Raw genomic sequence first — 124,289 nt, 5'->3', positions numbered from 1 at the left:
TGTATGAAGAAACGCTCGAACCTGCAGCTGTGCTGTCATTTAGGAGGGAGTGGGGCACAAAGTGACACTTTTTGGCTTTGTCTCTATCATTTACATTGTTTTTAGTTACATTCATTATTTTTTAATCAGCAATAAAATAGATTTTTTTAATAGTGAGTTATTTCCCATGATATTGTATTAACAGTTATCATTTTAAAGAATAGTATTTACATTGTTTTCATTTCATTATCATTGTATACCTGAGACTGTGTGACAACTAACCCCGCTGTGTAAAAATGTTTTCAATCCCAGCTATCAGTTACTAGGAGTTGCAGACATGTTTCAAAATGATGATATGTTTTAGGTAACAAGACAGAGATTAAAATAATATAAGGTTGGATTTGGTGACTTGCACACCCAACTTAGGAAAAAAAAAACATAAGATGAAGAAATGTACTTTCATGCCTCCAAATAAATCTTTGTTCAATATCTTACATCAAAACTTTTCACAAATTCACAGAAGATCATCTCACAGTAAGAAAAAAGACCAAAAGCACAGATTGATCAGCCATGTAAAAATATATAAAATAGCCGTCTTAATTAACCCCGCATTTATATTAATTAGAGAGAAATCCCAGAGAAAACCTGATGACATCAACCTAAGAAAAGTCCTGATCATGTCCAGACTCAGTGATCATAACCTCACTATAGAGACAGACAGACAGACAGACCTGCTTACTAAAAGAAGACAGACTGGGTCCATACTGCACATTACATGAGATAGAAACAGAACTGCACTTTTTAACATTATGCACAAATTATACACAAATTAGAGAAACATTTTAACCCAATTTACAAACCACCACAAAGACTTTAACCAGATTTATCAAACTACCATACATACTGGGAGAAGACTTAATAAACTCAAACCTGGCTGTGAGATTCGTCAGGTCCTGTCATGGGAAAATGACAACAAGTGGAACAGAACCACGACTGGGAAATAACCAAAACACATGCACAAAAAGACATGACTCTATTCTACTTTTAAGTGTTATATAAAAGTGTTATAAATCTTTAACATGTATTTGTTTGTTAAATGTTTATTTAATGTTTCTATGCTTTGGCAATCTAAAGATCCTTTTTTATCATGCCAATAAAGCCATTCTCAATCTTGAGAGAGAAAGAGAGACTCTTCCATTCTTTACTTTTTTATCACGTATACTATCTTATATTTGTGTGAAAATGCTTTTTGAGGCTTTGACATGCAGTTTGAATTTTGAATCTAAATAGACCCTAAATGTTTTTTTGAGCGACGTACAGACTGAATTTTAGATCTCATAGATTTACAATACACATAGACCGTAGGCAAATTACTCCAAACACCCTAGCAACCGCATAGCAACCACTTTGAACGCTCTGGCTTTGTCGCCTCAAAATCATTTCATCTGTTCTCACAATCAAGCAATGCTTTCAGATGATACACAACCAACCAGTCAATATATACATCCACAGAAAATACATGTTTATAACACAACACACGTTTCACTGCCAAAATATCATTTGGTGTTTTGAATGTCTATATATCCAGAACTTGTATTCTGTAAAAATATAATATTATTATATTTTATAATTATTAAACATTAAAGAAAACTCAAAATGAAAATCATGTTACAGGACTCAACAAATGTGAAACTGCAAACAAAGTAAAAAAAACTTCATTCTATCTCAGCATTTAAGCCTTCATCTATATCACAAGCTACTTTGTCACTTGCCAGTACAACAAGAAAATAAACACAACACACCACACCTATACAACTGCATAATCTCTGTAGGGTCCTGCTCTTCCTCATACTCTTCCTCATCTGCCTCTCAGATTGTTTCCATTCATTTTTGGTATAAACATATGACACAGCTGTACTACAAAATACACCATGAGCTGCTCTATATTCTTTACAATTAGTAAAAAACATCATTAGAACAAAAGTGTGCAGAACATGGATTTGTTGTTTTTATTTGATAATAACTTTGCCGACTGTGTTTAGAGTTTTGCAAAAGAAGTGCTGGACTTTTGTAAACAGTGTCTAAATTCCTAAACTTGTTTAAGGTTTTGCCAAAATGATTGACAAATGGGTTTAGACCACTAGGAACTATAAGATGTTATTCTACTGAAGTCATGACGTATAAATGATATTCATGAATAACCAGCGCCATCTGCTGCACTTTATAGAAATAAAGAGAAATCTGTGTGTGTGTGTGTGTGTGTGTGTGTGCGTGCGTGCGTGCGTGCGTGCGTGCGTGCGCGTGTGTAAAATGATCAGTACTGAACAGGTAGCAGCCTGCCTGAGACAGTAAAGTATGGATGCTTGTCAGTTACACACACACACACACACACACACACACACACACACACACAGTTGTGTAGCTTTTTGTATTTGCTTCCAGCACATTGAGCCTCAGAGATTCACTTCCTGTCATTCTGACCACCCAAGATGAATAGAGGTGAAGTGTTGTGCTGTGAGCTGCTGCTGTTATTAAATGTTTCTGCATTAAAGCTCTCACCACCACCACCGCCCGCCCTTAATCTCATTCTTGACTCTGTTTCTAGTGGAGGTACGGAGCAGAAGATTAAGTTTCACTCCACACAATCTGATCTTCATTCTGTAGATTTACATTTAGCTTTAAATTTAAAGTTTTTTCATTTAAAAAAAAGAAACATTTAACACACCTACTACCTACAGTACCACAACATGTGTGTGTATTTAACAATGCATGATAAATTTGACTACCAACATTATTTTCCACTCACTCTCAATCTTTCTGTCCTTTCCTATGTTCTGAATTCAAGCTGAAGTGTTATCATTTCTGCATATCATGTCCTATAGGCCTGGTTGAAGATCTTGGTTATTATGATCTCTTGATATGTGAGTTGATCTCCATGAACAGTGTTCAACAGTGTACAGAAGTACATCACTAAATTATCTTCTTTTTAATAAATCATCTTGAAAATTTCCACAAAACAAACAAAATAAATACTATAGTATACACTGTAAAAAATGTCTGTAGAAATCACAGTATTACTGTCAGCTGTTTTCCAGTATCTTACTGTAGATTTAAATTGATTTTATTTACTGCCAACAGTTTGTTTAAAGTTAAATGAACATTGAACATTAACAAGTCTTTATCTTTACAGAATAAAACTATAAAATAACAGCCGCATGCAAAGCATTGCGGGAAGCAGAAATCCTCATCAACCTTTTTCTGTTTTTGTCTTTCAGATTTTGGTTCACAGAATGCTTTGCATGAAGCTGTTATTTTATAGTTTTATTCTGTAAAGATAAAGACTTGTAATGTTTAATATTTATCTAACTTTAAACAAACTGTTGCCAGTAAATAACATACTTTTACATCTACGGTAAATTACTGGCAACAGCTGCATAACTATTATAGCAACATTATTTACACAATAACACTACATTAGTATGTATTAATACAAAGCTTTGACCGAGCAGAAAGAGATCTTGTGTTTGGCTGAGGGAGCAGATCATGTAATTCAACCAATCATCGCAAGGATGTCTCTGTACCGTCCCTCACCTCTGTCCTGTTTTTTGCAGCATATCCTCCTCCGCCCCATCGCTTCACTCCCTGCTGGTATCCCACTTAAGGAGGGGCGAGTACTCATATGCTTTATTTCATATTTGATTACATCTTAATGTAAACTGGTAAAACAGCAGATGAACAAGACTGATGAAAGCAGAGGTGATCCACTATACAGGCCTTATATTAAAGGTCTTGTATTTCAGTCTTCACCAATGAAACATCATATCATCATCAGCTGCTTGTGCATGTTAATTAAATGAAGGGGAAAATACAGTAGCACCAAAAAGAAAAGAAGTGAACTGTACACTTTCTTACACTGGGAAAGTCTGTAAACACATTTTCATCACACACACCTAGTGGAAGTGTAAAGTGAGATGTCAGTAATCTATAATCTTGTGTTATTTTATGTGAATTAAAGTGTTTTTGGTGTGCGGTGATTCACACCACTAGAGGGCAGCGTTCACCCGCAGAATTGTGTGAGCGCGCATGCGCGTGTGTGTCTATACCTGTCTCAGGTTGACGTCGAAAAGAGATTTTGGGGCGGAGAGCATCTGTAACTTTATTTTGAGGTGGAGTTTGAGACTTGAAGATAGAGAGAGAGAGAGAGAGAGAGAGAGAGAGAGAGAGACGGAGAGACGGAGAGATTCATAAACGCATTAATGCGCGCGTTCACATCAATGATCTCAGTTCTGCGAATGTCTCATGTGTGAGTTTAATCAGATTATCCTGAAGAAAACGAGTTTACGCAACGATATATCGCAGCCTTCCGCGCGTCATCTTCAGGTAAGACGCGTTGTGTTTTACTGTAACCCCTTATTGAGTTATTTACAGTAACATACAGTACAAGCATTGATTTATATCAGTTCTTGTCTGTGGTCACTGCCCAGTTGTGTGTTTTTTGTTATTTCTGTGCATGTTGTGATGATGCTGGCAGTGATTTTGTGTGTTACAGTTACAGTCTGACCTACTATAATACTTTATAATTGTTTGGCTGTGATGAGATGATGTGAAGGGAAAGTCCTGCATGCACATGAGGCATGCACGCGCACGCACGAGTTAAAAATCTGCGAGCTCAACGAGAAAACTTGATTTGTATTTTTGTTGAGGAATATGTCTTTTGATCTGTCTGTTAATCTGATAACCTAACAACCTGATGATCTGTTGATATGATAACCTAATAATCTGATAATCTGTTGATCTGATAATATGATGATTTGTTAATCTGATGACCCAATAATCTGACAATCAATTAATATAATAATCCGACGATCTCTTCAAATGGTGATCTAATAATCTGATGATCTGTTCAGATGGTGATCTGATAATCTGATGATCTGTTCTGATGGTTTGAATATATAATAATCTAATCATCTGATGATCTGATAATCTGTTCAGATGGTGATCTGATAATCTAATAATCTGATGATCTGTTCTGATGGTGATCTGAATATATAATAATCTAATGATCTGATAATCTGATGATCTGTTCAGATGGTAATCTTATAATCTGAAAATTTAATAAACTGATGATCTGATAATCGGATGATCTGTTCAGATGGTGATCTGATAATGTAATAATCTGATGATCTAATAATTTATTCAGATGGTGATCTAATAATCTGATGATGTGATAATTTGTTCAGATGGTGATCTGATAATCTGATGATGTGATGAGGTATACTTTATAAAACCGAAACTTTTAATCAGTTGTCTGGTAATCCTCATGACTAAATGAAAGTAAGGAATCTTATGGTGTTGGTTGAAATGTTTTATTACTGCTGCAGATATTTATCTAGTAGTTTCTTCAAACATCCATTATATTTATTATAAAGATGATTAGATTTATAATAATATGATCTTTACTGTTCTTCATCTTATTAAAACTGTGATGTTTTTATTCATAAAAGAAGCGACTGTATAAACTGTGACTGCATTGTTGTTTATTTGAATAGCCCCTCATTCATCTTGTGTTATTGTGTTATTTGTTTATGTTGTTTTGTGAGAACACACACACGCTGAAAAGTTTAAGCATTTATTTACCAGTCAAACCTTGATCCCCTTCACAGCACAATGGGTTACTCTTAATCTTTGCTCTTTTTATTAACAACTGTGGTGCATAAAGTCATAAATAAAGAGTGGAAAAATGAAAAATCCTCCAGCGCTGAAACTTTAAGACGCTCGTGACAGTGATGATGAAGTAAAGATCTCGAGAGATGCTAACAGGGTTTCATTATTTAACATGCTGTGGAAACAATAAACACATCTCCTTAAGAGCAATTTAACAAGTGGACACAAATGTGTGGTGTATTTGTGTGTGTGTTTGTGTGGGAGTGTATTTGTGTGTGTGCAGGTGTGTGTGTATTCGGTTGTGCGTGTGTGCATGTGTCAGAGAGTGCATGTGTGTGAGAATGTATTTGTATGTGTGTGTGTATTTGGTTCTGTGTGTGTGTATGTGTGTGAGAGTGTATTTGTGTGGGAGTGTATTTGTGTGTGTGTGTGTGTGTGTGTGTGTGTGTGTGTGTGCGTGCGTGCGTGCGTGCGTGCGTGCGTGTATTTGTGTGTAAGTGAGGTAAAGGGGTAAAGCAGACGCTGTGAGGCAGGAGAGGGGGAACCTAAAATGTTTGTATAGTAGTTTTATTTTCAACATATATCAGCTGAACCCCACTGATGTTTATCTGATGTGTGCTCTGCTGTCTCTGATCTGGACTGGAGGTTTGTCTACAAGTAACGTAGAGGTTGTTGTTGTTTTGAAATATTGTATGTTTAAGTTTTTGTTTCTTTCATTTGATTGATGAAGTGCTTATTTTTGAGTCCTGCTCAATGTCAGTCGCTCCATTTCATTCATCAACATAAACTACAGTCACACAACACCACACACAAAACAGCTGTTTTATTCTCAAAAATCATAGAGATAAAATCAGAAAGTGTGCGGCGGGAGAAACTCTTGGCATCTGTGTTCAAACCTAACCTTAATGTCCAGAGTAAAGATGATGATGATGATGAAGACGTGAGTGCGTCTGTGAGGTCTTCATCAAAGCTTGAGTCTGCAGGACACGGTGACGCTCTGAAGGCTTTTCTCTGTCTTTGCTTTCATTGAAGACATGAATAGAGACGCTCTGTAATTAAAATCATCAAAAGGTGAAAGAAGTGTTTGGGTTTCCCAGTAAAGCGTGAATGCAGACAGCAGACGCCCTTAAAAGACAACACTGTCTTGAGAAGAGCTCAGCTTCGGCCTTTGTGCTCCAAACATCACAATCAGCCATGCGCTGAACAAAGAACACCAACTAAACACACATACTACTGCTTTTACAACACTTTCACAAACAGCTTTATGTCTTCATATATAGATTTGTGTATTTCACATCATGCTGCAAATGCAATATTATACTGCTGGTGTAAGTTATAGTCAAGACACAACATTAAGTCAAAGATGATGTTTTACTGTAATATATTCCAAATATACTGCTTGGTTGCTTTGGATTAAATGCTTAAAATAAAAGTATGTAAAATGTACAAAACAAAGTTCATAGCCAAGGATATCTGATGATCTTTGGTTTCCTGTTGTTAAACTTTATATTACTGTGGCACTTCTTTATAGTCGTGTGTAGGTTCTACTCCATAGGTTATCCGTAGGCTGTCCGTGACTCTGCGTAGCCTGACGCGCACCTTGCAAAAAATTTAACAATGTGTCCGTTCCACGCAGCCAGCAAATGCTGTGATTGGTCCACTAGAACCCCTCCCTTTAGGTAAAAAATATATGGATTTCTTATAGGCATTTCCACTTGTGACGGTCAGAACAAAAATGGGCCACGTTGAGGAGTGATTTAACTCAAACTGCAATAAAAGTCGCTGTTCGTTTACCTCCATCACTGCTGATCTTCTTTAATCATCGGCTGCTTCTGAAATCTCATACTGAATTAGATGAAGTATCTACTCAACGACTGTTAAAACAGTAGCTACTATATTCACCTTATTTTTCACGACAACAAGGGCGGCGCCATTTCGCTCATTTTGTCAACGTTCTTCCGGCCGCATAGACGATGAGCAGCTGAGGCAGTGACTGAAGGCGACGTGTTAAGCTTAAAAAGCTCACTCGAGCGCCTTTATGTTTCTTTCTTACCAATTTTAAGCCAACTGAGGAACACCCTTATCCCAAGTAATGGTTCGACTACGATGTTCCGGTAACTTTAAACCACGCCTGGTGTTGAAAAGGTGGCCAGTTTCAGGTAAGCTATCTTAGCTAACTTTGTGCTCGTTCGCCTAAAGTTAGATTTGTGATGTCCGTTCTACAAATACACTTAAGATCAGTAACGTTAGTTTATAAAATGCAACTATTTGAATGGTTTTAATTGTCCACCTATATTTTTATATATACGATCGTACAACAGTATATTATAGTACATTGCATTCTTACAGTAGCTCACGTGATTCCTACAAGTTACTGAGATTTCAGATGCTAGAATGTCAGTTCATTTCTCATTCAGATATTGATAATGACCTATTAAACAACGTATTATTTAACACTGAAGTTAAAGGTTGTGTGTATAATGTTTCTGTCTCTTTTTAATGCATCTCTCTCTTACACACTGTTCTGTTTAAGTATGGGTGCCATTTATATATTAATTCTCATGATGCAAGTTTATTTTAAATACTAATATAAAAATGTTTATGGTTATATTGTTTTCACAGATGCATTGATGTTTAGTGATGCAGTGGACAACTGTGAGGATGATACAATCAACATGTTCCTAAACTGTGATGCAGAAACACAATGGGAGCATCCATCCGTCTCTGACCACAACTACACTTTAAAATCACAACTCAACCTGAAGCAACCTACATCTGAACTGGGGAAAACAATGGTGCGGTTTCCCGGACAGGGCTTATCCTGGTCCCAGGCTAAAATGCATATTTGAGCTACAATAATTTAAAAACACCTTTTACTGACATACCTCAACATATATGAGTGCCATTGTTTTGTCACAAGATGCGCACCAGTCTTGTTTTTTTGTAGGATTTGTTTGTAAAAACTAAAATGTCCTAATATAATTAAGGCCTAGTCCTGTAAACCCTGTCCGAGAAACTGCTTCAATGCTTCTGCTTCAATGTGTTGAGCTGGCACAAATGTACATATCTCTGCTGAGAAACAACCATCTTTGGTTCAGCTTTACACAGGGTTGATATTGCATCCATTACACAGTCGCCAAGCACTTTACCAGTACATACACCAACAGCTTCCAGATAAACACTTGGGATCAGCTCCTGATGAATCCGATAAAGCTGTGTCTTAATTTATTGCAGGGTGGTCTTGCTTTACCGGTTGTAAAGTTACATTAAACCTTCATATGTGATCAGATGTCATGCAGTGATATTAAACATTTACAGTGTGATCAGATGTTGTGCATTTATATTAAATCTTTACAATGTGATCAGATGTAACCTGCCATGCAGTTATATAAACCTTTACAGTGTGATCAGATATTATCTGTAAGGAATTTCTTAAACCATATGTGAGCTTTGTAGATTCCACTTAAAAGGATTTAAGTCTCATGATTTGAAGGAATAAGTGTTGGCAAGTTTGCGAATGAATTCTATCATGGTACATTACCACATAAAAACGAAATAGTTATTGGACTGGCTAAGGTGCACATTTGCTATAAAAAAGACGAAATCACTGTGTAAATATTGGTAGACATACTTTTAATAATTTTCAATGCTGCTCCATCAACTCCTGACAGGACGAGGTAATTAAATATGCCAGGTTACTTGCCGCGGCCGATTCATATCGTCTAACCACGAGACGATTGATGGGACATTATAAGACTATCCAATCGTCGTATGAAGTTTTAACCGTGCTCCTAATTTAAAACATTTACAGCAGTAGCGATATTGGTCATTTCACTAAAGTTATAGTGAACTACAAACAATCTTCTAACCACCAAACTAACCACCGAATGCACTGTGCCATATTACCAGCGGAAGTCGGTTGACAAAATGCGGAAGAGCAAAGAATTAAAAAGGGGCGTGGCGGAATAAGGTGAATAGTATGATATGGATAGTATGAATGAATTCGGACGTATAACATCACCATTTTTGATACCTCACGTGACATATGTCATCATAACTTAAGTTAGTCGTCACTGGAATGATGTTAAAGCTGCAGTCCGGCACTTATTTGGGTTTAAAAATATAAAAAAAAAAACATAACCTGCCAGTGTTCAAAACTATCTGCTTGCCTTAGCCCCGATTCAAAACGGTAAGCTTATAATAATGATTTTAATTCCAGTGGTACTGGTGGATTTCCACGGGAAATTCGAGCATGTGTTTACCTCATTACATCATTTCTGCGGTTATATTGCATGTGAGGATGATATATTTATAACCTTTCTCACAGCACTTGGTGAACATCTGCAGTGCTTAGTTATATAAAATAAAGCAATAAACCCCGAGAAGCAGTGGGTTACCAGTGCATTTTATAACAGCTAAGGGGCGTTGTTAGGCACGACGCGAAGCGGAGTAACTAAACCCCCTTAGCTGTTATAAAATGCACTGGTAACCCAACGCTTCAAGGGGTTTATTGCGTTTATAAAACGGTTACTTCATATGCATAACGTTAGCGGGATTTTATAAAATAAAACACAAATAAGTTGTAATTATATTAGTACAAATATTACTCTTCCGCCAAACAAAGTAGTTCCTCAGAATCAAGTGTGACTGAAACAGAGCGCAGTTCCCAACCAACAGAGATGCAGCAAAGACACAATGAAAATATGATTTAAGACTGTGGTGTTTATTTTATAAATCACCATTTATCTAATTTATACATTGACATTTATATTGTGCTGTTGAAGTGATGATCAAATATGTTTGGAAGCATGCTGAACTCTTTCCCCGTCAGCGTTTTTTTTTTTAAGTTGCCACCCAGTTTTAGTTTTATGCCTTGCAGAAAAATTATCTTCTTAAATAAACATAAAATATCAAATGAAAGAACAGACCATCCGCTTTCAAACAAAAACAAACAAAAAAACCTTCATTCATCCTACCTTCATTGTTCTCTTATCACCCCTCAAATTTTTTAGCTAAAAGCGGAGATAATTCCATTTTTGTGAAGAACTTTAGTAAGAGATCAGATTCAAAGCCATCAAAACTTACACGCTGTGTTTTCAGTGTTGAGTGAATGCGTCAGTGTTTAAGTTGGGTAAGATCGCCACCCAGTGGATAATAGCGGACGTATGAACTTGACTTATAAACTCCTCAGACAACGTTTTCTCTTTATCGACGAGATGACTCAACAATATTTATTGACATTTATCTGGATATCGCCATTAATTGTGCAATTGTAGACTAATTAAAAATATGATTATAGACTGTGGTGTTTATTTTCATAAATCAGTACGCAGCAACAGGGGCGCAGTGATACTTATGTAATGTGGTCTGAACCGTGAGGTTACCGGTGTATTTTATCACGGATTAGAACGCGTTTCAACCAATCAGAATGAAGAACCAGAACTGCCCGTTTTATAAAGCTGTTTTTAGATGCCCATTGATTGATTGGTAAGCTTCTGTTTTTAGTAATGTTTTAATGCGTGTGTTTCTGTAAACCCGTATAAACTGACTGTCATCAAGTCACGTGCAAACAACAGCGTAATGTATGGAATCATATTACAGCGCACACTTAAAATATCCTGTAGTGCATCCTTACTATCAAGATAACATAATAGCCAATGTAATACTGTGTCTTCTGCACGACATGTAGAGAAATACACGCCACGTGAGTAACTTAACCGCGTGATGTGTAATAAGAATATTACATGACAGCAAATATAAATAAATGAAAATATGTGACTTACTTCAGGAATATCATCTTCATCCAGTCGATCTTCCATTGATCTGTAAGGTTCTCCACAGGGATAAATAAAGTATCTAACTAAGATTAACGTTTCTTTACTTTTCCTCATTGTCCAGACATAACTGAAGATCTTACTCACGTGTGTATATAAAGTTTATCATCCAAATACACAGTATTTAGTCTTTAAATTGGATAAAACAATCAGATAATGAAGTTAGCCAGGATGAGAGTATCCACAGGAATGCGGTGATTGACAGATTCTCCTCAATACATTGTGTTCATCCGCGCTGTTTCGTGCCAAAGTACAACCCACGGAAAGTTGATTATTCCATGAATAGTTGCAATTGCAGATTTCGAACAGAGATGGTGACAAAGACTAAAAAGGCCGGACTGCAGCTTTAAACTAGCGCAATTTAACCACAAGAGACAGCTGTTTAATAGATGTGTTTGCAATATTTATATTTCAATAGAGCCGGGTTACCGCTTCTGGACATTTTTAAATAAAACGCCTCTCCTTCTTCTTCTTCATTGGATAACTCCTCTCCCGATGGATAACGGGATAGTAAAGGGTCCATAGAATGAACACTTTGAAATCTTGCCGGAAGTAGTAGTAAAACATCCGGGTACTTTTCACCTAGTGTTTTTGTAATACTATGAATTTGGACATGCTACTCACCTCGCCTACTGCTTTTCACCTACAAGCTGCTTCTTCTTCAGGTGTCGCACTGCGAGTCGACTGTGGGTTACTTGCGTGGATATACTGCCGACTGCATGTGTAATTGCATGGTGACACAGACGACGTTAATAAAGAAGAGTTGCATTTTGTGTAGAAGAACCATGAGGTTGGACTCAAAAGTGCATGCAGGATCTCTTTCTATACCTTCAGGTGTTTGAGACTCAACAGTAGAAATCAACCTTTCACCCTGCGTGTTATCGCTCACAGGCAGAGATCTCATCAGAATCCTGAGAGCGATGACCATAATAATGTTTCAAACCTTCAGACAAAAATCAAAACTGAAGTTTAAAGGGACACTTCACCCATTTGCATTAAGCTTTGGGTAACACTTTATTTTACGACCCGCAAAGTACCGCGTAATTAAACCGAATTTACAGCGTACCTATTTGTAACAACAGAGTACCTCTACAGTACGTACTTGTAGTTATAAGGGAACAATATTTTAAGTTTGGGGTAATAAGGGGGTAAGAATATATGGAAAATTAACTATTTGATCTGTATATGTATACATGAGTTACCAGGTAACTCTTATATTTGCGGGCTGTAAATTAAAGTGGGGCTTATTCCCCGATTGTTCTGTGTATGTACCAAGTAACTCTCATATTTGCGGGTTGTAAATTAAAGTGGTGCTTTGTTCACACCTCTTGTTATAAATGTTATAGGGTAAATACCATAATACAGAATATTGTTATTTTTATTTTAAAACAACTTATTTCAAAACATCTTTAAAACACTATAATTAAGCCAACACTTAATGTTTATTATCACATAACTTTTATTTAAAATAAAAAGTCATGACAATTTTTTATTGTTTTTGCGGCTTGGCTTCCTCTGTTGGTGTTCTTGTCCACTCGGATGATGAGTTGATGTCGTCTCACAAATGCTGTTCTGCATTACATATAAAAAACATAAATGAATGCCTTCAGTTAATGTTTCTTCACTGTGCCTTGACAGAGTTTTCTGAGCCAGTTACGTTAATAACTTTAAGCTAACTTATGTGCTAGCTAACCTGCTACCGTTAGATGGCAACTTTCTTGAAAAAACATTGTTTGAAATGCGTGAGTCATGTATTAACAAAACCAGTCACCTTATCCAGCATGCGGATCCTGCTAACATCACTCGCAGCCGTACTCCACAGTGTAGAATGTTTTTAAAACCTCTTAAAGAAATTTTACCTCAGGATCGCGTTCCAGCAGGCAAACCTCCTGCAGACGGCCGCACGCTCTACACCTGCGCAGTAGCCTACGCATGTAGTCGTCTTTTGCTTTAGTGGGAGCTGATATCTGCTGTTGTTTCATTCTGGTTTGCCATTGCATAAATTATATTTGGCTAAAATACTTGTGTTTACAGTAAATAAATTGCAAAGCACCACTTCAAATATGTCCACAAATGTAGGAGTTTCCTGGTAAATAGGGAATAAGTTGCTATTTTTATTGTACTTACCTTAAAAAAAAAAGGATAACCACATTAAATCAGCTGGACTTTTTTTATTAAAAGCAAGTAATATAGGCTACTAAAATAAAAGTGATATGCTGTTATATTTATTTGCCGATGTGGCTCGTAGACATTGACTGTATACAACATTCAGTAGTCAATATGAAAAATTCACAATAAAAATAAAATAAAAACATAAAACATAATTTCCCCATAGACTTGACTAAGTCATAGATACCACGTAATATTACAATAGGTACTCTGTTGTTATAAAATACTTATAAATTATTTATACTATAATTCTTCATATTCTTACCCCCTTATTACCCCAAACTTAAAATATTGTTCCCTTATAACTACAAGTACGTACTGTAGAGGTACCCTGTTGTTACAAATAGGTACGCTGTAAATTCGGTTTAATTACGCTGTACTTTGCGGGTCGTAAAATAAAGTGTTACCAAGCTTTGTATAGTTAGAACCCCAGTCATGTTTTTGAATGGTCATGCATCATTTCCTCAGTTGCCGCTGAGACAGGAGAAATACAAATTTCAGTGATGCACTTCCTTCTTTCAATGATGTAAAAATCATCATTTTGCATCATTGAAAGAAGGAAGTCTAATATCTTTGTTGAGGGGGTGAGACTATAAACACCCCTTTTCTCTGTCAAATAGGCACCAAATTTCGAAATGTATGTTAAATTTTGACTACAAATATGACACACTTTCAATAAAGATTAATGTTTCTGCGGGTGAAATGCTCCTTTAAGAATATTTCAACTAAAATCTTTAAGAAGACCACAGACACACAGCGTGAAATGAAGCACAATCCTGTTTCATTCATTCACAATGTCAATGAAAAAAGCAGGCGAGAGACCTCCATCTCTTTTCCTCACTGATTAGTGACTTTCCTAAAGCAATTTCCTCTCCTAACAACTACAAAGAAGAAATATCAATGGAAACATTTGAAGCAGAGGGGATTTCTGTCAGCCTGATGTCTGTTTTTAGTCGGTCAGAAGCAAATGAGCTTAATCAACAAAGTCTCGGTAAAGTCAACTTGAGATTTTACCCAATTTAAAAATATTGGAGAAGGTGAGAGAGACACTGTCAATGCTACAACATCATCTCAACACATCACATATAAACATTGCCTATGATAAAGCAGATTCTGAAGGACGGGGCTTTCCGAATAAAACTCCCATGATGCTCAGTGTTGACATGAAAACGTGTATTGTTTATGATTAATGCCCACGCCAACATTCACACGCTTTCTTATTATATATACATTTACATATAAATTTTGTCTTAATGAATATTTACCTTTATTATTGTGTTGTGTTTAACATTAGATCATTATTCTGAACAAGCCCAGATCTAGTCAACAATCCTACAACTAGTTTATGTATGGTGTAAAGTACTCTGTAAAGTATCTGTGCTTTATCCCAGTGCTTTATCCCAAGTTGTTTTTATCTACATTAAAAATGTTGTACTTTCTTATTAAAAAAAGAAAAACATTGAGTGTGTTTACATGTCTTAGGCCAATTATAAACGAATAACGTGGGGTCATGTAAACGTGTAAAACGGTTTTCTTTTATCGGGGAAAGCCCATAAATGGCGTAAGCAAAAACCGATCGTCACAGGTAGTTTTTTGGTCATTACCCCGATTTTGCATGGCATGTTAACACCTTAACCGGCTTTCTCACAGTTTTGTTTATGTGCGCATGTCTTCATCTGTGTCAGATAAATGTCACACGTAGAAGTAAGTGCAAAGTAATGCATAAAAGTCTGCGCTTGACTGAAGCAGTTGGTAGAGAAAAGCTCATCTTACATTTCCAGGTTGGACACGAAAAGACATACAATAATATAGCTTAAGACAGATATGCCGTCGGCTTTTTGAACAACTATTATGTACTATAGGCAGTGACGTCACTACCTGCGAGAAACCTGAGGAATCTCCAAGTCCCATGTAAACGCAATTTTCTGCTTAGCCGGTTTATTGATATGCATGTAAACGCATGAAAACAGTTTTCTACAAAAAGCTGATTTTTAATAGTTATCCGCTTCTTCTGTACATGTAAACGCACTCAGTGATGAAGTACAGAGACTTAAATAAAGTAAAAATCCTGGAGTATTTCAGTTCTTTGTATGAGATGATCAGACATTAATGTCCCATTAAGTTTGAATCTCTTAGGATTGTTATTTGTAATTGGAAAGGCCGTTCTGTAAGTAATAACGTCTCATCTGAACCCTTCCCCTAGGAAGAGATATTTCAGGTCTTTAACGATAAGGATAATGATACTGTGTGTATTTATCTTAGATTACGTGGTAGTTATGAGATTAATAACCTCGGGCGGCGAGTCTGCGGTCGGCTTTCAAACAGAGACAAGTCTGGACAGAAATCATCCGGGTGGATTTGTGTTTGGAGTGAATCTGTTCTTCAAACATACTGAGGTGCATTCCAGTCCAGAAGAAGAAGCACGACTCTCAATCTGGATTGTGATGAAAGTGTTTTTGGGTGGGTGTGTAATGAGCGGTGGAGGGGGGGGGACTCAGTCATTTGGCAGCCGCTTCATTTCCTGCAGAAATCACTTTTTACTTCTCAAAGTCCTTTCTTAATCCTCTGATGAAACGCAGGGCCGCGGGGGTTTGTAATAGACAAACATTTCTTTTTACTTTCCGTCAGACTGACTCTGCGGTTGTTCTTGTGTACGTGCGTTAAAGAAAGGTGCTTCTGCTTCATTAAAGCTGCTATAGTTAAAGGTTTGGATTGGCTTGTCATTTTCTAGAAGTCTTATTTTATATATGTATGTAAACTATTTGTCCGTTTATTCCTCTAAAGAGTGTTATAATACCGTAGTAGTATTTTCAATGCTTTAATGTTCCATTGGTGGTGCAGAATTGAAACTCAATAGTTTAGTAACGGTGAACTACTGTAAGAAATGTGCACTGAAACACAATGACATTAAATCTATTTCTTAAACGTGTGTCTTTTGTTATTGTTGTCTCTAGCTCAAATGTGTTCACTGATGTTATCAGCGTATATGACTCTTGGTGTTTACATGGATTCGTCTGTATATATTGAAAGCAACTGCAGTCATATAAACATCTCTTATCCTCACACATCCAGTAAACAACGCTATCATACAACGCTGCTCTTATCTCATGCAGCTGATTCAGAAACACATTCATGCTGAAAACAAATGACTTTCATAATGAATTGATCACCAAATAAGATCATGGCATGTTTTCTTTATTTTTTGTCAAAGCGTTATTTCTGAATGACCTGAGGCCTGGATTAAGTGGATTTGAATGAACGTATGATACATGCCGAAAGCATTTGGTTAATATCATAATCTCATGTTTGAAGTTTAGCTACTTTAGCGATCTGATCTCCTCATATGTTGTTTTAGTACGGTCAAGCTGTGTTTGACTGTAGTCCGGAGAGAAACAGTGAAAGGTTTGTGAAACACTGATGGAATAGTAATGTGTCATGATGAAGGCAGACGTTGGTTTTAAAGGCCCTGAAGACAAACATCAATGTCTGGCATTATACGGGATTGTCTTGTGTTACAATCTCTGTACAGAAGCCTGCGAGCTGTGAGGTTTTTAAAAGGCTTGCGTTGCTTTGAAGTCGATTTCTCTTCTCACTGTGAAATGGGTGTGAAAACAAAGATGATGTCAAAGTTTTAATGTGCTTTTCTACTCAATTTAATGCAGAAAGAAAATCTTTATATTGATTAAAATACATGTTCATATATATGATGTTTTCAGCTTATGTAGATCAAACCTCTAACCAGTGACTTTATTATAACATATAAGAGTATGAGAATGTTATTCATCTATTGGTTAGAAAGACAGACAGTAAATCTAGTGTAGTATGAGGTCAAGGGTCAAAGTGTTTCATGCACGCATTCATTCGTTTTCTTTGACACATGTATGCAGCAAACACACACGATAAAGATATAAACTCTGCGTGACATGCAGACACACGTGCATTAGTTTCAGTATTTACACACGACTTAATAGTTGTCCTGTCGTTTTCTCCTCTCAGATCTCCTCAGCTGGAAGACGCAAACATGAGCCGAAAAGCAGACCAAACACCATCGTGTCTTCTGTGTCTTTTGCTGGTAAGTGCTACTGATGTCAAATATCAAGTCAAGTTTAAGACGTAATGATCAATGTACAACTTCATAAGATAGTCTCATGTTAATGTTGATCATAAACTCTCAAGGTGTCGATCCGTCTCTGCTTTACTCGCTTGTCCTCATTCATGTTTGCGGCACAAAATCTATCTGGCAGCTTTCCCAGACTGTAATTTCTCACTGCAGTCCCATAATGATAGGCTTTTAATTCCCTTTCCAAAAAGCCACGAGACATTAAAGAGACGAGACGACCGAGACACACCAGAGAGGAGATACGCTTAATCCCAACACCTAGATTCAATTCAGCCTTTGTTACAGAACTGCTGTTACTTCATAATGTCTGAAATATTCAACTAATATTATACAAAAAATACAACACCTCTTTAGGAAATTATTTCTAATGATCAAAAAACAATGAAAAGTTCAAGACACCATCTGAACACCAATCATCAAACCACACACACAGGATTGTGGGATACTCTCTCAAATATAAATTTAATTAGGGCTGGGTATCGATTCAGATGTTCCAGATCGATTCGATTTCAATTCACGGTTAAATTTTTTGATTCCGGTTCTCGGTCCGATTTTTATACTCGATTCTCGATTCAACTCAATGAATATAGATTTTATACAAATACTATTTTAAAAGTCACAACACTGTCGTCATCGTCTTGTGTCTAAAATCTAAAATGCTTCTATACCTATGTCTTTTTATGTAAAGGTGGCATCAACGTTGATAAAGCCCCTCAAACCGCTATATTAAGCACTGAATGAATGAATGACAGGCTCGCCTCTCGCTCCTTGGTAAAGGCAAAAAAAAGAGGGTGACATCTAGTGAAGAAGACTAGTAAAATTAGATTAAAGTTAATCTTACGTTCAATGTTTGCTGAAATAAATATGAAAAAAATGTATTCTGCTCTTTGAGAATCGATTTTGAATCGACCACGTAAAAAAACAACGATTAATCAAAAAAAAAAATTTTTGCCCAGCCCTACATTTAACTATGAAAGAGACCAGAGGACCCCAAACGTACACACTATTACACAGTATAATCCACATTCATTCTAGTTTTATTTCTTCAAGTATAAATTCTGTTGGGTTGGATAAAGTAACCAAATGTGAGTCAAGGCAAAACAATCATTGAGTTATTTGTGTATTTTGGCTTTATCACCCACAGAGTTTCTCAACACACACACAAACACACACACGCAAACACGCACACACACGCACGCACGCACGCACACACACACATTAATTTACTTCTGCTTACATCCACACAGAAAATGTTTGACCGGCGTAACTCAACACAGATAGACAAACAGATGAAGTCATATGAGATTTATTATAACTCAAAGTGATGTAAGGATGTCATTAATATTGTGGGCGGGGCCAGAAATTAAATAGTTGTAAGTAAATGATTTATATAGCTGCATGTTTATTTTTGTGTTCATGTGTGTGTGTGTTTGTGTTTGCAGGTGTCCAGTGTTTGTGCTGTAGAGGCCGAGTACTCAAACTGTGGTGAAAATGAGTTTTACAATCACACAAGTAACAGTTGTCGACCGTGTCCACAGTGTCAACCAGGACAAGAGCCGTACATGGTAAGAAATCCACACAAACGCTCAAAATAACACCAGAGGAGATTTTCTTCACACAGCGATTAGTGACCACATCTGTTGAGGACACAAGCTGTATTGTTTTCATTTGTTTCACGCTCATAATGTTTGAATGTTTTTGGTTAAGAAGGTTTGTGATCTGACTGTAGACCACCCATACAGAAAGCGTTAACACACCGATGTTTCGATTTTTATGTGAAATGTTTAATATTGAGTAGATGAAACCGAGCTCAGTGTACTGAAGGATCATTGGCACTTACAATCACCTCACAGCGACACTTTTATTTAAGATAAGATAATAACAACATACATCATGTCACAATCATGACTTTTTAGGTCTCCATGGAAACTTTACTGAAGATTCATCTCTGTACTTCAGATGGATTTCAGGGATGCTTTCAGACAGAAAGAGAGTTACCGTAGATAGTTTGAAGTGGTTATGAAAATCAAATCTAAGATGAAATGTGCATGTGAAGCCTGTAGAGGTGTAATTGAGAAGATGTGTGATGTAAAGTAAAGTGAAGTGAAGTGTATGTGTGCAGGTGAAGTGTGTGTGAACTGTATGTAACATGAAAGGAATCTGTGAATCCCAGAGGCAGCGATTATAAATCAAACAGAGAGACATCAAAGCTCTTCGTCTCAGCTCCAGGACACTCAGATGGCTCTTCTCTTCTCTTCTCTTCTCTTCTCTTCTCTTCTCTTCTCTTCTCTTCTCTTCTCTTCTCTTCTCTTCTCTTCTCTTCTCTTCTCTTCTCTTCTCTTTACATTAAATCAATGTTTCTCCTCTATTAACCCTTACATACAAAATAACTGAAAGTTTTCTGTGTGTGTGTGTGTGTGTTAGGTTTAGTGCAGTGGGTTTAATTTTTTAAGTTTTTTGTCTGTAACTGAGATTGACTTGTGTGTGTTTAGGTATGAATGCTGTTTATAAACAACTGTTCTGTGTTCAGTAACTGATGAGAAATACTCAATACTCATTGAATGAACTGTACAATCTCAAAGTAGATGAACTTGTTTATATTGTTTTGATCATTTCTGTTGTTTGTTCACATTTAAAAGAGTTTTCATGATGTCTGGATTATGATATGTAAAGCGGTTAAAGAGTTATGATGAAGAGTATGAAGACTTCTCACTCAGTGTTTCTCATTAAACATCACTGAAATCTGGCAAGTTGTGCAACTGAGCACCAGAAGTGAACGTTGGTCAATATGCAACGATTCAAACCAGCTGTATTTCAAATGAACTTATTGTAAAAACAAAGTGAAACCATGAGAGAAATCTTGATCTCTTATTGTTATATGCTGCTGTATATACTCTAATATGAAGCAGATATAAATAAATGTTGTTTGTGTTTTACAGAACTGTGGTTATGGTACTAAGGATGAAGATTATTCCTGTATCCCGTGTCCTGCTGGGAAATTTTCTAAAGGCAAATATGAGATCTGTCGTCGACATAAAGACTGTGATTCTCTGTACCGAGCCACGATATTAACAGCAGGGACTTTAGAGAGCGATGCCGAGTGTGGACCATGTTTACCAGGGTAAGAAAGTTTACACACGTTATCAGCGGATGATGTCCACAGACTCTCGTCACTTTAAGATAAAGATATACGTTTAGTGTTGCTTTTTATTTTTATAGTTTTGGGGCCTGGTGCTAAGAAAGAGTCAGGCTTGTTTTTTCAAGGCTCTGGAAAGTTTTTGAAAATAAACATACATAGCCACAGCTCCTTGAATTTATAAAGTTTTTTATAAAAAAAGTTCATATTATTCCCTAGGGCTGCACGATTACAGGAAAAATTATGATCACGATTGTTTTGCTCAAACTTTTGATCACGATTAAAAATACGATCATTCTTTTAGTGAAGAACTTCTATTTACTTCAGTATTTTTATTACACTTTACAGCCATTTATATAATATTATATACATTTTATAGGCCTATATTATAAAATATTTTATTGTTTTGTAATATCCACAGCTCCCATTCTCTTAGATCTTTTTAAAACATGTAAAATAATTCCGCAAAATTCCGCATAGATTTTGCCAAAGAAATCAGCAGAAATAACAAAAATAACTCCTTACACAGATTCCTTACAGCTGTACGACTATTGCAGCAATTAAAGCAGTTCAGTTTTAACTGGCAAAATTATAAAATATCTTTTATTTATGTTAGAGCCTTTTTTGTTTGTTAAATTAAGGTTTTTGATAATGACCAAGCGGATAGCGGCCGACAGCTAACGTCATGGTGACGACTTGTTTAATCAAATGAGCCTCTCAAATCAACAATTAACTTGCCTACAATAACGTCTATATAATATATATATTTTCAGCATATAACAATGTTAGTTTAAATGTTTATTATCAACACACTATTTTTTAAAAAGCGGAGGGGGGCTGCTCTGTTGCTCGCAGTCGCGGCGGGGTGCAGAAAAATAATTAATCAAAACAAAATGAAATAAACATGAAACGAAATAAACATGCAGGTTGCCTTACCTTACACATTCGCTATGCATCAATTAAAATTCAAGGCTTTACACCGCATTTTTACATGACTACCGAAATAAGTCTTTTATAGATTATGCACAGTATTTAAGGTTTTTATTCAGTTCTCCATATTCCCCGATGCGCTGAAGGTCCTGCTGCTGGCGGAGACGCTAAACACCGTTGCAACAGGTGCATTGTAAATGTGCGTGGTGGACTCGTGCGATAGGTTAAACGTCTTTCTTTTACAATTTATCAATGTCTCAACGTTTCTTTTAATTAAATTATGATATATAAAGGTGGAGAAACCATAAAAAAATCCAGAGGCCTGGCCGCATATCAACTGTGATGTTAAAATTGGTCCAAAACCCGACCCAATGGGCGTAAAAAGGCTGAAATGCAGGGCTCTAATATATATTTATATCAAATTAAAATTAAACTAAAATAAAAACAAAACATTTTTGAATAAAAAATGCCTATGATATGCCTTTTATGTGGCAATATTTTTTTTTTAAACCCCTTGCTGCTCAAGGTGCTTATTGGACACATATCCTTGGCTAACTTACATTATACTCGATCCGTTATTGTTGTCTGTGTCGTGGATGGTCGGGGATTTTTTATGGTTGCGGCTTGTGTCTTCAGCTTTTGAAACTCTTGATATTTCACGTTTGGACGGAACAAGAGCACAGTTTGTACAAGTCTCGTGACTTACCTGATCAACATCACTTTCCTCAAATCCGAAATATCCAAACAATGGAGTAAGCCTATATGACCCTTTTTGGGAATGAAACATACATATTTCTGCACTTTCTTCTTGTTGCTCTGCCATTATGTTCGAATGACTGTAAATCTCGTGATGCTAACGTATTTCTACCTTAACACAGACTGCACTTGCAAAGAAACACTCCGTTTACTCTGACTCCGCCCATAACAAAAACTTTGCTTGATTCTAGACCGTGTGTTTTGTGCTTGGTCTTTGCACATTAATCGCGACGATTGTCATTAATTAATCGTGGGGCACGCATATCGTTATCATGATAAAAATACGATTAATCGTGCAGCCCTATTATTCCCTCTGGTTGGCTAATGTGTTAATTAACCAGTTAGCCAGATTCATGCATTCGATCTGCTCTGTGTCATCATGCTGATGTGTGACACTGACACCATATTCACCCCAGTGGAAAACATATTTACACTTTTTGAATCGTTTCTTACTGCCTACATAGTAAAGATTGGCTCGGGTACTCGATCGTAACATCAATAATCATTCACGAAAACGATGATCACGTGTGTTTGTTTATTTATTGTGGTTGTTATGGCATCATTTGGAAGTCTGACTGGTTTGAATAGCATTACAACATTTAAAAAAAAAAAAAAGTATAATACAGTATAGTATGTACTGAATATTCTTCAGTTTTATGCAAAACAGAAATACAAACAAATAGTATATCAGTATGAGAAAAAGTAAAACCCAAAAAAGCTTTTTAATAGTTTAACTACTGTAACAATGTATCTTACAAGATAACCTTACATAAAGTTCTTGAATTTGAAGTTAACCAAGGTGTGGGGACCCTGTATTAAACGAATCATTGACTTGTCCTGCTTAAATGCTGATTATGTATAAATCCTGCTTGAGATGAGTGAATGTTCTTGTGTTTACAGATACTACATATTAGAAAACAGACCACGTAACATCTACGGCTTGGTGTGTCACTCCTGTCAGAACGCTCCCAAAAACATCAAAGAGTGTAAGATCTCATCATAACGCCTTCATCTCTATTCTGTGCATTTCTTCAGCTCGTTCTCCGTACCTTCTGTTTTCTCATTTCTATCGGGCATAAACACACAATTATCTTAAATGTTTCCATGTTTGTATTACTGTGAGCGCTGTACAGAGGCCACACGCAGATCACGGACGTACGCTGCTTAAAACCAAACCAAAGCAAAGTACAACCCTGAGCCAACGCTCTCCGCGCAAACTTTCTGTAATGAAACAAATCTCAGGTCATCGGACGCCTGGAGTCCATCAGCCAATGGGTTTGTGGTGGATGAATGATTTTCTCCTCTTGGTTGGCTGGCGTTAGGTGTTTGGCAGATTGTTCACAACATCTCAGAGGTCGTGATTAAGAGCACATACCTGAAATATATGGAAGAAACTGCAGACGCGATGTGACAAACAACAGAAACCACACAACAGATGAAATTAACCTTCATCAAAACCCATTTAATATTTTAACTCACAGTGGCCGCAGCTTATTTTGGCCGTTTCTAAACTGGTGCAATAAATGATGATGCTTGCTTTCCAGGTTCAGCTTTTATTTAAGATTAAACTTCTCTCATCTAGTTTCATTTATCTCAGTTAAAGAGGAGGGAGGACTCAATATCTCATTCATAATTGATTACATTGATTCACAACTCGTGAAAGATGTGATTAAAAATCAGGGTTATTTCAGAAAATCTGTATTTCTGACATTTTCCTAAACTACATAGCATTGTGTTATTGAGAAATGAATTTGAATTTGTTTTCTCTGCAGTATTCAAGATTAAAAAAATAACTGCATCTTTTTTGTTATTTGGACCATGTTTTCCCCATTTCAATTTTCAGTAAATAAATGCAAATAAAACATGATTTTTATTAGGATTTTGTCAGAAATGTTGTCAGTAGTTGACATAATATTAATTTTATTTAAACACATACCTATAGAGAGGAAATTTAGAAAAACTGGAAATAATCTTGAAGTGATCTCTTCATTTTTTTCCACAGGTGTATATTATATATAGCGGTTGAATATATTTATATATTTTGAATTGGTTTTATATTTGAGTACATCTATTGGATGTTTCCTCATATTTAGGTCAGAGTTTGTTTGAGCATTACACATTTACAATTCATTTAATTGTAAGTTTCTGCATTACAATTCATTTAAGATAAGCAGTGATTATTTTTTTTCCTGTCTGCCATTGGTTGGACAAACGTCTCTTCTTGTCTGATCACACGAGTCAGTGTTGTCGTGTAAAGATGTTTTTCCTGAGAGCAGGTCTGTGCCCATCTTGTTTTCAGAGCTTTTTGAATTATTTCTACTTTGTGGTGACAGAAATTAAATTTAATTAACCTGGAGCCCTTTTTAAGGTCAAAAGACAAAACTATGCGGAGCGAGACGTGGATTTGCTGGGGCGCGGACGTGCCGAAACCTGCGAGCTGCGCTGCAAATGATGCTCGCCCGCAGCGTAGGTTGAGTCTCATAATGAAGCGCTTTGAGGGAATAAAAAGATGATTAACTTGCTGCTGCTTGCATTCATCGCTGGAGAAAAACATCTTCCATTCCCCCTCCGCTGCATCCATCCACCTCTCTGTAAAATGACAGGACCTCCCAGATGTTGACATGCTTAACATGTGATTCGATTAAGAGCAGATGGAGTAGCAGATCTCGCCGCTTTCAATCACCGATCAACCACAAACACTTTAATTCTCTTCATGTGCTCCGGGGAAAATTTGGCATAAAGCGAATAAAAGCAGGAACTTCACGAGGCTTTTTTTATACAAAATCGTCCGATTAATAAAAGCATCTAATGATTAAGATTCGTATAAAAGATTTCCTAAAGGTTAACAAATGCTTGATGATGATGATGATGATCAGGTTTTATCTCCAGCGTGTTTTCAATGCTGAAACCTGTGAGCGCTCTGAAGCCGTGAAGCTTTTCAAACGCTGCCATCGGGATGCTCATAATGAAATCAATGCTTCAAACACAAGAGAGGATCAGACAGATGAACGGCCTTTAGTTTAAATACATTCAGGGGAAATCTCGATGTTAGCCCATTAGACCTGAGCTGGCCAATATTTCATGTTTAGTCATTATAAATGTCAAACCAATTCAGTCACATTACAATTCAATTCAAATAAAGCATGTAACGAAAACTGTCTGGAGCTCATCAAGATGAAATAAACCTAAAGAAACCGTAAGGTGTGTCGAGCACAATCACACACACAGATTATATTCACAAAATAACACAACCTCTCTAACCTTTACGTTAACATTTACACAAAGATAATCCTGTCTGTCAAATCTAAAGTCTCATAATCTAAAGATGAGATGAGAAGTTTGATTTCACTCTTCATCATCACGATCTTACTCAGTGAGAATCCTCTTTACATTTCAGTCAGTCAATGACTTTATCTGGGTCTGAAATCATTCATGATCAGTGAAAGAAACAGTTTAGTTCAGTATGTACAGATATAAAACTGTACATTATTATACATGAAATGTTTGTTGTGTTCCAGGTATGAAATCAGCGGTGTCATCAGGTCGAGTTCCCAGTGTGTCATCCAGCATCACCACTATTCTCCCTCATCCAGAGAAAGGTGACATCATCTTCTTAACTATAAAACCAGTTACTGAACTTCAGATACATTATCACTAATCACTTATACACAACCTGACATGGCTGCAATACACTGAAAATACTGGCAGAATGATCCTACTGCTCTTATATTCAAAATACACACAAATATTATTTTCGTCCTGATATAGATCCAGAAACTGAATGTTGTTAGATCAAAGAAACAGATTAAAGCTTTTATTTCATTTGCCATCTTTCTCTCTTCAAACAGATCCAACGGGTCAAGGTCACCTAGCAACGGCTCTCATTATTGCCATGTCAACCATCTTCATCATGGCCATCGCTATAGTGATGATCATTATGTTTTACATCCTAAAAGCAAAGCCGAACGGGCAAGGTCAGAATTAAAGCAAACACTTCCTCAGTTTTTCTCAATGGAGTTTATAAAGTTCCTGTATTGTTCTGGGATCTGTAAGACAGTTGATAAGATCTGTCATGGTGGAAAGCAGTTCACATGTGAATGATTAAACTGTGGAGTTAAATCCAGAGGAGATTAATGATATCATTCTCATGATTTAAATTCTTTCTTATTTCTTCAGACAGTCAATGAACAACAATGTGTTTGTATTTTCCCAGCCTGCTGCTCTGGACAAATCATAAAGACAGCAGAGATCCAAACAAACAAACAGGAGGAGAAGAAAGAGATTCAAGGTGAGCAGGAGCAGAACTACTCTAAAAAAATGCTGGGTTGTTTTTAACACAAGGCTGGGTCACTATTGGACAGAACACACTGCTGAGTTAAAATGACCCAACTGCTGGGTTATTGTCAATCAATTATGTAGAAATACCCCGCAGTTGGATCATTTATAGAAGTTTAGACATGAGGTGGCCAGGCTTCTTTAGGGATTGATTTAGTCCATGAAAGAAAACCTTATGTAACCCTGTATCAAAATAGCATGAATGAATCTCATGATTGCTATTTACTTCACATTACTCATTAGATATATTTTTACTCTACCGTGTGCATTACTAGCACAGATGTAAACATAACGTAAGGCTGGCTTTTTTTACTATTATCTACATCTGATTTATGTCTGTTAATGAAGCTAATGTTCTCTCATGTTAACTGCAGTCACTTTCATTAAAGTTGTTTAGGAAACTCAAAATAGCAGAACTCATCACTAAGACATTTTTCAAAAAGATAATTTCAAGAATAAAAACTATGGCATTGAGGTTTGTTGTAAAAACAGTGCCAATACAGAATAAAGAAAAGGCCCGTCTTTATTATATAAGCATACTCTTCCAGCCTATGATAAAATCAATATATAGTATTTGCAATGTACGTTTATATTCTCTTAATATTTATTTTTATCAATGTACTTATCTATGTGCTATGCTGAAGCAGAAGAGACTCATGCGAATTAAGATCTTTAAAGGGGACATATCATGAAAATCGGACTTTTTCTATGTTTAAGTGCTATAATTGACTCCCCAGTGCTTCTATCAACCTAGAAAATGTGATAAAGATCAACCCAGTAACTTAGTTTTGGTAAACCATTCTCTGCAAGCATGTATAAAAATAGCTCATTGAAGTTTGGCTCCTCTTGTGATGTCAGAAAGGGATCTTATTATTATAATACCACCCCTTAATCTGGACTATCCAAACACAGCACTGCTGTTTAGTGCAGAGAGACAAAGAGAGAGAGAGAGAATAGTTTCATGCTCACACCTACAAAGCATCAATTTTAACATGTTATAATAAATTATCTATATGATATTTTGAGCTAAAACTTCACATGTGTACTCTGGGATCTTTAAAATCTCATTATATGACCCCTTTAAAGCTCCATGCAGCCAATCAGTGTTGTGCTCTGATGATGACACCTATGATATATGAATATAGATGTTAAGTGTTCCTGCACATCAATGACTTCATGAAAGTTGTTATTTATTCATTAGACACATTGTCTTTCTAGAAAGCGTGGTGATATATGCAGAGAAGGAGGAATTTGACAAGCTCAAGTCTTCACCTCCGAAACCAGCAAAGAGGTGAGAGGTCACACAAACACACAGAAAACAGTCAGTGAAGATAAAGTGGACCTAAAGGGGGGGGGGGGGGGTCGCACACCAGATGCACAGCGCCGCGTCGAGTCGCGTCTAGGACAACTCGGAGGTATTGTACACCGGAAGTGAACATTAAATAGCGTGAGCATAGTCAGATAGCGTCTACTTCAAAATGCAAAATATACGTTAGCAGCCAATGTTAATCGTTAATGATTTGGGACAAATATGATGTTATTTAATGTTAAACAATGTGAGTGGCGCTCTGTGGCGCGACAGGGATTGGAGCAACTTCCTGAGTCACAGCTGGGCGGCGCGGACCTGTCGGCACCAGTGTGCTTATACTCATAGAAAACAATGTGTTCAATTTGTTTTGAATGGCGCAGCGCTGAGCTTTGTGTCCGGTGTGCGACCCCCTTAATCCTCAAACACTAACAGAGAGACAGAAACACACACACACACACACACACACACACACACACACAGCTCTGTCTCTCTCTCTCTTTCAGTAATTAAAGCAGAGAGCAGGACAAGTTTGTACAGAATTTTCAGTGTATTGTGGGTTTATGACGATGATTCTGGAAACATTATGTGTCTCACAGACAGACGGATGAGCTTCATCCCGCCTGAAGCTAAAGTTATCAGAGGAGAAGTGTATGATAATTATAGTCACGCGGCAGGTGAAAATAGATCTAGTTAACCAATAAAAAAAAAAACACACACGCTTCTGAATACAAACCATTCAGTCTTCACATCTGACGCAATAATTATAACATTTAAACCTTTCCCACTGCCAAAACTAGTTAGATTAAACTGTTCCTTCAGTCCTCACTTGGTTGGATTAAAAGCAATAAGCTCCTGAAGAAGCAGTGGTGATCCTGTGCTAAATCTAATTCAATTCAATTCAATTTTATTTATATAGCGCTTTTCACAATTGTCAATTGTTGCAAAGCAGCTTTACATGAGTGGATGTAGAGGAGAACACTGAAAATCAATACATAGTATAAGAAGTAGAATAAAGCGGCCATTAACCAATCTGACTAACCACTGCTTCATGCTCAAAATATTCTTCTGCAAGCAAATGTGTCAGAAAATGCTATATATACTTCCATATAGTAGGCGAGGCAAGTAGTCTGAATTCATAGTACAACCCCAAAACAGAAAAAGTTGGGACATAGTAGAAATTGTGAGTAAAAAAGGAATGGAATAATTTACAAATCTCATAAACTTATATTTTATTCACAGTAGAATATAGATAACATATCAAATGTTGAAAGTAAGATATTTTGAAATGTCATGCCAAATATTGGCACATTTTGGATTTCATGAGAGCTACACATTCCAAAAAAAGTTGGGACAGGTAGCAATAAGAAGCCATAAAAGTTAAATGTACATATAAGGAACAGTTGGAGGAGGACCAATGTTTAGGAATAGGAATGTTGTCCTATGCTTGTCTAAAACAGGCTTCTAGTTGCTCAACTGTCTTAGGTCTTCTTTGTCGCATCTTCTGCTTTATGATGCACCAAATGTTTTCTTTGGGTGAAAGATCTGGACTGCAGGCTGGCCATTTCGGTACCCGGATCCTTCTTCTACACAGTCTTGATGTTGTAATTGATGCAGTATGTGGTCTGGCATTTGTCATGTTGAAAAATGCAAGGTCTTCCCTGAAAGAGACGACGTCTGAATGGGATCATATGTATCTAGAACTTGGATAAACCAAGCCTTTCCAGATGTGTAAGCTGCTCATGCCACACGTACTTATGCAACCCCAAACCATCAGAGATGCAGGCTTCTGAAAAGAGCGCTAATAACAACTTGGGTTGTCATTGTCCTCTTTAGTCCGGATGAAATGGCGTCCCAGTTTTCTAAAAAGAACTTCAAATTTTGATTCGTTGGACCACAGAACATTTTTCCACTTTACCAAAGTCCATTTTAAATGACTCTTGCCCAGGGAAAACGCCTGTGCTTCTGGATCATGTTTAGATATGGCTTCTTTTTTGACCTACAGAGTTTTAGCTGGCAACAGCGAATGTCACGGTGGATTGTGTTCACTGACAATGTTTTCTGGAAGTATTCCAGAGCCCATGTTATGATTTCCTTTACAGTAGCATTCCTGTATGTGATGCAGTGCTGTCTTAGGGCCCGAAGATCACGGGCATCCAGTATGGTTTTCCGGTCTTGACCCTTACGCACAGAGATTGTTCCAGATTCTCTGAATCTTTGAATGGTATTATGCACTGTAGATGATGATAACTTCAATCTCATTGCATTTTTTCTCTGAGAAACTCAGAAAACTATTTTTCGCTGCAGCATTTGGGGAATTGGTGATTCTCTGCCCATCTTGACCTCTTAGAGACACTGCCAATCTGAGAGGCTCTTTTTATACCCAATCATGTTGCCAATTGACCTAATAAGTTGCAAATTGGTCTTTCAACTGTTCCTTATATGTACATTAAAATTTTCTGGCCTCTTATTGCTACCTGTCCCAACTTTTTTTGGAATGTGTAGCTCTCATGAGATCCAAAATGTGCCAATATTTGGCATGACATTTCAAAATATCTTACTTTCAACATTTGATATGTTATCTATATTTTACTGTGAATAAAATATAAGCTTATGAGATTTGTAAATTATTCCATTCCTTTTTTACTCACAATTTCTACTGTGTCCCAACTTTTTCTGTTTTGGGGTTGTATTTCAAAAACAGTAGGTGAAAAGTATCTGGATGATCTACCGGCAAGATCCCTAAGTGTTTAATCAATGGACCCTTTACTATTCCATGATCCACAGGGAGAGGAGTATCCAATGAAGAAGCAGCGGCGTTGTTTTATTAAAAGATGTCCAGAAGTGGTCACATCATGACTTTACAGTTAAAGACTGAAGAAGATCTGCTGTAAATGATTACTAATAAGATCTTTAGAGTAAAAGTGTGTGTTCGGTGTTGTTTTTACTGTGGTAAAGCAGTGAACGCCAGACGATGTGCTAATGCGGCCTGCCGTCAGTGCCAAATCATCCGAGGTATTGAGTGTCTGTGAAACAATGAAGGTCTGTGAGCATCTCTGAGCGCTCTTTGTCAACACACATGAATGAAAGAAGCTAAAAACAACAGACGAGTCGCTGCATGTTAATGATTACTGTAAACCGCTACGAGACGCTGTAGAGACTCTTAAATCAACTTCACTTCTATTCATTTCTGTATCTCTATGCTTGCCGACATAACACACTTGTGTTTAAAAAGCATTTAACTCTAAAAACAAGTGACATCGACACCGTCGCATCGAATCACATGAGTCTGGGGCGGGACTTCCTCTTTCTCTCTCCAATGGAATCACAGAAGGAATGTTTAAAGTTATATCTTGAATATCTTCTGCACTTTCAGATGTTTTAAAGATGGATTGGAAAGTAAAAGGTTGTGTTTATTTCAGTGTAGATTGTTTTATTGTGAATGACAGTGAGTGTAATGTTGTTATTTTGCAGTGAAAACGATGCATCGTCAGAGAACGAGCAGCTGTTGAGTCGCAGCATTGACAGCGATGAGGAAGCAGCTCAAGACAAACAGACAGCAGCCGATCTCTGTCTAATGTCACTGGTGCATCTGACCCGAGAGAAAACATCTTCAACAAACACCATACACAACACCAACAACACCATCAGCAGCAGAGCCACAGGGGTGAGATTACGCTGATATTATACCACAATAATGCTTTATTCTGATTGGTTGAAATGTTCCATGGTTGTTGATTATTTTTCTATAAACGCACACCTGCGCTGTCAAAATAACCACCGGAGCAATGTCTGTGGTAACCGTGGTATAGACCCTTTTACAGCTCACGTGATCAAATAGCCTGCGCGCGCATTTGGGCAACAGAAGTGGTGTTATTCCCCATTGGTTCTAACGTGGTAGCAACTCAGAAAGTTTATTAAAACGGTTTCTCAACATCAAAATGTCCCGTTGTTGCGTTTGGTTGCACTAACATAATATACTAATATACGTATATATGTATCTGGCAACTTTATTTTTGGCCATCTGCTAACGTCTTTTATCCACTAGACTATAGTACACGGATCTGGTAGCTGTGTTGAAAATGTTGATAAAGTCAATTTTTTTAAAATAACTTACTGTTTGTGTTGCTTCACTGTTGATTCTTACGATACTTCCGTTGCCTAAATGCGCGCGCATACGCTGCCACGTCATCATTGTGTACAAACAGTAAAAGGGTCTATAAGATGTATATTTGAATCCGCTCCTCTGAATTATTAGAAAATAATGCACACCTGCGCTGTAACTCCACTTCACATCGTGCCGCATTACCACCTTGGGTGTGCATTATTTTCCAATAATTCAACGGCCCGTCGTCAATTTTTCCTTACATAAATTACAGCATCATTTTTCGGGGGCTGTGTACACCAAGACGTTTATGTTGGTGTATGTTTTCAATTGTTTTCATTAGAACTACCAAGCTTTTTAAAAACACCAGCAGCTGGCTTTTTAGCGCTCAGTGCCCAGAGTTAAAAAATGTTTAACTTTGAGTGAAACGTTCACCTCGTCAATGTCACTTCTCACTTGGCCGTCCAATCACAGTGGAGGAAGGGTGGGACAAATATCACAACAACCAACCAGTCAATCAGTCAACGACTGATAAACAAAGCAGAAGTATCCTAGCTAAGTGCTTTTCTGGCTGAAGAAATGCTGGCAAGCGCCCACAGTCGGTGTCCGCCTGGCGTTTTCTGACTTTTAACCTTTGGTGTACTCGCCCCCTTCTGTGTGTGTGTGTGTGTGTGTGTGTGTGTGTGTGTGTGTCTGTATAAAGCACTGTTACTCTATCCGATGTTGTTTCTGCAGATTCATAGCAGAAGGAAGAAAATCTTGGACTTGTACACAAAAGCCTGCAGTGTTGCAGAGGGTGAGTCCTAACTTCACAACATCATTTTTAAAATTGTCAAAGACTGAAATACAAACGCTTTATTAAAAGGTTTATGATAAAAGAGACGCTTATGTTTACAAAATACTCACCAGACACTCACTTAACACTAAACTCTGATTACACATGAGATTAAGAGAGTATCTGCAAACGTGAGCGTCTCTTTTATCATAAACCCCTTCAAAGACTCTGCAACAGGCACTTATTTTGACATGATGCATGATGCACATGATGAGCTACATACACGTTGTGACGAGCTTCACATTCGTGCAGCCATAGATATGTATAAAGGCTAGATGTCTCGCCCGCGTGCTGGCCAATTGAGTGGAACGTCTGCATTTGGCGGCCATCTTACCACAGGCAGCTCGCTCACTCATAGCATTGAGTTTTAATGGTGCAGGTAATTTTAAATGACCATAACTTGCTTCATTTTCTACCAATTTTCAAATGGTTTGGTTTGTTATGAACGTCAAACGATGTACCTGGTATGACACTGCATACTTATACAAAAAAATTCATGAAACATGTTAAAGCATCCAGAATTATAGCCATGTTTATAATGTTTGTAAGATACCAAACCGTTTAAAAAATTGGTAGAAAATTGAGCCAAGTTATGGGAATTTAAAATTACCTGCACCATTAAAACTCAATGCTATGAGTGAGCGAGCTCCCTGTGGTAAGATGGCCGCCAGGTGATGACGTTAGAGACTCTGCCGTAACACATCTAGCCTTTATACATATCTATGCGTGCAGCCTGGAAAAAGAAGTCACCGGCCGCCACTGATGTCATCCTAAGTAAAAGCAATGTTAACACCACCAAATTCTGCTGCAGACGTACTAAAATATAAAAACTTTGAAATGATCAATGCCAGTGTGAGTCTCGTGTTATTTTTCTCAGCACACAGAAATTAAGTTAAATTATAAGCAGGATCTTTCAAGTTTATGGAAAACACTCGATTCATTTAATGGATGTTTATTTATCATAACTTATATAATTAACAGCTATCAATACATCATCAATATTTGTTCACTTTTACATTATTGTGTCGTTTATCTGAGCACAGCGAGAGGATGAATGAACTCATTCAGATGTTTTTATGACTGCAGGTCTGAGTCCTACCGAGTTGCCCTTTGACTGTTTGGAGCGCACCAGCCGTATGCTCAGCACCACCTACAGTACGGACAAAGCCGTAGTAAAGACCTGGAGACATCTGGCAGAAAGTTTCGGACTGAAGCGCGACGAGATCGGAGGAATGAGCGATGGCATGCAGCTATTTGACCGAGTGAGCACAGCGGGTTACAGCATCCCCGATCTGCTGACACGTCTGGTACAGATCGAGAGACTGGACGCCGTGGAGGTTCTCTGCTTCGATATTCTGGGTGGTCCCGAGAACGGCGTCCCTCCATCCAGCCATCATCCCACTTTATCTTCTCGCTGCGCGAGCGTGTGAGACCCGAGAACGTCTTTACCCACAATCCCATGAAGAAATTCTCCTCTAGATGGACATCTGAGATCATGTTGAGGAGGATCTTCTCTCAGACAGACGTGTGCGTGTTATTGGTGCAGGACAGAGATGATGTATTATCTCAACTCGTCTTCATGTCTGTAGAGGAGATGTTCAACACATTTCTGTATATCTGCAGCACTGATGACAGGGGGTGTCTTTGAGGACAATACTGCCAAGACTGATGTCAGCCACACTGAGCTCATTTTTATACTTACATGAATAATAAAATGTAGTTCTGAGGTTTGTCACGGACTCGTATACATATAACTGGACTGTGAATGATGTGTTTGTGTCTGTATTCTTATGTAAACTGTGTGTTTCTTACAATGAGTCTCAGGATACTGACAACGGCCCGCGTGTGTGTATTTCTGTGCTATGTGCGTGTGCATGAGTGTCTGTGTGCATGTATTTCGGTGCGTGCATGAGTGTCTCTGTGTGTGCGCGTGAATGTGTGTGCGTGCATGCGTGCGTGTGATGTCTTGCGGTCGGTCAGTCACTGCTGCTGGTGGTTAACGACACAAAGTATCTGTGATATCCAACACCTCATTAACTAATAATCCATATGGAAAAACCGTAAAGTGACCACTGGCTGTAAACCTTTAACTGCATGCAGGAGGTAGAAATGTTTAAGTAAATGACATGGTGACTCAATGTTTACAATGTTCCAATGTACTTTTTGCCAACAATTTTGCCATTATCTGCCTTGTGCTTACAAACTTTCTCTTGAGGGTTTGTATCACCACCACGTGTCATCAGAAACTGTGAGGATTAAGAAATGATTGACAGATCAACAGGAGCTGGTCTCCAGAAAACATCAAAGCATCCATGCAGAAAATCTTCTAGATCGTTTCTCATTTTAGTGCCTCATACTACAATACTACATTATAATCCTTTACATCACAACAGAAAGAAACACATACAGCCATGAACATAAACAAGTGTATATATAACTTATTATTACTGTACATAATGCAGCATGTATTAAAGTCGACTATATGATATAGATCTTGTTATTTCTTTGTGTGAATCATCTCTGTACTTCAATTTAAACAGGAAGATAAAGTTATTCTCTACTGATGTTATAATGAAGCTGGCATTTGGTCGGACTGATGATCTCTGTGTGTCGGACTCTGCTATACAACTGGATTATGTTTGTTAAATCTTTACTGATATTTCACTAACGTATAAAGAAACATGTTTTAGTTAAACATCTAATGCAGATGTCTCCAGTGAGGTTCACAGTCCTAGAAGAGAGTTCAACTTTAATCACAACACTGAATCTAAATCAGCTCATTTAGGACTGCTGGAAACATGCAGTCAGACCTCTGATCTAATGTATAAAGTCAATAAAAGTCAAATCATCATTCTCTTCATGTTTTTAGCATCAAGTCCATTATATTTATATTCTGTGTGTCAGTCAGGTTATAAACAAATGTGTTACACAGCAAACTGTCAGCACTTCAGAAAACCACCAGGTTTGAGAAGATGATCAATCACTGTAGAGTAGACCATGATGATGCCAGTAATGTATTCATGAGGATCAAATATTCTGACTGAGACCCAGAAAAAAGTGATTGTCGACATACAGACTTTCTCTTTACTGCACCAGAGAGGAAATTAAAAACAGACCCATTTAAACCAACAACCCTTAAATATTAAACTAGCACAGCCATGGAGTCCTCAAACCTTGCAGATTGATAAGTATTTTTAAATGACCTCACACATCATTAAAACTCATCTCATAGACTTTTAAGGAGAAAATTGAGCCATATTTAAAGATCTGGAGATCATTCTTTAACCAGTAAACCAAAACTCTTTCACAACCATCTGACAACATCCCAACAACCACTCAGATCATCTCGTTAACCACAAGAGAACTAAATCCAAGCAAAACTGAGTGTCCCAACCCTACTGAAAAATACAACAAGGTCTAAGCTGGTCCTCCCAGTTTGGGAAAGCTGGTGGGGCAGCTGGTCTTCTAGCCTGACCAGCTAAGTCCAGCTAGACCAGCTAAAAAAAGTGACCAAAACACAGCTAGACCAGCTTAAAAAGTGACCAAAACACAGTTAGACCAGCTTGCTACACCAGTAAAACCAGCTTACCAGCTTATGCTGATTTTAGCTGGATGTTTCAGTAGGGAAACCAATCATACAGTAATTTTGCAGCAAAACACACAAAAATAAAAATCTTGTGTAACATACTAATGTTGTTACACTTTTTTTCCAAGCAACCTTACACGATTTACTTTGCCACCAAACATCTAACTGTTACATGTTGTCAAGACTTTTGTTTGTTTTTGTTTTCTTCAAGTATTATTATGTTCATGTTTAACATATGTGATAGAGATTGAAATACTCACACGTCTTGATGTTAAACACTTAAAGTCTTCCATCAGCAACTCGTTATTTCATCAGACTGACAGCATTTCTAACCAAAACCACATGAAAACATCAAATAAGTTCTTGTTTTTGAAAATTGTTCGACCTAACGCGGGGCAAGAACCAACAGTCAGGTGGATGACGTCAAAGTACCACGAGAGCGACTCGAGAAATCTTACGCGTCTGGTGTGAATGGAGTTTTAATAGGCTTGTTTGAGATGAGCAAATTCTGCGCAGAATCGATCACCGGTGATCAGCGCAAGATGCATTCCGGTTAGAAAAGTGTCCGACTTACGTCCGACTTGCTCTGATGTCACACTGACGTGTACAAAATAACTCTCGCGATGGAGAGGCGGGCTCGTCGGATTCTACAGCCGAGCGCAGTTGCTCTCCACCGACTGCGTTGACGAAAAGCACGATGGGAAAAGACTTGCTGACGACACAGCTTAATGCTGATTTGCCCGGGAATGTCAGCTGATGACTTTTTAATTCTAAAAACTCCACTTCCTGTAGTAGTTTTTATATTTATTCAACTTGTTCGTGACTTATGACATTGATATTATTAATAAATTCCTTTAAACTTTTGTAATGGTGTTGTATTATTTGTACAGTGTGCTGTTTATATTTTACACAGAAACGAATTTGTATTACGTCTAGACTTAGATTACATCCCAACATTTACTTAGAAGCCTTTTCCAATAATGAACAGTTCAGCTTTGTGATTCTCCTTATAAACATCTTAATGTAAATGCATTTGTTGGTATTTCAGTTGCATCTATTTAATCCGCGATAAAATACGCGAACGCGATCTCTTCCATTGCTGACGTTTGCAGTCAACAACACTGCGAGATTCATGAAGCGTCCGGCTTGCCTCCACTTTTTTCACTCCTCCCCTCACTGCAGCCGGCTACTCTCGCCCATATTTCAGGCGAGGCAAGCTGCATCTCAAACAAGCCTAATATCGAATTGTTCTCGCGGTACTTTGACGTCATCTGCCCCGTTGGTTCTTGCAGTCCCGGGTTAAGTCGAACACCGCTAATAATGATGCTGCTTCTATGACACATGAAACTTTTCCAGCATTTCTTTCCCACACACTCATATTATGAACTGCTTATACACAGGGCTGTGTGTTGAATATTTACATATTAAGATTTATGTGTTAGTAAAATCTGTGTCTGGACGACAAAAAGAGTCATTTCTACAATCTAAACGACACTACATTTATGAAATTAAAAATGACAAAACATTTTAAACATATATCAGATCATAGCAGAATTATTACTCAGCAATTAATAAAAGCATTGTCAGGACATTTATCATAAAAAGAGATAAACCGGTAGTATCTGAGTGAGTTACAGATGAAGCGAATGAAAGCTCATACAGTCAGAGAGAGGAGAGGAGAGGACATCTAGCAGAGGTTTTCTTCATGAGGTCTCCTGATTGTGTGATTGAGAACAGAGATGTTCTGCTCCATCTGGACTCAACAATAGTGCCAGCAAACATTCATCATACTGCTAAACAATGTGACAGAAGAGAGAGAGAGAGGGGGTCAATCTCCAGCGGATCCTCCAGAGTATCTGAAGATGTGTGTAAAGAGCTTTTCCAACAAATCACCACAAACTTTATATAAAACTATCAAAATTAATATTTACAGAATTAAATAAACAATAATAATCAAAGAGGTGAGTTTATTTTACTTCATTTACATTTTTATTAACACATTATTCAAGTATAACATTTCAGATTCATTACAAATATATGAATTCATTCATTCTGTTCAATGTATGAAAACATTTAAAGTTTTATAGTTTAAAGCATCAGTTCACCCAAAAAATATCATCTGTCATTATTTACACAAGCTGTATGTTCTTCTTTTTCTATGGATGTTATGTTGGCCAGAATCTGACTTGTTTCAATAACAAAAAAGGACAAAACAATCTTGTATGGCAAACATGGTCCTAATGATCTGTAGATAGATACTTTCTAAATCACCTGAACATCAAACAAACAAACAAATGCCTTTATGGCCCCTTAAAATCACTTCATCCTCAAACAAATATCCAGAGTCTGAGGGCAGTAAATCATTTAAGTGCACTGTGATGTTAAATGTAAAGGTGAGTGAGTTATGAGCGAGTAAGGAATGAATAAGGAGCAAGTTAGTGTGTTATGTGCGAGTTAGTGTGTTGTGAGCATGTTATGAGTGCGTTAGAAGTGCTTTAGGAGAAGTTAGGAGCGAGTTAGCATGTCCAGATTGAGCAGGATGGAGCTCAGGTTCATATTAAGAAAGGTCTGTGATGGGTCAGCAGCGCGATGCATCTCCAGCAGTAATGAATGAAGTGAAGATGCTTCAAACAGACGCTTGTTCTTTCTGCAATGAAACACAAAACACACACAATCCATCAAACAGGCACAATGTTTCTCTGCTAATCTGGTCAATGATACGTGGCCTACAGCTAATTCCTCTTTAAGTGAACTGTTACTGTCAGATGAAAATCCAGATGGGTTCCAGCAAGCGCTTTTCCCCTCCTTTGGCCCTTAAAATCACTGCACACTCTCTCCATGAGGTCACGCAACATCATTAAGAAAGGCCAAACTAAACTAAACTAAACTAAACAGCCGTTCTATTTCAGCAGAGTTTGGCAGCTGTATGTATATCACGGTGAATATAAAGGATGATCTGATGGGGTAAGCGCTAGAGACTAACCGGATACTGGACAACTTCTGGAGGAGAACGGAGATCTTTTCCAACAATGCCGGATCCAAACGAGGTTTACGCAGGAACAGTGAGACGCAGCGGAAGAATTCTTCAGTACTGCACTCATCCAGAAATCCTGAAGAACAGAACAGCAGACGTATGAGTTCACTTAATCATAATGTAAAGAAGTTACGACAGAATCAGACACATTTCTACAATCACACAACAACAACATGAATGAGCTTCGATTCGCAGGAGAACTGCAGATGACATCAACAACAATGAAATCTAGTTTGGAAAAACTGAATGTAGATGATGAAATGTGCCTCCGGTGAAGTCGCGCTCACTTGGTTCTTCAGACCTGCTTTTCATTTTCATGTCAGTGTGAAAAACTCTGATCCAATCTTTTTAGCATGCCAAACAAACACACAACCCTTTCAGTCCAAATGATGGAGCTTTGTGTTGTTAGGTTTGATTTCCAGCCCTGAGACACAAACTCAATCCTTTAAGTTTTAAAATTGTCTTGTATCTATCTGAGCTATTGCATTCATCTTCTCAGTCTAGATCACTCGGATTTATAATATGTTCACAGAACCGCACTGAAAAACAGGGGTGAAGTTGGTCCCAAGTTATGGATCTCAAATCTGCCCTGACTTTTTCTCCATGGCTTTCAATATCAATTGACTTTTATTCATATTATTGTCTTATATTTTTGTTTTAATTTGTTTCTCCAGTTGTTCTGCCTCTTTTAACCTTGTAAAGCACTTGGGTCAATGTCTATTGTTTTTAAATGTGCTATATAAATAAACTTGTATAACTATCATACAGCTATAAGAAGCAATACTAGAGTAAAACATTCCATAATATGGGATTGATTCATTTCATTCAGCGGAGAGGGAATTCAGATGACTCTACAGGTGAATCACTGAGAAATATGAATCAATATTAATAAACATTTAGTAGTTTTATTATCAATCACATAAATAAAAGCTACATGTTTGTGTTGATCTCTCCCAGTGCATCTATACAAAAAAAAAAACCATAACAATACAATAAATCAGATTTTTTGAGCAGGTTTTTTCACACGTGTCTTTGATATTGTTCAGGATTCAAGTTAACCTGAGCAGCACATCTGTTATCTCTGAGCTTCACATACGAGTTAAACAACTTCAAAAGACATCTGCTCAAGTCCCTTTAAGAGTGAATTAAACACCGAGCAGATGACCTCGACCAGACGACCACAGGGTGACTCTCATGTGACCTTTAGGCGTGAACTTCCACCTTTACCTTCATGTGTTCCTGTAATTATTCTCCAGTAAAAGCTTTTAAATGGCTGAACAGCTCAGCAGAACTCCAGCTGAAGTATAAAGCAATGAAAGCACGCAGTTCTGCATTACATGCATCTGTTCAGTCTCACTACATACGTAAGAAAAAAGTGCATTCCTGGGCCGTCTCGTAAACCCAATCATTTTACTGACCGCTGTTTGCTGACTGCCAGTAAACTCTTTAAGATTAAGCATACATTTTATGATCACATAAATTCAACTGTGCAGCGAGATGTTATGATGGCCAAAATGTTTATTAAACAAACACAGAAGGAGCGTGGTGTGTGTGTAAATAATGCAGAACTTTGTGAAATCCTGCAGAAATCTGAGATTTATTGTTGAACTCCCTACACATAAACAGCTTGTCACTGATGATGTGGATCCACACACATTCATGACTCTCAGACAGAACATCAGGATGATTTGTGAAGTGTGATGATGATGATGATGATGTTTTCTTACGTGACTGCGTGCTCATCTGCAGCAGAAGATCCACAGACAGCATCAGAAGAGCCGGACCGCCGACTCTTAACACGGACAGAACAGCTGAGAGCGCTCCATAGTGAAGAAAGAGCTGCTGACCTTCATCCGTCCTCACGGCACACAATAACACATCCAAAGCCTGAGCCAAGATATCCACTGTAGATCAGATCATTAGGTCAAAGTTAACAAGGACAAATCCTTATCATCAGAAATAACAATAACACATTTCAACACTTCATTTCAAAAACACTTTTCTTTCATTTCTTTCAAGAGTTTTGATGCCCAATGTAAAATCTGCATTCTGAAGGAATCCAACAATAACCAGGTAACCATAATACCTGTCCATCTTTTATGTCAAACAGCTCATATAAACTCAGCTTATGAAGAATAAAGAGTTTTATTTTTTAAGACAAATCACTTGATTTCTCACTTTTGTAAGTCACTGTGGATAACATTTTCTCCTTCTGTCATACATGTATATGAATTTAGTAAGATCTGTCTCCCCATTATATGTCATTTTATGATGTATGGTTCTTTTTTGTGTAATGTTTAACAAAAATTCAATTAATAAAAATAAATGTGCTGCAGAAAAGATGCTTATATAAAGAGAAATCATTATGGTGTTTTATAAGATCGGTTCTTTCCTCTTTCTCTCTCCATTCATTCTCATATTTCACACACTCATGAAGATAAAGATACACTATTGATTTGTCTATAATTTGTTTGCACAATGTTTGTGTCAGACCAGGTAATATTTTAACAATCCTTTTGTGTCCAAGTTTTTAAGCATAGGATTCCAATCTCACATATTCACTTTTTTATTATGGTTTGATTTTCAGAGACATTATTGTCTTTCCTGAATGCATGATGTGTTGTGTGATGAGACATTAGCACCACCTGCTGCTGATACGGTGAGTAAACATCATCACAGATGAGATACGTCTTCCCCTGTTCTGTGTCTCTCTGTACATTCACATTTGTGCTTTTTATCCAAAGCGACTTACATTGCACTGCAAACCCTTTATTTTATTCGTTGTCCATGTTTTATTTTTACACACACACACACACATTCAACAACAAAACAACTGATTCATTCATTTCATTTCATCATGATTCACCTTGACTGACGCTTCTGATGATGATGAGGCTACAGAGGAGACGCGTGTGCAGACAGGAGCTCTTATACAGAGGACAGGACCGAACCCGACGGCCATTAACCGGGTCACCTGACCCGCGAGACACCTCCTCACCTAACCTCCTCAGTGTAGACGTCAGAGGAGCGTACTGCAGGGAACAACTCAAAGCTTTTCTCTCTTTCTAATACAGAGTTTAACAATCAAACCTTAACATGTGGATAAATTAAGAGTTAAAGCACAGAAGTTAGTGCAGAGATGTCAGCTGTGTGTGTTTGTTACCTGTGTGCTGTGCTGAAGTTGTGTAAGACAGCAGTAAACGCAGCGCAGTACGGATAACTGCAGAGACGACTCCATCACACCGCTCTCCTTCTGCAGCAACTCCACCAACACCGGGAGAACCTGACGACATCATCAATCAATCAATCAATCAATCAATCAACATGACAGAGTACAGTACAGACCCTGTACCAAAACCTATTGCCCATGCCCATTTAAACTGAAGGTTCAAAGTCCATTTCTTAATGTTTATATGTAGATTCACCCCTAGAGGGGTCGCAGAATCACATGTTTATGAAAAAAAAAACATAATAATTTTATATAAATAGGTTTTTATAGGCTAGTTTTTTTTAAAGTTGCATGTTTTCAATGCAATTAAATGACAATGTGAAAATAAATGAAAACTTAGTGGCAAAACATGAAGATCCAGCCACGTTGCATCAAAGGTTTCTTTTTATTCTGTGTTTTAGCACTATTGATCATTACAGCCAATCACAGACGTGACCGATGAGTTTAAATAAGCTGTCGGTGTTAAAGTGTATTTACTCACTTGCATGTAATATGGCCATTAAATTAACTACTAAACGCTTCTTACCTTTTTAACCTGTGTAGTCCATGAGAATATGGCCTATGAAAAGTATGTAATGCATTCTATTAATGGACGTTAATAATTATAATTACAGTGTGCACACTGTGCCCCCTTAAAAAAAATTGGTGCATGACGCGCCTGCCTAGCTCTCTATGGTTTTCATCATCTGCTTATTTTCATAATTTGAATTAAATGTCATGAAAATAACATTGATGCAAAAATCTAGACTTTGTTCATTTTTATCTCAACAGAGTATTTTCTTCATTTGACTTTGGCCTGAAAACTGAACAGCAAAGCTGTAAGAAAACAAACCGTGGAGCATCTGTGGTGTAGAGATGGACGTGACGTGCCGTACGATTGACAGGCTGTGAGGTTCGACTTCTCTCCGGGCTCGATGAGCCGCTCGTCCACGACCCAATCCAACAGAGCGCTTATGAGTTTTACTGCAGGTCCATGAGCGCCGCCCTCCTGTCAAACACATCCAGAACCCACATCAGCAGTCATCAGGTCCATTTATCATCATTAAGTGCCTTCATTAAGATTTCCTGCTCTGCCAAACCTCTCAGAGCCAAATACTGATTGGTGAAAACCATTTGGATGGAATGATAGAATAACATAGGAGGAAAACTCGGCTGATTGGATTTAAACAACTTCATCAAGTTACAGGATAATTATTTCTAATTAGTCCCAAATCCAGCATTACACAAACTGAGAACAGACACACGACTCCGAACATCAACAGGATTTAACCAAAGACTCATGCAGGTCTGGTGATGTTTTGGCTCTCATTCGTCTCTCACCTTGTTTGTTTTATTCATCGGTGGGTTTTCCGGTTTGCTGGGTTTTGGCTCGTAAGCTTTAGGACAGACGTTTTCTCGGCCGCCGTGCGTCTTTGAGTACTCGTACTTCCTCTGTTCACAAACACACACACAATGTTTATATTACACTCATATCACCGTCACTTCATCTTTAAACCAAATGTCCTCTACTGATATTAGTCTCATGAAGTAGACCTTATAAAGGACGGTTAGAATCAAGGAAAACTTCAATATCAAATACATGAAACACAATGTTTTTAACACACTGTAATATATGCACTGTATGCTTGAAGTGATATATATATTTAAAACACACAGCAGTTTAATGTGCAGCCATTGTTAAGTTGTAAGTTGTGTGAGTTTAAAAAGGCACAAATGTGTTTTTATCTCCAAACAGTAACACACAGCATGATTTATTCCTGTCTGTAACTAACAGACATTACTGTTAAATCAACTAGTACAAAAACACCATCATCATAACCATCTTTCATTCCTACAAAACATACAACTGATCTAATGTAGAGTTTCCATGTGAAGTGTGTGTCTGTGGAGACAAACACAAGTGTGCATCTGACTTCAAAAGTGAGTTTCTGCTGAATGAGAGATGATTTGTGTATCAATGCATCACAGATCTCTGACCTGCAGATTCTCCAGACGAGCTTGAACTTTTCCTGAATGACTTTCCGATTTTCTGTTCTGCTCAGTGACGTGGTGAAGCTGACACAAACAAACACAAGATTATCACAGATCCCAGATCATCACAGCTGAGATCTCAAACATTCAATCCCTCACCTGTTTCTTCAGAGAATCGTTTAATTCTTTCATTGAATCAAAACTAGATTTTATTCTCTTGATGTCTTTAGTCTTCTGCTTCAGAGCTTCTTTTAACTCATTTGTCTCTTGCTGATATCGCTGTGGTGAAAATAATCACAGACATCACATACATTTTAATCCTGAATATGAAATAATGTAGAAAACTAAACAACTACTATTATTTGTTTTGAATGTGGAGATGTGACACCTGCTGTAAGGACCGGATGTCTTTCTTCATCTCCTCCTCTGCTCCTCTGAGTTTATCAATGTCACGCTGATGCTTCATGAGTTCATTCTCTCGCCGCTGCAGTTCACGCTCTCGATCACAGAGCTCTGCAGACCAGACCTGCTGACTGACACGCTCAGCCTGAACACAAACACACAAAACACACACACACACACACAGTTTAACTGTCACTCAAAAGCTGCAGCACATGTGTATCATTACATGGATCATCTCACATTGTTTCTTTATGCAGAAATGAATAAATATTACCTGCAGCTTCTCATAAATGTGCAGCATCTCCTGATAAACATGAACCGCTGCTGCACCGCTGCATGAGCTCTGAGTTCCATCCATGACCTCCCTCCTTCTGCTGTTTGACTCACATGAGCTGGAGGAACGGGCCAGATTTGATGGTAAAGTCACATCTAACAAGACATAAATGATGAATGATCAGATTTAATACAGGGCAGTCACAGACTACTGGTTAGAGAGTCGAGCTTGCAACTTAAAAGTCATCTTTCCCCTCCCATGCATTGTGTGTGTGTGTGTGTGTGTGTGTGTGTGTGTGTGTATTTGATTGGATTAAATGTACTCACCCGTCTCTGTGTATAATATGTTTGTTTCTTCAAGACCATCATCATCTACATCACTATCAGCATTACTGGAACATTAATAAAACATTTCTCTTTAAATAACTCAGCCATATAATAACTGTAGTATTCATAATAATAATAATAATAATGAGATGATATTTGACCTCTAACCTTTCATGTTGATCAGAAAGAGCCCTGTTGAGTTCCCTCAGGATAGTTTTATAGTCTCTCATCTCTCTCGACTTCTTATTTCCAGCATCTTCTGTAATTTTACACATGATAAACATCACATGACAGCTTTTAAAACTTATCGAGTATTGAGCTTTAAATGTAAGTTTGTACAGATTTTCCTCCATTGATCCTTAAAAAACACACATGATGTTGACCAAATATAATGTTGATGATCACCTGATGTCAGACCAAATGTGTTTGAGATACCGGAGACCTGCTGAGACACAGATATAATAATAAAGATTATGATACTCTCAATAAAGACAATTCAACTTGCCAAGCATGAAAAAAATAATTAGTAGATGAAATGTTAAATGATAGAAATATAAAAACTTTTCTCAAATGATGCTGTCAATTCTTTCTTCGTGTCTCATTGAAAATTCACTATTATCATAAGCAAATCTCGACATACAACGTTAAGTGTGCCTGTTTTAATATCAATATATCGATACCTTGAGTATGTAAATGATTTATTCAAAATGTCAGATTGTACTTGATCTTTATTTAATAAAAACTAATCTCACGTGATTCCTCTTCGGCAGATATTTATTCTTCAGTGTTTTAATTCTTTCATCTATTTCACAGTCAGAATCTGATTCGTTATTCATGTTTTAAATCAGCCGCGACACAACAACACAACACTGCAACTATCGGAAGTGACCGTTTCACCCCCACAGTATCAAAATAAAAGTCCCTATGCGCTCTTTACAATGCATTTACCCCATACAAAAATATTTATTTTGCAATAAAAAAAATACACTAAAAACATTTTTTACAAAGTAAAACTTAATTTAAACTTAACTTAATTTTTTAAAATTGAAAATACATGTTGTTTTAACCTCCATATATTAACAAATATTTTAAAATATATTTAATGGGCAACAAATACAACTATATATATATATATATATATATATATATATATATATATATACATATATATATATATATATATATATATATATATATATATATATATATATATATATATATATATATATATATATATTATTATATTATTATTATTATTATTATTATTATACCACGGGCCTGTAATTAAATGCTGAATTCTAAGATTGGTTGAGAAATGGTCCATGGGTATTGATTATTTTTCTGTAATCCACACACCTAACTGGTAAAATGTCTTTAAAATAGACACCAGAGCAATATTTGTGGTAACTGTGGTATAAGAGGAATAATTGAATTTGGTCCTTTGAATTATTAAAGGGTTCTTTTGTAAACATATTTGGAAATATATATGTAGAAAATATATTTCACTGCATATATTTTTTGACAATAATTAATTGACAATTTGCCTTATAGGACCATTTAATCACTTATCAGACAAACATTATTTACAAGCAAATTCACCAGGCTTGTTTTTCACAATCATTCTTCAAAGCACAAGCAGTAATTAAAAACAAAACATTTCAGTAACCAAAATGTAAAAAATGCTACATTCAAATTTCATGAATAAAGGCATAATTTTTCCACATACCACTATCTGTCCTAAATGCTGCATAACAAAAAATTGAACATAAAAAAATGTATAGCAAAATGCTATAGTGCTTCAAATGTACGAAGAATGAGAAAAAATATCAAACAGAAAAAAACCAGGATCAGATGTTTATAATAGTTCAATTAAAAAGAAACATTAAAAATAAAATAAAACGTTTCCCTCATTAGTGCCTGATTTTCTTTAATGATATAAAATAAGACAAATACATCAGTTATGTTTGTTGAGGAAAGGTCTGATGAAGAACTGCTGTTTGATTTTAATAATCCTACATCTAACTCATATAAAGTTAATTCTGTTCCCAGATGAACTTTATTTGCTGGTTGTTGGTATAATCACTGCATCTAAATATTATACATGGGTCAATGTCTAGATAGATCTGTTTCTCTGTGAACTCTGTGACTATTGATCATATTCAATGTGTAAACAGGTGTATGAAGGCAAACAAGATGAATAGCAATATTTTAGATTTCAGTAATTTCTGTAATAGTTTGGTTGACACATCTTAAGAAGAATCTTGTCTCTTTCTATGTGTCTGTTTGTATATAAGGCAATTTATTTTGTCTGTTTACACCTGAGAAGAGAAACGAATGCCGCTTCAGTGTCCTATCAACTTCACCACTTTTTTTTTCATGAAAACGTGCTTTTTGTTTCCTGGGCATCTTTTGCATCTTCAAAGATTTCTTTAAAAGTGTCTTCAGTCTCCTGAAGCCTAAACCGCACGGCAAACAGTTTGACCATTCCCACGTCTTCAGCAAAATCATAGGCCATCCATACCCACCCTCTCCCGCTCTCTTTTAATGGCTCGAGCTTCATGTCTGAAGTAATGTAATGGTTTGCACATAATTTAAGGATCTGTAATCGTCTCATCACAAGTCTTGTGTGTTTGGTTTCATAATTCTGAAGTATTTTCAGATCTCCTACACCTCTTTCCTTCCACATACATAATTCTTTATCAAAGCAGTACAGTTTGGCCCGGTGCCTGAAAAGGACTCGCTCATTCTCTTCTCCTGTTGTGACCACAACAAGGTCAGGTAATGGCACCACTGGCTTAAAGAACGAACCATTCACACAAGACTTTTCTTTTTTATTATCTGTTTTAAAAGATGTTTGGCTCTGGCTTGGTACAGATGAAAGGTCAGGACTGAAGCTAAATTTTCTCATTGGTTCTCCAAATTGAAACACATCAATCTGGCCAGACTGGAAACATCTTTGTGTGGAGCTGGGTCTATTATCATGCAAAGCTTTGTCTGTAGAGAGAAATGAAAAAGTTGAGGTTGCCTTTTCTTCTTGCTTCATGTAAATGTTCAATATTATATTTCAGACTTGATAAAGATGGATTGCCAAACTTACATCCACCAGCAGAGGCTGGATGAAAACTCTGAGATATCTTGATCTCCATCTCCTTACTTACATCCATCAAACGCTTTCGCATTGCAGGAATCATCATCTTTACATTCTGAAAAGGGGCATCTTGACGTAAAGAAATGCTGGAAGGATCTTCACAATCTTTAGATCCGAGTTCTTTACCCTGAGATGGGTCATTCTATGGATGTAATACAAATATCTTCAAATCAATTCAAATAGTAATTTTTAACAAAAATGTACATATCGTTTTGTCATATAAATTTCAAAACACCATTAAAATATAATAAAGCTCTTTCCTGATACATCTATAAGCAAACATGAGTTAACACATAGACTGCTGAGCTCCAATAATGAATACATATTGATAATAAATTCCCAAAAGATGTTCAATTAAATTGGTGAAGAGATATTACAGAAAGTGGCCTAATGTTTGTATACCATGTTATTGAACACTGTAAATGTGTGTAGTTATGCAGCTGTTTGCCAGTAAATTACTGTAGATTTATATTGATGTCATTTACTGGCAACAGTTTGTTTAAAGTTAAATGAACATTAAACATCAACAAGTTTTTTTATCCTTACAGAATAAAACTATAAAATATCAGACACGTGCAAAGCATTCTGGGAACCAAAAATTCTCATCAACCTTTTTCTGTTTTCTTTCAGATTTGGGTTCCCAGAAACACATTGCATGAGGCTGTACTTCGTATAGTTTTTTCCTGTAAAGATAAAGTCCTGTTATGTTTAATGTTCATTTATCTTTGAACAAACTTTTGCCATTAAATAACATACATTTATATCAACATTAAGTTACTGGCAAACTGCTGACAGTGAAGATCCTGTGCGCCTATCACATCTATGAAGTGTGTTGATCTGTTTTGTTCAGCTGCTCATATTGTCTGTTGATTTGTCATTTTTGGTCTATACAGAAGAAGATGTGTAAACTACTCTGAGGTGGACTGAAATAAATAACCAGACTGACACAACACAGGTCAGAGTGTTTGAGTTCATTACCTGGAGGAAGTAAATGTGATCTTCAGTGGACAAAAGCTGATTGATCTCAGAAATCTTCATCTTCATATCAGCTATCTCCTGTTGTACTTTCACCTGAAGTCCATTAATGTTCTTGAGACAAAGGCTCTCTTTATATAAAATCACTTCTTTAACTCGACAGCATGTTTTCTGAAGGAAGGAAATGATCTCTGGAAATATTCGCTCACATTCTGCTCCTGCCGTCTGCGCTGAACGCTGGACACAACACAATCACATCTCTTTAATATACAGACATCAGATGAAAACTCTTATGATCTTAAGAAGATTTATCCACTAAATTCTTCCCCTATTCACTTATCTGAACATTAATCTTATGACCATAACTACTACTGCGCTCGACACATGTCAAGAGTAATGTCTGCTGACATTCAGAGTTTATTTCTGCTTATAAAGGAGAAACATCTCAAACAAACTTAGCACTTAATTCAGTCATATAAAGAACTCCATTATATCCACATATGATGAAAATCTGACTTTTTTCATGTTTAAGTGCTATAACTGAGTCCCCAGTGCTTCTATCAAACTAGAAAATGTGTAAAAGATCAACCCACTAACTTAGTTTTGGTTAAGCATTCTCTGCAAGCATGTGAAAAAATAGGTCATTGAAATTTGGCTCCCCTTGTGATGTCAGAAGGGGATCTTATTATAACAATACCGCCCCTTAATCTGCACTATCCAACCACGGCACTGTCATTTAGTACAGAGATCAGCTCATTTGCATTTTAAAGGACACACCCAAAAACAGCACATATTTGCTCACACCTACAAAGTGTCAATTTTAACATGTTATAATAAATTATCTATATGGTATTTTGACCTAAAACTTCACATGTACTCTGGGGACACCATAGATTTATTTGACATCTTTAAAAAATCTTGTGACATGTCCTCTTTAAATGACAATGTTTTTCAATAAGACTGGGAGACGCTGGAGACCTAACAGATATGAACATTATAATAAACGCTGTTAGGGTTAATGCTGGTGTCAATGCTTACTCTTATAGACTCTTCAGTATTTTTTAGCTCTTTAACTTTATTCTCTTTGTCCTGGACTTTCTGTAGAAACTTCACAAGTGTCTCCATTAACTTTCCCTGAAAAACAATACATGAAATACTTTAGGTAAGATTAACACACCCTAAACTTTTAGACACTTGGCCTTACCATCACTAATCGTAGGATTAGATCTATGCAGAGTTGATATACATATATAATTTATTTAAGGACCTCACACCTGTTTCTCTGATCTTTCATCAGATGCTGAGATGATGTCGTGGTTCTTGTGTTCATCCACTACACAAAGCAGACAGATGCACTGACGATCAGTACGACAGAATAACTCCAGCAGTTTCCCATGTTGAGGACACATCTGTCTCTGTAGATCAGTAGCTTCAATGAGTTGATGTTTCTTCCCTTTGTGCAGGTCATTGTGTTGGTCAGTGTGAAGAGCGCAATAAGAAGAGAGACAGGTGAGACAGGATTTGATGCTCTTCTGGTCGAGCAAGCATCACACTTCACATCATGGTCTTCAGCATCAGTTTGAGGTTTCCTGCTCCTCTGTTTCTCTATCAGATCCTTCAGTATGACACATGAGATGAGATGAGGTCTTCTGCTGAAGGTCTGACTGCACTGAGGACAACCTTCATGATCCACCTGCTGCTCCCATATAGCTGTAATACAATCCTTACAGAAACTGTGTCCACAGGGAATAGTCACTGGAGTGTTTAAAAGATCCAAACAAATGTTACAGATGAGAGATTTCTGATCGCTTAAAGTAAGCTCTGAGGCCTCGGCCATATTTTACTCTCTCTCACACACAATAACAAACAAATGTGTCTGAAGCACTGAATGCGCAAAGTTTCGTTTCAGAAAATTTCCAGGAATTGGGTGTGGCTTGCAAACAACAACACCACAGATTTCCCTACAACCTCTCTGGACGTTTTTCAATCGGAAGGCTGCAGCCTCTGGAGACAGTGTTGCCAGATAGAGTTGATGCTTTCCAGCCCAAAACTGTCCAAAACTGCTCAAAATATTTAAATGAACATTTTGGTTTAATTTGATTAGCATTAAGTTATTTTAACTTCCACAATTAATGCACCATACTATAGCTAGCGACACCAGAACAGAACCACACTAGCAAAATGACATAAAGATAAGAGTAACTGAGGCCACAGCACACAGAGAACCCAACTTTAAATGTGATCCACTTAGAGGACAAATGCACAAAATCAACGTTTATCGGATTATGCCAACAAATTGGTCAACAAAGCAGTAAAAGCAGTATTTCTAAATGGAACAAGATATTTGCAAAAGTATTTGATTAACATACATGCCAAGAGCATTCAGTCATTTTTGTTGTAGCAGCTTTTGCATATTTTTGCAGCTCAACTCTTCATACACATGGAATAAAATCTGATTGTTAGGATTAAGCCTTAAAATTCAAACCAACACTGGAAAGTGTAGATCAGGGGTCAACAGGAGGCCCATGGGCCAAAACTGGTCCCCAGACAGTTCTTAAATAGATCTGTCATGACATTAACATGTTACTCACAAAAGCTGTGTTTGACCTCAAGCGGCGCTGCAAAAACCAACAGATGGATGAATGCCTCGAGAGCGATTTGTTATCCGACTCTCGAATCATTCTCGCGGTACTTTGATCCCTTCTGGCTGTTGGTTCTTTTAGCAACGCCGTGTGAAGTCTAACACACCTAATCACTTACTTTTTAGTGCATTTCCATCCAAAATAAACAAAAGAACATTTGCCAAGTGTATTTTAATCGGCCACAGTATGAGAGTTTACACATCAAGAGTTCTGAACTTTGAAGGGAGTAGGGCATAGGGATGATCACCTGCCCTAATAAGTGCTGACCATACAGGCGACTGACATCAGTGTGTTTGGTCTTATGTTTGATTGGCTCATTATGGTGTCTGAGGGTTCATGTCTTCACCTGTCACCCAGTCAAACAAGCTGACATTGTTAAACCTGTTAACACCCAAGACTTTCACACAATTGTGCTTTCACACTTCTGCCTTGACCAGTCTTCTGTTAACTCTTCACTTTACTTGATGTCAAGCAAGAAACGTTTCTGGATTGGCTCCCTGAAAGTTTTTATCTACTTTAGACAGATAGGGTTGAAGAGTAATGGATTACAAGTAACACGATTATTTAATCAGGATACAAAAAAGTGTAATCTGTTACACTTATGTAACAAACATAGTAATTAGATTACAGTTACATTTTGGGAACACTTTCAGGTTTACATTGGTTTCACTTAAAATGAAATAAATCCTTATTTTGTCATAATAACACTATTTTAAGCACTGCTTGAGTGTACAGTAGTTCTTGTGTCTGTTATCATTGATGACTCACGTGAGTCCCCTGCTGGTGCATGCGCACATAACACCTCTACAATCTCTACTGCAGGGCTCTTCAAACTTTTTGTGAGCAAGGCCACAATGAATCAAACAATCTGGAGGGCTTCTTTTTGATATAGTCTTCGCAAAACTTGTTGATGTTTTATAATGGTTTAAAATGTGAACATGCATAAAATAAGCCAAGCAAATATAAAAATATGTAAAGAATAAATATTAACATTGAGACTATTAACAGAATGTGCTTTGGCAGCAGGCCCGGTACTAGGCTTGCTGGACTGGGGGGGCAGTCAGGATTTTTGGGTGAGCAGCCATTTCTCGACAAAAATGATTCATACACTAAATTATGGATGTTTCAATCCAATATTATTTTGCATAGGCTATGTCTTAAAATAAAGTGCCATTTATATGTCCTTTTACACGTTCAAATTTTAAAACTAGATACGATTAGATTTAAAATGATTTATAATGTTTTAATGATTACACTTAATGTAGTTTTACACATTAAGTCACAGTTAATGAAATCAGGCAAGCAGGTGATATGAATGCAAAGCTGTACAAATAGCTATATTTTAATAATGTGTACACTGCATTTAATCTATTATTTCACTTATAGATAAATTAAAGCCATTCTTATACCTACCCTACCCAACATATGCCTTTCTTCTAAATAAACACTTGTTGGGCACTTTTTTCCACTTCTCAAACATTTTCTTCATTTAAAATAATGCATTTTCAATGTGATATGTGATAAGCTATATTTTCATTAATTCCTGACCCTATCATGCTGCTGCAGCAACAACCTCAAATATCACAACAAAGAACAATGCTTTAAATAATCTTATATGAAAGCAATTTGACATGCATGACAAATTCGTCAAAGGTTATCCTGTAACAGAACCAGACAAAAGCACAAGCCCTAAAATACTGTAAGTGTGTTTGCCACGAGACCAAAGATAAATCAAACTGCTTTGTACATAACACAGCAAATTAGATATTATAATACAACGCAACATTATAAAATACAACGTTTTACCTTACGATGACCTTGCGGAGTGAAATCTCCTCCTGAACTTAAAGCAACACTATGTAGTTTCCATGTAAAAATGACTTACAGCTCCCCCATGTGGTTGAAAAGCGCAACAGTGCCTGGTATCAGACACTCTTCTGCAGGCAGGGGGAGGAGCGGGGCTGTGTTTCCTACCCTCCACCACCACTTTCAGAGTGTGCTTGTAGCAGCTAGGAGGCTGCTCAGGTTGCAGCAACAGTACAATTTGTCCAGTTAAAAGTTGTTCTATCACTGAAATAATTTTAGAGTCATTATTTAAAGGTAAAAAAACTACATAGTGTTGCTTTAAAAGTCTGTAGATTTTTGCGTGTGAAGTTTTTTCTCAAACGCGAGCTGAATGAGCTGATGATGAATGATGATGAAAAAAACGCTAAAATTTTATTTTAAAACTGCACGCAATGCTCAGCTGTTACAATACTGTATATTTACTGTATAACCATCTTATATCAATTATATCTACTATATAGTATGCCACAACCAAACTGCATATTCTAATTTTAATAAACAGAACTACGTCTAAAACAAACACATTAAATGCTGCGGGAGACTTGCCATTGGCTGTTGTATTTGAATGAATAAATAATGAGGTGAGTCTAAGAAAGGATAAGGGGCTATTTTGGGCATGTTTTACTATAAAAAGAAGTTTCAATTTAATATGTGTTGTGTTATTATGTTTATGTAATACTAAATTGCATCGTTTCTAATATATATTTTAAAGATGCGGGGGTTTTTTTTAGTTACCGTCATAGAGAACAGTAGTACTTTTTTTGTGAGTTAAATACTGCTGAAGAGACCTCAAATGCCTGAATAAGTAAATCAGACAGTAGTGGGTGGGAGCTGTAAACACTAGGTTTGCCAACAGAATACGTTTTATGTTTAAAGAGACTCCGTTATTTTATGGTTGGTTGGATATTTTTGGGGGGGCAGAAGGAAAATCTGGGGGGCAATGCATGTGATTTGGTGTGATTGCAGTTGTAAATTTTTTTTGTGATTCCTAAAACTGTAGAAATGAACACAAGAGGATACTTTACTAACAATGTCTCTTCTCTTCTTGCAGAGATAAAAGATGTGTTAGCTGTTTATGTTGGGAAACTACCACTGCCATCGTACCAGGTCAAATTATAGCTTCAGTTAGCATTTTAAAATAAACATATATATATACCTGTAGATTGTGTAGACTTTTTAAATTCTGATATAAACTATATTATTTTTCCAACATGTTAAACATAAAATAATCTATATATATATATATTTGACCTTGAAGGAATCCAAAAGTAATCAGATATAGAAGACATTATTTTTAAATTTTGATGCTTGGATTAAGAGACTGAATACTTTTTCATGAAGTAATTTTTAACTGTATACATTTTAAAATGAACCCTCCCACGTTTGATTTTAGATATAAAGTCTGAACTGAAAGTTTGACATCTGAGCAGGTTTACTTTCACCATTACACACAACACAACACAACACATTCTAACCATGAAGAGAAACAATAATTGGGGCTATAAAAACCAACCCATATGAAGTCTAATCTCAGTCATCTGTGGATTAGATTGGTTTAAGTCCACTGACAGTAATGCGACTCTGCTCTTACTTCTGTTACTCAATCCATAAAATCACACCAAACTGTTCCCAGGACAGACTTCACTAACCTATCTGCAATAAAAACTACATGTCAGTTTGCAATGCATAGCTCCACAGATGATTGTAGGACGTCAATTATCATTATTATATTGAGTGACTCCATCTGCCCGTGTTTTCATCGTCCAGTGGGGGAAACGTGACATCTTGTTTTTGGATTTGTTTTTAGTCATTTCACAAGAAGAGATGGGGACGGCCGTCTCTTAAAAGCCCTTTAGATGCACACAGTGTAGATGAACGAGTCTATGATGACCAACAACATCAGATCATCAGATTTCTATTTAGTTTCAGTGTTATAGTTATTGTGTCTTTATCCGCTCTGTGACTTAATGATCTTGTGAATATACACACACACACACACACACACACACACACACACACACACACACACACACGTCAGAGTACTGACTAATGCCCAACACAGCTGAGTTCATCTGCCAATGAGATTTATAAAAAGATGTTATGATTCATGAAGTAAAACTTTAAAACCAAACCAAAATTAAAATGATATATAGTGCAATGCAACAGATCAGCACATGGACTTGATATTCCCTTCATGAGTAAGCAGGGCCGGCGCTACCTATAGGCAGAGTAGGCAAATACCTAGGGCCTCAAGCTTGGAGGGGGGCCTCCATAACTGCTAAATCCATGTGCGCTAGTGCGACAATCTACCGGTCGGTTCTTGCAGCGCCTCATGAAGTTAAAGAAGCCTAGATGAACAGCATTCAAATCTCTGCAGCTGACCGAACTTTATTTTAGCTTTATTTATTTTTCAAATCATGAAAACATGATGCATATTTATTGATTTTTTTTTATTATTATTCTGCTTAGTAGTTTGTATGTTTAACTTCCAATGGCAGCTGATTTGTATGGATATTTAAGGTATAAAAGGAAATACATATGAATATATCCAGTCTGATAGATAACTTTATACTGTAGATTGGTTCAGTAAGAGGGGAATTCCTCTTCATACCCAGCTTAAATAAAAAAACAATAACAGATTTCTAGGAGGTGTTCATCTGTAGGTTTTTACAGTTAGGGTTTTTGCAATGTAGTTTTGTCTTTTTAATTTTCCTCTTTGGAGAAAGCCAAACTGTAATCCAAAAAGGGTGGTGTTTTAAATAAATTACTGCATCCACAACAACCAAACTAATTTGACCTGCCTTAAAATGTTTAACACATGTGGTTTTGCATACACATTTGTTAATTTGATAAAACAGAAAAGTAATGGGGAAAACATTTTTAATCATTGTAGTGCTTAAATGATTTCTTACAGTGCGGAAAAACATTCTGAAAATTAGAGGGGTGTGAGGGCCTCCAACATAAAATTTGCCTAGGGCCTCCAAATATCTAGAACCGGCCCTGTGAGTAAGGCCTTCTTTTCAAATATCACGTTTCTGTCATTTATGGTTTGGACCGTACCTCATGTTAAATGTCATTAAGAGAAAGTGTAGTAATAAAAATAATAATCCAGAGAAAACAACCGACATATCTCATTATCTGAAAATAAAGAGAAAACACTTGAGAAATAACACACACAATCCATCAATTTAACTTGTCTTTATTGTTCATGTTATTAACTATATAAATCTCTTTTAGCACTATATCTCGAAAGCAGTATATAGTTGATGCTCTGAAAAGTCATTACTGTCAGTGTAACATGTACTGTACTGATGAATGACAAACAAAAGTCTGTGTTCTCATCAAATCAAACCATTTGAACTATTACTTTGTAATGAAAATCCAATCATTATGAATTTAACAGTGTTCACATGTGCAGGACGGGGGAGTAAATAAATCAAATCTATAGTTTCAATGGAAAATGTAAACATCACATGGCTTTTTTGTCCCTTAACTATCCGCTGTGTGTGTGTTAAACCGGCTCATCCCAGAAACACACTTATGATGTCACTCATTATTAAAATCTTCTTTGATCTCATCTACAGCAGCAACATTATTCAGCTTTTAAAGTTATTTTTATCACTGTGATCAAAACATCCATGAGCAGCAATCGTTTCGATTTATAAAGATGAATGAATGATTATTGTTTTCTCCTGAAGAGATGACATTATTAATGTTCAGGCTTTATATAGTCTCCTTATTTCCTTTTCCACAGCACAATTGAGGAGATAAGTGTGAGCGCCCACCCTCTTGTCTGAATGAAGTCACGTCACTCAGTTTAAACTTTAGGCTCATTTACCCTTTATTTATGAGACTCTTAAAGGGGACATATCATGACAATCTGACTTTTTCAATGTTTAAATGCAATAATTGTGTCCCCAGTGATTCTATCAACCTAAACAATGTGAAAAAGATCAACCCAGTAACTTAGTTTTGGTAAACCATTCTCTGCATGCATGGGAAAAAACAGGTTGGCGCGCTGGCAAGGGAGCAGTGTTGGTGTTGATTGGTGGTCACCCACTATGAGAAACTCTCTCTCTCTCTCTCTCTCTCCAGCATCACTTCACTAGTACTCCAGACAACTAGTCAGAGCATCAGCGTCGAGCAAACAGACATGATGAGCGCGTGTTTTCATCACTTTTACATGATTTGTGCTTTAGGTTTGTCTGTCAGCAGCTTTTATTCAGCTGTCGGTAAGTTCATCTAATATTTTATTTTACTTTAATACATTTAATATTAGTGACATATATATAATTATGTATTTGCTATGTATTTAACTTCTCTAAATTTGGTTTGTATAAAATCATTTAAATTGAATCATCTGTAAATCCTAAAGAAATCAAATAAGGATCTTGTGTCCTCTCATCACTACAGTTTCTGCTGAACTAAAACTCTTACATCCTATTAGTATAATATCTGAAACGGTGTTTGATTTAAACAAAATTAGAAATCCTGTAAATAAATCTGTGTTGGGATATAAGCTTTGGTTATTGTGATAAGATGTGATTCTGATTTCAGAAAGCTTTCCCCTGACAGACTGTGATGACTATGGAGTTTACATTCAGGTACAGGAAAGATATGAAAGTTAAAATTATTTCTTCAGCAAAATGATGTGTTTTATTCATGGTTATGGTTTAATCAGATTGGATCCTGTAATGTTAGTGGATCTTGATGTTAGTATTTCTGGATGTGCTTGTTTTAGGGCTCCGCTTTACTCAGTACATTGTGTGATCTGGAGTGGAGAGATCAGAAGCAGGTTAAAGAGTTTGTTTTTTAATTTGTTTGTTTGTACACATCAGTTTTATATCACATGAAATATCTGAATATCATACGTGTGTTACTTTACAGGAACAGATTCAGAATGTTTTTAAGAGGGTGAGTGTTATTATATAAACCTGCTCTCTGTTATAATAATGATGATGATGATGATAAACATCTTCATTCTCTTCTTCAGTTTCTCTTTCACTACTCCAAAGCACAGAATTCAGTGGGCTCAGTAGACAGAGAGGTATACATTAAATATCTTTAATATTTTCTGTCTGATTTATTCTGCATCTTTTCTGATGTCTATGAATATGTTTTCAGTCTCATTCAGTTCATCCACTGATGCGTCTCTCCCCAAAACTGTCTCTGCGCCGGAAGAAACAACAGGTGTGGAAAGAATTAACTTCTCACTGATATCTGAATTATTCTGAATGTTTTCTGGAGATCACAGAGATGTTCGCAGTATATTATGAAGATCTTCTCTGATCTTTGAGTAATGCGTTTCTTTCTCTTAAGAGAAGCTGAAGAACGTTTGTGGAACCTCTGGAAGATTCACTGAAGGTCTGCACACAAACACACTGAAGTAACCTGAAAACCTCAGTCATGGATTTTATAGTCTAGCTAATGAAAGTTTAGAAATGAGCAGAAATTATTCACTAAAAACATTTATTTACCTACATTTACATTTTTTGCATTTGACAGAGGCTTTTTTTCAAAATGATGCATTACAAGCTATACACTTTATCTGTGTGTGTGTGCGTGTGTGTAAAGCCATGAGGTTTGGTGCTGGTAACACAACGCTCTACACCTGAACTATACAGGAGGAGGAGATTTATTGTTAATAAAATGATCTTCTGTTCTCTCTCAACAGTTGTGCACTAATCTGGGATCTTTTGGGTCTCCAAGATGAGAGAAATAAGATTGTGTTGAAGCTGCATTAGTGTTTCTATCAAGTAAAAAAAAAAACAAAAGATTTTAATAATAAATTGTCTCTAATACTTGTTTGAAGGTTGTGTTATTGTTATTGCTAGACCCACTAACACACAAATAAATCCTTTATAATCATGTTTATTTTCATATGCTTTATATAATAACTGGTGAAAAGCATTAAGAGTCGCATTATTATTATAAATCACATATAAAACATTTCTGATAAATAATGAATGTAAGGACAGTTTGTTGAAAATCTTTAGAGGTGATGGCCACACATCCACAGTTAACAAGAGAAACAGTGAGCGCTACAGAGCGGCCGTCGCTTTAATATGGCACAATTTAAAACAACTTTGCATTCGGCAGCAGTTTAAAACATCTGCATGACGAACGCCGTCTGTCTGTCCGTCCACATCTCTTCAGCATCTCAGCTATGGTTTGACAGACTTGAGCCAGCAGTCAAGTTAATGACTTCAGTCCTCATCAGAGTCTTCCTCACCATCTCTGCGATTGGGTCCCGTGCAGCGAATGGATGTCATCAGCTGATCCTGGATCTGTTTCCTAGGGTTTTCCTCCAGGTCAGTCTTGATAGCACCCGTCTCTGATAAACGCCACTCCAACTCTGACATAAAACAAAAATATTTGATGATGTAACATCACCACTAAGTGCGTTTTATTCAGTCTTTAATGTAATGTCTTATATTTAAACTGGTTTGTCACAGTCAGTTAAAATAAAAAGGCATTTAGCATTAATTGTGTACAAGGAAAAGATGATATTCAGAGCACTCAAAGCTGCTGTATAACTTCTTAAAAGTCAAGCGGAATTCTTTTACGGTGATAGTTTTTTAATCCATTAATGAATATGCACAGCTTAAATTTTCAGTCATCATTCATTAAAACAAACTTGTAGAATGAAAGAAGGACGAAGAACAAAAAGGCTGACGATCAAGCAGTTATAAAACAATTCATACCGTCACACTTCAGGTTCATTCCTCCAAACACTAGCGGTCCGATGAACTGGCCCTTCATTTCTCCCTCATAATACACAAATAGTGTGGGCAGATTACGATCAGGGTAGTTGGGAATGCAGGTTGTGGAAATAGATTTCAGAAACTTTGTTTGAGGAAACTTGCGGGCCAGTAATGACAGATGCTGGTTTATCAGTGTACACAGAGGAATTCTGATAGATGACAAACAAGAATTTATAGTCAAAGACTAAAACAGACCCTTAACTACTATAGAATTTTTTCTCAATATTATATATATATATGTGTGTGTGTGTGTGTGTGTGTGTGTGTGTGTGTGTGTGTGTGTGGATGCACAAAATTGTTGTTGACACTGGTTGTGTATAATACATTAATTTTGAAATCAATATTGCTAGTTGATAAGGTTAATTATCCTCACCCCTGTTTGTAGAGATGTAGAATCACCCAGATGCCGTCTCCGGCTTTATTCACCTCCTGTACATAATCCATTCCCGAGATCTCGTTTACTTCTCCAAATACATTCTTTATCTGGTTAGCTTTCCACTCCGCAAGTCTCTTCTGTCTGTGAAAAAGATGTACAAGCAACTTTTACTAAATTAAATAAAAAACAGGCACTCATTGTGTGATCAATTGTATTTCTGTATAGCTCAGTAGTAGAGCATTTGCTCAAAAGGTTTGCGGTTTGATTTCAGTGAACATACACTGAGAAAATGTATACTGTTTTACACATTGTAAAAGCATCTACCAAATGCATAATTGTAAATACAAGGACCTGTTTAAAAATGTTTATAAGATAAACAGCTCGCTCTGTTAACATGTGATTGAAACAGACACAGTCAGATTATTTTGCAATGATGAATTTAATCAAAATACCCACAGATGTATAAACTGACCTGTACATCTCTATGGCCATCTCGTCCTCTTCATTAAACTCATCTTCATTCTCATCGAGTTCGTCTAGTGTCATCTGATCATAGGTCTTCACTGAAACAGATTGATTTATTCAGCATTTATAAAGTTTCATAGCCTGCTGGATCACCAGACCAAAAATAGCATCATACCAACAGACTGTTGTTGACGAAGCTGTTCCTCCTCTTCAATGTCCTCATCTTTAGGGGTTTCTTTAGGGGGCAGAATGCCTTTCTTCCGCAAGATGTCATTCCACTCTGTATCTGCGTTTGGGTCCTACATTAAAGACCATAAAACATACCCTCAAATGATCAAATATCATCACCAAACACAGTCTGGACGAACACAGAACCCTCACCTCCAGGATTTAGCTTCAATATTACATGTTCACGAATTATCTCTAGATTTTTATCCATGAGCTTATGAAAATTTGTCAAGGCCGTCAATAAACTATTAATACAATTATCAAAACCATCATTCTTATCCGCGTCGCAACAACTACTCCACTAACTTACATTAACTAGCCTGTCTCTGTTCCTAATTCGGCTCGCGTGTTTTACAGATTTTTTTAATGAGAACGGCAATTATTTCAGTTCGAATATCTCAATAATTTAATTTAATCATTTAAAACACACAAACCTGCATCTTTAGGCTGTTGTTTGTCCTGCTGTATAAATCACACCTCCACTAACTCTCTTGAGCGGAAACAGAAGGAGCGCACCTCATTTCCCTCCGGCCGAACACGAGATCCATCATTTACACTAAAAATAATGTAACATGAGAATAAATAATAACCTTTTGATCAATTACTCGACTGTGTATTTCTAAGACAACTCTTTAGATAATTACACAATTATACTGATAATAGAGACGTTGTATGAGAAAGTTAAAACTCATGCGGAAAAGATGCGTGTCGGATGGGAATAACTGCTGCACCGACTTCCGTCTAGATTCACAATGTCCATATATGGTGCTGGAGAGCAGCACTATGTCCAGATAGCGCTGTCAATCAATGACACTATTGATTCATTAGTATTTTCTTTGAAGTATTTTGTTAGAATCGTCGAATGAAACACCAAAGGCCTGTACAATTATTAAGCATAAAAATAAGCCAAATCAGTGCTTGACAGGTGTAAGTTTACACAATTAACACTTCATGGCAAGCCATTATGGATAGCCTAATTACATCCTAACAAAAAACTGAAAAATATGACTTAGCACCTTAAAATTTACATTTTAAAAATAAATACTAAGTAAATAAATGTTAAAAAAAATACTGATCCCTTATGACAACCAAATAAAATAATTTTCACTTCTTAATGTTATTGTCTACTTGGACAATGTTGGCGAGCGGTCTATGTATTTTATTATGTCTTTGGTTTCCAGTCCCTCAATGGGTGTGTTCATCTTCATGAGGCGCTGGGCAGAACGCTCGGCCTATGACATCAAAGTACCGCGAGAACGATTCGAACGCTTAATTTCATTCGATAGCTTCGCGGTACTCTGATGTCATACCTTACTGAGATCGGTGTGCGCAGTAACGCTAGCCATAAAGTCTAACACGAGCACGACAGGTGTGATTTCTCAGCAGCACACTTATGTCTGTCAGGACTCGGGCCATTAAAGTCGCTTACAGTAACTTCAAACAACGACAATATGAGGCTGGAGTTTTATTTTCTCACAGACATGTAACCAGTATAAAAAGAAGACGTTCACGAGATCACCACAGTGAACAGTCTGCGCGCGCACACAAAAACATAAACAAACGCATGAAATAACAGTCCAGCAGGCGGACGCACACCGATTTATGACTGCTGTTCCTTAGACAAAATGTTTCATGCTCTATAATGTGTAAATCGTTTGCTAAATGACTAAATGTTAATATAATGTTTGATTGGCTGGACGTGCGTGTGTGTCAGCGCCATAAGAGCAAAAGTGAGGGAGTGACAGTGAAATGAAAGTTTCTCGCCGGAACCTCGAGCAGGAAAAGGCTGGAGAAGCGGAAATAAACCGTAGTGCTTCATACAACACCAGCTGCTGTGGTTGAAATAGAGACGAGCTGCAGTTATGGGTGGAATATAATGTGATAATGTGAAACAGCACGAGGATGTGGGTCACTCCCGAAGAAGTTGTGCTGAAAAACGCGCTCAAGCTTTGGGTCACTGACAGATCCAACGATTATTTCCTCCTGCAGCACCGGAGAGGACATGGAGAGACCGGAGGGAAAATCACAGGTGAGTTCATGACGAGCATCAATTTTAACGAAACATTCACACACAACTGAAAGCTCTTTAATTTTATAAACCTTTGATTCTAAACACTTATCTGTCCATTCATGGTTTGCTTTGGTGTGTCAGTAGATCAAGAGTCACATCCTGGTTTTCCTTTTGTCCCAGTTTCCGTCCAAACAAACAACACTCATACCAGCTGCTTCATTCCCACTTCATATGATGAATATATTTATAGGAGAGTTGTGAGGTTATGAAATACTTGAGTGAATATTATCTCCGTCTCTGAATAGTTTTGAATAGTGTGAAGAATAAAACGAGCAGATCATAAACTGCTGTAAATGAAAGGGTTAACTTTAGTCTAAATGTTTGTACTTTCACTTTTATTGCAAGTTTCTGCATTGCCCAAATTGAGGTATAAACATATAGTTAAAATTTTTGAAGGGATCTTGTATAACACAATCTTAGTTTTTATAGTTCAATGAGATATATGTATTCCATAAATAAATAATATACACAAATATGTAGACATTTGTACTTCTTAAAGGGATAGTTCACCCCAAAAAAATTCTCACTCTCATGTTGTGTAAATGACATTGTTTTGATGAACACAAAGTAAGATTTTTTCAGGAATGTTTTACCCAAACCGATCATGAGCCCTATTTACTTCTTTAGTATTCTTTTATCCTAATATGGAAATGAATGGGGCTCATGAACAGTTTGGGTACAAACCCTCCTCAGAATATCTTTCATTGTGTTCATCAGAACAAAGACATTTACACAGGTTTGTGTGTAACAACGTGAGAGGAAGTACGTGTTGAGAGAGTTTATTTTTGGGTCAACTATCCATTTAATCAGATTATTGTTGTTTATAAAGATGAGTTTTTTGTTGTCCTGAATGCTGATTGGTCAATAATTGAGATAAACTAGTGTAATACAGTTCAAGCTGTGATGTTTTATACAGTCTTGTCTAGTCTATACTCTTTATATGACGCTACAGCTCCCATAGAGATGAACATGTGTCCTTCAGCTGTCATATAGATGATCTCTTTCACTGTATTACTTTAATAAAGCGCTCGGGCTCGTGTGTCACTGCTTATTTTACACTGGGACTGGGCGCTATAAAGGTATACCATTGAATAATATGTCAACTGCAACACATTTCTCTATTCTGTGTATACCACCGTATGTAAATAAGTGGGTGTGGCCATAACACCTTTGTGAGGGGATAACTGGGCGTGGCAATGCTCCTGCAGGTGAGATGAAGAAAGATAAACGCACAGATGAAGAGGATTAAACAAACCCCTAGCAGGAGGGTGAGATTATTGTTAGGTGTTTTTTAGTTGTAGCACCCCCCCCTGTTGCGTTATAAGTGAACCTGTTTACCAGTTATTTGATAAAGTTTCTGTTAGCCCCAGGCGTTTGAAAGCTGTTCAGATCTGCTTAGTACAGGTTTATGTTAGCCTGAAGAGAAACTCAGCATTTGTTTTAGGCACTGGCAGACATTTCCAGAAGAGCCAGTTATTTTTCTTCTACTATTTTTCTTTCTCTGCCAGTAAATTCAAGCGTTACTGGAGCTGAAAATGTGTAGACCCTTTTACAGCTCACTGATCAAATAGACTGCGCGCGCATCTTGGCAACAGAAGTGGTGTTATTCCCCATTGGTTCTAACGTGTTAGCAACTCAGAAAGTTTATTAAAACGGTTTCCCAGCATCAAAATGTCTGGTTGTTGTGATTGGTTGCACTAATATAATGTACTTATTTACTTATATATGTATCTGGACACTTTATATTTGGCCATCTGCTAACGTCTTCTATCCACTCCACTATAGTACACGGATGTGGTAGCTGTGTTGAAAAAGTTAATAAGTCAACTTACTAAAATAACTTTCTCTGTGTGTGTGGCTTCTCTGCTGATTCTTACCATACTTCAATTGCCAATATGCGCGCACATACGCTGCCACGTCATCATTGTATACCAACAGTAAAGGTCTATATGAATAGATATGTATAGATTAGCTTGCATATTCTTCTCTAGTGACACAAATTTACAACAATAGGGAAATAAAATCACAAATGAGATTAGACACTAATAGATTAAAGGCACAATATGTCAGATTTTTGCATTCAAATATACAAGTGTTATATATTTGTTCACTTGTTCAATATCCCAAATGTTTTCAACAATGTTTAAATTCAGAGAATTCATTTAACATGATTTGTGAGTCCTGTCGGATCGATTCCTGACAATGAAGACTACAACTCCCATTGTTCCTCGCTCTTTCACACAATCATCAATCTACGCTATTGTTGTTGTTGTTTTTAGTGACCTCTAGCAGTGAAAATAACAGATTGTGCCTTTAACTATAGACATCTGCTGTAACGTCGTGCTTTGGAAAAGTTAACCATTAAAAAGATATCAGGTGGACACTCAACAAGGTCTCAGTGTGTTAATATACAGTGAAAAATCAATCTTCACAAGAACTTCACGTTTCATTAAAGGTGTTGTAGAATGTAAAACTGTTGGCATAGATGAATAATAAGAGTTCTGTACATGGTAACAAACTATTAAATCTGCCCAACTTCTTTTCAAATTAATGCAAAAGCAACAGATTAACACACAGTGCAACCAGGCAGTCAGCGCATTTTATACTAAACTGATAGATGGTAAAACAATGAGTAAGGTTTCACATTAATACATTTAGCTAAAGGTAAATTTTACACACCTTACATCAATATGCTCTTATCATCTTGTTAAGTTTAATTGGCTAGATTTACTTAGTCATTTAAACTCAACAAGGATTTATGAAATCATAGGTTGAGAATGTCGTAGTGATTAATAAAACTAGCACACAAATTCTTAATAAAGTAATTATTCATTCATATGTATTATTAATTCAAAATTTGCATCGGTGGTGCAGGAATACCCTTCTCAATAATGTTGAAGAAAAAAATCTAAAGCCAACCCACCAAACCCAGCCCTAATGTCAACATTCCACTTAATTCTGTTTGTTCTCCCAAAAGCACCTTGAAGAAAAACATCAGGAACAAAGCTGATATTTAAATAAAACGACTGAGAACTAAATTCATCTTTACTGAGGAACCTCTGAACAATAAAATCTGAACTTTCTCTCAGTTCATTGGGCACTATATTGTTTGTTTTGGTCAAAAAACATCTTGTCAGTCTAATTAGCTTGAAGTGCTATGATTAGTCAAACAAAATAGTTTAAAGTAGGAAACGTCTTGTTAAGATGATGAGATGATATAAATGTTAAGATAATCTCTGTATGTTTGAGATCATGTGAAATCTCATCTGAAATGATCACAAACACTTCTCACTTTTGATTCATGACACATGCATTTGATGTGAATCTTCATGTTGAAATGTTTTTTTTTTTAAGGATTAGTTGAGAATAAAAATTATTTTTAAATGTTCTGGTCTCAGGTTTATGGTATAACTTATAGAGAGAGTTATTTTCTGTGTAATATGTCCAGGACATGAAGCAATGTGAAGAAATGTGTGTTGAAATGTCCCACACTGACCGCTGAGCAATCATCAATGACTTACAGTGACCTGCAGCAGCGTTAAAGCTTTAATGCACAGATCATATAGAGATATAACAGCTGTGGTTAGAAGACCTCATGGTTTGCTGATTTCCTGTAGCATCTAAACACTTTGACTTTGAATCTTTCAAAATTTTTCATTTAAAGGCGGAGTCCATGATGTTTGAAAGCCAGTGTTGATATTTGAAATCGCCTAAACAAACACGCCCCTACCCCAATAGAATCTGGACCTTCTGTTGATAGACCCGCCCCACACATACGCAACCCGGCATTTGATTTGATTTGATTGGCTATAAGTGTGTTTTGGTAGTCGGCCCGTCTCCTTTTCCAAACCGTTTTTCAAACATCGTGGACTTAACCGCCTTTAAATGGATTTTGTGTCTTGTATTATTACCAGCTCTATATATGTTATATGATGTGTATGTCTGCGTCTCAGATGATCTTTATGTCTGTTTTCTAGGTTTGCTGGTTGGAGCGTTGGACACAGTGCTGGACTCAAATGCGCGCGTGGCTCCGTTCCGGCTTGTTCTGCATGTGCCGGGATGTCAGGTCAGCTGGGTCATAGCTAGTGGTAAGATCTCATCTCCTCTCATATTCATATAACACCTGCTGTGTGTATATATACAGAGATGTTGTATGATCACTCATGTGTTTGTGTATTTGTTTGCAGGAGTCACTTTAGAGGAGGTGCAGAAACACTGGAAATGGCTGGATCAAAACATACTGCCGTACATGGCCGTGTTTGAGAATAAAGAAGACGCTGCCAGTTTTGTTCAGGGCAAAGTGAAGGTGACCGCATCTCCTATAGACCAGTACAGACCGCATCTCCTATAGACCAGTACAGACCGCATCTCCTATAGACCAGTACGGACCGCATCTCCTATAGACCAGTACGGACCGCATCTCCTATAGACCAGTACGGACCGCATCTCCTATAGACCAGTACGCACCACATCTCCTATAGACCAGTACGCACCACATCTCCTATAGACCAGTACAGACCGCATCTCCTATAGACCAGTACAGATCGCATCTCCTATAGACCAGTACAGACCGCATCTCCTATAGACCAGTACGGACCGCATCTCCTATAGACCAGTACGGACCGCATCTCCTATAGACCAGTACGGACCGCATCTCCTATAGACCAGTACGCACCACATCTCCTATAGACCAGTACAGACCGCATCTCCTATAGACCAGTACGGACCGCATCTCCTATAGACCAGTACGGACCGCATCTCCTATAGACCAGTACGGACCGCATCTCCTATAGACCAGTACGCACCACATCTCCTATAGACCAGTACAGACCGCATCTCCTATAGACCAGTACGGACCGCATCTCCTATAGACCAGTACGGACCGCATCTCCTATAGACCAGTACGCACCACATCTCCTATAGACCAGTACAGACCGCATCTCCTATAGACCAGTACGGACCGCATCTCCTATAGACCAGTACGGACCGCATCTCCTATAGACCAGTACGGACCGCATCTCCTATAGACCAGTACGCACCACATCTCCTATAGACCAGTACAGACCGCATCTCCTATAGACCAGTACAGACCGCATCTCCTATAGACCAGTACAGACTGCATCTCCTATAGACCAGTACAGACCGCATCCCCTATAGACCAGATGGGGAATCACATGTGATATGTTCAGTATCATTCTGTAAGTGTATTTGTTTGTATATTTAACACACAGGGTTTAATCGCAGAGGAGGTTTTGGGTGGCCAGGCCGCTGGAGAAGATGATCCAGCCCGGTTTCGTGAGGATCTTGCTCGTTTCGAGCAGCGTTTCGGTCTGCCTCAGAGAGAGAAGCTTGTGACGCATTACTCGTGCTGCTGCTGGAAAGGTCGTGTACCACGTCAGGGCTCGCTGTATCTCACCACCAATCACATTGCATTTTATTCCTTCCTGCTGGGTAAAGAAGGTAAGAAAATCTGTGAATGTGTGCCTGTGCTAGTGTAGAATAACAAATCATTTTCATATGATGGTCCAGTTATGCTTTCTCACTTTTTCAACTTTATTTATAAAAAGTAATGATAAAAAACAAGCGAGTGATCTGTGTTTGCGTCCCTGCGCAGTGAAGCTGTTGGTTCCCTGGGCAGATGTGACGCAACTGGAACGCGTATCTGTCGGCCTACTGACGGACGTGATCCGTGTTTACACTCGGCGGAGACAGAGGGATTTCTCCATGTTTCTGAATGTAGATGAGGTCATGAACCTCATGTGTCAGCTGGCTGATATCGCTCTTCGCAGACTGCTTGACAGCGGTGGTCTCACGCTCGACCAATCACTGCAGGACTCCACAAACATTACCAAGAGGTGAACGTCTACATTCATCTGCCATCTAAAGCTAAGACCAGATCACTTTTTCACATCCTAGTTTATTTTATTATAGAGACTCCAGGGTTACTGTACCAATCAAACATCAAGACATGAAAGCATTCAGAACGCTGTAGATAACACTGAATATACGGCTTACTGTGCATCAGATCATAATCATATACAGCCTGCCTGCTAATCTGATCTAAACATGTTGATGGACAGTGAATAAACAGCTTTGAGAAGAGACAGACAAGAATGAGTTGATATCAGCAGCATTAAATGATTCAGATGAGTAATATAATGAGAGAATCTGTTTGTGTGCTTCCTCATCTAAAGAGGAACTTCATGTAAATGATGAAAGAGAATGAAAGGAAATAACAGCAGAGAGAAAATCAACTTCTATAAAAATAACCTGAAGAAATCATAGACCTGCAGAACTGTAATGATGTGTCATAAAGAATACAGTTTGATGTGTGTGTGTGTGTGTGTGTTTGTGTGTGTGTCTCTGTCTGTGTGTGTGTGTGTTTGTGTGTGTGTGTGTGTGTCTCTGTCTGTCTGTCTGTGTGTGTGTGTGTGTGTGTGTGTCTCTGTCTGTCTGTCTGTGTGTGTGTGTGTGTGTGTGTGTGTGTGTGTCTCTGTCTGTGTGTGTGTGTGTGTGTGTGTGTGTGTCTCTCTCTCTGTGTGTTTGTGTGTGTGTGTGTGTGTGTGTCACAGGTTGTTGGAGGAAGAGTCTCTCAGGCAGTATGTGCTCTCTCTCTTTGGCCTACCGCGGTCTGAGCGTCTACAGGAAGTGATGTCGTGCTCAATTTGGACTGCTCATGCCCGCTGCCACACACCGGGTACCCTGTATACCACAGATGGATATTTGTGCTTCAGCAGTCGTGAGGAGGGCCAATGTAAACTCATAATACCACTTAAAGAGGTATAACCTCCATTAGATGTCACTTAAAGAAACAGTGCACCTGAAATGAAAGTAAACTTTCTGTTTTCCCACCAAGTTAGGCAGAACGTCTTTTATTTACCATAAATAAATTATTAAAACAGTCCATGTGCACCTTGATCAATAATGCATAATTCAAGACATCAAAGTTTGATTTCACTCTTTGTCATGATCTCACTCGGTCAATATTAAGGTGATATTTTCACAGAATCTTCTTTATATGATGAAGGATGAGTTTATGTAGAAAACAGTCAATCACAAAACATAAATGAATACACAGATTAGATTGCATGTATAATAAATCTTCTTTGCATCATTACAGCAGCTGTGTGTCATCTTATTAAAACCCTCAAATGTCTTCACCTAAATCCAAAAAATATAAAAATTCACACAAATTGCTATTGTGTGTCATGTAATAGGTGGAAAGAAAGATGGTTTTCAGTGAAAACTGTTTTTTAATCTGTTAATGTATTTTGTGTAAACATTAAACTTCATACTTGTGGTGGAGCTGTGTCAAAAGTTTTAAACATCCACACAAACCTCTCATAAGTAATGACTGAGAGATATTATTTTTGTTTAGTTTGTTTCAGAAAGCTCAACTCTAGCAGTAGTTGAATCTTTATGTTTACTTGATGTTTTTTGATGTGAGGTTTTGATCATGCCAGTTTATGTGTCTGTGTGTAGATGCTTTCCATTGAGAAGGCTGACAGCACCAGCGTCCTGCCCAACCCTGTGATCATCAGCCTGAGGTGTAAACGTGCCTTTCAGCTGATAGACCTATCACAGCGGGATGAGTTAGTGGAGAAGATGCGCGAGAGACTGCGTGATCTGCACTGGAAACAGGCCATGATCCACGGACACGAGCAGCGCAAGAAATCCACGGTACATTAACACAGACGGCACAGTCATTTAGAGACCCAATACAAGTACTGATACTTTCTTATTCCTCATTCAGTGTGTTTCTGAAGACGCTCTACACACTCGTTCTGCTTTCTCCTATCTAGATATCCAGCACACCATACTATACTTTCTGCTACGACACCGTCCAATCAGATGACGAGGACAGCAGTGTCATTTCTGATAAAGCTCTGCGTCACATGGTCCTCGCTGACACATTCCACCCCAGCCAATCAGATTCTCCTGACGAGACACGTGTGAGTACACGCTCAACAGACACAGTGATGAGCTGTGCAATTAATCGTTTTTTTATTTCAATTTTGGATTCAAACGATTACAAAAACAAGATACTCGAGGTAAAACATTTATTGTGCGCATGCTGCTGGAGTGATGTGTTTGTAAGGCACCACTGCTTTGACACATGTAGACTATTGCAACACTTACTTCATTAAAGGGTTAAATAAATGCATGTTTTCAAAGTCATGTGTGACACCTGAGAGGATTTAAGATGAATCACATTTGCCTTTCTATAATAATTTATATGAATGAATTAATGCTTAAAGTCATTGGGAATTTAAAAATAGCGTAATATGTAATGTGTTAAATTTTCTTTTTTGAGTTGAAATGAGATTAAAGATCAATAAACACAGTTTTTTATTTTATTCAGAACCCTGAGCGTGTAAAGGAGCGTTTATGGGAAGATCATTTTACCGAGTTTGGTCGAGGTGTTCACATGTTTCACACAGATAAAATCCACAAACTGGTGGTGCTGGGCATCCCAGAGTCTCTGCGTGGAGAACTGTGGCTCAGTTTCTCAGGTAAGAGATGATGATGATGATGATGATGATGACGCTGACACACAACTGATTAAAGTCATTTTATACGTTTGCATTTATGCATTTGTCAGACACATTCAAGCCCTACATTTTTTCAGACTGGGTTTTTTCTAATGTCTATATCTGTCAAATGCTGTTAGTTTCAGTTCAGCTGTCAGTATTTCACTTCCTCTTCTGTGCATCTGATGTTATATATATATATATATATAATGACTGTTAAAGGTTTAATTTAGTGTAAAAAGCCACTGAGACACACAAACAGAGATGTACTGTCAATCAAACACTTGTCCCACTATAATCAAATAATTGCTTAACATGCTGACATTGTTTGTTTTTCCTCATCCGTGTACCGTGAGTCATCTTAACAGATGCAGTTTAATACTTTAAAAATAAATTCAATATAAACATTTATAATTAATATATATGAGATTATATTAACCAATAATTAATGTTTATCTTGTTTGAACTTTGTCTTTTATCTTAAAGTCTTATTTTTTCCTTTTCTTACAACTGAGCTATTTAAATATATCATCTTAATGTTAAATGTATGTGACCCCATCTGTGACAATCCAGCTAATGTGATTGAGTGTTTTCTATATAAACTCATTTTACATGATGTAAAGATCATTCTGTGAAAATATCCTCTTGATATCTTTAATATAGATCGAGTAAGATCATGAGAAAGATTGATGCTCCTCATCTCATTATTAGATTGAGACTTTAGTCAGGATGACAGACTGGTTTATATGTTTACTCATGTGACAAGTAGTCATGTCATAAGCAGGATAACGTACAGCCAGCTGGTTATCTAAAAAAACAACTCTTCAGGATGAATTAAGAACACTCTGCTTATGTTGGAACAATTAAACCATTTTGAAAAGTGCTATGTAAATAAAATTGAATTGAAAGTTGTGCTCCAGACTCAGGATTGAGAATATTCTGTGATGATAACCATCTGTCTCTCTGTTATCTCTGACATAATGCACTACAGTTGTCTCTGTGACCTTCATCTGAAGTGCATTTGTTTTATTTGATTTTGTATGATTTGACACTCTTCTTCATCTTCAGTGTTCTTATAATATCAAACATTGTGTTTAAATCCCTGTTGCTGTTACACAGATGCGTGTTCATCACTGGCTGCCCATCAGAACTACTACACAGACCTGGTGGAGAAATCCAGGGGTCAGACGAGCATCGCCACAGAGGAGATCGAGCGGGATCTTCATCGCTCGCTGCCCGAGCATCCGGCCTTCCAAAACGACACGGGAATATCGGCGCTCCGCAGAGTTCTTAGGGCTTACGCTTACAGAAACCCCACCATCGGCTACTGTCAGGTGATTAAACATGTTGATGAATTCATCCTGATCTGTTTTATGTATGAGATAAAGTGTGATGAATGTGTTTCTGTGTGTGTCTGCAGTCCATGAACATATTAGCATCTGTGATGTTGTTGTACACTAAAGAAGAGGAAGCTTTCTGGCTGCTGGCCACAGTCTGTGAGAGGATGTTACCGGACTATTTCAATCGCAGAGTCATCGGTAAGAGTGTGTGTGTTTGTGTATGTTTGTGTCTCTGTTTGTGTCTATCTGTGTGTGTGTGTGTTTGTGTCTCTGTTTGTGTCTCTCTGTGTGTGTGTGTTTCAGGCCATGTGAAGATGCTGCCTAAGTCTCTTTAGTGAAGCCACGTCTCCTGGCAGCCATGTTTGCAACGCATCTGTGCAGTTATTTCAGTCATGCAAGACTAAACTCCTATATCTACTTGAATGCGTAAAGACAGTCATCTGTAAACAACACATTTCTGACATCTCCTGTTTCTTAAGCTCAAATTAAAAACACATTGCTTCAGTTCCTCCACATGTGCACAGGTTATGAAGCTCCTCCCCCAGAGGGTCATCAGTCTTTATCCATTGATGATTGGTTTTTAAACCAATAAGCGGCCATATTGAGCGCTGTATTTCTCCTCATTCATAGTACTAGGAGTCGCACATGTTGTTAAGATCTGTTATCTTTGATGCTGCTTCTAGTGAATGATGTCATTTCCTGTCTCTCAGGTGCACAGGTGGATCAGTCAGTGTTTGAAGAATTAATTCGTGAGCGTTTACCGGAGTTAGCCGAACACATTCCTGACCTTTCCCCGCTGGCGTCCGTCTCTCTCACGTGGTTCCTCACGCTGTTCCTGAGCGTTCTTTCGTTCCGCAGCGCTCTCTGTGTCCTCGACTGCTTCTTCTATCACGGCATCAGGTCCATCTTCCAGATTGGATTGGCAGTCCTGGAGGCAAACGCTGCTGAGCTGTGTGCCTGCACAGATGATGGTCAAGCTCTCATGATACTGAGCAGGTGATCATCTGTCTGTCTGTCTGTAATTTAGATTTACTTTAATAGAATCAGAGGGAGTTGAATTTCAACAGACATCAAAGTCAAATAGATTTTAATAATGACACAGATGAATCCTAAACCAGGAAGGATGCTGGGATCTAAAGGCTGTTGTCCACAATGTTAACATCATTATAGTAATCTTTTAGATTTTTCGAAATAGTTTGTAATTATTTTCAGACCCTGATCTTTATGGTTTGATGCGTTGTGTTTGTGCAGTTTTCTGGATCAGGTGACACATGAGGATGAGACGCACATGTGTGCTGATGCCAGAGCTACTCAACATGTCAACATCACAACACTGATCGCTGATGCACACGAGGTGTGTGTGTGTGTGTTTGTGTGTGTTTGTGATGAACTGTATGAGTGAAATGTTATTTTCTGCTGTATTTGAGTGATAAACAGCTCAGGTCATGATGTCATTGGGAGCATCTTTATGTAATCTGCCTCCAGTAACTTTAAGACACATCAGGATTCTAATGATTTAATGTGATGAATGTTTTAAAATCAAAAGACATGACAGTATGCATCATAATGCAAATGCTCTGTGTTGATGATCGATTGACTCTGTTGAAGAATGAAACGATGTCTCCTCACACTTCTTTTTTCTGTTGTTAGAAGTTTGGCTCTCTTACGGTGAAGCACGTTGAGATGTTGAGATGCAGACATCGTATTCAGGTTCTTCAGGCTCATGAAGATACCACCAAAGACAATGTTGTGAGTCCTGCACCTCTCTTGACTTTCTCTGAAATGTCTTTGCTTATGCTGAAATGTTTGTGGTGTTTCTGCAGCTGCGATTGGTCAATCCAGAAGTGTCCGTCTCACAGGAACACCTGTCTGACCTCTATGATCTCTTCAAAGTGCGTCACAGTCTCTTAAAATGAGTACAGTCACATTTACAGTGTTTAATGTTGTTTCAAATAGACAACACGTTTGATTGGTGCCGAACGTAACGTGTGTGTTTGTGTTCTAGACGGAGCATTTCATTAATCTGTATTGGGGTGATGGTGCTGGATGTTCTTCAGTCCCTGTCAGCAGCTCGACTGATCGTTACTTTGTGGACCGAGCTCAGTTTAAGAGTCTGTATGAGCTCCTGACCCCGTGGCTCTGTGGGACACACACAGATACTGTCGCCCAACGCACTTTCACACTTTTAGATCAAGACCAAGACAACCAAATAAACTTCTCTGAGTTCACACGGTGGATAGGTATGACCTGACCACTGAATTTAAGCATGAAATAGTTAAGTGTAAGAAGTTTCATGACTTTAAAGTCTCTCTCTGTGTGTATAGATATCGTGTACTGTGAGGAGCTGAATGAGAAGATCAGACTTCTGTATCGACTTCACATTCCACCAGGTTCAGTTCTCATTCATAGTTTCTATCCTCATGAATAATCTTCTTCTTATTCTGTAGATGATTTTAAAGTTCCTGTCATTATTTCTCATGTGTGGACTGATCTCTGATTCTCTCATTCACAGCTATGACAGATCATGAAGAGGACTCGTCTCCAATGAAGAGTCCCATACTGTCCACCTCCAGACCTCTATATGTCAATCTGCCCAATGGTACAAACAGATTTATAGATTCATTTGGCCCTTACAGAAAACTCACGTGAAATTCAGCAGATCACATGTAAAAAACAAACATGTGTATTAACTGAAAATGATGCAAAAATGTTCCAAAAACATACATCTTACATGTGATCAGGTGTTTTTTCACATGTGAAATTGATTGTTTTTCTGTATGGTAGTGTACGTAATGAATCTTTTGTCAGTGTTATATGTAGTTGTGTACTTAAATCTGTGGTGTGTGTTAATGTTGTGTGTCGTCAGGTGAGAGGAGGAGTTATGAAGAACAACTCCAGCAGATGCTTCAAGACCTGAGCACTGGAAAGAAGAAAGATGAGAAGATTCTTCCTTACATGAACCAGGTCAATATAAACCTCATGATGTTACTCTGTGTCTGTCAGGTGTCTTGTGTAAGGATGGCGGGTCAGGTGAAAATAGTTCTCCACATTAGTTTCTTCAGCTCACAATGTTTAATATATCAATGTTTCATTGTGAAATTAGGCATGTTTATATTAAGTGTCTCATCAAATAACTGAAATACAGCATATTTTGCTGGTCATTTAAAGTTTTTGTATAATGAGTGACACAAAAAACAAAGGCAGATTGTTTGGAAACATTTTGAGATTTTAAGAGAGCAATATTATAATGTAAATAATATTTAAAGCATTTTGATGTGAACATATTTACAATTAGTTTGTCGATGGTGTCATTATGTTTGGGCCTTGATCTCCTTGCCTGGACACATTTTGAGCAGCAGGTGTCACCAGCGTGTTTGCTGTTTTAAACGCTTTGAATTGGTTCAGTTGATTGAAAGCTTCGACAAGTTTCTCCTATCACTAGTTTGCGCATGTGTTGAAATGTCTTTTTTTATTTGGACAAAGATGTGTAGTGTGTACACCCCATGTCAAGTTTATTTTCTTAACTTTCTCAACAACGACCAACATGATCTAGCCGCGATACTTAATGTTTCATAGGGTTGTTAATGAACATTAAAGGGGACATTTCACAAGACTTTTAAGAACTTTGGTGTTCCCAGAGTACATATGTAAGGTTTTAGCTCAAAAATACCCCACAGATAATTTATCATATCATCTTAAAATCGCCACTTTGTAGGTGTGAGCAAAAATGTGTGTGTGTGTCCTTTAACCTGTGAGCCGGACACCTAAGTTTACTTTAGTATTTTTCATGTAAATGTTAATCTATCATTTCAAACTATATATTGTTGGAAAGGTCTAAGAATGTAGTTTTCATATTTCAAAACCTTTTATCAGTAATAATAATTCAGTAATTTATTCATTTGTGACAAGAGTAAACCTCACAGCAAACCAACACAAACCTCAGTTTATTGATAATTTTATGTATTAAAAAGAGTACTATATTGCATTTTTTATTTATTACAAATAAATGTAAACTGCTATAAAAAAAGATATTTTTAACTCCAGATACTTCCGTAAAAAACTTTAAAGTGTCTTCTTTGAAAGAAGAGCAAAATCAGGCTTCTAGACCAAAAAAAAATCCAGTTATATTAATTTGAAGGTGTACATCACCTTTTCACCACCACCCCACTCAAAAAGGGCTGCATCAGTTAAAGGGTTAAAATGCAAATAAGTGGATGAAATGCAAACACTGATCACCATAATGGTGGTTTGTTGAAATTGAAACTCAATTTTCCTGTCAATTATTTTCTCTCTGCACTAAATGGCAGTGCTGTGGTTGGATAGTGCAGATTAAGGGGCGGTACTATTATAATAAGATCCCCTTCTGACATCACAAGGGCAGCCATATTTCTATGAGCCATTTTTTCAGATGCTTGCAGAGAATGTTTTAATTAAACTAAGTTACTGGGTTGATCTTTTTCAGATTTTCTAGGTTGATAGAAGCACTGGGGACCCAATTATAGCACTTAAACATGAAAAAGTCAGATTTTCATGAAGTAACTGGATCATAGCATGATTAATGACTCCATCTCTAAATGTTTGACTGCGTTGCACCTCTGTGTTTATAAAGATGTTAAGTGTGTGTAATTGTGTTTCAACAGCGTGAGTTCATCCAGTTTTGCAAGACGTTCTACAGCATGTTTCAGGGTGACCCAGATGAAGCCGAACTCTTCCAGGCTATCGGGATGGTCGCGAGTCTCGTGCTGCAGATCGGAGAGGCACGACACCGACGGCACTCGTCTTCAGGACAGGAGGAGGTTCACGCTCCCAATACTGTGATTAGTGGAGAGAGTGCTGACGTCTCTCAGGTGGAAGATGATTGGTCGGTGAGTTTTGAACAGATTCTGGCTTCGCTGCTGACCGAGCAGGTGCTGGTGAACTTCTTAGACCGGCCTGTAGACCTGAGTGCAAAAATTGGGAGCGCAAAGATGCGTCAGTATCAGGAGCGTGCCGGACTGCTCATGATCAGCTGAGAGGGAGCCGTGTCAAACTCATGATCAAAATCATCCGGCTGAAGACGACAGTGCCTTGATCCTAATACAGAAGAGCACCAAATACTGACACAATCTGAGGATTCTGGGATGAGCTGGACTCTCCATAAATGATGAGAGAGTGAGATGTAGGAGGCCTCAGTGTAGACCAAATCAACTTAAAGACTGAAGTTTTATTCATTTTCTCCATTAATTTAATCTTTGATGCTGTTGTTTTCACTATTATTATTATTTGAACAGTATTTAAGCTGGTATTTGTTGTTTTAAATCAGTATTCAAATAGATTTACACTCAAATATTGAAGTCTTATTCACCGACATTCAGTCAGCAAAACACAATCTGTAGTTGCGTTCTCAACAGTCCGGTCCAAATCAAATCATATATTTGAAAATGTATTTCAGTGTTTTGGGTGATCAATGATTTACAATGTAAAGTTTACAGTTTTAATTGACATGTTAGATGATTGAATAGATTTTATATTAAATGAATGGTCACGTGTTTTGGCAAGAGCTCACAAAAATAACCTGGCTCTCATCAGACGCTGTGCCTTACAAATATTAAAGCATGTGATGTGATGGAGCTGAAAAAGATTCTCAAGCACTTTTCCAACAACATACATGTGAAGTCTTAATCATCACTGACTATCAATCAAATACTGTCTGGCCAAACGCATGAAGATTAAGCATCATTATTTTATGATACTCTGATTTTTCAAGCTATTTAAATTATTTAAGACAGGGGTTGCCATTCCTGGTCTTGTAAGGCCACTGTCCTGCAAGCTTTAACTCAAACACGCCTGAAAAATCTAATCAAAGGCTGCGGGGTGACTTGGAAAGGACATTTGAACAGTTTTTCGGACAGAGTTTAGATCAATTCAGGACTAGACTTTAGTTCTTTTAGGACATTTAAGTAGGTTTTTACAAACAAACCTTACAAAAAAACAATAGTGGTGTGCATCTTGAGGCGAAACAATGGCACTGATATATGTTATGTCAGTGCAAGAGGTTTTAAATGAAGGCAGCTCAAACATGCATTTTAGTCTGGGACCAGGATAAGATCTTCCTAGGAAACTGACCATTAGGGATGGAGTTAAAGTTTGCAGGACAAGAATGCCCACCCTTGGTTTAAATCATCATACTGTGTTTTCTTTTTTTATTATATTTCTGCTTGCAATGGAAAACTGAAATGTGAAGTATAAAGATGAACCCAATGTTGTGATTCTGAAAACAGTTAACCTCCTGTATCATACTGTACACTTACATAGCTTTGTCTTAATTACATAATTAATAATTATAAGAGAGATTGTTAACAGCAGATGTCATCTATAACGTTTACACGCCTGTATCTGACTCCATATTTTAGATTCTAGAAAGTTTAAATGTTACTGTGCATTCACACCAGCGGAGAGGCGGCAAGCGCGGATGATTTACATGGTAAGTCAATGCAAACACACGATTAGGCATCCTGCGGCGCGGTACACACGGTAGCCGCGGCGCGGATGTCGCGGAACGCACGAGGCGTTCCGCATGAGGCGTTCCGCACGAATTGAGCGTTGCCGCGGGAAGCGCGCGAGTTCAAAAATCTGAACTTTGGCGGAATTCCGCGCCGCGTTAACCAATCAGGAGCTTGCTGTAGTAGTGACATGATTACAGGAAGCGAGCGGAGTGGTGTAGTCTCCGGAGTCGCAGAAGCCCCTCCCATGACACGGATTTCCGCGTGAATTTCTCGAATGACTAGAATTTCACCCGCGGATTTCACGCAAGAATGAGGCGAGTGAACTGAAATGTTCAAGCGTTCAACTACGCGCGAATAGCGCGTTTTTGCCGCCTCTTCCGCGGCTGGTGTGAACCCACAGTTACTGACAACACCTGCAATTCTCAAATAAATCAAATCAACAACATATGATCTTTTATGTTTTTATTTCAATGATCTTGAAGACAAACTTAATTTTCATCCACATTTACAGTCTGAAGACCTGCAAAAAAAGAAAAACAAGTTAAATTGATAGATATGCCATGACATCACGTTTCTGTAACAAACACCAAAACTTTTAAAACTAGAAAAAGTTAAGTCATTTGCACAAAATCCTCACTGTGTAAAAATAAACTAGTGGTGGACAAAAAAAAATGAACCTTTGATTCTCATGCGCATTTCATCAGTAAAGCTGGTTGGGTGACTAGTAGTAAATCACCATCACCTGCTTTCTGATTTAACAACATTTCCCACACAGAGACATATTTCACTAGGCAATTTGGCAAAATCCTATTCATTATTGGAGGCAATTTGTCCACGATTATGAACATGGATTTACTACTAATCACGAAACCGGCTTTACTGACGCTACACGCATGAGAATCGCTGCTGATTTTTTGCCCAGCTATAAAATAAAAATGTGTTTGACTTCAGAGGAATGACTAAAATAGGATCTTTATTGTCATTGTACACAGTACAACCAAATGCTGTGCAAAACGTAAAAGTGCGGTCGGTACAGACACAAAGTTAGCAATGTGAATGTACAGATCTGTGCTGGATTATTGTGATTAAATCATCATCATTCTGACCTTTGTACGCGGTGACAGGGACGTATGTAACCAATGTGTACAGCTTGTTTGGAGAATCTTCATCTTCATTACGTTTCCTGGAGAGACGAACACGCATGCGGTATGGCACATTCCTGAAAAACACAAGAGACACTTTAAAGAGGACATATCATGAAAATCTGACTTCATGTTTAAGTGCTATAAGTGGGTCCTGGGTGCTTCTATCAACCTAGACAATGTGAAAAAGACCAACCCAGTAACTTGGTTTTGGTTAACCATTCTCTGCAAGCATGTGGAAAATAGCTTATTGAAATTTGGCTCCCCTTGTGATGTCAGAAGCGGTTCTACACCTACAAAGTGACCATTTTAAGCTAAAACTTAACATAAATACTCTGGGCACACCAAAGATTTTAAATATTAAAAAAGTCTTATGAAATGTCCTCTTTAAAGCGAGGACAAAACAAGGCAAGCAGTCTCATTTCTTAAAGGGATAGTTCGGCCAAAAACGATATTAACCCCATGATTTACTCACCCCCAAGCTGTCCGAGTTGCATATGTCCATCGTTTTTCAGACAAACACATTTTCGGATATTTTACATCTTTCAGCTGATTAAATGTAATGTTACGGGGTCCACCCATAGTCCACGACCTTCCAGTCCAAAAAAAAAAGTGCGTCCATCCTTCACAAATTAAATCCAAACGGATCTTTTTTTGGACTTGAAGGTCGTGGACTATGGGTGGACCCCGTAACTTTACATTTAATCAACTGAAAGATCTAAAATATTTTCTAAAATATCCGAAAATGTCTGGACATATGCAACTCGGACAGCTTGGGGGTGAGTAAATCATGGGGTTAATATCGTTTTTGGCCGAACTATCCCTTTAACAGGACACATTTACCTTAAACGACATTACACGAAACAAACAGACTGAAGTGATGAAGACTCACCTGACTCCTTTAGCCCACACAGCCTTGTTGAGACGTGTATCGATGCGGACGTCTGGTGTGCCCATCTCCTTCACCGCAAACTTACGGATCTCCTTCAGCGCACGAGGAGCTCGCCTCTTAAAGGACCTACAGAATCAAACACATCACATTTACATTCTTTTAATTAATCATAGAGACAATCCCATCTGAGCACACTTTATACTTCAGTATAAGTCATTATAACACACATCAGATCTACTCGTGTTTAATGCTGCGTTCCAGGCAACCTGTAACCGGTAACTCACGACTTCAAAACCACGACTCACGACTCTGAACTGGGAGTACATCGATCTAGTACGAGTTCACGGGTGGGAAGTCACGGGTTTGACTGCCGCTCCAGTGCACTTTCACCGGTAGAAAGATGCAAAAACACGAGTAACAGGCTGCCTGGAACGCATAAGGTCATGAGTCGTGCTTTTGAAGTCGTAACTCACGGGTTTAAAAACCTGCCTGGAACGCAGCATAAGCTTCACTAATGACGTTTCTATGACTCACTGGTCATTGCAAAAAGGAAGTATAGGAAATAAATCCGGGGTTAAACTCACACTCCATGGATGCGTTTGTGGAGGTTGATGGTGTATTCGCGTGTCACCACCTCATTGATGGCCGAACGGCCCTTCTTCTTCTCACCCTTCTTCAGTGGAGCCATCTGCACACAAACACAATATAACACACAAACAGTTACACACATGTGCAGGTATCAGGTCACCTGACGCTCAAATTAAACACAACAGCTCACTGAACGCAACACAATTAAACGATGTATCACAAACAGCAACAGCCCGTCAGCTAATAAACATACACACATTGACTTCTAGATTACTTCCGTTAACATAGATACAGACATTAACCTGCACAACAACTACTCTTAACTCTCAAAAGTTTGACTAATATTACATAACACACAATTTATAGAGTCCAATCGTTGACATTTGTGAGGATTTTCTTGCACGAAATCACTCGCATCCCTTACGACGCGCTTTAGCAATAACGCGCATAAAATCACTTACGACAGCACTACAGACGCGTCAAAACGCATCACAATCATCGATTAAACATCACCACACACAAATGTGATTAAAAACCAGCACTATTAGTGATTAATAAAGCGGATGATTGTAGATTTATAACTGATATATCCATGGCTCGTACTCACTCTGTGAGAGCAGTTGGGAAAAGGAAGGAGCGAGGGATTGTGGGTAACATACAAAGCCGAAAGATATTCACTTCCGGGTCGTTGTTTATTCGTTTTAAATAATTCAAAACACAACATGTATGATAATATATACTAGGATTAGGAATTATGAAACGAGTTTTATTTGCGATTTTTTTATTTTGGCCGTACGGATGTTTTAAAGAGTTTCTGGAGTGGTTTTGTTTTGAATGCACCGGAAGTGTTTATGGGAAGCTTTCGGATGCGACGGCTTACAAACAGAAGACTCAAATTTTCAATTAGAAATACTTAAATTCCTCACATATAAACGCGTGTTACAACACAGAAAAGCGGAATACGATGGGGTATTGAATGAATATTCATCATCATAAACGTTATGAACGAACTCGACTCGGGTGAGTAATACTGGCGTCCAAACTTACTGACACAAACTAAACCTGCTGCTAACATACTGTTGTGTCCTCGAGCGCATTATTATTCTTTTAAATGTTTATTATTATTATTATTATTGTATTGATGATTCTCACACACACAGAGTTAAACGTCCTTTTGTAGCGTACATTTACAAAGGAGATCGTAAGTCATACAGGAGATTTTCAGTGATGTAACCTGCTAGCGGCTAATCGCGTGTAGTGTTTTATGTGTGTGGTGTTTGTTGTGATCCAGTGTCCTGACCGAGGGGAATCATGACTCTGGCTCCTAAGGAGCTGTCCAACCTGTTGGGCATCATGTCCGAGGACGCGTGCAACAACAGTTTCGAGCAGCTCTCCACCGCCTTTCATCACTGTTTCGGCAAAGCCGAGCACTTCCGGGTGGGTTCGGTTCTGGTGATGTTACTGCAGCAGCCCGACCTGCTTCCCAGCGCTCCTCAGCGGCTCACTGCTCTCTATCTGCTGTGGGAGATGTACCGAACCGAGCCGCTGGCCGCCAACCCGTTCGCCGCGGTGTTCGCGCATCTGCTGAACCCGGCGCCCGCGGGAGAGGAGCCCGAGAAGCCGCTGTCAGGTACGTGAGAAGCTGACAAAAATGACTTTTATTCTGCTCGAGCTCCAAATAAAGTCAGATAATGAAAAAACCCATCAGCATCAAACCCATCCGTCTGAGCCTCTCACATCTTTCTAGAGTAACATCAAACACTTCTTATCTGAGATGACCTAAACTCTTTGATGATTATTTCTCCTGCCACACAGTTATTTTTTACTTTGATGTTTCTCATTTCTTTTTTTCTAGTGCAATAATTAGTCAAATTTTAAGTACTCATACCACCAGTGGATGCAATCATTTCAGTCAGTAACATATAGTACCAGTATATAATCGATAATAAAACCCACCCCAAGACTTTCAAACTGTCAGTCGTGTGTGGTGTAATCTTGAAGTTCACGGCTGACAGATGTTTTGATGGGAACGTTTGCAGGTTTTCTTCCACCCATCACGCTGCCGGAGAAGTTTTTCCTGTCGCAGCTGATGCTCGCCCCGCCGCGCGACCTCTTTAAGAAAACCCCGCGTCACGTATCCAGCATGGATGTGGGCTCCACGCCGCAGTCTGTGGACATCAGTGGACTTCAGCTTGCTCTCGCTGGTAGGCACTCTGAGCATCTTCATCATATTAAAAAGATTTAAAAGATTTGTAAAGATGTAGTAGTGAGTGATGAATTGTTTTTGCTTTGGTCTCAGAGCGTCAGTCAGAACTGCCCACTCAGAGTAAAGCCAGTTTTCCCAGCCTGCTTAGCGATCCTGACCCAGACTCCTCCAATTCTGGCTTTGACAGCTCAGTAGCCAATCAGATCACAGAGTCGCTGGTGACCGGGCCACGCCCTCCTCTGGAGAGTAAGTGAACTTGAGTTTCATTGGATTTAACTAACTATGTTAAATATCTCTCTTGTCCACCTGAAAGTGCACATGTGTGTGTGTGTGTGTGTGTGTGTGTGTGTGTCCTCTTTAAACACTTGTGTGTCTGTTTCAGGTCATTTTCGTCCAGAGTTTATTCGACCCGCCCCTCCTCTTCTGGTGTGCGAGGATGAGTTGTCCTGGCTCAACCCGTGTGAACCGGATCACAGAGTTCAGTGGGACCGGTCCATGTGTGTGCGCAACGGCACCGGAGTGGAAATCAAGCGGGTCATGGCCAAAGCTTTTAAGAGTCCTTTATCAGCCGCACAACAGACTCAGGTGCTCACACATCACTGCTGTCTGTCACGTCAGCACAACACAACACAACAAACAGAACTGAAAAAACTGAAATATATCAAATGTAAGTGATTTTGTGCATAAACAAGAAAATAAATCTGACAATGGGGAAAGCAAAAAAATCTTGAAAATTTTTCTTAAACACTAAATTCAAGAAAAATTAGTTTGCACCATTGGGCAGATTTTTTTGCTTAAGAAAAATGTTCAATATTTTTTGCTTACCCCATTGGCAGATTTCGTTTCTTGTTTTATGCACAAAATCACTTAAATTTGATATATTTGGTCTTAAAACTAGACTTATTTTCTTGGTTTGTTTTGCTCATCAAAAAAGCATCTTAATTTAAGAATTTTTTTGATATTTTTACTGAAAACAAGACAAAAATACTAAGCAGTGTGTGGTGTCAAAAACTCTTAATAGATTTAATAGAAATTTCTAGTTATTGATTTCTGTTGATTTATAAGGTGAATAATTAGATGTTTCTCTCAACAGCTTCTCGGTGAGTTGGAGAAAGACCCAAAGCTGGTTTATCATATCGGACTGACACCAGCCAAACTACCGGACCTTGTTGAGAACAATCCTCTGGTGGCCATTGAGATGCTCCTGAAACTCATGTCCTCCAGTCAGATCACTGAATATTTCTCTGTTCTGGTCAACATGGACATGTCTCTGCACTCCATGGAGGTGGTCAACAGGTACAACGTCATCTCCCTCCTTCAGATCAGATTTAACTGTACGCTGAGATGATAAAGTTTATGTAAGGAATAATTTACAACGGGCTTTTGAATTATTTGAAAATTATGCATACCCAAGGTGGTATTGCGGCACGAGGCAAAGCAGAGTTACACCACAGGTGTGCATTATTTTCAAATAATTCAAAGGACCGGAGTCAATTATTCCTCTTATTACCACGGTTACCACAGACATTAATTTGGTGGTTATTTTAAGACATCTGACAGATCAGGTGTGTGTTTACAATAAAATAATCAACACCTGTGGAACGTTCCTTAGCCAATCAGAATAAAGCATTCAACAGACCTGTGGTATAAATGGTTTGTGTTGAGTGATTGTGACTCTGGTGCAGTGATTGATGTAAAGTGTTTGTTAAAAGTCTTACTCTTTAAACTCTTTATTGTAGATTAACAACAGCAGTGGATCTTCCTCCTGAATTCATTCATCTGTACATCTCCAACTGCATCTCTACATGTGAACAGATTAAAGACAAATACATGCAGGTACATAACTAGAGAGATCTTGATCTATATTGTACGCTATATATTTTCTTCAGGTGTGGTGACTTTCTCTGTGTTGTGTCATCTCTTTTAGAATCGTTTGGTGCGTCTGGTGTGCGTGTTTCTTCAGTCTCTCATCAGGAATAAAATCATTAATGTTCAAGATTTGTTCATCGAGGTTCAGGCCTTCTGCATTGAGTTCAGTCGCATTCGTGAGGCTGCCGGTCTCTTCCGCCTGCTCAAAACTCTTGATAACGTAGAGACGCCCGCTGAGGGGAAGACAGCCAAATGATTCAACACAAAACTCATCCCCGGATCTGAGAGATTAAATACTGAATGCTTTCACAGCGAGACGTCTTGAAAAGCACATGGATTCACTCTTACTTTCAGAGAAGATCTGATTGATCACCTCCTGAGATTTCATCGCCTGAGGTCATTTCTGTTTGGATTCAACCCTTGTGTGTCTCTTTTTGTTTTGTTTTGTTTGAAATTGCTGTAATTTTCTGCCATATAAAGAGAGTGATAAAGAGAGTCTCATGTGGTACTTTACATCCAGCTCATCAATTGAAAGGTGTTGTTTCTGCTGTTTAATTCAAGTTTATTTCTATAGTTTTTTTTCACAATCTTTATTATGTTTAAAGCAGTATTATAATACTAATTGTATCAGTTTTCTTTTTCACACTGTAACAGTAGTAGTGGGAGAAACGAAGCTTTTTGGAGCTTTGAATCAATTGAACCAATTGCTTTGCAAAATTATTCACTGATTCGAAACGCCACACATGCTGGCGACACCAGCTGGTGAAAAGAGATCTAAACCCAATGACACTTTTAACAAACATGTCCAAATATCTTCATAACAGTGTCGTTTTCAGTATAATTTACAAATCACTAATATTGTTATTGCGGTTTATCAATTGTTGATCACATACATAGCATACACCGTCACAAAAGTGTTTTCCAGATTCTCTAATGTTCCCAAACATTCGACCTTAGTCTTTTATTCCACAAATTTTACAATACATTTCAAATGCCAAATTAGCCTCAAACTCAAAACCCACACAACAAAGTGTAAATCTGGCGGGAATCAGGTGATCAGGTTACATCAGGTGATTACGAGGCATCCTAAAGAGAAAACTAATAGATCAGTACAAACACAAGTGACAAATTTAATTTTTATTAACATTTTATAATAAACTGACCAGAAATAAGTAAAAACTCAAGATGGTTCAACACGAATACTCGTTTGCTGCGATCACAGGACTTGGTCAATTTCATACACACGCCGATTCGAAACTAAAGATTGTTTAGAAAGTTTTGAAAGCTGCTACACTTCAAAAAAAGATTTTCAAGAAAAAAAATTCTTTGTATTTTTGTCTTGTTTTCAGTAGAAATATCTAAAAATTCTTAAATTAAGATGCTTTTTATTGATGAGCAAAACGACCCAAGAAAATAAGTCTAGTTTTTAGAACAAAATACAAAATTTAAGTGATTTTGTGCATAAAACAAGCAAAAAAATCTGCCAATGTGGTAAGCAAAAAAATCTTGAACATTTTTCTTTAACACTAAATTCAAGAAAATATTTGCAGATTCAAGAAAAATTGGCAGATTTTTTCCTTGTTTTATGCACAAAATCACTTAAATTTGATATTTTTGGTCTAAAAACTAGACTTATATTCTTGGGTCCATTTGCTCATCAAGAAAACACATCTTGATTTAAGAATTTTTAGATATTTTTACTGAAAACAAGACAAAATACTAAGAATTATTTTTCTTGAAAATCTTTTTTGCAGTGTATAAACTCCCATTCGGCAAAAAAAAAAAAAAAAAAACATTTCTCTGGCCCAAAATATGTTTTAAATATATGCTTAATAAATTTTGTAGAAAGTAAAGCTTAATTAAATATATTTTTAAAATTTGAAAATAACCTTAATATATTTACATATATTTATAAATTAAAAATTTTACAACCCATACGGCAAAAATAAATTTTTCTTGGCCAAAATATAAAAGTTTTTACAAAATGTATAAAGTATAAAAAAGTATTAAATTATACATATTTTTCATATTTTTTGTAGTTGAATTTTTTTTATTTTAATCTTTTTAAACCTGTTATGTTTACAGGTTTGGAACATACACATTTTTTCGTCCAATGCGATGTGAATATAAAATGCTTTGATATATATATATATATATATATATATATATATATAAATATAATTAAAATTATAGAAAAATTACCCAAAATACATGTGCAAAAAATACATGTGCAAAAACATGTGCAAAAAAAAAAAAAAAATATATATATATATATATATATATATATATATATATATATATATATATATATATATATATATATATATATACAAAAATGGTCAAACATTTTTTTGGTGAATTTTTTTAAACATATTTCAAAATATATTTTTGCACATGTATTTTGGGTAATTTTTCTATAATTTTAATTATATTTTAAATTATATTTGAAAACATATTTTTTGATGTATGGGTTGTTTAAGCGTTTAAAGGCGTTCTAAGCGAATCTGCGAGACATTAGTTATTGTTGACGTTTGAAACTGTTTTCAAACAGACGGAGCGTAGCTAACTCCTCCCCCTCCCTTCCGTGCTTTCATGAAGGCGCCCAACCCCCACCCCCAAATCCTTCTTGTCGTTTATTGGCTGGAATACTTTGTTTTGTTTTGTGCTGCTAGGTTTGGCCACTATGTTGATATTGCCGTTTGTGAAGCCTGGGCTGTCTACAGAGATCGCGTTTTTTTACAGTTTGATCAGCGGACAGGCAGCAAGCAGATAGTGAGGAGATGTTTCCGGTATGTAACAAAAAATGTTTTATGGTCTAAAACGCTTCAATTCGCTTAGAGCACCTTTAATCTGTTATTGATGAGGAAAACTCTTAACTTCAAGACAGATCCACTTCCTCTCAAGAAGTGAAGAAAATGAGATGATGAACATGTAGTCTGTGTGATGATTACAAAAATATTTTCACAGCCTTATGTTTCTGTGAGTCAGCACAAAGTTTACAGAGCTGACACGTATGTTCATCTAATGAGTTATGACTGATTGCCTAATGCATTGTGGGATACAAACAGACAGTATTATGTGCCGGTCTAATTAAAAAAATCTAGAAATTCATGCATAAAGTCTTTTATTGCATTAAGACAATAGATGTTTCATTGAGACTTTAATTTCAGCTGTGCACATTTTTAGTAAAAAAGTACCTGTTTAATATACTGTAGCAACATTAAGATAAACCATGTGTTAGAATGAAGAGATTTAACAGTCTGTCGTTTATAGCCTGAAGTTTGTAAACATTTAAAAGAGGAAAAATAAAAGACATAAGAGCTGATAAACAGAGCAGAAGAAGAAAAACATCAATATTCACTCATCAAATCAGCATGGATTTGGAAATGACAGTAATAAAGATGTTAACAGATATTTCCAGGTTTACCCATAAAACAAACAGACATCATTACTGACAGTCAAAAACAGACTGATGTCTTTGCTGATTGGTTGCACTAAATGAACGATGTCATCATCACATTTAGATTCGTCTCATCCCTCGGGCCATGATGCAGGCAAACACCGTCATCACCATTTTAGGTTTCACCTCCACCAGATCCTCAGGCAGTGCGTATACACGTGCTCCCATCTTCCTCGCCATTGAGATGGCATACCTTCAGAAACAAAACATTTCCATCATTATTCTCACTCTGTTATTGTCAGGGTGTGGTGGTAAAAAGAACCCAATCGCAGACAGCTCGTAACTAAAAGATGTTTTTTAAAACATAAATACCCTCGAGGGGGGGGGGGGCGAACAATGACAACGACTAGAAAATAATCTTGACAGGACAGACAAAGCACACACGAGATGGTATCATTCGATACAAAATTAACCAGCACAAGACATCAGACACAATGGCATTAAATAGGGAAAACTAAACTAGGGAACAATGACAAACAGGTGAAGGGAATAAACCAATCATGAATAATTAACAAGGAGACGAGGGGGCAGGGTCAAGACTGAAGACAGGAGAGCACGAGGTACACAAAACATAAACACAGGCCACATGACTCTCCACACAAAACAAGACAAGAGTGAGGGCTGCCATGACCCTGTCACATGAAACACATAAAAGACATACAGGACTGACCGGATCATGACAGTTATTGGTTAGGATGAATCCCGGATTGACTCTCTCAGTTAAATCACTTTTACAGTCTGGAGGATAATGTGAGGCTTGTAGTTTTTGTGAATTATTCAATGTTTACGCTATAACGCGTCTATAAATGACTTTTAAAGCAGTGGGATTATGTGTGTGTATCTATTTATTTTTACATTACTGATATGGGTTATAACTGCTTATAACTCTACACAGATACGCTCCATAAAGGAGTCTTGTGGTGCACTTTGACTTTATTGCTTATGAGGCCTCGTTTATAAAGCGTGCGTATGCAGAGATTTGATCATAAAGTGTGCCACAGCAAAAATCCACAGCATACACCAACACCATATTTATAAAAACTGTTTTTGATGTGGAAAAGTGCTAAGCTATTATTGCTGCTTGAAGAGGATTTGAAGATTGACAGGTGCTCTTTTATATGTCAATGACATTCATTAGACATCGTTTAAAGGTGAAAATCTGCAACTGTTCAGCTGCACACAAGTTCAAGCTCATGTGCGATTTATATATTTCACGTCTGAAAGTGAGGCGTACGCCCCTTTTACTATGCGTACATTCATTTTATGACTCACACGTGCACGCTTTTGAGAAATGGTCGTAAGATCAAATTTAGGACGTTTTCTACGCATCATTTTATAAATGAGGCCCATGATCTCTGGACATGTGTTTTCTCATTGATGTGCATTTGGTTTCTGAAGTCTGAGTTTAAAAGTGTCATTATTTTACTAATGAAATACTTGTTTATAAGAACTCTTGTGCAAGAAAATAAAAAACTCTGTCTTGTTCATACTTGGCATTATTGAGTTTCTCATCATCTGATAGGTCATCTGTCTTGACGAGATCATAACGGATGGATCCAGGCTGGATGGCATCAATCAGGTCCAAAACTGGCATGCTGCTGCTTATAGATCCATCCTGAAGTATAAAGCAAACAATGAACATAAGCAGTGTGTTTAATACGTACATCACACCCTGCTGCCTGTCACTAAAGCGTTTACTCACTTTAAAGCCGCTGATGGTTTTCTTTCCTGCTTCTGTAAGTGTATTATTCACCCAACTGACAATAGTGTCATCATTCACCTTCTGCCCATCACCCAAATCTTCCAGAATATTCAGAGTATACCTATAGATAGATAGACAAACACACAAACATTACTGAGACAACTTCAAAACAACAACAACCAAAAACACATTGACTAAAAACATGGACTTGTCTCCATTGCTTGACTCTGATTAAGTAAGGAATAATTGATGACGGGCCATTGAATTATAAGAAAATAATGCACACCCAAGGTGGTAACTCCGCTTTGCGCCATGCCATTACACCGCTGGTGTGCATTATGTAAGGGATAATCCACGGCCAGCCATGCATTAAAGGGTTTTAATGCACGACGTAGAGGCAAAGAACCACCCGACGCGTAGCCTCTGCGAAGTGCATTAAAACCCTTTAATGCATGGCTAGCCGTGGATTATCCCGCTTATACCTTGGTTATTTGCCAAGTTAAAGCTGTAATTAATGTTTACAGTGTAATTTCAACCGACAGGTAAAAAATGACGGTCATATTCTTAAGTTAAGGCTCGCACTCCGTCCGCTTAAAATAAAGTAGTGCCATTGTATTGCATTTATTTAAATGAATTATCATATTTATTTAAACTCATTAAATAATTTATGAATGACAGCCAACACTGACAGTGACAAGGCAATCTTTATTTGAACTAATCATTTATTTAAATGAATTATGTAAAGTGTGAAATAAAACCGACGTCTCTAACCACGATTACTATATAAGGACACATTACATTTATTGAAATGGATTAAATTAAATGAAAACAAAAATCAAACAGTTGGAAAACTCTCTCTCGCTCTCTCTGCAAGTGTAACTGTGTTACTATGGTTACCAATGTTTATAGTAGTGGATTAATTTCTAACTTTAATCAAACTGACTGGAACTACCTGTGCGTTAAACGGTTTTAATGCACACCTTCCAGCCAATCAGAATCGAGTATTTAAACAGACCATGGTATAATTACAAATAATTCAAAGGACTGCAGGCAATTATTCCACTTATACCACATTTACCACAAACTTTGCTCTGGTGCATTTGACAGACATTTGACAGATCAGGTGTGCGATTTACAGAAAAATAATCAAGACCCATGAAACATTTCTCAGCCAATCAGAATACAGCATTCAAAAGACCCGTGGTATAATGTTTTTTAACAAAAAAACCCCCTTCTCTCTCTTGATCTTCTCTCAAATCATTACTGCTATTCGTACTGAACATGTAAACATACACAGACATAAACAAAAGAACATAAACTCATATGTATATGACAAACATTCTGCTGTGTTACAGTTATAAACTTCACTTCTTATATCACCTGTCTTGTGTGACGATCTTAAGGGTATGAAACGCTTGACTCAGTATATGTGTGTGTGTGTGTGTCTGTAATGAAACATCTGGATGTGTTGTACCTCCTCATGAGCTGCCAGAGGAGAGCGAGGGTCAAGGTTCGATTGCCTTCATTCAGGTCCTGTCCAGCAATTCCTACCAGTGAGAATTTGGCTTCTTTCTTTCCTAACTCAACGGCGTAGTTACAGTTCTCCAGCTGTTATAACAACACCAACATTAAAGGCACTTTTATTACTTCTCATTCTCCTCATTCACTGGCCAGAGAGGTAAATGAGTAAATAATGACATCGTTGAAGTTGTCGTCTTACCTTTTTCATGTTGCTGCCCAGTTTGGGGTATGGTGGTTTATTAACTTTGTCCCAATCCACAGGAACCTTGATCTTCTCATACAGCTGAAAGATAACCAGAGCATCTGCAATATCCCTAAAAAAAAACACAACAACACATTCACAGTAAATCTACTTACTGCTGTTATATAGCGCCACCTGCTGGAGATCAATCACATCACCGCATGACACGTGTTGTGTGTATGATTAATCTATGTTAAATGTGCTCATCACGTGACTTCTAATGAAAAGTGAGAGAAGCGAGGCCGAACCGTCTCAGGAGAACAAGTAAAAGTTTGATGATTTCAGAAAATCTTATACATGACTTCACATTTTAAGATGACTTACACATAGAGATGATTGACACGTGGGTTGACGCCCAGTGAGTTCATCCAGTTCCTGAAAGTCCTTTCCTCTCTGGTCTCTCCTGAACGACACACAGAACTTTATCAGAACTTTATGAAGGATCATCAGACTCTAAAGTATGAGTATATAAAGTAAAGCTCTCACAGACCCTCAATAGAGCTCCAGTCGATATCTTGGTTCTCTGGTTTCTTTAGAGCGGGATACTTGTTAAACAGATTAGCCACGTATGCCAGATTGAGTTTGGGATTTCCACGGACCACATCCGTCGCCGTGACGAACTGTCGGCATCCGAGACGATCGGCCTGTTCCAGCATGCACTCGGCTCTCTTGAGGTCCTCTTTCTCCTGTACGTATAAAGAGACGTATGTGAAGTATGAATGAGTTGACATGAATGAGTTGTTGTTGGTATATACTGATGATGAGGATAAAGGTGCTCACCCGTATTCCTGACATGTCAATGGGAATGGCAGGGATTCCCTCCTCATCTCCTTTTGGTGCCACTTGGTTCAGGATGTTGTAATAGGCCTTGGAGTCCTTCACAAAAACAGAAGAGATGAGATTATATTCATGTATTCATTCCCATTTCAATTCATGTAAAGCTGCTTTAAAACAATGCAACACTGTAAAAAAGATCAAATAAACTTGAACTTGATGTACATCAGTCAAACTCGAATGAATTCAAACTGGGGTTTTTTCAGGACTGTGCCCAGAGGAAAATAGTTTCTCTTCTACAGCTCAGGAGATTTACTCAAGTTTCATTTAAATGTTAATCTAAAACTGTTTATGAGAAATAATACTAGAAACACAAGAGATTAGTTGATTAGTGAATTATGGGGTGGTTTCCCGGACAGGGATTAAACTAGTCCTAGACTAAAATAAATGTAAGAGCTGATCAAACTGAAAACAACTTGTACTGATATATCTTAAAATACATCTTTGTTTAGCCTCAAAATGCACACAAGTAATGTTTTTAGTAAGGCATGTTTGTTAAAACTAGTTATATTTACTAATTAAACTATGGCCTACTGTAAGAGTATGGAGCTGTCATATTGAGGAAGATTAGTCAAATAATCTGGGGATATGAGTTTAAATTAAAATCTTCAGACAGATTTGAGCTCAGATTATGACACAGTTGAGATCTCTTCTGAAAATCATTTTTGAGATTTCTAAATCTCAATTTCAGGAGAAATATCTTGAGTAAAAGTGCTTTCGATTTAATCTGATTGATGTCTAGGAGAAATAACATTAAATAGATCTCATTTGTGATTGTTTTCTATATTGTACCTTAATATCTGAGCTGAAGTTGTTGATTTTGGGACATCCGGCCTCCTCCAGGTGATAATTGGCCCAGCGCAGCAGCAGCTCCTCAGGTGAAAGTTTAACCAGATCCTCTAAACTCTCTCCATCTCTGAGTAAAGCGATCAGAGCTACAAACACACAACAACAGACACACAACTGAAACAACACAAAACTTCACTGTAGTCACTTTAAATCAACCCGTGTCCTGTGAGTCTATGAAGATACATTCACACAGGCTGGGATGTCACAGTATTTCGTACCTTCATTTCTGGTAATTTCAATGTCAGCAAACAGGCCAATCTTGATGATCTGCCACAAAAGTCCCAGCACTAAATGCTGCCTGCCTTCTTTCAGGTCCTCTGCTCCAATGTTCACCACATGGCAGCCAATAGCAGAGGCAGAATTCAATGCCAAGTTCAGATTCTCCTGCACATGATCACATCATCACAGGCATTATATCCAGTCACAAAAATATTTTGATGAAACCAACCAATCACAGAGCAGGTGTATATTTTGTGTACCTGAATGGTAAAAGGTGTGAGTTTTTTCTTATTGATAGTTCGTTCATCGATGGTATCAGGCACAGAGAGATTGATCATCTTACTGCAAACAAGATTCATTCTTTAACACTTAAAGCAGATCAAATACACTGACGAATAATGGATTCTGATTGGTCAATGGCATTCTGTTATATACACCACTGGTGTCCTCTATAAATCAGTCATTTCAATTCTAATTAATATTTCATTCATCTCCATGTATGTGTTAAAACAAACTGGAGAAGAGCTGTGTCCCAATCCGAAGGCTGCGTCCTTTAAAGTCTGTATTCTAAAGACCGACTGAGTCACAGCAGCGCCACTGAAGGTCAGTAAGGTCGTCCCAATTCAAAAAGTCTGATTAAAATGAAGCCTCAAAATGCATCCTTATTAAGAAATGAACAAATGGATCCTTCACAGCCGAGGCTTTTCCAAGATTCATTGCGCACCTGTAACGGATGAATATAATGACTGCTAAAACAATCAAATTTTATTAAATAAAAGTGTGTATTTAGCAGAAAAAAGTTTCTTGTCACTTCTTTAGTATTATAACTTATGTTTTGTATTAACATTATTCTGTGTATGTTGTTTATATTACTACGATTGATTAATTGGATATACTGTTGGTTAGTTTAATCTACTTCAACGTGTAATATTTTCTAAAATAAATGAATATTTTTCCATATTTATTTTAATAAGTCAGAAACGTCTCAACTGTGGGCACGTACAGCAGATGACACAAACGTATGGGTCCTCCGAAGGCTGAACGTCTCATTTCAGTTCTCTTCATGGACTTTGGAGGCGCGACCCTAAAAGACGGAGCGCTCGTCTTCTCAGGTCTTGTCATTATAAGGACCCAGCTTTTGAATTGGGACACAGCGATTGTCTTTCATATTTTATAATGACATATGAGGTTATTAGATATGAAGGGGTTAATATGAAGCAGATACCAGAGAACAATGCCATCTCCCACCGCTGTGAAGAGATCATCAGTACTGGGATCCATTGGAAGAAGATGCTGACAGTCCGGATCTTTCTCTAAAGCTTTATTGACCCAGTTTACAAATGCAACTTTCTCTTCCTCTGCACAGACAAACACAAACACACAAACGCACGGACACACATCATTATCATCAAAAGTATGTTACATGTACTGAATTTGACCTTTAAAAACATTCAGTTTCTGAAGGTTTATGGTGTGTAACTGTGTCATTACTGTGTATAAGCACAGGTTGTATTCCCTGTGTGTGTGTGTGTGTGTGTGTGTGTGTGTGTGTGTGTGTGTGTGTGTGTGTGTGTGTGTGTGTGTGTGTGTGTGTGTGTGTGTGTGTGTGTGTGTGTGTGTGTGTGTGTGTGTGTGTGTGTGTGTGTGTGTGTGTGTGTGTGTGTGATGTTGACACCCACCAGAATATGAATGTTGGGTTCCAGATTGTTCTGAGGTTCCTGCTACAGAATAGATGCCCTCCTTCTTGTTGATTGCTTTCCGAAACGTTTTAGCCACCTCTGAGCTCTTCAGATCATGAACCACCTGACAGACAGACAGACAGACAGACACTTTTAAAGATGACTGGATCTGGGGGTATTAATGGTATAATGTGTATTCATTTCCTTACATTGGCAAACTCATCAAAGGTGATCTTTCCATCCTGGTTCAGATCCATGGTTCTGCTGAGCTCCTGTATGATCTCACGGACGCGAAATCCTGGCAGCGGGAGATTAGCCGCCTTAAACAAATCAGTCAGCTCATCTGTGCTGATGTATCCATTACCGTCCACATCTACAGAAAGATAAAAAAATCACTCACATATCAGAACCAAGAGTCGGTGATGACCTGATTCACATTTTAAAACACCAGTTAAAAAAGCCCACATCACTACAACATTTGTTTTTTTTATTTTGGATTAATTTTAGGCGACAGAACTTTAAAACAAGGGTTCTGCCATCATTAATGTTAAAATACATAAGAAATGATTGAGAAGTGAGGTTGTAGTGGTGATATACAGACAGTAGTTGAATGTGTTTGACTCACCAACTTTGCTAAAAGCTTCTCTCAATTCCTCAATCTCCTCTGGTGAGATGTGTGCCGTGGATGCCATCTTACACGATTATATCACCTGTATTAAAGAAGAACACATCACACGTCTGTACTCGTACTCACACATCTGCTTTGCAACATGCAAAACTGAAATGAATTGAAGAGCAAATGCAGTTTCATAGTTAAGGATTATCTGATCTGTTCTGAAGACAGAAAATGAGATGTGACGCAAGACAGGATTTCACACAGGAAACGGCTTAAGGTTTTGCTCTTTGAGTAACCAAATGTGGTTTGAAAAGAAACAAAGTTAAAACTCCTCAACTCAACAAACACTCAAATATAGAAGATTCATGAATTATTACTGGAATACAACACAACATTTATTCTTACTGTCAGTTTACTTTAGCTATGCAACTATAGGAAGATTTCCATTGGATATAAATCAGTCATTTGAGGCCTAATAATTCATATAAAATGAGATCATTTTGGACAATAAAAATGAATCTAATTCTGCGACATTAAACGTATATATAGCAGAAATGATTCGTGTTCGTTTTTAAAAGAGAATAAAGAGTTGACATTTGACCAACTCTACCAGAAGAAGAAAAAATGTCAATCTTTAATAGCTGCAAATTGATGAAGAATTTGGCTTTCATTTCATCTCCATTTCAACCAAAATGCCCTTCTGGTTCTCACCTCTTGATGTATTGGGAATTTCTTTCTTGAAATATCTCTGAATGCAATGTTTAAATGTAAGCAGCACAGTTTTATAAACATGTATTTAAGTTATTAAGACGAGTCGTCTGTATTTAATCTCCAGTAAATCACTGACATGAAAGAAAAGATCCCTCTCTTTTTTCACAATGACATCTATTCATGCTGTAATAACTGCATCAGATGATGATGATGATGATGATGATGATGATGACCTTTTGCATGGCAGAGATCAGCAGTCAGATAAAAAAGCAGAAATCTGAGCCGTCATCTTTCAGCACAAAGCTTTTGATTTGTTTGCCTTTAAAGGTTTTGATTCAGTGTTTTAGTTCTGTCTCAAAATGGCTGCATGCAGATCATCACATGTTGTAATCTTCCTCTTTTGTACCTCAACATTACAAACATCTTCTGCTTTTAGTTTGACACGCTGATGTTGAGCAGGGAAAGAAACTGAATTCAGATGGTAACATATATCACACCTTCATTAAATGTGAAAAACCGTCATGTGTGATCAGTTGGAGATTCTTCTGGAAAGAGTTGCACTGTCAATCTGTAACTTTATGTGTTTGCAGAACGACTCGACCACAGTTTCCTGTTTTATCTGAGCTACAGCAGCGCATGCAGGGCTTCACTTCTCTTTAATGTCACACTGAAGAGAGCTCAACGCTTCATTACAATACTCAGATACAGCACTGAGACGACTCATGCTAGCAACGGTGAGGTCATGGGTTTGATTCCCACAGAGCGCTTGTACTTGTATTGAATGCACGGTCACTTAGCAGAGGCATAAAGCTTTGTGTTCATATCAAACTAAACAAGAGATTATCTTAACTCATTCATTCATCAGATAGATAACCTGCAGAGAATTATATAAACACATTCAAAAGACTCCAGTTGAGTTAGGTGGAGAAGCAAAACCTTCCTTGTGTTTCAGTATAAGATCTTCAGCTCTGTGGTTTCATTTGATGAAGTTTTTTTTTTAACACAAATGCACTTTTCTAAAACTTGAGTTATTTTAAAAAAAAGTGACGACACAGTCCTCACAACACATCACAAGCTTTTGCAGAAACAGATCTATAAGACTCAAACATCAAAACAAATGTCAGAGCTCACAGCGGTCAATCACAAACAAACAAACAAACAAACAAACACAGATGATGATGATGATGATGATGTTTCTCTCATACCTGCAGACGATGGACTTCAGGATGCTTCTCAGTGTTGAGAGGTTCTGCTGTGTCTGTCTATTCAAATATGAGAGGAAGGAAGTGTCACAAAGCGACCCACACATCATCTGAAACAGGAACACACACCAATCCATGTCTTTATAAGGTAATCTACTTGACATCTTCACATCACAAACAAATCAAGAGTTTGCTTCCAAAACCAGATTACTCTGTTTTAATTTTTTTTTGTCCAAACATGTTTATTATTATGTTATCATGTTTTAATTTGTGTTTTATTGTGCCACTTAGCTGTATTATTTTAGTTATCGAGGCTTAAATCAAAACAAATCAACTGCAGTATAATTCTTATTAATTATGAAAAAATTGAGTTATCTCATTTTGGAAGCAAACTCTTGAAATATACTCCAATATTTCAGATTCTGAGCACACCTGACAAAACTCACTTGGATTCAGGAGCTTTCAGGATTAAAATGCTTGAAGATCAGGATAACATTCATACTTTAATAATGTGAGAATCAAGCAGTGAAAGACTGAATCTGCAGGCTCTGTACAATAAACTTTAATTTATAAGCACAATCTAACAGATAGAGTTGAAGATAAACTACACCTGAAAATAAAAACACTTTTATGATCAAATGATTTTAGTTAATGTATTGTGTCCATCTCACAGACTCGCAGCAATCATCTGTTGAAAAGTGAGTTTTAAAGGTTTCTTTATTTATTATTGTCACTCACACTCTGTTCCCGCCCTCTGGACTCCATTACCCATCATCCTCCAGTCCAGACTCCCTCGCCTGTCAATCATTCTCACCTGACACAGCCGTCATCATCTCCAACACATTTAAACTCTTATGTTTCCTTTCAGTTTTATTCCTCCCTCAGTCACGTGTTATCGGATTTATTTTGTGTTTCCGTGTCTGTCTGTCAGTCCTTTGTATTGTTGTATTTAATAAGTTTATCGTCTTAATTTCTCTGAGTCTCCTCCCTCTCTCCACACGCGCCTCCGGTCGACACGAGACTCCGTAGAGATAACTGACCGAGAAACTGTATGAATGCAAATATATGTAAATAAAGCCCAACATCGTGTGCTTTATATTACACAAACATCACTAAACGGCATTCAATCATCATTTTTATCTCATTAAGATTGAGATAAAAATCAGTCAAAACTCTCAATAAATATACTAATAAATGATTTATATTGTTAAGTTTAAATCGCCTAATGTTACATCATGGCAGACTATACAAAATAACAAAGGAACTTGATCATGATAACATATTGAAATAATAATAATAAAAAAAAAATTTTTTATAAATATATTACAGTGATGAAAACAGACTAAATCTAATTTCTGATTATATGTACTGATGTATTCTCATCTGTTTCTGTAAACAGGTTTTCTGAAACAACTAAAGCTCAATAAACTCATTCAGTGTAGAGATGTTTTACTTCTGAATGATTGGACAATACTGCCATAATAATAATAATGTCATCAATGTGTTTGCATATGAGCTTAAAAAGTTTACCCTGATACCCTATACTACCCTCATTACACTACCAATTATCATCATCATCAACAGAGGTTTCTCCTTCATTTATTTTCAGTATTAGTTATGTTTAGTTGGATGAGAATGAGACTGATGTGAGTCAGTGGAGCTGTGGATCTTACTGACCAAAGTCTGCTTGTCTTTTATATCACATGAACATCCTGTGATGTGTAAATACTTCAGGGTTTTTCACCAATCCAGTCTGGAGAAGAGTGTGATGTCATCAGCACATCTGAGCTGACACCACGTGTGTGTGTGTGTGTGTGTGTGTGTGTTTCACAATGAGGAAGATTGTGCTGAAGAAAATGTGTCCTGCATCAGCAGAACCATGGTCTGATCTTCTATCTATATAAAGAGTTTAAAGGTGCTCTAAGCGAATTGAAGCATTTTAGACCATAAAACATTTTTTGTTACATACCGGAAACATCTCCTCACTATCTGCTTGCTGCCTGTCCGCTGATCAAACTGTAAAAAAACGCGATCTCTGTAGACAGCCCAGGCTTCACAAACGGCAATATCAACAAATGGCCAAACCTACAAACAGAAACCATAACAAAGTATTCCAGCCAATAAACGACAAGAAGGATTTGGGGGTGGGGGTTGGGCACGTTCATGAAAGCACGGAAGGGAGGGGGAGGAGTTAGCTACGCTCTGTCTGTTTGAAAACAGTTCAAACATCAACAGGAAGTGACGTCGCACATTATTCGCTTAGAGCGCCTTTAAGTGAGAACTCCTTCTATGGTGATGGTGATGATGTCGTCTTCTGCACTTTTAAGGCTCTTTAATGCTCAACAGATCTTCTGTAGATCTTAGACACAATAAGAGTTTTGTGCTGAGGAAATGAAACTGTGTCATTAAAAGAGGAAGAAAAGAATATAAACTTCTCTTATTCATTTTTAAATACAGAAACACTGACATTTAGAAGATAAAAAACTCTTCAGCAGTTACAGAAGATCATACACTCATCATGAGTGTCATCATATTTAAGTCAAAAAATCTAGAATGACGAAAAACTTTACTTAAAATAGCAAATACTCAATGCACGTGTGTGTGTGTGTGCGCGTGTGAAGTTTCCAGACAGTTTATCTTCTTTCTTTCATTCAGCATCTATGCGGCTTTATTCATGGTGAGAAGGGTTAACCCATACACAAGTTAATCCATACACAAGTTAAATCCATACACAAGTTAATCCATACACAAGTTAATCCATACACAAGTTAATCCATACACAAGTTAGTATATACACAAGTTAATCCATACACAAGTTAATTCATACACTAAAAATGTCTGAGTTATTTTTGACCCTTAAAGGGTAAATAGTGGACAGAACAAGTTAAAAATGACCCAATACTGAGTTGTTTTAACCCAACTGCTGTGTTATTATACCCTAATGGTTTATATCTTTAATTCACACAACCTGTATATTTTTGGCCTGTGAGAGTAAAGCCACGCTGACACACACATAAGAAGACATAAAATCCACACAGAAAGACCACCTGACCCAGCTGGGACTCAAACCCGTGACCTTCTTGCTGTGAGGCAACGCTGCGACCCATCTGAAACACTCATCAGATCAACATGTTTAATAGTTGTTGATCTTCATTAACTTGCAACGCAACAAATCCAACAGACAACAACAACAAACTCATTCAATCTAATGATGATGTTTTGGTGGAGTTTGTTGGATCTGCGTGGTTTAGCTTTACCAGGTTGGGTTTAAATGAAGATCATTTGTCATTGCTGAGGGATTTAATCAGGTGTTTTATTTATATAAAGAGAGGCATCAAAAACATTGTGAAAGGACTGAAACTTAAACACTGATTCAGAAGATGAAATACTTGAACAAGTTTTCTTCATATTTTCCATTTCTCTATTTTATAACAGACACTGTGTATTTATAAGATTAGAATAAAATACACACAACAAAGAAACAAATTGTTGTGATAAACTTTGATTGAAAGTTTCTTTTTACTGTTATAATGGCTATAATCGCTTGTGTCGTCATGTGATCAGATATTGAGAGACAACCAATCACAAACAGAGGATTAAGAGCTGTGATGAGAATAATACACATTTACTACATAACAGATCCAATAATAGTTCATGTCACAGCAAACAGACCCGGTCTAGAAACAAACTGTTTCCCAGAGAGGTCTTAAGTTTAGTTTGAACTGCCTTAACTCTTTCACCACCATTGATGAGTAAAAACTCTGTGTACGTTTTGTCCTTCACAAATGCAATCATCTCAGTTTTTGTTCAAAATTTGGCAATTTTGGAGAAACCTACCCATATTTGAAATGTGATAAAAAGTGCAGAGTTTCAAAAGGAGAGGTGCTGTTCTTTCATTTGATATATTGTATGTTTATAAATTTAAAGATGATAGTTTTTTGGAAGGCATTAAACTTTAGTGAAAAGTTTGTAAAAAAATAACACACAGCAACTTAAAAAAAAAGCGCTGGTGGGGAAAGAGTTAATTTAAAAACATCTTGCACTGATGCGTCTTAACATATATCACTGCCATTGTTTTGTCATTCTGATGTACATCATTATTGTTTTTTTAAGGTATGTTTGTAAAAACTACTTAAATGTAACTAAAGTCTAGTCCTGGATTAATCTAAACCCTGTCTTGAAAACTGACCCATATGTTAAAAATCATTTGTATTCTTATGACTAAAGATAAGCCATAAATAATTAAATGAAGGTTTATGTGTCTGATGATTTTTTGTAAAAACAACATTAAAAAAACCTAACAACATTTTTTTTATGACGAGTCAGAGCTGAAACTTTTCCACAAATTCCCTAAAGTTTTGTTAGGAAGCAGCACTAACATACATTGGGCCTCATTTATTTCTCTAACATAGAAACAAGCGCAGATCTGTGGGCAAATATCATCTGAAGACAGAGTTCACGTGTGATTCATGAAACATTTGTATATCTCATCATATGAATGATCGTCCATTGATTTATGTGGCTGATGAAAACTATACTAATTTGAATATTTGCCCATATAAATGAAGCCTCGCCCCTGGAATTCACATGAAGAAACACGTAACCAACCCAACCATGCAGAGCAACATCTCCATGCTAACTCAAAACTTGTGTACGAGAGGTGAAACCTGACGTGAGATTTGATGGTAGGCACCGCTCACGTCCACATTGATAAATGCCAAGTCTTGTGTGGAAACAACCGTACGTACACACAGTTTTTACTGTTGCTGATAAATGAGGCCCAGTATGTTTATAGTTCTTCACAGTTCTTCACGTGACACATCTAACATATTCAAATAAGATAATCAACATACTGTCACTCACTTCATGACTGTAACCCAGCTGAACGCTGACACAAGAGAATGAGATGAGATTTATTTTACTATAGCCCTGTTCTCCTCAAACACCTCCTGATGTTCCTCCTTTTCCACGTCCTGTGTGCTGAGGAGATTCCTCATGGAGTCTGACACCTGCTGTCTCAGCTCGTCCTCCGAATCCTCAAAGTTCCTGCAGAAAATCATCTGTTTATTTGCACGAGGATGAGTCTAATGCTGCGTACGGATCAAATGCAAAGCATTGTGATCCACGCGGGATGTAACTTTGTGTCATGCAAATGACTTTCACTTGAGTTGAATATTTTCAACTTGCACAAAGACTCGTTTGAGGCCAATAGCGCGTGTTTACGTGGCAATCTCAAAATTCTCATAATTCACCTTGGCCAACGCGACTTCATGTCTATTTGCGTCTTTGCATCGACTTTGTATGCAATCTACTCGTGCAAATTGCTGAAAGCTTCGATTTTCAACACTTACGTATCCTCATCATCTGACCGAGGCTCCAGACGATTTTCATCCGGCTCAACGTCAGATTCATCTTCACGCCCCTCTTCCTCATCCAGCATCTTCAGTGTCCCTAATGAGTGACAACAAACACACATTTGTGAAACTGTTTCTGACTTTACTCATGTTGTTGTAGAAGGAAAGTTGAGATGATTTAAACTATTGAATGTGTGACCTGTGCTGGAGGAGATGAGCTGAGCTTCAGACAGAGCGTGAAGTAGAGTTTCAGGAGGACCTTTAGTCCAATGTTTCCTCTCATGATCTCCTGAAACTTCATTCAACACAATTCATTTATACACACACACGCAGGCACGTTTGTGTGTCTGTGTGTTGTCGTGTTCATCTCACCCGTGTGACTCTCAGATACGCTGGAGTTGTGTGACATCACCTCCATACATTGAAGAGCGTTCAGTAAAGTCTCAGGCGCGTCTCGGCACCACTCAGCTCTCTTCATCTCTTCAGCTTCAGGTTTGATCTCTGACCCGTCTGAATCTTTTCTCATGCAGATATTCAGTGTTTTATTCAGTGGATCCTCCTGTCACACACAATAACACAAAGACTGACAGTCATTTATTTTTAATGTGAGGTTGCAGCACCACATTAATACTCAATCTACAGTCACAGGTTTATCAATTTTCTATAACCGCTTCAAATAAAGCTGAATGAATCCTTTAATAGACCCCTTCAAGGTTTGTAAACATTGAATGACTATCGGGTGCGCGCGCAGCATGGGGTCAAACTGTTCATACCATCCAGGCTTTATAATTTAATCTAACAGGGCTGAAAAATGATGACTTACCTGAAATGAAGTGAGCACTACAAACACAAGCCTCTTTGATATTTGCATTGTCCCAGTCTGCACGTTAATTGCTTGCAGCCGCAGATGTTGTCTTTTTTTGTTTTTGAGATTCTGCATGAATCGCGAAAACTTAACGGAAGACCTGGTGCGATTTTCAAAGCCCACGACGTAAGTAGGCATTTTTGACTCAATCTAATGTAATGACTTTTCTGACCCCGACATGCGTGTGGGAACCGCCTGTGACGTGAACCGTGAAGGGATCTATTCTATTAGATTTTCTTGTTTATAACACAAATGTTAAATATTTTTGTTATGAATAATCTGGGTCTCCTTTGATTTAATAAATATTTTGGGATAAAAAATCCAAATAGTTACATAAAATAATTAAATGAGCTGATTTGTCTTTCATTTCTATCTGGATTTATATTCACTCTATTATCTTCAAACAGGCACATATGGACACACTGTAAAGAGACATTATTTGAATTATATAAAAATATAAAGATGTTAGGCCAGCGTTTGTCTTTATAAAGCTTAACAAAGCTGTAGATCTTCTCCAATGTTGTATCATTCATCTATAAGATCATCTTCAGATAACCCCTGTATTGTCTGTAAAGATCATTTTTATAGTGATATTGTGTTAAAATGACTGTTTAAGAATTAGTTGATATAATAAACACACAAACCTCAGCAGAACTTAAGTCTCGTTCTGATCTCATCTGTGTCTTTTCATCAGTTAGTTTGATCTCAAACATGATTCCTTTCTGAAACGCACACATGAGAAATCTGAAGGTCTCCGGACATCAATCTGTCTAAAGCTCATCTGAAAGTGTGTTTGTGAGTTTGTGTATGGACCTGTTGTTTGTTCCTGTGACGCTGCTTCAGGTCTGATGTGGCCTTTGAAATCTCCTGAAAACGTCAAACAAGACAAAAGTGCATTACAGAAGATTCATGAGAGATTTTCATTGAGACTTCAGCTGGATGTCCTCGAGAGCGAGCGGCTGAGCTGTGTGTTAGTGTCAAAACCTGCGTTTCATTGGGAAGGACTCGTGACTACGCCCTATTCTCTAAATCTCCTAAAGGGGTCCATTAAAAAACTGAGCAATGAAAAACAACTTTATTTTCTCTTTATCCAGACTGAGCGACCGTGGCGTCCCCTTCCCAAAATGACTGTTTCTACTGTTGGTATTTTCACTTATGTTTTTAATTTTCAAGATTGCCTGCTCATGCTTTGCAAACCAAAACAATGGCGTTTTAGGTATTTTGTCTTTTTCTAGCTAACATTTATACCAGCTATGATTATCAGTTGTGCCAATATGAAATTTGTCAGTGTCATGCATAATATGCACATTTCTTTTACTCCAGAGTTTTTGAAAAAAGTTCCCAGCCAGCGCCAGCATTTTTTATAATTTTCACAAAAGTATAATTTCTTTTGAGAAAATGTTCTTTAAATATATAAACATACAATATATCAAATGAAAGAACAGACCTCTGCTTTTAAACAAAAAAGTTTCATCTTACCTTTATTTGTTCTCTTTTATCACCTCTCAAATAACTTTCATATCATCACAACAATTGTGTTGTTGTCGTAAGGAAAAAAAGTCATAAGGATTTGGAGCTGTATTTGAGAGTCTAAATGTTATCAATATAATAATAATACTGCTCCTGATTTACATCACAATGCTCTCCTCACATCTTCACTGAGAATAAAATCCTAGAAGCGCCCCTGGGTCAAACCCATGAATTAGTGAAGATGTGTTAACTGTGTTTAAAGATCTCAGCTGAGAAATGAAGAGTTGACTGTATGAATATCTGATACCTCAGTGTCTGATCTCTGGGGTAGCTCTCTGATGTCATCATGATACTGCTCTCTGATTCGCTGTAACTGTTTCAGATATTCCTGCAAAAAAAAAAACACAGCATCAAGTTTACAACCAATCTCAGATCTTCTTATACTATCTCACACACATGCGCAAACACACACACACACAAACACGCGTGCACACACACGCACCCATGCACACGCACACGCACACATTCTGGTTTCCATGTTTTGTGGGGACATTCCATAGACGTAATGTATTTTATACTGTACAAACTGTATATTATATTACCCTTACCTACCCCATTCCCTAACCCCAACCATCACAGAAACCCTTCTCCTACTTCACATTTTCAATAAACATCATCTTGTTTGATTTATAAGCTTGTTTCCTCATGGGGACATCAAAATGTCCTCACAAGGTCACAAAACACTGCTATTCCTATCTTTGTGGGGACAATTGGTCCCCACAACATGATAATTACCAGGTACAAACACGCACACGCGCGAGCACACACACACGTGAGTGAGACGTTCCAGACCTCTTCAATCTGTAGTTTTGGGTTGTGAGGTGTTTTCCTCTCATGATGTTCCTGTGGTTCAGACCTGGCGTTCCTCTCATCATCTGCTGTGGACGGCCTGAGACCCTGAACACAACAAATAATCAAAGGTCAGAGTTAAGATTTCTTTTAATGATGAATAAAAGCTTCATATCACTCTGACTCTTGATCAGATTTTCTTTTGAACTGTGTAGTAAATCTTCTAAAGCACAAACATTTTTAATTTGAAAAAGTTAAACCGGCTCATTTAAATTGAGAAGTAAAACAAAAGAACAGATTTAAATGTAATCTTTTCTGTACAGTCAGTTTAAGCCTTTTTCCAGTGGACAGTGAGATGTTTTGGATTTAGCAGATCTTAAATATTATCTGTCAGTTTCCCTAACGTACATAAACAATAACTCAAAAAACATTTAAATGAGAAAAAAACAACCACCCTGACTTGTGTAATATGAAATGATTGATGAAGGGCACACATGATGGTTCCTGTCACTCACCAGCTGTTTTTGTGCTCTGAGTTTATACTGATGGGCTTCTCGTCTCCTCTGCAGGAACTCATCTCTCGCCGCTGCCACGCTGACAACATCAACACGAAAGAGCGTTTCATTCAATCACAGCACTTTAATGTCATGTTGATATAAAGATCCTGTCATGATTTACTGACACTCAATCAATAGATGAGAGATGAGGCTGACAAAGTCTCAGGGTTTATTGAGAGATAATGAGAGTAAATGAAGACAGCTCACAGCTGATAGGGCTGCAGAGCGTCAATTGGAGCGTTGTCCAGAGGTTTCTGTGGATCAGCGAGATGACGGATGTGTGCTTGAGCCTGCAGCGGGTTCAGACGAGCGCAGTGATGCTTGTAGGGTCGGAGCGGACCGTCACATCTGTGTGCGGCACCAATCACAGCCGGGCTTTCAACCGCTGCAGGACAATGAAGGTTTATTTTCTATGAGATGACACAGAAGAACTGTTAGTATAGTACAGTGTAGATTTATATCTAGATTTATTTGATGTATATCTTCAAGAATGTGCATTCACTTAATCAAAACCAATATGAACCTTATATAAAAAAACACATTCCAAAAGCAGAGAAAAGAAAGAAAGAAAGAAAGAAAGAAAGAAAGAAAGAAAGAAAGAAAGAAAGAGAGATGAAATACAGCAATGAGAGCTGTGTGTTTTAATGATATACTGATATATACCAGAACAAACAACCTCTGACTAATGTAAAGATTTCATACATGATTATGAGCGTTGTATTGTTGTGCAGGTGGATGTCTCTGATCTGGAGGATTTAGGACACCGTCAGCTTCACTCATCTCATCTGAAAGACAGAAGATCACCAAACTCTTAAAGGGACACTTCACCCATTTGCATTAATCTTTGTATAGTTAGAACCCCAGTCATGTTTTTGACTGGTTGTGCATAATTTTCTCAGTTGCCGCTGAGACAGGAGAAATACAGATTTCAGTGTTGCACTTCCTTCTTTCAATGATGTAAAAATCATCATTTGATTTTGAGGGAGTGAGACTACAAACACTCCTTTTCTCAGTCAAATAGGCACCAAATTCTAAATGTATGTTACATTTCTACTACAAATATGACGCACTTTTAATAAAGATGAATGTTTCTATGGGTGAAATGCTCCTTTAATGATTCTTCTTCAGTCTTTAATTACAACTCATTTAATTATCTCAATCATATCAATATCAAAACCCATGCACACAAACAAACAAACCTTTATAATTTGTGGCTTTAGGTTGAGCTGCTGGTTTGTGTAAAACATCGTAACTAAACTCCTCCTTTAACAACTGAAGAAAAAAGAAAAACATCTTCATTATATCTACAGTGCTGTAGTGCATGTGTGTGTGTGTGTGTGTGTTGATGTAGTGTAAATAATAATAAAACACATCTAAGGGCTCGATATAGTTGTGCGTAGGTCCTATAGCGAATGTTTTCAGTTATAGTTTTGTGTCGTTGTCGACGTGCAATTACACATGCTGGTCAACAGTATACACACATGTAACCCACAGTCGCAGTGCACACGACTACACCTCATACAATGGTGCACTGATTCACACTGAGTATTTTTGAGTATTTTGTTGTCCACTGTGTAATGATTTACTGAAAGAGCTCATATACTTGTGTGCAACTTATGTTGTTTGAAGGCAAATTTAGCTTTTGTTGCATATTTTAAATCAGTGGTTCTCAACTCCAGTCCTCGGGACCCACTGCTCTGCACATTTTGGATGTCTCTCATATCTGACACACTCAGTTCAGTTCATGGAATCTATCCTAATGAGCTGATGATCTGAATCAGGTGTATTAAATAAGAGAGACATGCACACGAGGACTGCAGTTGAGAACCACTGCTTTAAAGGTTTGGATGTGTTTAGAGTGGTTTGCTAACAAAATGTGTCATTTTGACCATGAGTGTCACTGTTTAGGTGTGTGTGTTAACTGAGTTTGAGTTGACGGCTGCATCAAAGCAATCAAGAAAAACTGTAATGAGAAGAAAAAGAAAACTAATTTAAATGATTGCAGTATCAGACTGCACACAACACAACTATGAAGGGGTCTGAATACTTTCTGAATGTAATGTAGTGAATAATGAATAAATCTGTGATTGGTTTTGCTGGTGATTTTCAACTGGAGGTGTTTGTGAGGTTTACGGAAGAGTGACAACTCTTTCATTCAAGACGAATTTCATTTCAAACAGTTTCAGTAAATCAACTCAAAATTTTACATTATCACTCAAAAGTATTCAGATGTCTCTGTGAAATATTTATCAGGCTGATAAAAAGTTAATCGGACTAAACACCCAATCAATGAGAATTTCTATCAAGATATATTGTCAATTTGAAACATCTGGAACAAACCTGGGGTGTGTTTCCCAAAAACATCATACGCTAACTATGGTCGTTGATACCATTAAACTCTATTGGTAACCACAGAACTTGTGACCACAGTTGCTTTTGGGAAACGCACCCCTGGTTGTTTATCTGTAAGTGATTGTGTTGCTATAGTTATTCATGTGTAGTTAACATCATACCTGTGTCTCCAGGTGTTTTCTGATGTGCAGCTGTAATAACGGCTGTTTGAGGAGCGAGTTAACTGACGGACGGTCACGAGGATTAATCTTAAACAGATGGTTTAGTAGAAGTCGTAGTTCAGTGCTATAGCGCTCAGAGACTGGAGCGTAGCGTCCTCGACAGATCCTCCAAACCAACTGTCTTAAATTACTGCCTTCAAACTAAAATACACACAACTGAACAAATCAACATTAACAATCAAACAAATCCCATCATGTGTGTGTGTGTGTGATGTACTTACTGGATGTCTAAGTGTACAGAGTTCATAAAGTACACATCCCAGAGACCAGATGTCCCTACAGATGACACAAACCACTGATTTCAGCACACACTTCAAAATACAGATCATGAAATCTCTTTAAAAGCATTAGGAGTTCTTTAGGTTTGCTGTGAACATCAGACATTAGATGTGATCTCCAGACACATCAGGTTTATTATCACTGTAAGGACCTCCAAAAGACATAACGGCTTTTATACGGCACAAACTCTTGATTTAATCCTCTAAACCTCACAGAAATCTTTCTGCATTTTTACATTTTCAAAAAGTATCTTTGTGTACCGGTATGGTGACATGAGTCTCCATCAGTTTGTTTATTTAATTTGAAGTCTCCCCCCCCCCCACACACACACAGTCTGGTTTGGATACAAACGTTTTGTTGTTGTAGGGTTGGTTTTCACAGATCTCTGGAGACAGGTAATATGGAGTCCCAACACAAGTTCTGGCCAGCTCCATTGTGCTGTAAGATACAAACAGATAAAGATTTGACTGGAAAAATACACAAAACATCATAAACACACCAGCACACACTCACCTGTTCAACATTCTCGCAATACCAAAGTCTCCCAGTTTGACCTTCAGTCCTCCATCAGTCAGAAAGATGTTCTAGATATCACATGACATGAGAGAGACTAAATCAAGATTTCACCAAAACATGCACAGACACACAAGAAATAATGCATGCAGAGCTGAATTAGGAAAATATCCATTAATAATAAAAGTACAAAAAACAAATCCTCGATCTGAACTCAGTCCTTAAGTTCATCACAACCAAAACAATACTGATAAACTTATCCAAATTATAACACAAACAAAACTAAATGACATCATTTCAACCTTACAGATCAAAAACTGAGATCCATCTTGATCAGATCAGACTCAGACACAATCAGTTTCCTGAAAGCAACTATAGTCCTAAGTTCTGATGTTACTAAAAGAGTTTGATTTCATTTGAACAACAACTCTTTCTTCTACGGTGTAAAATCTATTAGACAGCTGTAAATGCGTCTGAGAATGTAATGTTTTATTTCTCTCACATACTGTTCATTATTTTACATTTAAAGATCAGACTATAGGATAAAGTAGGAGACTCACTCAGTTTAGTAAATATAAACTAGAGTTATATATATATATATATATATATATTTAATAATAACTAACCCTTGTCTGTGTATAATGTGTTAGACTTGATGAGATTAGTTGTTTTGCTGTTCTTGTGTTGCTAATCTATTGTTACCTCATCAAAATAAATGACTAAATGTGTTTGATTATTGGTACCTGTGTTTTGATGTCTCTGTGAAGAACTTTTTTGTCATGAATGTGCTTCAGGCCCAGACAGATCTGAACAAACCAGTCTATGATCTGAAGAACACACGCACACACACACACACACGTGTTAGTCCTGACACAAGAATCTCTGTATCTCAATCTATCACAGAGCCAGCATCAGTGTGTGTGTGTGTGTGTGTGTGTGTGTGTGTGTTGTGTTGAGTTGTGTTTTTATGTGTGTGTGCGCGCGCTGCACCTGTTGCTCTGTAAACGCTCGTCCTTTTTGCATTTTGATTGTGTTCATGAGATCCCCAGCATCACAATATTCCATCAGTATGTAAAGATGATTCCTGTCTGCACACAACACAACACAACACAACATTGTGTATTATTGATGGATTCTCAGCTATCTTCTTTCATTCATCTACTGTCCTCAAGTAGTGACAGTGTCATCTGTTGTTTGTGTCTGTTGTGAACTCACTGACCATAAAATGATTTATAAAATCTAACAATGTTTGGATGCCTCATCTTAGATAACACAATCACTTCCTTTCTGGAGGCGTCCTGATCCCGCGTGGACATCTGAGAGAGAGAGAGAGAGAGAGAGAGAGAGAGAGAGAGAGAGAGAGAGAGAGAGAGAGAGAGAGAGAGAGAGAGAGAGAGAGAGAGAGAGAGAGAGAGAGAGAGAGAGAGAGAGAGAGAGAGAGAGAGAGAGAGAGAGAGATGATCTCTATATGAAGAAACAGACATGAAGTAGATACATTTCTCACAGAAGCTCTCACACCTGTCTCAGGTTGATCTCCTTGATGACGTAGAAAAGCGCGGGATCTGCGTCTTTGGGTCTGACCAGCAGCGCGCGTCCAAACGCACCGCGTCCGATCTGACGGATCAGATCATAACCATCCATGATGATCATTCACCGGAAGTGCGATTCACCATAGCAACGCATCAACAGCGTCACAGAGTGTCAACTTCCATCGTGAAGAAGTTTGTTCTCCATAATAATCAAAGGTAAAAAAATCAAACTGAATTAAAAAATAAAGTCCACGTATTTAATACACGAGCGCAAGGCATTCTGGGATTTACAGTTTCACACGACGCTTTATTATTTTCTTATGAATATTTGAGGAGAAGAAATGGCAGCAATCGATTTATGTCAGATACGGCTTAGCTGAAGTCAGGACTAACTTAGGCCTTTGTTAAATTACAATGTTTAAGCATCTTTTAAAGATGTTACTGGTGTGTATCTTGAGATAAATCAATGAGACTGGTTTATTTTAAGATCTATACGTGTAAGTTATTTTCAGTTGAGTCAGCTCAAACATGTGTTTTAGTCTAGACACTAGGGTTAAGTCTGTGAAACCAAAGGTTATAGTCTGTCTCCTTTAGTCATGTTAAACATCAGTAACTCAACATATCAAAAACTAGCCATAAATCTCTGTTGACTCATATTGAACATTAAGATTTATTAGTAAAAATCACATTTCTCTCTCACACAACTGAAATATTACTATATAATTAGATGAAGTATAATGGTGAATATTTATAATATATTTATATTAACTCAAGTTCAAGTATAAATTCACAGTCATGTGTGTTCATATTTAAAGTTTCAGAGACAGAATTCAAAAATAACTAGTCAATACTAGTAGAGGTATGATGCATGTAGTATAGTTTTATTCCAGCAGATGGCAGAAAAAGTTAATAAATGCAGAAGCTATTCAGATTACAGTTTTTTTGAATTGTTAAAACACTAACCCCCAATCTCTGCACCAAATTCATAGTGGCCTAAACCCATTTGTCAAATCATGCACTCTTTTTGCAAAATTCTAAACACAAACTTCTCACTAAAACACACATTTCACACTGCAATGCACTTGTTTTATAAATACTAAACACATGCAGGCAGAAGTTGAACACAACTAAAACACCGTTATCATCGAGTAAACACAACAACTCAAAATTCTACACACTTTTATCTAATGGTATTTTTTACCAATTGTGTGAATTGGAAACAGTCTGAGAGGTAGATGAAGAGTATGAGGAAGAAAAGGACACCAGAGACAATGCAATTGGCAAAATTTGCAGTTGGATTGCTGACTTTTTACAAAATACAAGTGCTGCTTACAGTAATATTGAAAACTTACTATTACTTGCAGTACTTACAGTAAAGTATTCACTATATTCACTAAACTAAACTTGTGATTACAGTTATAGAGATTTTTAACAGTATTTGTCAATTGTGTTGTTATGTACAGTAAACATGTATTTTTCTATAAGCAGATCTCCTGGATGTTGTGTTTTCCATTTTTTAAGGTAGTGTCTAATGGATGCTTGAAGTGTTTTATATTATAGACTTATGTGTTTATGATTTGAAAGCTTAGTTTGATTTTGAGTACAAGTGAAATGGTTTTGAAGCAATTGTTTGATTTTGCTAGAAGAGTCAGGGGTTCTGGGAATTTTGTTTAAAATTGGGATTTGTGTTTAAGGTTTTGAGAAAATGAGTGATGGTTTCAAAAAATGTGTTTTAGCAATTCAGAAAAACTGTAACAAACATTGACAAACGGGTTAACATGAGCCTATTTCTTATTCATTCTCACATGACGACAATTAAATGGAGGGAGAGAGAGAGAGAGAGAGAGAGAGAGAGAGAAGAGAGAGAGAGAGAGAGAGAGAGAGAGAGAGAGAGAGAGAGAGAGAGAGAGAGAGAGAGAGAGAGAGAGAGAGAGAGAGAGAGAGAGAGAGAGACTCATCATCTCCAGATGTTGATTTAATCACAGGATCATAATCTTAACATTTCTTTCCTAAAGATAAAGTCATCCATTATAAACTCCCTCTGGTTTAATAAAAACAGCAGCGGATAGATGGGAGGAATTTTTCTTTCACCAAATGACTTTGCTGTTATTGAAGAAGGAACAAAATCGAGATGAACTGTGGGGCGTTTTGGACACATGAGGTGAACAGGAGGTTAATGGAGCAGACAAACGACCCAATAAAAACAAAATTGAGATGAATTGAATGACATCACAATCATCAGCTGTAATGTTAGAAAGCCAAAGTGCTTATAAAGCAGACAGACACAAATCAAACCCTTCTTTAATGTCAAGAAATATTCAATGCTAAATCAATTTATATAAAAAAATAAAACTCTAAAAATCTGATTCATGGAAAAGTATTTGGATGAAGGCGATCTCTTTTTGTGTAAAGAAACATTTATTGGTTGTCAAACTGAAATTAAAATGCATCAGAAACCATTCATCCACACGTATCCTTCAAAGATAAATAGATCATGTTTGTATATTCACATACAAAGCAGAACACGTCCACTTCAGTGTTGTTCAGGACTCAGTTCAGATGGTCCATGTATCCGTCTGTGAACAACAGAAGAACTTAAATCAGCCCGAGCGGCCTTTGATCAACAGGATCAGGTGCTATTTAACATGAATACTGAGCAAGAGTCAAGTCTCGGTTAATCTTTCCATCAAATTAAAACGCTTTAGCAAGACTTTACTGAAGAAGATCAGAAATCTAATTTTAATGTTTGAAAACCTTTTCTCTCTCTTCAGTTTTAATTAGTTCATAAAGACGAGCGACGGCAAGTCAGAAGCGCTCTCCGCCGTGAGAAGTCATTCATATTAACAGAAGACAGAAATGAGAATTATAGCAGCTGTGAAGACCGAGATGCAAAGAAATGACTTTTTAATTATCAGCCCCTCTCCGTTCAATAATGAGATGATGTTGGGAGAGGACAGTCATTTCAATTAGGACCTTAATACCTCGCAGGAGAAGCGAGAGAGCTGAAGGTCAACGTGACCACAACAGATTTCATCATAAAAGGAGAGGGAGTGATGGGTGTCTCTCCTTAGCTTCTCGTCCTTCTCTCAACACCTTTAAATCTGTCTAGAGAATTCATCTGTATTCAACCATCACAAATCTCCCATTCTTCAGAGGAATTATTATTAGATACAGTGCATTAAAACATAACTGTGGTTTATCACACCTGAGTTCAGTTTCTGTAGCCACACCCAGGCCGGATTACTGCCACACTTGTTTGCAATGAAGAAATCACTTTAATATGTAAGTGAAGTAGACCAAAAGATCCTCAGAAGCTGCCATCATGCCGAGATCCGAAGATATTCAGGAACACAAATGGTGAAAACATGAAACAGTGGAGAACCTTCACAGGAGTGGCCGGCCGACCAAAATTACCCCAAGAGCACAGAAACAACACGTCTAGGAGGTCACAAAGACCTCACAACAACATCCAAAAAACTGCAGGCCTCACTCACCTCAGATAAGTTCAGTGTTCATGACTCCACCATAAGAAAGTGACAAAAAGGGGGAAAAATGGCCTGCATGGCAGAGATCCAAGACAATAACCGCTGCTGAGCAAAATGAACATATTGACTCGTCTCAGTTTTGCCAGAAAATATCTTAATGATCCCCAAGACTTGGAAAAATACTCTGTGGACTGACGAGACAAAAGTTGAACTTTTTGAAAGGTGTGTGTCCCATTATGTCTGGTGTTAAAGTAAAACAGCATTTCAGAAAAAGAAAATCATACCAACAGTAAAATGTGGTGGTACTGTGATGATCTGGAGCTGTTTTGAAGCTTCAGGACCTGGAAGACTTGCTGTGATAAATGGAAACATGAACTTTGCTGTCTGAAGGGTAATGTCCAGTCATCTGTTCGTACCCTCAAGCTGAAGAGAACTTGGGTTCTGTAGCAAGACAATGACCCAAAACACACCAGCAAGTCCACATCTGAATGGCTAAAGAAAAACAAAATGAAGACTTTGGAGTGGCCTAGTCAAAGTCCTGACCTCAATCCTATGAAGATGCTCTGCCATGACCATAAAAAGGCGGTTCATGTTTGAAAACCCTTTAATGTGGCTGAATTACAACCGTTCTGCAAAGATGGTGGACCAAAATTCCTCCAAAGGAAAAATAAAAAACCTTTTATTACCATTTAAAAACTGCATGTTATCTTTAACTAATATTTACATTTGTTTGATGATCTAAAACAGGGATGGGCAACTTCAGTACTGGAGGGCCGGTGTCCTACAGAGTTTAGCTCCTTCCAGGACAGAAGTTGCCCATCCCTGATCTAAAACATTAAAGTGTGATATGTATAAAGGCTAGATGTGTTACAGCGGAGTCTCTAACATCATCACCTGCATGGCGGCCATCCTACCACGGGGAGCTCGCTCACTCGTAGCATTGTGTTTAATGGTGCAGGTACTTTTTAATGACCATAACTTGCTCAATTTTCCACTGATATTCAAAGGGTTTGGTTTCTTACAAACTTTATTAACCTGGCTATAATTCTGGATGTTCTGGAAGTTTCATAAAAATTATTCATAAGTATGCAGTGTCATAGGTACATCTTTGACATTGTCGACAAACATGTAAAAAATCAGTAAAGGGCCAGCAAATTTTTCAATCAAAATATGAGTATAAATAATGTACAAAATTAAACAACTTGAGTAATTCTATGTGAACACATTATTGAGTAAATAATTTGAAGGAGGAAAGAAGGAAATTAACTTAATTTTGTGTTGAAACGACATGAATGATTTTAGTAAACATAACTAACTAGGCAGTGGACTCAGTTCTCAGAATGCTTTAAAGAGTAGAATTTGAATTTAAACGCTATTTTATGCATTTTTAACTAAAAAGAAAGACTTGTTAATGTTTAATGTTCATTTATCTTTGAGATTTGGAATAGTGTCTGTTTCTCCTTTGAGTTTTGTAGTTACCTTTGTTCAGAAGACACGCTGCTTGTGCATACTGAAGTTTGTTGCGCTTTACAGCTGCCCAAAACAAAACTGGGCGGGCGCGTTGATTGAATAAACATTTTGTGCCCTCATCTCATGGAGTATAAATCAATGTTTATGGAAAAACAACAAACCATAAAAAAGTTATCTGTAGCAAGAAAAGTAAGTTAAACTGAGTAATACTAGTAATAGTTAGCTCAACTTGATTTTGTTGTGTTTGTATTAAGTAATGTTAAGTATAATGTTATTATACTTAAAAAAGGCTGCAAGTTGACTCAACTTAAAACATTCAATGCAGCCACTTGCCCTACTTTTTATAAGTTAGATATAGGTATTACTTTAAATCTAATATTAGCTACATTAACAAGGGAAAGTAACTTTAATTTGGGAGCGTGTAATTTTAGGGTTAGATAGCATATCTTATTATATTGTACAGTTCTTATAAGATACATCATATTTCCGCCATCATCAACAGGCCAGAGGACAGTGAGTACTAACACGAGCCAAACATCCATGTTGAACGATAGTACCTGAACACCGCTGAGCAGAACCGCACGACGCCGGTGATGTGTGCGGGTACCAACATCTGTTCTTCTTCTGGAGGAGGTAAGAAACCCAAACAAACCCAATAAAACATCGTCCAGTCTCATTAAATTCAAATGCGTGTCTGATGAACAGATCATAGTCTCCATGCTTTAGGACTCTGGATTGTGATTTAGTGAATATATAAGCGGTGTGCCACTCGTCCTGTGGGATACTGGACCGTATGTCCCCATCTGTACAGCACTACATATGAAGGATGGGTTAGAGTCAGATCTCTACTCGTGGGAATACTGGTGTTGTATTAAAACCAGCTGGATTTCTGGACCATATAAATCATCTCCAATGTGCCCTAAAAACGTCGAGGTCCCACGAGACGACAGAGGCGGAGGAAGGGGGCCGGCAATCTTGCTATTCTCAATTCTACATTGTTTCACACAAACCCATGTAAAACTGACCCACACACTTAAATAATGTCTTAGTCTTACGTTTAAGAATGAGTCCATCTGAATAAACACTACTGTATGTATTTATATCCACACAAAGGCTTCACGCTGATTTCAAAGTGCAAGAAAATGCAGGACTGCAGGAATCAATTGTCCTTTATATCTTGCAGATTAAATAAACTGATAGTGAATACAAAAGAGCCAATGAAATCTACCTTATGCCCATGGGTTTGTTGAATAGTAAAACGCTGTAGTGAACCTGAACGCTGGATGATGACACACCGGGCGCATGCACGACTGATGCCGGGCTGCAGTAAACCCTGAAGACATCAGCAAGTGATGTGAAAGCTTAAAATATCTTATATATGATAATGATGGTGTCTGGTAATAAACCTCACCCACACTTGAGCCATGACATTCACCTGATAAGAGCTCACTGATGAATACTGGACCTGAATCTGACTGCTCATACTGAAGTGTTGAGTCTGCTGTTGATTTCATATTACACTTTAATAACCCGCACATAAATATGCACATCAATATCAAGAAAAATCACCATACTACTAAATTATTAATCATTATTATTATGAAATGATTCATTACAGTAATTCTATATATAACACTGTCAGCAAGATTTTCTTTTAAACAAGTTTTATTTCTAATATATTTCATACACACATTATATAGTGAGTAAAGTGAGCTAAATTCATAAAAATCCCTGCATATCTCTGATGTATGACATGATCATAATATGAGTAAGTGACAATTATTTTAGCATTAAGCAGCCTTGACACTTTGTACACACGTCAATGTGAGAAGTACTGAATAGGAAGAACCTCGTCCAGGTCTAATATGAACCAGGATCATATGAACCCCGTTGTCAAGGTTATCTGGGTTCAATGGTATGATGAAACCAAAAACGCCCCGCAGCGGAGGGTTAGGGGTGGACCAATTTCAATTTCTGCTGGCTTTTGGCCAAAGGGACAACAATCAATTTATTACCAGATGAGAACAGAAGTGGGACAAAGAAACGAGCGGCTGGCGGCAAGGAGACTTCACTCACCTACACTTAGCAGCAAAGCATGATGGGATTGTAATATTAAACGACTGTGTGTTCAGAGAAAACATCATTCACAGCAGATCATTTAGTAAAAGGTTAAAGTGGATCGTGTTGGAAAAGTCAATTATTTGATCTCTGAAGTAGCCTAAATACAGTTCAGTGTTATTTTCTACAGCTAAAGACTTCTGCTTTACATTCATCATATAATAATCAAGAAGTTGATCAATTAATTCATTTAATTTAGTTTTATCCCCCTTAGGCCAAATAGTTCAGGCTCTTGTTGTGCTTACACACACATACATGTAAGCAGTCAAAAGAGACAACGACCCCCCACCACCCCCTGAAAAAAACCTTAAAAAAAGAAAAGAAAAAAAAAACGGAAAATAATAAAAAGTGATAATAATAAAAAGTTAATTACATAAATACATCATTTGTAGACAAATGTCTGCTCTCCTCAAACCTTGCTGTTTATAATACACCATTCATTTATGAGCAGCTTGCAAATGATTTCTGTTCTTAGCTGATGATGAAGAAAGCCAACAGATGAAGGAGAAAGAGTTTGCACAAATAAAAGATCAAATGATGACCTAAGAAGAACTCTCTGTACATTAACAGCACAAACTACATTCATTTCATTAACTAGCCATGATCACAAGGTTACTTTATATATAAACGAAACGTGTTTGTGATTCAATTTCTACAACATGTAAACAGAAACTCATGCTGGAATTGAATCTAATCACCCCATAACAGATAAACAGCAAAATACCAATAACTGACTTAGAAAAGAGAGACGCGGGTTTAAGAGAAAAAAAACATTATTTTATTGAAAGAATACAGTGATGAGTGAAGCGTCCTCATGATGATGTTGTGTTCACTGGAGAGAGTTTGAGGAAGAATGAGGAGCTGGAAAAGAGACCGGTTCACTGTGAGAAGTGTAAGGCGTCTCAGACAGTGACTCGGCCCCGAATTCAGCCGCTCTGACACCACACCAATCAATCAATCAATCAATCAATCAATCAAGATAGATGGATACTGGACGTCAATACACTACTGCAATACTTCAGGAGATATCATCACAAAACTGCTGCCTCTTTTACTTTGACATTTTTAGTGCATGTGCAAACAACACAATGTATGTGTTTGTATGCAAGAATGAGAATAACAGGAGAAATATTTAATGAATAGATGTGATCAATGTCATCTATATGTCATTCATGATATTTTGAATTATAATGAACTTCATTAGAGGTCATGAATGAATCCATGAATGATTTAATGATATTTTAGGGGTTAAATGCTCTTATGATTGGTGAATGTTGACAACACAACAGAACGTTTCATGTGGATTCAACAGAAGTGTAATAAACACCTTCAATCCCACATATATGAGGATCAGAGGTCTCAACCCTGCTGCTGTTCAGTTAAAGTCCTGCAGATTTTAACTTCAACTCCAATCAAACAATCACAGCTGAAGCCGCTCATCAAAGTGTTTGATCTTTACAGACAGATGTGTAGGAGCTGAAGTCTGCAGGACGCTTGCAGGGTTGGAGACACATGCTGTAGATGTTTGTTCATCATGAAAACCATCATTTGATTTTTCATATCTTTGTTGATACCCAGCAGCAGTGTGCAGTTGACAGCGAGTTACCTGTCTGTCGGATGGGTTGGTTTAGAGGACTGCTGTATGATACAGACACTGGATACATATACTGGCATCTGTGAACGGACACGAGCTTCAGTGAGGAGAAATTGAGCATCACCGCTTTATTTTCTTGTATTTAGCATCACACACCTGCTGTATGACAGACACATTCACACTGACAGGAGGAGGAAACACCGATCCAACACATGGAAGGGGAGGGCAGCCAATACCCAAGATCATGGGCTTCATCCGAGCGCTGATGGAGAAACGTCATGTGACTGAGCTGTGTCCTGCTGCAGAAAACATTAACAGTTAACAGACATCAACCATATTTCTATGTCTCTATATAAAGACATTTTACTTTAGGCAATGATTAAATGAGCCACATTTAAAGCTGTTAAACTTCTAATAACACTGACCTGGGAACACATTTTATTCAGATGTCCTGTAACGTTACTTGGCAAGCAAAACCAGCAGAATTATTTATATATATATTATTAATAATAAATGAAGCTATTTATACAGTAACATTTATGCATTTGGAAGATTCTTTTATGCAAAGCCACTTACAGCACATTATAGGCAACACATCTGATCAGTATGGGAATTAAACCCATGACCTTTTGCTCTGCCAGTCGAGCTACAGGAGCTTTGGTTGATTTGATCAGCTGGTGTGTTTAGTTTGACTTGACTGAGTTTATCTGTTATGAGGGTGACAATACCCAAGATCCTCTCGGTTCCTATCGGTATGGAAACTGCTTCAAAAGATCAAGCGCACAATACTGACTGACTTTAATCCAGACGCTTCTCGTAATGATCTTTACTTAGTTAGCATGAAGACACGAGTGCTGTAGATTTAATCTTGACCAGTCATGAAATGAAGAAACTGACATTATTTTTAAATTCATTCAATTATCTGATTGCAGATGAACTTGGTCTGCTAGTCAATAAACTATGCAAATTACAGTCAAATTCAAAACTACTAACAACTGTACAACATGATTTGAAACCTAGTATAACAAATCTAATTGTTAC

The 124,289-nt window shown here is 37.5% G+C and overlaps 10 protein-coding genes and 1 long non-coding RNA gene across 16 annotated transcripts; 5 read left to right on the top strand and 6 right to left on the bottom strand.

Moving 5' to 3' along the window:
- The first annotated feature begins 4,215 nt into the window (after positions 1–4,215).
- On the top strand, positions 4,216–35,657 carry edar (ectodysplasin A receptor). Its single transcript, XM_065252433.1, has 12 exons — positions 4,216–4,359; positions 17,643–17,718; positions 19,209–19,331; positions 20,706–20,887; positions 23,489–23,574; positions 26,107–26,187; positions 26,437–26,562; positions 26,802–26,876; positions 28,142–28,214; positions 31,704–31,896; positions 33,070–33,130; positions 34,256–35,657. The coding sequence occupies exons 2-12, from the start codon at positions 17,668–17,670 to the stop codon at positions 34,597–34,599; spliced, it is 1,395 nt and encodes a 464-aa protein (XP_065108505.1). The 5' UTR covers positions 4,216–4,359; positions 17,643–17,667; the 3' UTR covers positions 34,600–35,657.
- LOC141280840 (uncharacterized) lies at positions 7,537–9,005 on the top strand. The gene is made up of 2 exons (XR_012335126.1): positions 7,537–7,802; positions 8,266–9,005. It is a non-coding gene; the product is annotated as an uncharacterized lncRNA (long non-coding RNA).
- Positions 35,658–38,726: 3,069 nt separating the features above from the next.
- Positions 38,727–46,883, bottom strand: LOC135733642 (coiled-coil domain-containing protein 138-like). 3 transcript variants are annotated; one of them, XM_065252429.1, is made up of 15 exons: positions 46,672–46,883; positions 46,397–46,436; positions 46,160–46,250; positions 45,992–46,056; positions 45,666–45,820; positions 45,378–45,536; positions 45,149–45,268; positions 44,996–45,073; positions 44,339–44,449; positions 43,851–44,006; positions 42,953–43,072; positions 42,656–42,821; positions 41,517–41,693; positions 39,739–39,865; positions 38,727–39,402 (listed from the first exon to the last, which is right to left on the bottom strand). In XM_065252429.1, exons 3-15 carry the CDS (start codon positions 46,219–46,221, stop codon positions 39,261–39,263), a joined length of 1,638 nt encoding a protein of 545 aa, XP_065108501.1. In that variant the 5' UTR covers positions 46,222–46,250; positions 46,397–46,436; positions 46,672–46,883; the 3' UTR covers positions 38,727–39,260. The 3 variants fall into 3 exon arrangements, with proteins under 3 accessions (XP_065108501.1, XP_065108499.1, XP_065108500.1); XM_065252427.1 differs by having other exon boundaries at positions 46,744–46,880; XM_065252428.1 differs by having other exon boundaries at positions 46,397–46,433; positions 46,744–46,880.
- A 679-nt stretch (positions 46,884–47,562) lies between these two features.
- LOC135733652 (uncharacterized) lies at positions 47,563–51,958 on the bottom strand. Its single transcript, XM_065252440.2, has 5 exons — positions 51,389–51,958; positions 51,153–51,248; positions 50,118–50,351; positions 49,089–49,281; positions 47,563–48,985 (listed from the first exon to the last, which is right to left on the bottom strand). Exons 1-5 carry the CDS (start codon positions 51,521–51,523, stop codon positions 48,366–48,368), a joined length of 1,278 nt encoding a protein of 425 aa, XP_065108512.1. The 5' UTR covers positions 51,524–51,958; the 3' UTR covers positions 47,563–48,365.
- A 6,764-nt stretch (positions 51,959–58,722) lies between these two features.
- On the top strand, positions 58,723–60,402 carry nms (neuromedin S). Of its 2 annotated transcripts, none has more exons than XM_073811969.1 (7): positions 58,723–58,833; positions 59,159–59,205; positions 59,343–59,396; positions 59,489–59,515; positions 59,595–59,648; positions 59,726–59,791; positions 59,926–60,402. In XM_073811969.1, exons 1-7 carry the CDS (start codon positions 58,755–58,757, stop codon positions 59,989–59,991), a joined length of 393 nt encoding a protein of 130 aa, XP_073668070.1. In that variant the 5' UTR covers positions 58,723–58,754; the 3' UTR covers positions 59,992–60,402. The 2 variants fall into 2 exon arrangements, with proteins under 2 accessions (XP_073668070.1, XP_065108537.1); XM_065252465.1 differs by having other exon boundaries at positions 59,921–59,971.
- A 54-nt stretch (positions 60,403–60,456) lies between these two features.
- pdcl3 (phosducin-like 3) lies at positions 60,457–63,006 on the bottom strand. Its single transcript, XM_065252459.1, has 6 exons — positions 62,869–63,006; positions 62,382–62,505; positions 62,214–62,304; positions 61,739–61,882; positions 61,306–61,514; positions 60,457–60,956 (listed from the first exon to the last, which is right to left on the bottom strand). The coding sequence occupies exons 1-6, from the start codon at positions 62,872–62,874 to the stop codon at positions 60,808–60,810; spliced, it is 723 nt and encodes a 240-aa protein (XP_065108531.1). The 5' UTR covers positions 62,875–63,006; the 3' UTR covers positions 60,457–60,807.
- Positions 63,007–63,845: 839 nt separating this feature from the next.
- Positions 63,846–81,306, top strand: LOC135733631 (TBC1 domain family member 8). Its single transcript, XM_065252407.2, has 20 exons — positions 63,846–64,463; positions 68,483–68,593; positions 68,693–68,811; positions 69,737–69,965; positions 70,120–70,360; positions 71,078–71,285; positions 71,988–72,185; positions 72,308–72,457; positions 72,868–73,018; positions 74,156–74,370; positions 74,457–74,574; positions 75,087–75,372; positions 75,628–75,730; positions 76,027–76,125; positions 76,200–76,268; positions 76,382–76,616; positions 76,701–76,766; positions 76,889–76,975; positions 77,243–77,340; positions 79,017–81,306. Exons 1-20 carry the CDS (start codon positions 64,337–64,339, stop codon positions 79,386–79,388), a joined length of 3,282 nt encoding a protein of 1,093 aa, XP_065108479.1. The 5' UTR covers positions 63,846–64,336; the 3' UTR covers positions 79,389–81,306.
- A 2-nt stretch (positions 81,307–81,308) lies between these two features.
- Positions 81,309–84,136, bottom strand: rpl31 (ribosomal protein L31). Its single transcript, XM_065252462.1, has 5 exons — positions 84,091–84,136; positions 83,480–83,583; positions 82,896–83,021; positions 81,968–82,080; positions 81,309–81,381 (listed from the first exon to the last, which is right to left on the bottom strand). Exons 2-5 carry the CDS (start codon positions 83,581–83,583, stop codon positions 81,350–81,352), a joined length of 375 nt encoding a protein of 124 aa, XP_065108534.1. The 5' UTR covers positions 84,091–84,136; the 3' UTR covers positions 81,309–81,349.
- A 183-nt stretch (positions 84,137–84,319) lies between these two features.
- Positions 84,320–88,056, top strand: cnot11 (CCR4-NOT transcription complex, subunit 11). Its single transcript, XM_065252437.2, has 8 exons — positions 84,320–84,503; positions 84,775–85,113; positions 85,523–85,687; positions 85,783–85,935; positions 86,072–86,274; positions 86,783–86,985; positions 87,429–87,525; positions 87,617–88,056. Exons 2-8 carry the CDS (start codon positions 84,795–84,797, stop codon positions 87,812–87,814), a joined length of 1,338 nt encoding a protein of 445 aa, XP_065108509.1. The 5' UTR covers positions 84,320–84,503; positions 84,775–84,794; the 3' UTR covers positions 87,815–88,056.
- A 2,609-nt stretch (positions 88,057–90,665) lies between these two features.
- lcp1 (lymphocyte cytosolic protein 1 (L-plastin)) lies at positions 90,666–100,702 on the bottom strand. The gene is made up of 16 exons (XM_065252425.1): positions 100,596–100,702; positions 98,689–98,773; positions 98,273–98,436; positions 98,064–98,187; positions 97,610–97,742; positions 96,645–96,726; positions 96,384–96,549; positions 96,109–96,251; positions 95,263–95,358; positions 94,973–95,168; positions 94,807–94,885; positions 94,441–94,555; positions 94,195–94,328; positions 92,721–92,841; positions 92,509–92,633; positions 90,666–91,211 (listed from the first exon to the last, which is right to left on the bottom strand). Exons 2-16 carry the CDS (start codon positions 98,753–98,755, stop codon positions 91,079–91,081), a joined length of 1,878 nt encoding a protein of 625 aa, XP_065108497.1. The 5' UTR covers positions 98,756–98,773; positions 100,596–100,702; the 3' UTR covers positions 90,666–91,078.
- Positions 100,703–103,331: 2,629 nt separating this feature from the next.
- LOC135733636 (serine/threonine-protein kinase Nek5) lies at positions 103,332–115,453 on the bottom strand. 3 transcript variants are annotated; one of them, XM_065252417.1, is made up of 20 exons: positions 114,571–115,453; positions 114,272–114,368; positions 114,043–114,140; positions 113,796–113,879; positions 113,053–113,123; positions 112,891–112,977; positions 112,482–112,536; positions 112,201–112,401; positions 110,887–110,959; positions 110,390–110,472; positions 109,895–110,097; positions 109,646–109,724; positions 109,134–109,238; positions 108,589–108,669; positions 107,625–107,678; positions 107,456–107,533; positions 106,319–106,505; positions 106,146–106,235; positions 105,944–106,043; positions 103,332–105,638 (listed from the first exon to the last, which is right to left on the bottom strand). In XM_065252417.1, exons 1-20 carry the CDS (start codon positions 114,700–114,702, stop codon positions 105,506–105,508), a joined length of 2,091 nt encoding a protein of 696 aa, XP_065108489.1. In that variant the 5' UTR covers positions 114,703–115,453; the 3' UTR covers positions 103,332–105,505. The 3 variants fall into 3 exon arrangements, with proteins under 3 accessions (XP_065108489.1, XP_065108488.1, XP_065108490.1); XM_065252416.1 differs by having other exon boundaries at positions 103,333–105,638; positions 106,146–106,241; positions 114,571–115,451; XM_065252418.1 differs by lacking the exon at positions 114,272–114,368 and having other exon boundaries at positions 103,333–105,638; positions 106,146–106,241; positions 114,571–115,450.
- Positions 115,454–124,289: the final 8,836 nt, after the last annotated feature.

The sequence above is a fragment of the Paramisgurnus dabryanus genome, chromosome 15, assembly GCF_030506205.2.
Source record: "Paramisgurnus dabryanus chromosome 15, PD_genome_1.1, whole genome shotgun sequence".
In the NCBI taxonomy this organism is placed as follows: Eukaryota; Metazoa; Chordata; class Actinopteri; order Cypriniformes; family Cobitidae; genus Paramisgurnus; species Paramisgurnus dabryanus.
Note: the sequence above shows the minus strand (reverse complement) of the source record. Positions and strands in the feature narration are given on the sequence as shown.

Excerpts from the sequence above, each read along its gene's own strand:
- nms (XM_073811969.1), top strand. The coding sequence starts at position 58,755 with ATGATGAGCGCGTGTTTTCATCACTTTTACATGATTTGTGCTTTAGGT. Across the intron at positions 58,834-59,158 it reads CAGCTTTTATTCAGCTGTCG|AAAGCTTTCCCCTGACAGAC; the intron begins GTAAGTTCATCT and ends TTCTGATTTCAG. Across the intron at positions 59,649-59,725 it reads TGGGCTCAGTAGACAGAGAG|TCTCATTCAGTTCATCCACT; the intron begins GTATACATTAAA and ends ATATGTTTTCAG.
- pdcl3 (XM_065252459.1), bottom strand. Across the intron at positions 62,305-62,381 it reads TCGTCAACAACAGTCTGTTG|TGAAGACCTATGATCAGATG; the intron begins GTATGATGCTAT and ends AATCTGTTTCAG. Across the intron at positions 61,883-62,213 it reads ATGGCCATAGAGATGTACAG|ACAGAAGAGACTTGCGGAGT; the intron begins GTCAGTTTATAC and ends TCTTTTTCACAG.
- LOC135733642 (XM_065252427.1), bottom strand. The coding sequence starts at position 46,827 with ATGAATAACGAATCAGATTCTGACTGTGAAATAGATGAAAGAATTAAA. Across the intron at positions 44,007-44,338 it reads CGATGAATAAAACAAACAAG|GAGGGCGGCGCTCATGGACC; the intron begins GTGAGAGACGAA and ends TGTGTTTGACAG. Across the intron at positions 41,694-42,655 it reads CATCAGAAGCGTCAGTCAAG|TGGATATCTTGGCTCAGGCT; the intron begins GTGAATCATGAT and ends TCTGATCTACAG.
- LOC135733636 (XM_065252416.1), bottom strand. The coding sequence starts at position 114,702 with ATGATCATCATGGATGGTTATGATCTGATCCGTCAGATCGGACGCGGT. Across the intron at positions 109,239-109,645 it reads TCAGAGCACAAAAACAGCTG|GGTCTCAGGCCGTCCACAGC; the intron begins GTGAGTGACAGG and ends TGTTGTGTTCAG. Across the intron at positions 108,670-109,133 it reads CAAAACTACAGATTGAAGAG|GAATATCTGAAACAGTTACA; the intron begins GTCTGGAACGTC and ends TTTTTTTTGCAG.
- lcp1 (XM_065252425.1), bottom strand. The coding sequence starts at position 98,755 with ATGGCATCCACGGCACACATCTCACCAGAGGAGATTGAGGAATTGAGA. Across the intron at positions 95,169-95,262 it reads TTGACATGTCAGGAATACGG|GAGAAAGAGGACCTCAAGAG; the intron begins GTGAGCACCTTT and ends TTATACGTACAG. Across the intron at positions 94,886-94,972 it reads CGACTGGAGCTCTATTGAGG|GAGAGACCAGAGAGGAAAGG; the intron begins GTCTGTGAGAGC and ends TGTGTCGTTCAG.
- LOC135733631 (XM_065252407.2), top strand. The coding sequence starts at position 64,337 with ATGTGGGTCACTCCCGAAGAAGTTGTGCTGAAAAACGCGCTCAAGCTT. Across the intron at positions 71,286-71,987 it reads TCATAATACCACTTAAAGAG|ATGCTTTCCATTGAGAAGGC; the intron begins GTATAACCTCCA and ends GTCTGTGTGTAG. Across the intron at positions 76,767-76,888 it reads TCGACTTCACATTCCACCAG|CTATGACAGATCATGAAGAG; the intron begins GTTCAGTTCTCA and ends TCTCATTCACAG.
- cnot11 (XM_065252437.2), top strand. The coding sequence starts at position 84,795 with ATGACTCTGGCTCCTAAGGAGCTGTCCAACCTGTTGGGCATCATGTCC. Across the intron at positions 85,114-85,522 it reads GCCCGAGAAGCCGCTGTCAG|GTTTTCTTCCACCCATCACG; the intron begins GTACGTGAGAAG and ends GAACGTTTGCAG. Across the intron at positions 86,275-86,782 it reads CAGCCGCACAACAGACTCAG|CTTCTCGGTGAGTTGGAGAA; the intron begins GTGCTCACACAT and ends TTCTCTCAACAG.
- rpl31 (XM_065252462.1), bottom strand. The coding sequence starts at position 83,583 with ATGGCTCCACTGAAGAAGGGTGAGAAGAAGAAGGGCCGTTCGGCCATC. Across the intron at positions 83,022-83,479 it reads CACAAACGCATCCATGGAGT|GTCCTTTAAGAGGCGAGCTC; the intron begins GTGAGTTTAACC and ends TTGATTCTGTAG. Across the intron at positions 82,081-82,895 it reads GTGTGGGCTAAAGGAGTCAG|GAATGTGCCATACCGCATGC; the intron begins GTGAGTCTTCAT and ends TGTGTTTTTCAG.
- edar (XM_065252433.1), top strand. The coding sequence starts at position 17,668 with ATGAGCCGAAAAGCAGACCAAACACCATCGTGTCTTCTGTGTCTTTTG. Across the intron at positions 19,332-20,705 it reads CAGGACAAGAGCCGTACATG|AACTGTGGTTATGGTACTAA; the intron begins GTAAGAAATCCA and ends TGTGTTTTACAG. Across the intron at positions 20,888-23,488 it reads TGTGGACCATGTTTACCAGG|ATACTACATATTAGAAAACA; the intron begins GTAAGAAAGTTT and ends TTGTGTTTACAG.
- LOC135733652 (XM_065252440.2), bottom strand. The coding sequence starts at position 51,523 with ATGTGTCCTCAACATGGGAAACTGCTGGAGTTATTCTGTCGTACTGAT. Across the intron at positions 50,352-51,152 it reads ATACTGAAGAGTCTATAAGA|CGTTCAGCGCAGACGGCAGG; the intron begins GTAAGCATTGAC and ends TGTTGTGTCCAG. Across the intron at positions 48,986-49,088 it reads TCCAGCCTCTGCTGGTGGAT|ACAAAGCTTTGCATGATAAT; the intron begins GTAAGTTTGGCA and ends TTCTCTCTACAG.